The sequence below is a fragment of the Triplophysa rosa genome, linkage group LG14, assembly GCF_024868665.1.
Source record: "Triplophysa rosa linkage group LG14, Trosa_1v2, whole genome shotgun sequence".
Classification (NCBI taxonomy): Eukaryota; Metazoa; Chordata; class Actinopteri; order Cypriniformes; family Nemacheilidae; genus Triplophysa; species Triplophysa rosa.
This window is the reverse complement of record NC_079903.1, coordinates 22364981-22502810: the sequence shown is the minus strand read 5'-3', so window position 1 is coordinate 22502810 and position 137830 is coordinate 22364981. Positions and strand designations below refer to the sequence as shown.

General features: G+C 38.7%; 2 protein-coding genes across 9 annotated transcripts in view; both read right to left on the bottom strand.

Moving 5' to 3' along the window:
• nbeab (neurobeachin b) overlaps window positions 1-44487 on the bottom strand; it is a 237383-nt gene extending 192896 nt beyond the window's left edge. For all 4 annotated transcript variants that reach the window (XM_057350789.1, XM_057350791.1, XM_057350790.1 and 1 more), the window contains exon 1: window positions 44049-44487. In XM_057350789.1, the coding sequence (XP_057206772.1) occupies window positions 44049-44303 (255 nt within the window). In that variant the 5' untranslated portion in view covers window positions 44304-44487. The remainder of the gene's footprint in view (window positions 1-44048) is intronic.
• A 1553-nt stretch (window positions 44488-46040) lies between these two features.
• stard13b (StAR-related lipid transfer (START) domain containing 13b) lies at window positions 46041-123532 on the bottom strand. 5 transcript variants are annotated; one of them, XM_057350848.1, is made up of 20 exons: window positions 123423-123532; window positions 121586-121812; window positions 118801-119004; window positions 117390-118402; window positions 110881-111054; window positions 110055-110198; window positions 98820-98850; window positions 58202-58273; window positions 55256-55337; window positions 52833-52896; window positions 50922-52282; window positions 49897-50067; window positions 49524-49683; window positions 49015-49213; window positions 48718-48931; window positions 48514-48634; window positions 48183-48416; window positions 47861-48078; window positions 47434-47610; window positions 46041-46837 (listed from the first exon to the last, which is right to left on the bottom strand). In XM_057350848.1, exons 4-20 carry the CDS (start codon window positions 118263-118265, stop codon window positions 46720-46722), a joined length of 4416 nt encoding a protein of 1471 aa, XP_057206831.1. In that variant the 5' UTR covers window positions 118266-118402; window positions 118801-119004; window positions 121586-121812; window positions 123423-123532; the 3' UTR covers window positions 46041-46719. The 5 variants fall into 5 exon arrangements, with proteins under 5 accessions (XP_057206831.1, XP_057206832.1, XP_057206834.1 ...); XM_057350849.1 differs by having other exon boundaries at window positions 118801-118906; XM_057350851.1 differs by lacking the exons at window positions 110881-111054; window positions 117390-118402; window positions 118801-119004; window positions 121586-121812; window positions 123423-123532 and adding an exon at window positions 110293-110693.
• Window positions 123533-137830: the final 14298 nt, after the last annotated feature.

Here is a 137830-nt window from a genome sequence, read left to right as displayed (position 1 = left end):
ATATACAGTATACTGTATATATATATATATAACAAAAAAGAAAGTGAGATGGAAAGGGGTTTAAAAAATGTTAATATGTTACTGAGAAACAAGATTTTGAACCTTTTAAAGTTTGGATAAAACATATCCTGGAAAAAGCGTTATTTATTTATTTTAATTATTTGAAGATCTTGTAAAAATGGGTTTTGTCACTTGCTTCATTTGCTTAATTAAAATAAGTGAATGCAGCACAATTCATTAACATTTTGTCACAACTTCATTGTGCGCAATCAATCTAAAAATGCCAGTTCCCAGCATGCTCTGGATGGGACTTGATGGGAAGAGTAAATACTGAAATTAGGTGTTATTTTAAGTGTTTTAACCAGATTACAAAAAGAAAGACTTGTTTGTGTTCAGTTTTCTATTATATTGTGGTTTTAAAGAGGTTCTTTTGGCGCTTGGGTTTAGGTTAAGATAATGTACATGAAACTTGCCATGCATCAATTTGAAGCATTATATATCAGAATCAGAATCAGAAAGAGCTTTATGGCCAAGTGTGTTTGCACATAAAAGGAATTTGTTTTGGTGACAGGAGCATCCAGAACACAGAAACAGCAACAACAGTACACAGACATCATAACACAATAGAATACAGTACACAATGATTTAAATAAGGGCCTATGGGTATAAAAAAATTAAGAAATACAGTACAATAAACATAAGATAAAGATAGAGAGAGTGTAAAGCTATGTGTGTATGTAAATATGTACAAGAAAAAAATAAGAATAGACTATTGTAGTACAAGGTATGTGCTATATACAGCAGAATGAATGAAATATAATTTACAAAAAAAGTTGTATAAAAATAGACAGTGTATTATCTGGAGGATATAATTAATATTGCACTTAATTATTATTGCACAGAGTTATTAATTGCACGGTGTGTAAAAACATTGAACTGTTCAAGAGGTAGATGGCCTGAGGGAAGAAGCTGTTTTTGTGTCTGGTTGTTTTGGTGCTCAGTGCTCTGCAGCATTGTGAAGAGATGATGGCTTGGATGTGAGAGGTCCAGGGTCCATATATAGCTATTTATTCATTCATTAAAAAATTACTAAATTACTAAAAATGAACTAGGAATGAGCAATTTTGTTGTTTTGCATCTATTAAAGGACCATTGTGTAATTTTAGAGGTGACATCTAGCGGCGAAGTTGCGAATTGCAACCAAAGGTTCACTCCACACCTCCCCCCCCCCCCCTTTCAAAGCACTACGGAAGCTAAGGGCGTACTCACATTTAGATTACCTCATGCTTTCAGTTCTGTGCTCGGGCGCGATTGTTTCCATGTAAGGGGACCTGCACTGTTTGTAGATAGAAATAGCTCATTCTAAGGTAATAAAAAAATAACGCTTCATTATGTAAGGTCTTTATACACCTCTGAAGACATAGTTATGTGTGTTATATTGCATTTCTGTCAATAGATCCTCTAAAAAATCACACACTGGACCTTTAATCTTTGTTAATGTCAGTTATTGTCAGTTATTCATGGTAGTTCATGGTTGCATTGACTACTCTGTTGAAAAAACAGCATATTCTGGGTTAGGTATGTTTTGATGCTCGTTTGTGCTGGTTTAAGCTGGTCACATGCTGGTTTAAGCTGGTCCTTAGCTGGTCATGTGCTGGTTCCTCACCAGCTTAAACCAGCACATGACCAACTAAGGACCAGCACATGAGACATGACCATCTTAAACCAGCATGTGGCCATATTAAACCAGCACAAACCAGCATCCAAATATACCTAACCCAGCATATGCTGTTTTTTTCAACAGGGTAATGTTAACAGTTACAACATTTGATTTTAAACATATGTTAGTAAATGTTGAAATTAACATGAACTAAGATTAAAAAATGCTGTAGAAATATTGTTAATTGTTAGTTTATGTTAGCTAATGCGTTAACTAATTGTAAACAAATACAACCTTATTGTAAAGTGTCACTAGAAATACATTTAGCATGCTAACATGAACTATTGCTAGCCGATAGACTGCATTACATACGAGTGAGTGAGCAAGTTTGAAATCTTTCGTTGCGTTTTAGATGAATTTAGAATTTAGTAGGTTTTCAAAAAGGTGTGTCAGCCACGTTTATAAGGTAACAAAAGCTTTTTCAATGTGTGAAACCACAGAACACGGTTGAACAATTATTTGTACCTGAGCACATTGAAACTCAGTGAAGCCCAGAGGATCCTCAGAAAATCTCCCCGTGATTGTCAACTGTTGATTATTCAGTTACGTCTTACTCAATTACTTCTGTCATCAAGCACTCAAGATAATAAAATAAGTATAAGTATCATTTAGTCATATTTGCTATTGTTAATAGCAGTCATTCTATAACCCTGTCTTGTTTGGATCCTGGAACATACCACGAGCTGTGTGATACTTTTCCCTTGAGAAAACCTGGACTGTTTTCACAGTGTCTCTTTCCAAGACCCAAGAAAGCACAGAGAGGCTCGGGCATTTAATAACAATGAATTCAGCCCTGATTTTTAAAAGGGACAGCTATTATTGTGACACACAAGTGTCCTGGGTTTGCAACAAGCTAATTCAGTAGCATCAGCTTCAATACAGATGAGATTGGAGTATCAGTGAGGTCAACATCAGAATCACAGAAGATATTATGATGTGGTCATGTCAGCAAATCCCAGCCTTCACAGCAAAGGCCATCAAAGAACACAATCAAAACGTTCTGCTCAAATATAAAGGGTCTAGGTTCATCACAGAACATTGACAGCTAGCAATAAAAAATGACATATTTCAGTTATTTATTTAGGTAGAGCTTTGTAGTGGTCATAGGTTCGCTTCCATATGTACAGACATGCATTCTGGACAATAAAACAGGGTCTATAGAGGAATCAGGGAGCTAAAATGAACCCTTTTCAAGACTCTTTCCACTTTTCGCCACACACCAAGTTTTAATCGGTTACATTGGCGACACTTTAACTTACATTTACTCTACACTGATTGTAAGATATCACAACTAAACAGTCTTAGTTTGTTATAACTCCTTAATAATGCAACATAATTCAGAAGGGTGGGAACGAAGCACAAGAGAATGAATTGAGTGACTGACCCAATGCAAGGTTTATTAAAAAGAGAAACGAGGCTACGCTAAACGCCTTCCGACACACAGAGCAGTACACCTCACGGTTATTCCCAGAGACGGCCCTCAGCAATGGTTCCAACTCCTTGTCCTCCAACAGTTTGCACAAAAACTTGCATTTCTCTATTAGTCAACGACATTGTTTAACAACCGGGTGTGGACCTCCCACTATTCGCCTAAGCAATGATTCAATTCAAGTGACCTCTTTGGACAAATATTAAAAGATGATACAAAATTAAATACCTTGGAAAATGGTGTTTAATACTTTTTAAGGGCCTTAATTTTCTCAAAATTTATTGATCAACTTTTCATACTTTATAAGACCCTGCGGACACCCTGATAAAACTCTACTGTGTTTAGGGATTGGTTAATTCATTCATTCACCAAATACAACATGTATTGTTCAGCCATTAAATCCTTAAGCAACAAGAAATATACTTTTATATATGACTTTCTTACAAATCAAAAACCACTGAACCTGCTGAACGGCACGGACTCATTAGGATTCAAACCAGGAGAGTTGCTACAACGTCAAGTATCCAAAACTGCAGTTACTCACAGCATACCCAAGTGTTGCCGGTCCCCGCTGGGAGATCTGGCCATCTCCTCCACGCTTCCACTTCATCCCTCGCAGATCCAACCCGTAAAGCTAATATAATCCCACTTATCTTTAGTGTCATCTCTATTTACGGGCCTCATCGAGAGCATTCCACTATACACACTTCACCAACACAGGCTACTTTCTAGCACAACACATGGTGGGTTTATTATGATCATTCAAAGACATTTCTGAAAATAAAGCCTGTAAGGAATTTAGGGTTATGTTTTGGAAAACTCAAAGATGAACATTGGCACTGATTTGATGGCATTAAAATGGTTTCATTTGGCAATAATGTGTAATCGATAATATCTTTTGATTCAGATTTGCCACCATGGGAGAGAAAAACGATTCCACAGACAACTGACTCTGGAAAAGTAATAAAGCAAGTACAAAGTAATGAAAAATGTTTATCTTTCACTATCATCACTGATGGTCGATCGATACTGCAAAAGCAGAGATGCAGTCAACACTACAAGACAAACAAATGATTTTGCAATTGGCTAAAAACTGACTTTTTAAATTGATCGCCTATTTTTAATATATTTTTAGTTATTTTTGTGGTAATGTTATGGTCAAACAAACCTAGAAAAAAAGCCAAATCCAAACCAAAGGTTGAAATTAGACATTATTTTTTGTTTTTGTTCATTTGCTGTTTTTCAGGAAATGGAAAAAAACACTTGCTGCGTCCCAATTCGCCTACTTATACTATGCCCTTAAAGTATGTACTGTTTTTGTTATGGAAAATATACATTTTAGTGCGTAGAAAAACTGTATGCATGCACTGGGACATACTAATGCGAAACGGAAGTGGCTGTTGTTGCCTAGACGACACTGTGATCCTCAACTGTCACGAACATCAAAATACAGCTCTTCCTTGCATTTAAGTATATATTCATTCATTATTTCTTATGTTATGTTTACTGTATACTTACTTTTATTAATTTAGCAAAGCATCTTTTATTTAATTTTATTAATGAAGTGTAGCGTCACTAAACTCTGCCCTCTCGCGGTGAGTTGTGGGTAATATCAGCCATTGAGTGTCCATGAATTCACACTTCGAATTTTCAACGTAAATAGTAGACCATCCGTGTACTTTGAGAATACTCATTTTAGCATACTATGATTTGGGACCAGTGTTGGGTGTAACTAGTTACTAAGTAATTAGTTACTGTAATTTAATTACTTTTCCCTTGAAAAAGTAAAGTAAGGGATTACTCTTATTTTTTGTAATTTAATTACAGTTACTTTTGATGTAATTCAACTAAATACTTTGTGTAATATATGTGTGTGTAATAGTAATAATATATTGACTTCAAAATTCAAAGTCTAACTTTAAAATCTGTGCTTTAATGTATAATTCTCACATATGTAATAATTTGGTCAGTTAATAAGAGTACTTTATGTAGCTTAATATTATTTATTTGAATGAATTAAAAGAGCCCTTTCATGCCTATCCTTGAATCACTTAACTAATCAAGGTTGATGTAGGATATAGAAAGTAATTAGTAATAAGTACTTAAATACTTTTTGGAGAGAGTAATTTGTACAGTAATCTAATTACGCTATTGAATATGTAATTAGTAACTAGTAATTAATTACTTTTTGAGAGTAATTTACCCAACACTGTTTGGGACACACTAATTCTATTTTCAAATACTATTTAGGACAGATAGTATGCGAATTGGGACGCAGCTATTTTTAAATGATGAAATACTATGTTGTCAAAGTTGACAAGCACTTTTCTATGCTTTTAATTGGTTAGATATTTGCAAAACCCACTGACAAACATAAAGGGTGACTAATAATAATGATTTATGGCAAAAAAAATAAATCACAAAATATGGAGATACAAGGTTTCAGAAGGACAGTTGATGTGGTAAAGTCGAAAAAGGTTTCTTTCATCATTGTTTTGCTCTAATAAAGGAAATGTATACCTGCACTTTTTCAAACACATCATTTTTGTCCTTTGCTGTTCTTGGTTTAGTAAGAATGGTCAAACTGGACTGGAAATGGTCTGCTCATTCAGGAGTAGAGAGAGAGCGTCTCATATAATCAGCGAATGGAAAGAACTATCCAGTCCATTGAGCACAACAACCACTCCCTGATGACTACAACAGAAAAAAGGGCCAAAATGCTCCTCTGTACGACCGACTGACTCTGCAGGTTAAATGTGACCGGCATCTCCCCTCTAGATGACTTCTTATGAGCTCAAACTGAAGCTCTGAACATCCACAGGCTCCAGGATCTCAGCGGGTGAGGACGTTCCTCTACACTTTCATCTCTCCATCCTGCTCGGCTGAGTCTCATTTAAATGTCTGTCATGCTCCCTGTCAGTCGACTGAAAGAAATAATTATCTACTTAAGCTCATCATAGCAGGAACAGCTTTAGCACTTATACCCCACCGAGCAGCTCGAGGTGCAGGAACTCTTTAGATTTATCCTTTTCGTAGTGTCAAAAGATTAGTATACTTGCAAATGTTTTATTTAGTGAAAGCACCATTGTGCATAGCCAGGTAAATAAATGTAATGCTCAATATGAACAATGATGTTTGTTATGTCGCAAGGCTTTATCATCTCAACGGGACTGGCAGGTTCTAAAGGTACAAAGCATTTTATTGTTCTAGGAAGCAAAATTGCATGAGATATTATTTTTTAACTGTTACTATACTGATAAATAAACATGAAAATTACTTTAAGCAAAGTTGGTTCAGTTGTTTTTCAAGTGGTTAGATTTTAGTGAAAGATAAGTAAATAAATTATTAGAAAATAATTTCTTAAACTTCAAGTCTATCTTAAATAAATAATACCTAACATTCTAACATTTCTTTGCCAAGTCTGTTTGAAACTGTATAAGCAATGCAACCCAGTCTACTTTTTCTTGTTGTCATGTGTTGTCCAACTTGTTTTAAAGGGATAGTTCATCCAAAAATGAAATTAGGGCCTCTTCTATTTACCATCTTCTTTTGGAACACAAAAGAAGATATTCTGAGAAATGTCTCTGTGATTTTGTCCATACAATGGAAGTCAATGGGGGCCAATGCTGTTTAGTGACCAACAATCTTTAAAGCTGCCATAACACACGTAGTTTCTGCCAATGTCATATTAATCTTGAGTACCTATAGAGTAGTATTGCATACTTCGTATCTTCGAAGAGTATTTAGTTTGATCACGTTTATAAAAGAGAGATACAGCTGTACGATTATTTCCGGAAAAATACGACATCCTTGCGGTGTGAGGAACTATATCACAAGCACACAAAGGCCCACATCATCGCATTATCCCTTCATAACTATTGATTCACTATAAGTTCGTGTTGTTTATATTATGTTCGTATGCGGTGATTGCCAACAAAACACAGACATATGACTTCACTTACCTCATGCTGTTCATGTCCGGCATCTTTTAGCACTGGTACCGCTCCATCTATCAGTTTCAAATGATCTGCAAATCCAGCATTATATCCACCGTTTATATAACATCCATCACTGAAATGCCGTGAACAGACACACCTAAACTTCACTATCGCAAGAGTAACGAGCTGCAGCTGCAGGCCCACAGCGCAGCCAATCTTGACGCAGCGCAGACAATCTTGATGGTAAGCGGGTCTCGCTCATCGGTTGGCATGAGGGCAGGCTCTTTCTTTCGCCTTGCCGTGCTTTTCCAGGAGAATTGCCCAATAAAAGGAATAGGATGCCTGTTATGAAACTAGGATCCCTGTTATGAAACAGGGATCCAGACTTATAAAAAAACTTTCCGAAACAGGTTGGGGTGCTGGGGAAATGTATCAAGCACAGAAATACAACGACGTACATCCAACTCGTTTTTTGACAAGTTGACCATGTTACACATGAGAAGTAAATGATTAAATATTTTTTATTTTGAGTGGACTATCCCTTTAGGCAAAAACCTGACTTCAATCATTTCAGGATTTTTTGCAGTGTATCTTGACAGATGTTTATCATGGTTCTGTATCTTTGGACACCTTAGCTAATGCTTCTCCCAGGACACCACACACACCTCCTGCCTTCTGTCCATCATCTGGTTTCTCTGTCCGCCCCGACCTTCGCTGGGTAATTACCTCTGGCCCCCCACCTGTTCCAACTGTCAGGCGTGCACACATCACTCATATCACAGGTACAAAAAATACACTTCCAAAACCTAGAGAGCTGCCTACAGAGACCCTATTGTGTTTTTTCTGGATTTTTCCAAAAGGATTTTTTGCTTGTTTGTGTTTCCAACAGATTCTCTGTGAATTTCTGAGAAAAGCTCCAAAATCAGTTTACAGGGTGCCGTTTGATGCTCATGCCTACAAGACGATATTCAAATCAAATTTAGCCATCCGTTGAAATGTCATTGTGCATCAATTGGGGGCAAAGCTCTACGCTAATGAAAATACAATTTCATTTACAGATAGAGGTAATGGAAGCCTGCTCCACAAATAGTCTCCTCTCCTTCACAGTGGGTTGTCATGTCCTCAACAAAGACTTATGAAAAATTCACATTCAGTCGAGGTCTTCTCAGGTGTACGCATGCATACCCACACACACACACACACACACGCACACACACACGCACACACACACGCACACACACACGCACACACACGCACACACACGCACACACATGCACACACATGCACACACGCACACACACGCACGCACGCACGCACGCACGCACGCACGCACACACACACATATACATAACTAGATGCCACATTCAAGCGCTCCAGGCATGTAGACATGTCCACCATCTTGGAACGGTCCACTGACGTCACTCACAGTTGACTAGAATGCCCCAACACTGCGCTGCGCAGCCATGGCTGTGAAAACCACAGGGATTTAAATTCCAGAAAAATGGGATAACCTTTCATTGTTGTTATGTGTTCATATTTGTAGTTCGGTTCTTTTGGTTATTTTGGTCCGGACCAAACAAGAAAAAAATCTGGTTCGCTTAGCGTTCAGACTGGCATTTTAACAGCGAACCTATAGATATCGAACCTAACAGCTTACATATAAAGTCGCAACGTGATTGGACAGCTTTTGTGATTTTTAGTCTAAATCGGAACTTACCGGACATCCAAAACAATGCTGTGTGCTGGGTTATCCATGCTCAGTGTATGCCTGTTCATATGAGGCAAGCCGGTAACTAGTGTTTAAAGCAGTCAAAACGGCACCAGGAATTCCTCCGTTACATGCGCAAGCACAGATATTTCCAGCGGTCTCTGTCCGCCTGTTTGGTGCGCACCAGGGTTCGGGTGGCAGCGTTCACACTTGGGTCATTCCATGTCAACTCAACCAGAGGTCCCTGTCTCAAAATTTTGATTTTTTTTCTATTTATACAGAAGCAAGATCTGTAAAAATACTTTGCAGAAGTTTTAACATCACTCCAGATGTTGGTCTTGCTTCTGTAAAAAAAATAAAAAATTCGAGCCGGGGAAATATTCAAAATTTGGTTGATTTGACACCAAAGGACCCACTTACACAAATAAACCGCACTAACAGAGCAATCGCACCAGAGTTCATTTTAATCGAACTAAACATTGCATACTGTATATGAACACACTCTTAGTGTAGCAGATATAATGTTTGAGTTTACACAACAATAAAAATGTTTTCATGATCATACACAGTCAGCTTGATTTTGAGTGTTAACGGACCGCCTCGCACCGTTCCAATATGGCAGACGACCTACGTATAGCAGCCTATAGAAACAGATGCTGATGCGGTATCTAGTTATTTATATCTATGCTCACACACATGTCTGGTTTATTATCTCCGTGGGGACAGTCCATAGGCGTAATGATTTGTATACTGTACAAACTGTATATTTTAATGTCATTATTTACTCCCCCCAAATTGTTTCTATCCTGTATAAATTTCATTGTTCTTTTGAACACAAGAAAAATATTTGGAAAATTATAACTGATAACTGACACATGATTGACTACCACAGTAGGAAAATTTTTAATGGTTGTCAAAGGTGCCCTATAACTTTTTCCAAATATCTTTCTTTGTGTTAATCAGAAATCCGAGATTTGTACAGATTTTGAACAACTTGAGGGTGAGTAAATGATGTCAGAATTTTCATTTTTTGGGTGGAGTGTCCCTTTAAGCACTAAATATGCCAAACATAGCCGACTGTAGATAAACATGATTTATATGTCTATGATTGCTTTTTCCTCCATTCATGGTAATAAAACTGGACTACACTGCCTTCATGATTTCCATAATCTTTGACTTTGATATAACCTGGAAAATACCTTAAAAGAAACCCTTTGTGACACTATACAAGTCGTTTCACTGGAAGATCAAAATTCAAGTTTGTACCCGAGTTTGTTCCAGATGAGCGAAAATCCTCATCTGTGAAATGACAGTATAGAGTCACAGACACAATTCATCAAAAGTGAGCTCTTCCATTAAAGAAATGGGTGGAAAACAGCTGAAGTATGGAAAAGTGACACACTGCTTGAGACCACATGATTGATGCCTCTATTACTTGCTTATTTGATCAACACTGTAATTATTTGCATCAAAAAATCTAGAAAACCTCATGATGGCTTCCCAGAAACGCTGAACACTTTTCTTGCTGGTTAGCTGAACACAGAGCAAAGAATTGAACTCGCAATGGATGTTCTAAACGAGTACAATTTTGAACATTAATACCTGAGCGTAAAGCAGAATGTAAGACTACAGAGATGGCTGAGTGCTTCCTAAAGTATAGAAAATGATACAAGCTGCAATTTACTGAAAATATGTTTTTGTTGTATTTGAGGAACAGGTTTCCTGCATATGCTACAGGCCAGAATAAAGATTGGTTCCATCTACAACTCATTTCAATTCCAAAAAATGGAAAACGCTCTTTTGAGACTTTCCTATTTAAATTTCACTTGAAACCTGTACTGAAAAGGGACTAGGCCCATGGGTCTATTTCCCCAAAAGAAATCGAGTGCTGTGTTTTAATGGAAGGGTAGAATTTCCACTTATGCTTTGCAAAGGGGACTGTTACGGACTCGAATGGGAAACGGAAAAATAATAGCAATGAACACTGCACATAAGTTTTGGCCAGAGAATCACTATATAAATGAATATGAATAGTTTTCACTTTGTGGTCATTAAAATGTGATTCTATACACCGTTCAGCAATCTTCAAAAATCACAAGATTTATTTATTTATTTTTATTGTTATTTCCATTTAAATTCTTTAATGCATTCCCCCCAGTAGTTGTAATTTTTTTCTTTCAAAATTATTTATATTTGTGGTGTAGGGGGAGACAAAAATAATTGCATATAGGGAATGGAAATATTCCCTCACAGAAAAGCCACAAAACCACAAACCAATAAAAAGCAAACATGTGGTTTTTAAACATTTTTCTATGAATCCCATGTGAAACCCATGGTATCACATGTACAAAATGGTGACGTGTTGTCCATGTGTGGTTGTCACACGTGCTCGAGTGTGACATTTCTGTGATTTTTCTGTAAGGTTTGTCTTTTCGCACAAAAACTACAGTATCAGACTTGAAATATACAGAATAAATTGTCTCAACTACCATTGACAGCTATTGGACAATGGACACTGTTACCTTTCATATTGAACAGTATAGAAAAGCTCTGACCTTTACTAAATGACATGAGGATATTAAGACACAATAGAATTTTCAGTTTTGGATGAACTGTTCCTTTTACCAATCTTGTTTTTCACAATTTCAGAACACAGGCACATTTGCACACTGGTGATGAATACCTTCTGATGAAAAATGACAATTAAGTGCTTGGAGGCCAAGAGAGTTCGTTTGACAGAAACCGTACAAAACGTACAGACTAACAGTGTAACAAAAGCAACAGCACATTAAATATCCATTTTTCAAAAGCTGTTATCAGTTCCACACACAAAACAGCAAACCCTGACAGTCTTTAAAGAACATAATGAGGGTCAACTTATTGCTTTCGACAAAAGAGTGTGCTCGGAGAACCCAAATTATACTGAAGATAATTATACAGCACCACAGAACATGATCTTCAATCACTTTATCTGAGTGATTCATGAGAAAATCTCATTATGATGCAAACATACAAAGAAAAAAATACAATGTAGAATGAACTGTTTTGGAGGTTTTGACAATCACAGATATGGTTTCATTTAAATAATAGTGCAAAGGCTTCTTTACTTTTTTTACTAATCTTTACTTTGCTCTGAAAAAAGACTGGTTTACTGATGGACAGAAAAATTACTATCATCCGTAACTACACTTTCCTGTTGTGTTCCACATAAAAACATAGCAACTGTAAGGACGGACAAGAGATTATTAATCTTTCTGTTAAATATTCCTTTATTTAAAGCAATACCAGGGTTTTTCCTGGCTCAAAATGAGGCAGAGGTGGTGCCATCCTGATCTTGTACACACACACGTAGGCCTACTGTACCTTTAAGTGGCTTAACCAAAGTGACTTTGAGTTTGACATATTAAAAGTTCTAATAAAATTAGATAAAAATGACAATTATTAAGTTATATAAAACATTACTTTTATTCAACCAAACAGAAATGTTTTTTTAATCAAATAAAGCTTTTTTATCATTTCAACTAACTTTTCAGCCCACAATAGCCAACTGAATTAATCAGTCTTACTAAATGAGCAAAGCTCATTCACATCTTGCATTCTCTGTGGTTCACTTTAAATGATTCAATGATCTCTTATATTTGTTAGTGACTGAAAAGTTCAATAGTTTAAATGAATCGGTTCAAATGGGTCATTCGTGTGCGAGTCGTTCTGAACGCTCATACTGGCGAACTCGCTGCGTACAGTATACGCTGATTCAACGATCCGACTGCACAGCTAAAGACATTACAATGATGTACGTCATGTTAAATTTAATGCATTTCAAGAAATTAAACGTACTTGGATGCAAAACAAACAGCAGTGAAACACAGGCTGGCTCTTGTTCTGCAACTCTTTTTAGCGCCTCAGTGTGCTCTGTGCTGATAACAAAACAGCGCCTCCACTGTGGCGTAATGTCGCAACTGCAGTAACAAATGACAGTCTGTTAAATGCACGCAGCATTTCTCGTGAAGACTCGCAACATAATTTTGGCGAGAGCCTGAGGCGGCACGACATTTGACGGAGGCGGCAGCCTCCAATTTCTCTATGCAGGAAAAACCCTGAATACTGATTAGAGTCTAAAACATGTTCATTCTGTTACTTTGGTCTTCCTGTCTTTTTCTAAAAGCAAGTCGGCTCATAATACAAATGAACTCTCTCCCAAACCTCATTTTCCTCTGTGACAAAGTCACGGTAACCGCTGGAAGCAGGTCACATTAAATCTAATCTAACAGCACTTGACCGCAGGTAAACAATAGCCAGCGGCGATGACATCTCACCTCACATACATACAGAGATTATATTAGACCGCCAAAGCTCCCGGCACTGAGATGTGACACGGATGTGATAACGAGGGACAGAAGGTGGGGCGGAGGAGAGCACATTTAGTAAAGTCCTATGAAGCTCCTGAGATCTGCATCCATGAAGACATGAGTGTATACAGATGGGGCTCAATCTTTCATTGAATTATCATCTTGAACTATTACAGCCTGTAGATAGTAAATGGGATTGAAGTGCGAATGATGATGTACTATGGATTCAGATGCCACTAAAAATGTCTGCCCCTCTGAAATAATGTACTATAGGGTTTTGGCTCAACACTGACAAGCCTAAACTAGCCTGTCCTGGATAGGGTTGGGAATCAAAAATCAATTCCAATTCTGGAACTGGAATCGAAAGGTTAGGTGTTAACTTGTGATCTGCTGATATCCTAATACAAGCCCTACAAAAACTAACCATATTTTTACTATAGTAACCATAGTTTAACTAACACAGTAACCACAAATTTACCATAGTATTATTATAATACCTACAGTTCAACCATGATATTTTTAGTTAAACTATGGTAATACAAACGGTAATAAAAACATGGACAAAACATGATTGCTACTGCATGTATATAAACAAAAAAGTGCTTTTGCAAACCAATCAATAAGCAGGCTAAATGACCATACAGGTTGATATTAAAATTAGGGCTGTGAAACGATTAATCGCGATTAATCGCATCCAGAATAAAAGTTTGTGTTTACATAATATATATCTGTGTACAGTGCATATTAATTTTGTATTTATAAACACAAAACATACACGTACTTGTCTATATGTTTAGGAAATATTTAAATGTATTAATTTATATTGACCAATAATTTAAATTCTAAATAAACGTTTATTTATTGTTATATTTTATGTTTTTTCTAAAATAAATCCATTTATGTGTATGTGTTCATAAATACAAAATTAATTAGCACAGTATACTGACATAAATTACATAAACACAAACTTTTATTCTGGATGAGATTAATCACGATTAATCGTTTCACAGCCCTAATTAAAATCTTTTACTTCAACTTTGTAGTTGAAACTGGGAATCGATAAGAATCTAAATTGATAATCGGAACTGAAAAATTCAAAGCATACCTAACCCTAGTCGTGGCATTAAAGTTTGTGGTGGACTACCCAGTTTCTTTCTGAAGGGAACAAACAACATAAACCTCCAGGAAATATAACTGAAAGCAAGTCAATTTCACACCCACCCTCAAGTGAGCAGCAAAATGTGACAAAAGATTCCACTTAAATAAACAAATCTGCCTACACAGCGAGCAGCGTGACATCAGACTCTGGCACCAAACACAGCTTTGTTCATTACGATGGGAGCGGTAGACGTTTTGTTAAGGCACAGCGTTTGCTTGAAGTGAATTGCTTCAATTTGTTTTTCGTGTTTTACAGAGATATCTCAAGTTCAAATTCCCAACATTATCGTTTCTTTTCAGAGGCGTACTATATGACTCTTTCAAACAGGAATTCGCCTATTTCACAAAATGGCGACAGAGACCGGAAGTAGGGAAAACCTTTTTCCGGCCGCACTGCTGCCATAGCCATTCATTCATTCATTCAGCTTGTTTTCTCACAGGCATTCATTTTATTTACCAAAAACAAAAGTAGCATATGTTGTCCGATTTATTCATGGTTTACTGGGAGATGTAAAAATAGGGAAACCAAACATTACAAAAACATTGTTTTTTGAGCGATTTATTTATTATCAAGGTCTGATACATGTTAGACCAATCAGCATAAAGGAGCGCTACATGCCTAACTTCTTCTGGTCTCCGCAACTGTTCCGTGTAGTGAACGCAGCTAGAGCATTGACCGGACAAGCGTTTACTCTACTTCCGGTTTGTACATGTCACGCTGTGAAATAGGTCTATCAGATGAAGTTCTGAAGCAGACACATCTGGTTTGTTCCAGCACAGATGTCACGTGAAGAAAATAAAGAAACTGTCAGACAGCTCCCGCAACATCTCCATTGAGAGAAACAAGGTGAACAAAAGCCACAGTGGAACGTTCATGGCGTCTGCTGATTCAGATAAACTCCACACACGCCGTTCTCTTCTTTTCTCCCACTCTTCACAGCACATATCTTTGTAAGAAGACCATCCGCTGGCAGCGTGCAGAGCTTCTGAGCATCTGGCTATCCCTGACAGCTGGCTACTGTGATAACCCAGCAGGCAAGCATCAGACGAGGAATAAAAAGGCAGGGACGGCGTGCTGACTACAAAGAGCACTCGGGAACCACAGCGCTATGAGCGTTTAGACTGCCAAACCCCTGAGGATAAATACAGAGCACGCAAATCTGCTAAAAAAAGACAATTAACGGTAATCACTTTTTAAGCCTTTGTGTGAGGCGGATATGGGTCATACGTGCTGTGTTATGTAATAATCTTTGAATTGTATTGCATATTTAAAGTTATGTATAAAAGTTATTTATTGTCTCTAAACAAGTTTGAATTCCCTTCATCTGCTATTGGTCTGACAAACACATAGCTCCACCCCACACCACACCAAAGCAAGACTGCAAATGTGTGGCTACCTCATGTGATGTATACGTGTAAATGTGAAGACTTGTGGCTAAACATCTTCACTCGTGTCAAATTATCTTGATAAAACACATACGAATATGCACGCCCCCTCCCAACAGGTTGTCCCGCCCCTCGTCGTTCATTGAACCTGTTGGAACATAAGCACTCGAATGCATTGCACATTGAGGCTATTTGAACATGCTGCTCACTCACTTCACTCGGCAGCCAGACCCATCTGTCAGGGCAGATATATCTCCACCCGGTCCCCTGACACAAACACGCAAACAGCCATCTCTTTACCCATCCTGCACAGCAATTAACCGTCCCACATTCACCCAGGTGTTTAGAGCGGACCAGGAAATTAAACACCCGTCTTTCTTTGGACTGAATTAACTTGGCGTCTCACCAGCAGGGCTTGACATTAAGCATTGTCGTGTGGTTTTAAGTAAATTTGTCATCCACTTTTTTGTCATTCAAGTACAAAAATTACTTGTCCAAAGATTAAAAAAAGATATTTCATTTGAAATATAATATAATATAATCAATATAATTGTTTTGGATTTAAATTGGTCAAGTTTGCTTCTAAGCATTTTAACTAGTGTCCGCTTTGGCCGCCTGAATCTGGTTGTAGGCCTAACGTTACTCTCCGTGACTGCTATAAACCAAAGGTAAGCAGTAATTATTATTAGTGTTAAGGCTGTAAGTTCACTTTTTTGCACATAGCACTGGTGCTAGAGAGGTTTAAAGATTGGCAGCACAGGCCAAACAGTAGGAGCATAAATCGTCTGTTGTCATCATTAAAAATGCAAGTGCAGTTCATTATGAATAGACAGGTAACTGACAAAAGACATTAATGTTACATACAGATGGATAAATTAGGGCCGTATCATTTTTAGATTACCTAAATTTGTTTTAATTTTTCTAAGTTCTGTATTTTTCCTTTTTTACTATACAATAGTGGTATAGTTGTCCACATAAATTACTGTAGTATACTATAGTATTTACTATAGTAAATGGCAGTAAAATTCTTAGATACTAGTGTTTTTGAACTTTACAAGGGCACTACAATTTTCAATAGCAAATACTATAGTACATTACAGTACTTTTTGTCTGAGTGTTCAATTTAACGGGACTTTTATTTTGACGGGTCTTCGGGAAGACGCTTGAGTTTTTGTGTGTTTGCCGACAGCTTCCCTCAAACAGTAAAACGCTTGTAAAATAAACTCTCAGAGCAACTCTGGGGATGAAGTTCATGTCCTCATACAGTGCAGACGCAGATAAATCCTCGACCATCACTCGTGTTGAATGTTAGTGCACATAATTAATCAGACACACAGAACAGCCAGATGACATATTTAAATAACAGGATTCCGCATCCGCATCTAGTTACATGGACTATTGATTATTGTCACACACAAACAAGCACCACCACGACAAACGCACTTCACACAAACACACAGCTCTGTCTAATGCACGTATTCTTATTATTCTACATTTTTGTCGCACTGTTGTTGTTTTCTTTTCAAGTTACTTGTCCGGTCGGGCAAGTAAAATTCTCTCACTTGCCCATACAAAACATTCACTTGTCCCGGACAAGCGTTAGTTTCGAGCCCTGCACCAGGATTGTGTTGATAAACCGGTTAGCTTCTCTAAAGAACTTTTTTTTATAGAACATTTTAAAGGGGCCGTAACACAGAAAACAAGATAAAAGATTTTGATCATCCCGAAGTAAGGCTGCACGATAAATCGCACTTACCATTCAAATCTATATACATATCGTGGTAAAACGATAACGATAAAAAAATCCCTGCAATTATGTTTTCATGCGCAGCTTGTTTGTGAAGCACGGCACTGTGATCAGAGGGAAATGCTGCTCGATCTGAAATCAGTGCGAGTTTGAGTCGCTTATAACGTGCATTTGAAAAAGCAACACCCGTCAAACATGATCATTATAAATATACTTTATTATCATGAAAATACCTGAGAAGGCTTGAAACACAGTGATAGAATGATGCCCAAAAGAATTACACGGAAGCATTATGTGTGGTGCTGTACTTCTACTGTTTGGAGTGTATGTGGAGTTTCTGCACGAGAGCGCCCTCTGGCTTTCAGGTGCAGCAGCATTGAACCGTACTTCACTGAAGAACTGTGCAAAAAATTTGTTGTAAATCGCATGCGGTTTTTCAACGATTTATCGTGCAGCCCTAGCCCCCTTCTCAATCTGCCCAGGTCATTCATGGAAAGCTGCAATAGTAAGAGATATCGTTTATTTAAAAAAATATTTATATAGTATTATTATTGAAATTCACTACACTCTTAAAAATAAAGGTGCCTAAAAGGTTCTTCACAGCAATGTCATAGAAGAACCATTCTGTCAAAGATTCTTTAAAGAACCATCTCTTTCTTACCTTTTCATAATCTGAAGAACCCTTTTTCACCACAAAGAACCTTTTGTGAAAAAAAGGTTCTTCGGGTGTTAAAGGTTCTTTATGGAACCATAGAGACCATTCTATGGCATCGAAGAACATTTTGAAGCACCTTTATTTTGAAGGGTGTAGACTCATCTATAAGGGTTAGCCCACCCAAAAATGAAAATTCTGTAATCATTTACTCACCCTTTTGTCATTGCAAACCTGTATGACTTTATTTCTTCTGCAGAACACAAAAGAAGATATTTTGAAAAAAGTGGATCCAAAACTAAAACAAGTTAATGGGTGCCACTAACCAACATTCTTCAAAATATCTTCTTGATATAAATATCTATGTATTCTGCGGAAAAAAGAAAGTCATACAGGTTTAATATGAAGAGGGCGAGTAAATAATGACAGAATTTTCATTTTTGGGTGAACTATCACTTTAACAAAGGTCATTTACATTAAAAATTCTGAAGGTCATAGAGCGGATGGAGCAAGAAAAGTAAAAAAAACCCTGAAACGACATTATACAAGGAAAAAGAAATAGTAGCATCTGGCCCCTTTAAGAGCATTTTCTTGACCATTTATTCCACCTCAGGCTACTACAACAAGCAACAAAAGACATCAGGATCCGCAAATAAAGAAATAAAAGTGAAGCATGGAAAGCCAAGTGCAATACAGAAAAATAACATTGAGATTCAAGAAGCAGGAGAACAGCTTGTTAAAGCCTCTCATTTATTCAGAATTGGCTGGTGAGTGGCGCCAAGAAAGCATGCGTATAATAGATCCTGTCATCTGTCAAGCATCTCTCACCACTTAAAACAGAAGAACTGATGACGACACAGGAGAACTCACAAAAACAGAGACATGTTTATATATAAAGGACACAAAACCGATGCTTTGACATCTTCTGCTTCCCTTATGCATAGTGGCCAACTTTTGCAGATCAGTTCATTTACATTTCTATTCAAAGTCATGCGAATGAGGGAAAAAAAGTAATATAACCTCAAATGCATTTTAGCACTTTTTAGCTTTTTTGGGGCTCAATGGTTTACTTATTATAAATAACATTATTATGTATAAGGCTAAACATTCACTAAACGGCAAAATCTTGGGAAGAAACCGTTGTGTTTGGCGCAGTCATTCTTCTGTTCCACATTAACAAGTCTAAAATCCAATTTGAGAATCTAACAAATCTCACAGCGTCTGTCTGCTTCATGCACAGAGGTCAACAGGTGACACACATCTGGTTGCCTGGACACTACTGAAACAAACGAGGAACTAAATGAAGGTAGAACACCAGGCAACTTCTATAATTCACATCCTGCTGCTGATGGTGCCTGAAACTACACTGGAGCACAGCTTTCTCCATTCATCAAAAACACAACACAGCCACTTTCCCACGGAGCAAATGTGCCTTACAGCCCGTTTCAGTGACCATTCCTGTAAACATCACTATCTGTGTTGTACTCGTGGTTCCTTAATAAATGTTAAAGACAGACATGTCTCTATATCCAGAGCTGCGAAAAAAATCTTACTATCAGCCTCAACTCACCAGAAGAAAAGTGCATTTCAACCAAATTTATAAATAGCAAAAAACAAAAGACAATTCCAGTGCAGTTTGCTTCCCATGCTAAATAACTGGTATTTCATATCATTTTTCACAGTAATGCAAAAGGTCAGTGTTTTCTCGGCTGGTGGTCATAAAAAAGTAGACCCATCGGTCTGTACTACTGGGGTCAAATACAGCTGAGCTGGGGAAAAACAATGCAAAATACAAATAATATGCTATTAATTATATTAAAAAAGCCAAAAGTCAATCAAAAGTGCTAAAACTATTTGACCCGAGAATAAATCAGTGCAGGACTGAATATCACTGGGAAAATTCAAGCACCCTGGAAGCTTTAAATTAAAGGTCTGGTTGAATGCCCAGTTTCTGCCAATCTCATATTAATCTTGAGTACCTATAGAGTAGTGTTGCATACTTCGTATCTTCGAAGAGTATTTAGTTTGATCACATTTGTAAAAGATAGATACAGCTGTACGATTACTTCCAAAAACAGACGGCATCCTGGGGGTGTGCGGGGGGAGGAACGAGCACACAATACATCATCGCATTATCTCCGCAGAACTGTATTGATTCACTAGAAGCTGGTGTTGTTTACATCATGCGCGTGCGCGCCGATTGCCAACAAAACACAGCCATATGACTTAGTTTCACTTACCGCGTGCGGTTCATGTCCGTCCTGTTTTAGCGCTGGGATCGCTCCATCTATCGGTTTCAAACGTTCTGCAAATCTAGCGTTATATCCACCGTTTATATAACATCCATCACTGAAATGCCGAAAACAAACAAACACACCTCAACTTCTCTCACTATCGCAAGAGTAACAAGCTGCAGCTGCAGGCCCACAGCGCAGCCAATCTTGATGGTAGCGGGTCTTCCTATCGCTCATCCGTTGATGCGTGGGCGGGCTAATTCTTTCGCCTTGCCGTGGGCGTGCTTTTCCGGGAGAATTGCCAAATAAGGGACTAAGAAAAGTTGTTACGTAACGGTTTTTCATGTTCGAAAAAAACCTTTCCGAAACCTATTCGAACCTTGGGGGAGTGTATCGAGCTGGAAATACTACGTAATACGTCCAACTCGTTTTTTGACAAGTTGACCATGTTAAGCATGAGAAGCCAGCACGTTTAACATTGTAAAGAAGTCAGAATGCATGAAACAGTGTTAAATCCCCACTTTAAAGAGAAGACCGCAGATTGAATAACACACAACCTCATGTCATGCCAAATAATCAAGTGTAAGTTGATAAAGAAAATCTCTACATTTTCATACAATTCTGAATAGATTTGACATTAGATAGTCTGAGATAGTATTTTACATTAAAACTGACCAAGGAAAAAGCAATAAAGCAGAATTTGGGGTTAAATGAATGTGGTTTAGCAATGAGCTGTCAGAGCATTATAAATGAAATTCGTCATCCAGCGTTTGGTTCTGCTTTTACCTCCGTGTCAACATAATGAGCCATAAACATTAATGGCATCTCTAGTCACCTTTCTGATCTCACAACAATTGCTGAAACACCCCCCCCCCAGATGCATTAGACTGTGTTATTATGTCCAAGTCCCTGTTAAATGTCTCCATGCCTCTGTATCTGCATGAAATAGGGAATAAAGATCATAAAAGTTCACGGTACAGGTTATATTAACTTATTACAAAAGGTAACTAACAAAAACAGGCTGTATAAAAGCCATACCCTCAATCGCATTTACCGCGCTACGTGCGGTGAGCTCGGGGCTCATTTGCTATTCACGCCGCATATGGAATTTCAGTGAGAAAATGTGACGGGTAAATTGACAAGAACGCGGCTTCCTACTGACAAGATAATCACTTTCAGCCTTTTAACACATTTGCACTGAAGTGAATTTCTCAAAGTGGAAAATATATGCAATAATAAACAAAGAAGACAAAAAAGCTCCCAAAAAATATAACCATAACACACTCATCTATCTATATTAACTTATAATATTTCAAATGTCTTAAAATAAACATATATTTTCGTTTTGCTTGAATGGTCGCATTAAAATTGTCCTGACATAATAATAATTTAGTTATTATTATAATATATTTAATTATTATTATTATTAGTATATTATATAAAGTTATTATTATATTAATGGAATAATCATAACTTATTATACAATAATAGTAATAATAATAATAAGTTATGAATATTCCATTAATAATAGTAATAATAATCACTTTTCAATACATAAATGTAAAAATATGAATTAGAGAATCGACATAAACTCACATTTCACATTCTGTGGTGGAAATGACAACGACATAATTCTCCTATGATAAGAGTTCATACGCTTGTCACCTTAACCTTAAAAATGAAACTAGCAGGAACACGAAAAGTGTTTTAAGTCTGTTTATTCAGTAAAAGTTTGCATGTGAAAGAATACAATGCCTCGTCTGAAGACTCTGACAAAGGGTTTAGACTTCACAAGTTTCTAATTCCCCAGACACTATTGTTGATCCAGCAATGCATGTAAACTCTCACTGAACCAAGTTAAACCAGAAAATTGATTTACGCCCACGTCATAATTTCAATCTGCTCACAATGTATTACAATTCTTCCATGAAAGAATGAGACAATATCCTCATACATCAGTGGAGGAGGTGTTACGGCTATTGAAACTCAGAGAATTCTGAACAAACAACTCTGAATGCTTTTAATACAGAAGCGCTGAAACAGAATAACATCCAATAGGACTTGACTGAATACTTCAGCTCGCATTTCCAAGAGATGACAGCGATTTTAACAGAAAACTACTCATGCTAATGAAGCAGATGGCAAACTGGAATGATCCGAGTCCCTGTGGCAGATAAATAAATGTGATTACATATTATTCTTGATAAGAAACTCAAGTCTGGGAGGATTGTCTCACTGAATGTCATTTTGTTTGGTTTAATGTGTAACCAAATAAATTCTCATGTGCTTTGGGACCAAGTTTGTGTTCTAATAAATTTGTTGCAGATTTTGTCAAGTTAATAAAGCACGTGTTGTTCGGTCTAAAATGGTGCCTCAACATAATTTCTTTGTGCACTTATTTTTGGTGTAGTCCCATATAAACATGCATTATGTAAAACAGGATCATACAGTACAAAAGCTCAACCAATGGCACTAGTTTGGATGGGGAACTATGTGTTCGTACAACCGATGGCAGACAAATATGCTCAGAAAACCTGTTTGAAACAAACACTCGATCTGATCCTGCTAAACATGACACCCAAACGTCGGCGCCAGTGGTCTGGTGGACCGTGCACCGACATGTTGTGCAACAGCACATCGGGCGGCCCGAGTTCGCGTCCCGGGATTGTGGTCCTTTCCCAGCTCCTGTTCCGCTCTCTCTCGTCTCACTCTCTACTATACTGTCAATAAAGGCCAAAAAATAACAAACCAAAAAAATGACACAACAAACTTCACCTTGAACATTATATCAGAAGAAAAGAAAATGTTGTCATCAATGTTGACTTCATGTCTCCATGTTAAACACGAGCTGAAATGATGCAAAAGCGGATCAATGTGTGGATGTCATAATGGGTGCTCAGTCTGAATAGTTTCAAACAAACATACGCCATCATCCTCATGTCATTCCAAACTTGTATGACTTTTTTATCTGCAGAACACAAAAGAAGATATTTTGAAGAATGTTGGTAACCAAACAACATTGGCCCGCATTCACTTCCAGTGTATGGACACAAAACCACTGAAACATTTCTCATAATTTCTTCTTTTGTGTTCCACAGAAGAAAGAGTAATGATTTTAAACCCCCTGAATAAATGATGACAAAATTTTTCACTTTTGCGTGAACTCGATCAAGAAAAATAAGAGATATTTTTGCTAAAAACAAAATGTGATCAAATGAATCCATGTCTTACAAAACCCATCATTACACGGACATAGACACAGTCACCAAGTGCCAAACGTAGCCTTTTCCAGACACACACAAGCATTTGGATTTCTGGTGGATGAACATGTGGGTCTCCATGGTGATGGCCATCTGCACAGCTTCCAGGGAGCTGGTGGGTTGATGGATTTACGCCCAGACTGAGAAAGAGCTCATTGATTTCCAGTTCTAGTAAGGTGTGATGTCCTAAGAATGAGCTACTACGGACATCATCTCTGTGCCATCCATAAACAAACAAACAAACACCATGTGCAGGTTTCAAAGATAGCTTCAAGGTGCCAATGATGACATGAAATGACCTTCAGAGACTTGTGAAGTTGTGAAAGTGACGAGGTGGACTGTTACAAACATGATGTCTTCACAGGCGTCTCCATCCCTAACACCATGGGCAGTCAAAAATATCACATTTTTTCAATGTGGAAGATGACAAAAGCAGATGGATTATTCTAAAGAAGATCATGAGACATATCCAAAGACCAGAATATGATCTTCACACATGACTGAGAAAATAATTTTTCAGTCGCAAAGAAAGTTACAAAACATAAAAATTACTCTTTTTTTTAAGATTCAACGGGAACCGTTTCTTTCGACTAAATCAGTAAAGACAAAAGATGAAGAACTGATCCATTTCATTCAGACATTGAGTTTCTACTGTAAGGTTTCAAAGGTTATTTTGATGACACTCCGATGCCAGGGGAAATGCAGTCTAAAATGTATCGTACACCAGAATAGATGTAAAGGACTGACGTGACATCACGTCCTGCAAGATCTTCTGTTGTAATGCAGCAAGACAGAACTGAGCCAAAACATCTTTCGAGCCATCCGCCTGGATCATAAACGCACACAAGCATCCTTTCTTTAGTCCCACATAGTTCAACAAGGGTGATGACTCACCAGCATAAAAGAGCTTCAAAGGGACAAAAATACAGCCAAGTACATATCGAATATAGCATTGCCGCTGTGGGCATGTGGATGTTTCCAAGCGGTCTAACAGAGCGGCTGCTAGTCGTGCAGGTAGCATCAAATCAACGCAGCCAGAGCTTTTTACATTAGCCTCTGACCACATAAAGGCTCTGCGGCATACAGAAAGCTCTTTTTTATGGCAGGAAGATAATGCACCATCACTTCCCTGCCTCAACTAGAAGACCACGAAAGCAAGAGGAATCTCACAATGACACGATGATTAAAACTACCCAAAAAAGTTTCTATATTCCAGAATGCGAAACTTGCAAACGTAAAACTCTTTCTCAAAGAGTTTAAGGAAAGGGGAAGGTTGAGGCGGTATGGTTTCTATCTTGCCATTCTAAGACAGTCCCGCATTTCAAATGTCAAATTTATTGCTGCCAAGAAGAAGCTAAACTCTAGAAAGAGATCTCACACAAACATCATACGCTTTATCTTAAAAACGGCACTGTAAATAAATCACCCACTGTATGCGATTGGAGCTATTGTACCTCATCTATGATGTGCTGTTAGCCAGCAAGGGGCGAAACTGGGGCAACATGAATTTTAAATGCATCCTGTGAAGTACAAAAGCCGTGCGCTCAAAACACAAAGAACGAAATCTTTCCCTCAAGCCGAAAAATAAGAAACGCTTTTGGTAATAAATGGATTTCTTTGCATGCAACTGATATGAGACAATCTGGCCCTTCAGGAAGAGACCAGGCTGACGACGACGCTACCATCCCGGATTGTTCCAAATATGTCAGCTTTTCATCAGCACTAAATCCTTCGGCTCGCGGAGGGCACGGATCAGGCAGAGGGAGAGATAGGCTCGCACACATGCCCGGGATCCTCCCGGAGGTCCACGGCTTTATGCGAGCTGTTTTCTCTGCTGCTCGCGCTCCGCTGCTTCACGCCTGCTGTTCTGAGATCAGAGTCGGTGAGAAAGGACATGAAAGGCACAGAGCATCAGCTTTACTTTAAGCTCCGCTTCAAAACCATAAACATCATCTGTGGGCTACCGCGGTAAAGTTAGTTTGACGTTTGACATTCATTAGACATTCGGTTTCGTACCAATTAAACTCTTTGCGCCTGTTATGTTTATAGACGTAAATATATGCCCTTTACGTCGCTTTAAGGCTTAATTTCTAGAAAAATATATATATAACAATTAACCATGCAAATTAATTAAACAATTTAACTACATCACATTATGCCACAAAACCAGTACTAAAATGTTCAGAAAAACATCCCTGCTGTTGCACAAGGCTCCGTTTTTTTGGATTAAGCATTTTATATATTTTATAATAATTTTACAACTTTTAATGTATGCAATTATATAAATCCATTAAACGACAACAGCATTTGAGATAAAGGTATCAAACCAACTGTAAAATATTCAGAATATTATTCCCTATAATGCACAAGGCTTGTTTTTCTGATTATTAATCTGATGTTTTTATATACAGTACTGAAATGTTTAACACACTGTAGTAGGTAAATTCATTAAACTCTCACACAGTTTCAGATAAACTTATCAAAACAACTGTAAAATATTATTCCCTATAATGTTTACTTAGACACCCAATATGAATTTGATTTGATTTTCAATAGTGATCAAAACAGGATGGAATGGTGCATGTAAAATTTAGGGCCAGATTTACTAAGCAGGGCAAAATAGCGCGAGAGCACAATTTCAAAACACGCTGATGGGAGTGGAAATTTCTGCGGGTGATTTACTAATAGGGCGCATATTAAAAACACGCAATATCTCATTCACATAATGACCAACACAACCTACCAAGAGTAGCACAAATAAGTGCAGGGTTTAAAGTCCCCCTAATCCCTAATAATGCACTTTTAAATGTAGTTTGAAGATATCTGTGTGGCAGGAGTGTGTGTACAGAACCACTCTAGAATGATAAAAATCCACTTTAAATCCCCAATAAACCTCAACTGTCCTCTTGAATGAGCTGTTGGCATTCTCTCAGTAATCTGACGTCACATTGATTGAGTCCTGCCCATGACTGCTGATGGACTGCAGTCTCCGCCCTCATCGAGTTGTACACTGTCCGCCATTTTTTTCACGCTGGACTACTTACAGTGAGCTACAAGAATGTTTTGTAAACAAACAAGGTGTTTTGTTGTTGGATGCAAGACTGAACATAAGTCTTCATTTACTCCCGACATCTGAGCCTCTGAAGATGCTGTGGATTAGTTTTATTTCTCAACGGAATGTGCAGAAGATATCAGGTGAAGTCACTTTACACCGGGATGCTTCACAAACCAATGTTAGTAAAATGCTGGATTCATAATGGGTAGGGGTGTAACGGTACGTGTATTCGTACCGAACCGTTACGGGTAACATTACAAATATAGTCATCATATTGAGGCCAATTAAGTTATGCCATTAAAACAGTGACATCTGCTGACGGACACCATGCTGCGTTGTCACGGGAACATGCCAGCTGAAGATAATGAGGAAATTACGTCGCTCCCTTTACCAATTTCATTCCAAACGTCTATATAAATGGCACAAAAACATGCCCTGTTCACTCCAAAGTCTAAACTCCAAGGGCTCTGCCCCTTCAAAGGGAGTAGGGCATAGGAATGATGACTTCGTTTGGAATTTTCCCCGTGACAACTCGTGACGGTTCGTAATGAATACGTTTACCGTTACACCTATATAACATAAAATAGTTACTTATAGTAATTTTCATGTGTCCATTTATGAGGAATATGTAGCATTATGGATGCGACAATCCTGAAAATGGCACTTACCTTACTATGAAACATCATGTACTGCAAATAAAACAAATGCTTTACAAATTTGAAGAGAGATCTCACATTGGTATTTGAACCACCAAATGTTAATATCTGTGCTGTTACCATAGTAAAAACCGCTGGTAAAAAAAATATTTTTTCGTGGTAAGCTTGACATTTTCACAGAATTGCTCTCCTGTTTTGTTGTTACTGGAACGGGGTTTTTCCTGGCTCAACATGAGGCGGAGGTGGTGCCATCCTGATCGTGTACACACACACACGTATAGGCCTACCGTACCTTTAAGTGGCTTAACCAAAGTGACTTTGAGTTTGACATATTAAAAGTTCTAATAAAATTAGATCAAAATGACAATTATTATATAAAACATTACTTTTATTCAACCAAACAGAAATGTTTTTTTTAATAAAATAAAGCTTTTTTATCATTTTCAACTAACTTTTCAGCCCATAATAGCCAACTGAATTAACCAGTCTTTCTAAATGAGCAAAGCTCATTCACATCTTGCATTCTCTGTGGTTCACTTTAAATGATTCAATGATCTCTTATATTAGATAGTGACTGAAAAGTTCAATAGTTTAAATGAATCGGTTCAAATGAGTCATTCGTGTGCGAGTCGTTCTGAACGCAAAGTGCGTTCATACTGGCGAACTCGCTGCGTACAGTATACGCTGATTCAACGATCCAACTGCACAGCTAAAGACATTACAATGATGTACGTCATGTTAATTTAATGCATTTCAAGAAATTAAACGTACTTGGATGCAAAACAAACAGCAGTGAAACACAGGCTGGCTCTTGTTCTGCAACTCTTTTTAGCGCCTTAGTGTGTTCTGTGCTGATAACGAAACAGCGCCTCCACTGTGGCGTAATGTCGCAACTGCAGTAACAAATGACAGTCTCTTAAATGCACGCAGCATTTCTTGTGAAGACTCGCAACATAGTTTTGGCGAGAGCCTGAGGTGGCACAACATTTGACGGAGGCGGCAGCCTCCAATTTCTCTATGCAGGAAAAACCCTGTGGGAGCCGGTGCTTCCTGCGCTTTCTGCTGGAAAGGGGGCGGAGACCAGCAGCTCATTTGCATTTAAAGAGACACACACCAAAACAGCCTTTTTTTCGTCACGGGAAACAATAGACTTGTAGGGCACAGTTTAATAAAAGATCTGTGGTGTATTTTGAGCTGAAACTTCACAGACACATTCTGTGGAGATTTATATTACATTTTGTAAAAGCGCTAGATTAGGGGACCTTTAAGACATGCTTTTTGGGCGTTAAATAAAGCCACAAACACTGCAAATGACGAGTGCAAACCTTAGTAAATGCCGTTGCGTGATTCATTCAAATACTCTTCTCCCATAAAGTTTGCGTCTGAAGAGGAAACGCCTACAAATGCAATAAGTGTCCACACTTTTTCAGCGCTAACTTTCACTGTGAGTCTTCAATAAATATGGACAGTAGTTTTTTAGTTTTATGCCAAAAAGCAGTTGTGCTGCCGCAGGCTGTTAGTAAATCTGGCCCTAAATGACTTAATCATTATGACATCATAAAGTGACTTTTTTCTTTAAAGTTGCTGGTTGGCTTCTACACTGCTGATAAATAATAACAAATAAAATGCAAGCAAAGTTGCTGAAATGAAACAAACTCATATTTACACAATATGTAGTAAATTAGAAATAAATTCACAAAAAGCAGAAAATACTATCTATTATTAAAACAGATAACTCCAAATATTCGGGTTGATTAATCTGCCTTACCGATCACAAAGCGAAAGAACTTTATTCTGAATCTGTAATATTTGTCTCCATATCGCCATCTCTGTTGAAATGCAGAACTGCAGGTTACTTTATGTACCTATCTTTATGTGTGAGGTGAAGACAAATAACGTCAAATTGACATTTTCAGCAAAATCCTACCCAACAGCTTGAATTATAAATCATTATATAAGCTCTATTATAACAATTGTGAATAAGCTACTCATTTTTATGCGTTTGCTCAAGAACAGATTTTGCTTATTTTAACCAGAAAAAATTATGGATTGCAGCCTGAATAAAAAAAGAGTCTCACAAAATATTGATGCATGTAATTTGCTGTGTAAGTGGCTTTTTTTTCAGTGAATAATCTACTGAGGCCGTGGGTAAAGAAATAATGAAACGGCGCAATCACTGGGGAGTGCAATCTGGGGAACAAATGGGGAACAATTTCAAATGTCACCAGTCATTACTTATGATTCAAGTAATTTTAATCCAAAAAGTTTCAAACACCCTCCATTTATGCATTCTGAAAAACCCTTTATTGATTATTTATCTCTTAATTTTCAATGTACACCAGTTACATCATAATGAATCGCCATTACAGTTCCTTTTCGTTAATGAGCACGACAGTATTCATCATGTATTCATATTATGACACACATGGTCAGTGTCCACCCGATCAGTACAGTCCTGCACCATCGCCCCTGAGATGAAACAAAAGTCAAATTCATGTAGTGCCATCATACTGTGTTAAAAAAACAGGATTATGCATGTCATTTCCTGATCAGATAAGAGCAAATATGTAATTGCTGTGTACCATCCCAAAAACAGCACCAGAAGATTGTGACTAATGATTTGGACACGGTTACACTTTGTACTTCACGCTAACAGGACCCACCAGACACGCATGAAAACCACAACTCGCACACTACTAAACATCGAATTTCACCATGAAATCAGCAGATTTAATTTGATTCAGCAGCCGTTTCATTTTCGAATCCCTGAATAGCCATTATTTCCTCTCCTGCTTTGTTAGTCTTGCGTATCTTAACATATTGACTCTCCATAAGGTCACATTTGCATCATCCACAATCTGCAATCTCTCATGAACGGCATTCTTTGGAATAGACCTTTAGTTTGCACGCTCTCAGATTTTGGTTTTCAATTAATAATCTTCATGGAAGACATGACATTGTGCCAATGACTGGTTCAGGTAAATGTTAACTCTTCACCTCTTGGGATATGGCTAATAGTTAATAGAGGAATTTGAACGGTCTAGTCTTTGTTGGGAAAATCAATTATTAATGAGAAGTCTCCTTTTTGGTTCCTAAGGACAGATTAATTCCTTCAGACAAAAGTTTAGGGCCACTTGACTGAAATGGTTCTTATGATATTAAAAATATCATAAGAACCTCTCCATATTAATCCGGGCTAGCACCTAAAACAGTCAAAAATCATGTCATTAGCAACCAAACAGAAACCAAAAGTATTATTTAAATGATTAACGCTGACATTCAAGCTGCTACTACAAACCAAATCATCAAAACCAGACAAGTAGCTCTTTAAATCTCACATGACTGTGTTTTGACAGAGGTTTTCATATTCACATCAGGTATTCTCCGTTTATTATTACACGGCTCATTTGAATGCTTGATTCTGATTGGCCAGTCACGACATTCCAAGGGTTGTTATTTTCAAATAACAACCACTCAAAACTAATAACACCTGTAACCCGGATGCTGCAAATCATTTTGAGAGGGGCCGTTTAATATTACACAAAAATGAATTATAAATATGTCTTTTAATAACATACAGTATATGACGTTATATTTACAAATGATTAAACCAATGTGCCTGTTCATGACGTTTGAACGTCGTTTCTTACTTTAAAACCGAAACTAAACGGCGTTTCCTCGCAGAAGGTCTGCATTCGATAAAAATGAGCTAATAAAATATTTCAAATTCACATTTTATGTCCAGTTTTTTTCCCATGTGGCAAAAAAAATCGTCAGCAGTCGACAAACAAGCAGTCGGCTGTTATCGCGAAATAAGCCCCTTCAGTGTGATACGGGGCTAATTTCTGCGATAACAACCGACTGCCTGTATATTATCCCTTACTCAGCAGTCAGGGGATCTGCACGATTAATCGCGGTTACCACTAAATCCTGCTGAAATCGAGCTGGCTGCGATTATGCAAGGTATCGATTATTTTATTTATGCGTAGCTTGTCCGTGAAGCACGGCTCTGGGATCAGTAGGAAATGCTGCTCGATCTAAAAGCAGTGCGAGTCGCAAGGAAATCTGGTTCCTAAAGATTTGTTTCACACTATAGGGCTGTCGATTAATTTCATCCAGACTAAAAGTTTGTGTTTATGTAATATATCTTTGTGTACTGTGCATATTATTTTGTATTTATAAACACAAACGTACACCTACATGTATACACATTTTGGAAATATTGACATGTATTTATTTATATTTACCAATAATTGAAATTATATATAAATGTTTATTCATTTTTATATTTTTCTTAATTATATGCATGTATGTGTACGTTTTATAAATAAAAAATTAATATGAACAGTACACAGACATATATTATAACTTTTATTCTGGATGCGATGAATCGTTTGACAGCCCTATTTCACACTGCTAAAAATGATTTTTGTTTTCTAGTACAAACATCTAAAACTTCTTAAATCAATATACATTTACTTGACAAGAAAAGTGACCTAAGATATTTAGTCTTGTTTTATGAAAGTAACCATAAGATTTAAGTAAGTTTAAAATTAAATTCATGTTCAAATTCTCCCAATGGGGCAAGAAAAATACATTTGAATTTAGTTGGACCTTTTTAAGGGTATGTTATCTTCATTTAAATTAATTTAATGTTAACACATTTTACCAGAAAACAAGACAAAAATGCTTAGTAAGATGTTTTTTTGCAGAGCAGGTCCCACCTTTAACGTAATGTGGAATTCTGTTCAAATTGTATTGTCGATTATAAGAAGCTGATCTCATCTCACAGAAAAAAGCGGTGATTTTACAAGGCTGCAATTAAGAAAAAATCTTAGAAAAAAGTCCCACCCCTAAATCTACGTCACTGGAATGAATGCAAAACATGAGATGAATGTACGAATTATACAAATTAGACACAAATAATTGCCATGAGATAAGTCATCAATAGCACTGCAATGTGACATTCCAAATTATTGTAGAAGAGACACGTTAGGGTTCATCTAAACAGGCAGCATTTCATTTTAGCCATTTTATTGCATTGATGACTGTTAATCCACATGGATACGAGGCAGAAGCTTTTGTCAGAGACGGCACAATTACAACACAAAACGCTTTCCATTCACATTAACCTCATTTAACAATTTACAAGCATTGAAACCTACCTAGAGGCTAAAACTCTTGTGCTTTTTTTGGCCTTATCTTGGTAACAGCTTTCACTTTAGACTCAGTGGCAGAAGAAGATTAATGACAGAGCTCTTCTTAATTAGGCCAGATAAGACACACTGGCAAGACTCGGGCGTGTAGCACGCGATTGAGAACATGGACAATCTCTCTCTGCCGCTGAACGTCCGCTTGCGTGGATATGACAGAACTTTGTTAGCGATTGCGTTTCTGAATGACTCTATATTGGATTCGCACCGTTGAAAGGAATAAGAGGCATCGACATTAACCTCAGAGGACATTATTAGTCACAACTGACAAAAAGACTTATCACAGAGATTCCACAATCACAGCGCTTCTAATACAGATGTGAATGCTGTGAAAAGAACATTAAAGGAACGGTCATGCAAATGATAAAATGATTCACCTCCATGTTAGTCCATATGCATATTCATTTCTTTCTTTAGTGGTGACATTTGAATATAACTTCTTAGAAATAATGAAACTGAAGACTGGGACTGTCAAACTCAACAGCACATAAATATGATGATTTTCAAAGAATTGGTTGATTCAGTTCACTAAACCAATATGAGTCATTCACAAATCGCTCCGATCCGGTTCTCAGTGACTCGGTGTTCCGGTTTGCAGCTGCTCACTGGAGGAAAAATGAATGAATAATAGCCTAAACGTCAGACTTCCTCACACAAAAACATCATGTGGATTAGAAGACTATTTCTATGAGACTTTCTTTTTTTCTTAATTTGGAGCTTGACACATTCACGGAGGACTGAACTGTTGCTTCTACTCTGGACACGACACAATCCTACTTGCTTGAAGGAAACGCCCTTCCACCCAATGTTCATGTGATGATTTTTGTGCACGCTCAGAGTGCTTCTGGGAATGTTCTTCGGTGTTCTCCTAATGACCGTGTTGCCTGTCAGGGGTAAAACCGCATCCTCCTGGTAGCTGAGCGTATTACCAGGACAGGCTTGAGTGACCACTGACCATAGTCCAGTTCTGCAGAAACCGTCACTCTTGCCCAACAAAACCTCGGGATGCAATACAAGCCTGAAGTTGTTAGAAAAGAAAAAGGTCTATTATAGGGAATACATGTGGTTCAAAAAAAAAATCTTCATCAGTTTTGTTCTCCAGTAGAAAACAGCCTTAAAACAAGATCATTTCACTTGAGAAAACCCAATTTGCTATCGGGGTAAGAAAAATAACTTTAACTCGGGCAAACTTAGATGGTTTTACTGTAAACAAGACAAAATTTAACTGATTAAGAAAATGATTTCTTGCAGTGTAACATAATCTAGATGTTTTTTTTCCAGTACGAGTTCAATTCCTATTAATATTGTGACATAAATGCTGTTCCAAAGCCAGCACACATAGCACATATTGTTACGAATTCTTAGGATCCTAAATGAAAATCTGCCTCTCAATAGTTTGAATAATGTAAACGATTCAAGAACCTTCTGGTCTACTACACAAAACATCTGGCACAATCATCATCATCATCATCTCAACACATAAAGTATGTAGAGTATTTCTTGCATTAAGCTACTAATACAAGCGTAAGGAACCTTTACAGTACGTGTCTTTACTGTGTCACCGAGATACAAGACTGCAAGTGACACAATGACCCGAGTTGTTTGTCACTAATAAGCTAGAAAAACAGTTACACACATTTGTCTTTTTGTCATTGTATGACTCATTCCCTTTGGATGATTCCTTCCTGCCACGAAACAAAGCTAACAGTGACTACATCTGAAAGGACTAATGTTCCTATTTTTCATTTGCCATTCAATTGCTGTCTATATCCGCCCTGTTCCCTTTCGCTGTAATTTCGTACAGTGCCATCTATGCATAAGCACGGCTCAATTACCAATGTAAAATGTTCCTGTATAATTACCACTCGAGACCGTTGTGCTCCGGTGATTTTAGTGAACCTTTTAGAACGAGATCTTCAGATGAATTTCTAGACAATCTCATCGTTTGCCCTGACAATCCTTTAGCGATGCTTGCTAATGCTAACTACTGTTCTTGTGCAATATGACCAGTGTTGGGTGTAACTAGTCACTAAGTAATTAGTTACTGTAATTTAATTACTTTTCCCTTGAAAAAGTAAAGTAAGGGATTACTCTTATTTTTTCTGTAATTTAATTAGTTACTTTTGATGTAATTAAACTAAATACTTTGTGTAATATATGTGTGTGCAATAGTGGAATTGACATCAAAATTCAAAGTCTAACTTTAAAATCTGTGCTTTAATGTATAATTCTCACATTTGTAATACAGACCCGATTCCAAAAAAGTTGGGACACTGTACAAATTGTGAATAAAAAAGGAATGCAATAATTTACGAATCTCATAAACTTATATTTTATTCACAATAGAATATAGATAACATATCAAATGTTGAAAGTGAGACATTTTGAAATGTCATGCCAAATATTGGCTCATTTTGGATTTCATGAGAGCTACACATTCCAAAAAAGTTGGGACAGGTAGCAATAAGAGGCCGGAAAAGTTAAATGTACATATAAGGAACAGCTGGAGGACCAATTTGCAACTTACTAGGTCAATTGGCAACATGATTGGGTATAAAAAGAGCCTCTCAGAGTGGCAGTGTCTCTCAGAAGTCAAGATGGGCAGAGGATCACCAATTCCCCCAATGCTGCGGCGAAAAATAGTGGAGCAATATCAGAAAGGAGTTTCTCAGAGAAAAATTGCAAAGAGTTTGAAGTTATCATCATCTACAGTGCATAATATCATCCAAAGATTCAGAGAATCTGGAACAATCTCTGTGCGTAAGGGTCAAGGCCGGAAAACCATACTGGATGCCCGTGATCTTCGGGCCCTTAGACGGCACTGCATCACATACAGGAATGCTACTGTAATGGAAATCACAACATGGGCTCAGGAATACTTCCAGAAAACATTGTCGGTGAACACAATCCACCGTGCCATTCGCCGTTGCCGGCTAAAACTCTATAGGTCAAAAAAGAAGCCATATCTAAACATGATCCAGAAGCGCAGGCGTTTTCTCTGGGCCAAGGCTCATTTAAAATGGACTGTGGCAAAGTGGAAAACTGTTCTGTGGTCAGACGAATCAAAATTTGAAGTTCTTTTTGGAAAACTGGGACGCCATGTCATCCGGACTAAAGAGGACAAGGACAACCCAAGTTGTTATCAGCGCTCAGTTCAGAAGCCTGCATCTCTGATGGTATGGGGTTGCATGAGTGCGTGTGGCATGGGCAGCTTACACATCTGGAAAGGCACCATCAATGCTGAAAGGTATATCCAAGTTCTAGAACAACATATGCTCCCATCCAGACGTCGTCTCTTTCAGGGAAGACCTTGCATTTTCCAACGTGACAACGCCAGACCACATACTGCATCAATTACAACATCATGGCTGCGTAGAAGAAGGATCCGGGTACTGAAATGGCCAGCCTGCAGTCCAGATCTTTCACCCATAGAAAACATTTGGCGCATCATAAAGAGGAAGATGCGACAAAGAAGACCTAAGACAGTCGAGCAACTAGAAGCCTGTATTAGACAAGAATGGGACAACATTCCTATTCCTAAACTTGAGCAACTTGTCTCCTCAGTCCCCAGACGTTTGCAGACTGTTATAAAAAGAAGAGGGGATGCCACACAGTGGTAAACATGGCCTTGTCCCAACTTTTTTGAGATGTGTTGATGCCATGAAATTTAATAGTTAATAATTTTAGTTAATAATACTACTTTATGTAGTTTAATATTATTTATTTGAATGAATTAAATAAGCCCTTTCATGTCTATTCTTGAATCACTTAACTAACCAAGGTTGATGTAGGATATAGGAAGTAATTAGTAATAAGTAACTAAATACATTTTGGAGAGAGTAATTTGTACAGTAATCTAATTACACTATTGAATATGTCATTAGTAACTAGTAATTAATTACTTTTTGAGAGTAACTTACCCAACACCGAATATGACTTATCTAAGGGAAAGGATTTTAACTTGACAGATGACAATATAAACAAAAATAAACTGAAGCCCTTCCCCAAAACTGAGATCGTGCAAATTTTTATGAATTAGTCGTCTCGTAAAATAGTTACGAATTGCTGTGAGATTGTGTTGGGAACGCAGAGGAAATAAAAAGAGCAATTCTACCCTAGAAAACTGCATGTTCACTAGTCAACTTTCCATGACTTAATCAGTTTTTACTACTTTTTTAAAAGTTTCCGTGACTATAGAAACACTGTAACTCAGAACGGAGCCGTACTTTAAAAACTATACTCAAAGGACAAGATCAGAGGAAACATTTTCCATAGCCAATATTTGATTAAAAGTTCTTCATAAAATATATAATAACCGTTGGCATGGATCACAGAGATGTGCGAAGTGTATTTTCAGCTTCATCTTTGAAAAGTCTCTCTGTTGGAGTTAGTTCAAACCTGCGACTGAGCTGTTTAATTGTTAATGCGCTCTATATGTTTCTAGCTAGTCATTTTTACCACCCACAGGTCTGAGTTTAAACTAAAACGGTCCAAGTGTAACAAATAGGAAGATCCTGACTGAGAGAGAAAAAAGGCCTAAACCCGGCAGTGATATATTTGGGGTCACTTTCAGAGCTAAAAAAGCTTAAACATCGATAGCCAATCAAAGTCTATTTGAATTTAAAGGGTTCACAGCCTCACACATTTAAAATGTGAAACAGCAGTGTAAGCTCAGAATAAACATAACGTTATCATATGTTAATGTGGATGCTTATAGCTTATAGCAGTTGCGCTATTCGCTATTTACACGGCGGAATTTGGAAGAGACACTTCTCCAGAAAGGAAACTCGTCTACTCGTGCGAGAAGTTAAAGTGCGCAAGCAGACCGTCTACAGGACAAGCCGGATTTTTATCTTTATGTCCACAATAATAATATTTTACATTGTAATCAATTTATTTGTAATATTTTGCATTATTGTGTGCTGCTGCGCGTCCCTCTGTGTGTAATAAGCAGAATGTACGAGTGCTGTGCACCCGCCTATAGGCGCATATTCCTAATGCGCTCTTTAAATAACTCAAAAAATATTCTATTATTCTAAAGCAATCTATTCAGTTCCTCAAAATCGCAAAGCGCCAACAATGCGCCTGAGCACACCTATTTTTTAGACCAACACGCCGCCCATGGGCACACAAATTAACAGCCGGACTATACTTTTGCCTTTAGCCTCCTTGTTAGAGCGCTCGTCTCCCATTCCAGACAGACGCTGGTTCAAGACAAGCTCGAAGCGGGTAGAGTAGGAGCAGGAGTCATTTTGGAAAACCACTAGCCACAGTATCAAGCCCCGTTTATAGGTATAAGTTTAACATTTGTTAACTTTATTATTCATTATATTCATTAAGGTTGAATGATTTTTTGCATTTATTGGCAATATTAGGTATAATTATTGACACCCCACCAAAGACCTCACTAATATTCAAACCCTGGCTACGGCCATGAAAGGGTTAACCTTAGCTAATACTGGAGTCACGAGGATTCATGTGTTAAAACTGCCCAGGTTAACTATATGTTAGTACATGTTTGTTAGTTAACGTATTAATTAACACCTGAAAGTAAAACTTAGCTAATGGACCCTTGAAAAAGAACGAGGCGTTCTTCTGAGTATTTGTAATGAGCAGCTGGATTCGTAGTGGTCCTCCGATTACACATTTTACTGTGGGGAGTGGGGCATTCACTCTAATTTACTAATTTATAAATTATAAATGTGGGGGAAAACGACAAAAAAGGTCCACTTTTTGAGAAAAATAACCACCCCTTCCACAAGGCTGGCTACGGTCCTGTATGATGAGTTTGAAACTCTGTTCAGCTTGTTTCTTCTGCTTTGAGCGCTGTTATGAGCGCAGATGTCATGCCGCTTTCTCCTGGGTCCTGAAGTACACAAAATTTCTCACAACGCACGCAGACATATGATTTGCTGAATTGTGTTGCGTTTATATGAAAATCTGATTTACTCACTTATGGTTGTGTTTAATCTGAACTAAGAAACTTTTACCCCCAACGTGCCATGACTAATATGAATGTTAATTATTTTATGTAAATCAAACAAAAGTACATTTACAGGTAAACTCAATATTAAATTTGGTTTACTTTTTTTACATTTCCAGAGCATGTTAATAAAACGGTGATAATATTGATAATCGTGATAATGTTGTTCACTATAACCGTGATCTGAAATTTTCACACCATTACATCTCTAGTCGTCACGTTTACGCTTATTTGCCGAAGAAAATAACATATTTACGGAATGCGTTCTGTAAAGCAGTTTGTCCGTTTAGGGCTACCGTAGAAACAACATGGTGAATTGCATGTAAGGGGACCCGCAGTGTATGTAGATAGAAATAGCTCATTCTAAGGTAATAAAAACATTGTGCTTCATTATGTAATGTCTTTATATAGGTTGACGTCACGCAATCTAAGCTCCGCCATTTTGGCAGGCATTCAGGAGAGAGCTAGAGCGGCCGTAGGATTGACTCTTCGAGTAGGACGAGGGAAAGTTGATGGCATATAGTTGTTACGTTAGATATCAGGATAGTGCAGGTCAGGAATGCTATTCATTCCTTTATTGCAGTGATACTCAAATCTGGCTCGCGACATCCATTTTCCTGTTGAGTTCAGCCCCAACTCTGATAAAACACAGCTGAACAAGCTAATTGCGGTTCTTTAATTTCATACGCCAAGCAATCTCCGCAGCCCCGCATTAAGTCGAACGCGGCATGTTCTTGAACACTTTGAGCTTGTTCAGGTGTGTTTTATCAGAGTTGGGGCTGAACTCGGCAGGAAAATGGATCTCGCGAGCCAGATTTGAGTATTACTGCTTTATTGATACATGTTAAAAGCACCCCGGGGGCATTATAGGGACCTGCTATGTTTAATCTATTAAGTTTTGCTATGTACATGTCTATGTCTTTTGAATTTAAGTGCGCAGTGAACTCTGTTGCTTTGAAACTTATGCTGGCGCCATTCATTTCATATTCGCTCCCGGCTGTCCTTGCCTGCCAGTATGGTGGTGTAAAGAGAATGGGTCACGTGACCTCCGGAGCTCTATACTTAGTTTTGTAGGACATAGTTATGTATATTATATTGCATTTCTGTCAATAGATCCTCCAAGAAATGACACATTGGACCTTTAAACACTTTTTATTGGGTTTGACTTTCCCGTTTGCCAAGTTTCCTTCCGTTAGATTGAGCCAACTCTGCCTTTAGGTGCCTTCCACGTCTGACTGATGGGCCTAATTCTTGTTCCTGCTTACCATCATCCTGTCCAAAACAAGGTCCGTTCGTGAAATATCGCACATCCGGAATGAACGAGTAGCTTTTTGAAAGTCTCTCTGAAATTGGGTACACAAGATTTAACGTGCGTTTAAAGCATACTGTGCATTAGTCTTGACAAGCAGAGTGTTCCCGGTTTCATTCTCGTGGATGAGGTTTAACAGTACGATAAAGTCACGCCAGTCTCCTATCTCAGTTAAAACCAACAAAGTAAATCTAGTGGGATCAATTTCATTACACAACACATCGCCCACCGGAGACTTTGGCGATCAATTCTTAATTGAGACATCAAACCCACCTCACAACTGTTCGCCTCATACATTGCGTTTCGGAAACACTGACAAGGAAAACGGTGTTAACACAACGACAGGATGATTGCGAGCGCGATAGATGAAAGCTGAAGCGTTGTCTGACAACGTGCAAGAAGCTTTGGCATCCCATCTGGACTGTTTATTCCCTTTTTTGTGTTTAATCCAATTGTGTACGCACAGCACTATTTACAAGAGCGGCAAACCAATTCTGCAATTCTCAAGCAACATATAGGCCGGTGTGGGTCTTTGTAAACTCTTTGATTCACAATTCAGATGGAAATCGATGTTTACAACAATTAATTTGGACAGAAACGTCTTCCTCAATGACTGGAGAAGAACGTTGACATTTCCATTTCGGACAGACTAGCACACAAAACGGCGAGGCACACACACAAGAGTTATCATGACATAAACTCGCCTCAGCTTGTCTGTGTGAAAATGCCGTTCCCCTAGAGACGTCTGGGTTGTGTCGAGAACATCGCAGATCTCTCAGAGCCGCAGAATACTGCAGCGGTGCCTTTGCCCTGACACGCCGAGGGCCGTATCATGACCGCCTGGCGTAATGTGACAAAACGGGTGGTAATTAATATCTGGAGCAAGAACAAGGAGACTGCAAAAATCCCTCTTGCTGCCAGGGTCAGATATGTACTGGTGAAGTTAAAACTCTGTGTGTCTGCTTTAAAGCCATTTCTAGTATTCGTGTCCACATTAAAGTGTAAAACACTTTCGGTGTCACTTCCTCTCTGTTGCTTCGAATTTGTTGCCCAGCGTGCATTGAACATCAACACCCGTGGCCTCAGACACTGGACCTGTTGTGTAAATGCCGTCAGCATCATCTCATTGACTCACATGAAGCATTACTGTGTGAAAGACAGACAACAGTCACAAAGAATCACCTGATGCCAAAACCGCTATGTCCATTTTGTCTATGTTGAATGTAGCACTTCAGAGAAACATGGAACAAAGTGAGGCCTGAAACTCTTTAAAAAGAAGTCAACAAATGATAGGGAGTTGCTTAGCCTTCAGAAAAATACTTGAAAATATTGGAAATCTTTTTGGAATCGTTTTATACGAGGTGTAAAATTTCGTAACCCCTGTACTTTTAATAATTACCTTTTAATAATGACAACATTATTAAACACAAGACACTTTTTTCTTAACATATCTTAACATATTGTTTAGCAACGCAGTGAACACAACAATGTTTGGGGAAATCAAATGAAACAATTTTTTTGCCTTCCCACCATGCTGAAGATAACGGGTTTGGAAAAGACCAGAATCACCCATTTTCAGATGTCAGGGTGCACACAAATGTGTAATGTGACCCTGTATTACAAAACCAGTTTTAAGTAGAACGGGAACATTTGCAGCGATAGCCAAAAATGCATTTTACGGGTCAAAATTATGGATTTTTCTTTTATGCCTAAAAGCATTAGGATATTAAGTAAAGATCATGTTCCATTAAGATATTTTGTAAATTTCCTACCGTAAATATATCGAAACTTTATTTTTGTGAGTGGATGCAGCAAAATCGCTAACAAAAATGGCCAGAAACACGCCTCAAACTTCTCACTGCTGCCCGCTCTTACCCACTCTGATTAATACTCAATATTTGGATTTTTTTCTTAATATTTGGATTTTTAAACAGTTACATCTTGGCCAAATATTGTCGATCCTAACAAACCATAAATCAATAGAAAGCAGATCTTACTAGATGGTCCACAAGTAAAGGTGGATGGGTTCTTCCGAATTTTAAATATTACATTTGGGCAATACAGGCTAGAATCCTCCTAGACTGGATACATAAACCTGAAGATCATGCTCTATGGGTAGATCGATGTAGAGCAACAATTCTACAACCCAGTTTCTTTGATTAACTTATTAGACCAGAAACATCAAATTCCTTTAAGGCAAAAGAAAACCCCCTTATTCTTAGAGTATCGAAACATACAGACCAAAAGGACTCTTGGATGTAATCAGAGTTTACCTATTCTTTCTACACTGACTGGTAACTTAAATTTCCGTCATACTGTACCAATATGTGCTCTCAATTTGGAGTAAGCAGGATATATGACTTATTTCACAAAGGAGAGTTCATGGCATTCGAGGAGCTGCACCGAAAGTACAGTATTCCCCGAAAAGATTTTTTGATATATTTACAGATAAGACACTTTGTTCAGACCGGGCACAGTAGTCTGCACTTGGATAAATCTGATTTCTTCTCGGATAGATTCTTCCTTAAGAATGCTGACCATTTCATATCCAAATTGATAAATGAACACAAAGATCTGATTTCTTTGAAAAGGGCATGGAATATGACATTGAAGAAAACGTCCGGGAAGATATGATCAAAACTGCCTTTTAATATTTCAGTTTGCAATAGATTCAAAGAAACGCAATTTAATATTGTACATAGAGCGTACATATCTCCATACGACTACAGTAAAATAAATAAATCGGTAACTCCTCTATGTCAAAAACAGTACTGGTACACTTTTTCGTTGTCTTTGGGAATGCTCTATGATCTCCGACTTTTGGAAGCATGTTTGTGATAAACTATGCATTGTGATATATGCAAGCGAAAGGTTACAGCTTCCCCACTCATGTGTCTATTGGGTATATTGCCATCTTCATTTCTGGGATTCGCAGAAGTTTTTAAAACTTTGCTGATGCTAGGTAGGAAGCTGATTTTAAATAAGTGGGTGTAGGTTAAATCTAAATCGTTTTGTAAATTGTGAGCTAGTCCTTTGGAATGTCTTGGCATTGATCGCAAGCTCACTACGTATCCTTAAATAATACAAGATAAGATGATATATCTTTGTGATAGCCTACACTGCTTTTGAGGGTTTTGGTTTCTTTGTTCTTTTTTATTTTATTTTATTTTTTCTTCTTTTTTCTCTCTGTACTTCTACGGCCATGTTCATGTGTAACTCCTAATGTTGTTCCCTTGAAAATCCAATAAAAAAAAGAAGAAAAATCTCACCATCAGCTAAAACAATAAGCAACGCCATAAGAGTGACTACACAAGGTTCTCAATATGATGGTTTTGGGATAACACCTAAACTCACAACAACATTGTTTTAGGCAAACTACTCCGTCTATTTGTTTTTTTATAACGCAAATCTATGCCATACAGACATATTTAAACGTTTTAAATCAATTGCGTATTCATAATGATTGATAGGAAAAGTTCGTTCCTAGGCTGACGTCACAAACCAAAGGTACTGACGCAAACTACTGTTCATAAACATTCATACATCTGACACCGAGTGTACAAGTGCAGAGACTACAGTAACAAAAGTCACCCCCAGTGTTGGGTAAGTTACTCTCAAAAAGTAATTAATTACTAGTTACTAATTACATATTCAAAAGTGTAATTAGATTACTGTACAAATGACTCTCTCCAAAAAGTATTTAATTACTTATTACTAATTACTTTCTATATCCTACATCAACCTTGGTTAGTTAAGTGATTCAAGGATAGGCATGAAAGGGCTCTTTTAATTCATTCAAATAAATAATATTAAACTACATAAAGTACTCTTATTAACTGACCAAAGTATTACAGATGTGAGAATTATACATTAAAGCACAGATTTTAAAGTTAGACTTTGCATTTTGATGTCAATTCCACTATTGCACACACATATAATACACAAAGTATTTAGTTGAATTACATCAAAAGTAACTGTAATTAAATTACAGAAAAAATAAGAGTAATCCCTTACTTTACTTTTCCAAGGGAAAAGTAATTAAATTACAGTAACTAATTACTTAGTAACTAGTTACACCCAACACTGGTCACCCCCTCATTCATTCACCCATAACGATGTTCACGCAACGTAACCCCGCACGCTTGCTCAAAACCAAGTGAGTCCCTTGCTCGACTCCTATTCCACACCGCATTAGCACACTATCCAGGTAGGAAGTTCATTGGGTTTGAACACGGCCAAAGTCACACTCACCAGATTCAACACCGTCTCCACTATATCTCTGTTTCCCACCTCTCCGACTTGAATGAGACCGGCGAGCACTGCGAATTTCATCTTGATATTCCGTATCGGAACCGACGGGTGCATCACCCCAGCCGGCAGGACCACCGATCCCGAGCAAGACATCCTCATCGTGTCACCGGTACCGGAGCAGGACGCGGCGGCGGCGGATCCGTGCTGCCTGTGACCGGAGACGGGCTCTCTGTCGAGCGGCGGAACACTCGCCATGTATCTGGTTTAAACGCAGCGCTTTGTCATCGAGGTCTGGGAGTGTTTGAATAAAACCAAGTTAAATTGTATATTTAAATCGGGTGAAGGGGGAGAAATGTCCACCGGCTGCAGCAGGATAAGTCCAAATGCATGAGACGGGTTGACAGTAGACTGGAGACTGTACTGGGCTCCGGGCTGGTTTGTGTTTAGTGATGTAGTATGTGGGTTTGCATTACCCAGCTGGGTGTACTGATCAAGTGTTTGGCATGCTGGGAAAACGCCCCCTGTGCTCAGAAGTGTATCCTCGGCTGCAGTTTGCACACTCTTTCAGCACCTATGGATTGAAAGCAATGTATGAATCCCTACAGATAGATAGAAATAGCTCATTCTAAAGTAATAAGAACGCAACGCTTCATTATGTAAGGTCACTATACACCTATAGTTGACACACAGCACCTTTAAAGTACACGTGTGTGTTTCCTGGGGATCAAATACAGAACCTTTTGCGCTGGTAACACAATCAGTTGAACTACATGAACATAAGTATCCAATATAATAAGGTTTTCCTGCTGCACATTTGCTGGTTTGAGTCTTTCAAAAGAGCAAAATCTCGTCTCAGATTTATAAGAAGGTATATCATCATATACAAATACATAGCCTACACAAGACAGCGAGGACACATTGCATTTATAATGAATCGATTTATCTACGTCTTTCTATCTACATACACCGCGGGTCCCCTGTGTTTCTACAGTAGCCCTAAACGGACAGACTGCTCTACAGAGCGCGTTTCGTAAATACGTTATCTGCTTCGGCAAAGAAATGAAAACGTGACCACATCTTAGTTCTGTGTCAGCCGCCGTAGTGCTTCGAAAGGAAGGGGTGAGAGGGAGCCATTGGTTGCAATTCAAAACCTCACCACTAGATATTTAATACACTGATTAATTATTCATTTTAATCACATTTTAATGTCACGATCGTTGTTATAATTTATTTTTTGTTTGGTTGCTTTAGATTTTTTCCTCCAGTTTCAATGAACACAACGACTGCTCTACTAAACCAAAACACAGCGGAGTGTAAATCTAAACTAGCAAATACCGACTGTAAGATGTGGCTATAACGATGTATTTGAAATTACCAATAAATAATGACATGCAATAGGAGAATGAAAATGTTTTTTTCATAGACAAATACTGACATCTAGTGGACAGAAGAAGCCTCACTAACAAAACAGGTACAAAGGAATTTAAGTTTCAATAATGTGATCTGCAAAAAATGACTTCTTTTTGGCTAATGCAACAAATGCCTCTTTTTTTCAGCCCCACCTACCCCTTTAACCACCTGTCATAAAGAGACCATATTATTTAATACATTATAAAATCAAGTCCCCTGCTCCGTTTTTCAGTTTCAAGAACAATACAACAAAAGCACATACATCCATTTGAAAGACTAAATAAGACTAAAATAGACTTTAACGCTCGAGCACACAGGCTCTTCATCAGGCTCCAAACGTTTCTCTATTAAAATATATATATATATATATATATCTTTTTAGAGCTTTGGTGTGGCGACTATCATATATTTTTCTGATCTGTTTCAGTGAGAGTAATTTTATTTTTAATGTAAAGTTCGGTTCAAATTTTAAAAAACAGATTGATTGAGCTGTTAGGAACATTTCTAGGAACAATTTATGACACTGACAATGGAAATAAAACAGACAGCAGTCAAATTAATATTAATTCATACATACTTTAATTAAAAATCTTTGTCTCTTTTTAATTAAAGTTATCCAGTACTATAAGCAGGTCTGAGAAAATCAAACCCAAGTCATTTCGTTCATTCTTACAAGCGAACGCAAATACCTGAATATTACACCCATTCTTGGACAAACATTACAACAAAAACAAAAAGCAAAGTAAACCCAGCTTACAATTGAGTTACATTTTGTACCATATGAATTACACTGATATCTGTGCAAAAGATATCAACACATGTATGCAAAATGTCCGCATTTAAATATATACTGTATATATTGTCTATACAAGTTGCATGTATGTCCACATATACACATAATCAAACAAACACATACATGGATATGTGGTGCATGCATGTGCAAATATAGCTTTCTTTATTTTAATTTAATAAAATGCATGCTTCCCAGAAGCACTTAAGAGCTTAGCATCATATACATTGTATAAGATCATGTACGCTTAAAAAAATACAATAATTATCATACAAATAATAATAATAATTAAAATAAGATATCAGAAATCAACAAACTGAAGGTACACTGGTACGTTGATGATTTTCCCACTTGGGTTTATATACTTGACCCACTGTGCAAAAGTCAAGTATTTTTAGAGTCATAGAACTTGAGGGATCTAAGATCTCAAATCTCCAGTCAGATTCCTCAAGTACAGAGTAATAGTGCGGCTCATATTTTGGTCTCTGGACCCTCTGCGTGGATCGGCTGGAAGGAGTTGCGGATACGGGCAGCTTGGGCGGCGCAAAGATGTCCGAAAGCTTTGTTATACCATTCTGGGGTTCTCCCTCTGAAAAAAAACATGCAGAAAACTTATCATTGTACCAAAGTTATTTCACTTTACTAAAATGAAAACTTTGAAAAGGTTTCTGTTGATTGAAATCAATTCAAATACTGGACGAAAATGTTTAATGTTGCCTCTGAACTAAGTTTAAGGCACTAAAATTATAATAATAAACAAAAATTAAAGTAAATTCATTTTATATAGAAACATAAAAAAATCATAAAATGACAAAAGCATATAACAAAATGGCTAAAAATGTAACTAAAATGAACACAAAAACTTAACTAAAATAAAATCTAATTTAAAAAATCAATAAAACTACAAACAAAACTTCAATAACTCTGCTTTATACCATAGTACCATGGTATTACCATAAGGACTAATATATATATATATATTTATTTTATATTTAATTTGATTTATATTCATTTTTTATATTTTATTGTAGGCCTATATTAATCGTACTAAATTAAAACTACTCAACAGTTATTAATTCTTTGCAGAGGTCAATCGGACGTTAAGTTCGGGCACATAACTTTTGTTTATGTTGTTGCCGCTAAAACCATCTATATGGTACTATATATATAGCTATAGATACTCACTTCAGATCAACTCTACAAATGTGGGTAAGTCTGGACTTGCCAGAGCCACAGGGCTCTAGTAAGTAGTTCGACTCCATCACTATAGCTCTGACGCCCCCTACAGGCCGACAGTCCTCATGTTCAATAGACACAGACACCAGAGAGCACGTCCCCCGAGGCAGATCTGTCCTCCACGACCTGACCACAAACACCATCATATTGTTACACAACAAAGTGATCTATGAATTCATTTATCTGCAAATACATTCCGATTTCCAAGACTTTTCCACCAAGGACGATCAAACTATATCCATTTTTATATTTATACGTATTTTATATTTTATTTGCATGACAAATTCAACGTTTTACTCTAAAAATGTGCATCGTTTATTTTAATTTTGATACATCAAATGCAGAATCACATCAGTCCCGGTGTAAACCAACTCACCTGAGCACCAAAAAGTCTCTGCTGGGGTGAGGAGGCATGGAGTTGAGCACATATTGAAACACTTCCGTCTGCCTGTCCAGAACCTCGCACACTTTCCAGCTCATCAGATCCACGTCCCACAGGTGGCGCTCCCGCAGAACCCGATTCAAAACCACCGATGGAGGGGCTTCCACCTCGACCGAGACCCGCCAGCGTCGCAGCGGGTTCCCGTCGCCCACCTTCGGAAGCACGAGAGCTGTTACAAGTGTGGAAACTCGCAGCACAACGTGTGTTTTAGAGCATCACTGATGCAATACTCGTATCACGCGGCGTTCATTCTCACCTTCTTGTATGAGAGTTCAGTATTGCCTGTGCTCTGACAGGACACCCAGCCTTTGGCTTTCTCTCTGGCTTCTTTGAGGAGACCCTGAAGTCTGGCTTCCATGAAGGAGGACCAGGAGCCCTCATCTTCTCCGTCTTCGTCTTGCTGTGGTTTGCAGAGCTCCTCCATCGTCGGAGCTTGAAGCTCCGCCTCTACGTACGAGTTCCTCGATTGCGTCACCATTTCGTGCGGAATCTGAGGGTGGATGCAAATAATGCACGTGTCATACACGAGAAACGTTTCAATAGGTTGAAGTTAGCTAAATGTGACAAATCTTGTCTTTGTGTTTCACCTCGAACAGGTGGTTGCACTCTGTGATCATGTGTGCCAGGCCTTGTGTGGCCGCCAGGTTTTCATTCAGGTCCTTCTGGTCTGGTCTTCCTGTGGCGATCTTCTTTTGCATCTGCATAGCTCTGTGTGCATTTCGTTTGCATTTAATCACATTGGAATTACAGTAGAAACTATAAACAGTTTTCAGATTTGTTTGCCTTTTTACCTTGGTGTCAGATTTTCCTTCTTCAAGATATTGAGATGAAAGAGCGAAGGTGCCAAACACACTGCGATATTCATGGGGGTCATCTGGTTCTCCTGCACAGAGGAAGTGACATCACTCAGGAAGCAGAGGAGAGTTTGCAGGACCTCCCGGTTTTCATCGGACATCAGCATGATGGCCGCCTGCACGGCCTGTAAGCGCTGCTCTTTGGGCACATCTAAAGACAGAGTGAGTGATGAGAGGAAGTCTGTATTTCTCTTCCTGAACGCGTCACATGGATGTCGAAGAAAAGCTCCTTACATTGATAAATATGGAGGAAGGTTTCACCCAGTTTACTGGTCAACAGAGGCTCAGGCAGATCTCGGAAGAACTGTTTCACCATATCGGCCACGTCATACGCAGACTGGTCCTCGTAGTTAACATCGTCCGGAGAACTTTCATTCATCTGCCGGAGGGCCTGGATGCGAGACTTCACACCCGACTTGCGAAAAAGACCCACCTGGGTATCACAATTTTTTTTATTAAAGTGGACTAATAAAAAGAGGTCTATTTAATGTGAACCAAAAATGTAAAATAAATATATATAAATTAAATATATCAAATAAATATACAGTACATCAAATATATAACATTACAAACATTTTAAATTCTAAGAATTATAAAAAGTAAAAATATAATTTAAAAACAAATATTATATATTAAAAACAAAAGCAATAACAATTTGTTAAAAACGACCAAAATCTTAGCATATTAAGATTCTGCCATTAGTTTTTTTAATTCGCTGACATAAACAGACGAGGTTGGCGGACCTGGTCGAGGCACTGACTCCTGAGGTAGCGTAAAGCCTGCTGCACACCGAGAGGTAGAGGTTGACCAAATCGCTGCACGTGTACGATCAGTGGAACACCAAACACATTCTTATCCTTATAGTCTGGAACCTTCATCCTCTTCATAAACTTTGGCACAGACCTGGGAGACAAAGCACAACGTCAGCTTCTACTTTCCACTGGTGGTGCGTTTCAATTTTTCTCAATAATAAAACTAGAGATTTTTATGCAATAACCACAGTGACCACTAGAGGGACCGTGAATTTAGCTTTACTGTCACAACCTCAATGAGGTCATCACAGTATCATAGGATCTGATGATGTGACACATTTTCCAGCCGGTATTGGCTCCTTACCAGGTCCAGCCGTGTTTGTTGGACATGGAGTACTTCTCCATGATGGCAGTGAGGCGGAGTAAGGAAAACTTCTGCAGCAGGCTGAGCTGAGCTGCCGACTGACTGGTGATCTGCAGACAGGCAACCGAGCGGCTGAGGCGGTTGGAAATCTGGAAGCTGGGCCATCGCAAACTAAACACAGTGCAGGGAAATATATGAAACACTGAGGGAGAATTTGAACCCAACCAACTTAACTGATCTTATGACTACACAGCTAAAAAAAGATGAGATTTCATTCATTTAATCCTTGAAAAACATTTAAAAAGAACTTAACGCACAGCATAACGTTGACGTAAGCAAAAAAGTGCATTGCAAATATATCTGCAATATTTTGTAATTTATGTAAATGTAGTAATTGAATAGGGCTGAAAGATATATCAAAATTAACAAAATATGAAAATGGGCATATTGCAATTGTTCGCAACAACTAAATTATTTAAATACTTGTAATATTTAAGTATAGTCAAAGTTTAAGATGCTTTTGTTTTTAAATAATAGATTTTATATTATATATTATATACATAAATATCATATAATATTTATAGTAGTATTTATCAAGGATAAGTATTATATATAAATACATAAACTAAAAATATACATTTATATTATATTTATAACTTATTATTTAAGAAATATATATACTGTATGTGGGTGAATTTATTGTGGACATTTAAACTGATTTTACAAAAGAATGTCGTATTGCATGTTGCATTATTTAGCAAGTTACCGCATATTGCATTTTTCTTCAATGTAATGGAGCCCTGCTGTTCAAATTTGATACCTTAAATATTGCACAAAACATAAAAGAAATAAATGGAAGCATTTCCTTTCGGTCTCTGTTCATATTGATCATTTATTGATATATTATTTAACCAGTGAATATTTATTAATATAGTAATAAGTCATTGATATTCCATGTATCAACATTACTTTCCTAAAACGTTGCACTTGTAAATGTGTGAACGCAAGTTCTTATAAAATCATACCGGTTTGGTCTGGTCAGTGAAGCTCCTACCCCCGAGTCTCTCCTCTCTCTCATGCCTGTGGATTCAGTTTCATTAAGCGATACGCCGTCTCTCTCTCCGTCACTGGAGGTGGCCTGACCCTCCAGCACTGAATGTCCCTCAAAGTCCAGCGTGATCTGACTGGACGACTGCAGGTCTCCCTGTCTCCCGCCGTCAAGATCGACTCGCTCCTGCCCTGCGCTTTCACTGTTGGGCAGTACGTTCTTAGACCAATGATCCACGATCTGCTGAAGCCCACTAACATGCTGTAAAATATCATCCAGATGTGGGAACAGGTCTTCTTTTTCTAAGTCTATGAGGTCACCGGTGCTGGCATAGAGGTGTGAGCCGGGTACGTTGTCATAAACGCTGATCCGACTGCCTCGGGTGCAGCATTGGGTGATGGGGCGAGGTTCTTTGATGCTGGGTGGACGTCGGACGTCCGCGCTTGCCGGGTGCCAGTTGATGGAGGTTTCCATTGAGGGTGCGAGGCTTTCTATGGACAGAGCTTTAGGAAACGTTCCAGGTTTGTGGTCTTCGGGAATGTGTACCACCAGGTCCTCGTAAGAGCGGAACTCGTTGCGACGGTTCTGCTCAGCCACCCGTTTACCCTGGATGTCACTGGAGAACACATCCAGGTCCTCAAGGTACATCCCGCTGCGCTTGTGATCGGCCCTGTGGACGCTGCGTTCCTTCAGGTTCGGTGTACTGACAGTACTCCCGCTAGATTGACTCCCGCTCCCCTCGCTACTTGACCGCGAGGTCAACCCCATCTCTGTCGATCGTCCGTCTCCGTTGATGATCTCCACACAGTGGAGAGTTTTCACCGCCTGGGGTTCCTGTTGGAGAACCGGGGCGCTTATAACAAGACTCCTGTTCCCCAGGCCGCCCATTGCTCCACGTAACTGCAACGCCTCCATGCGGCGTAGGAATTCTTTCGCTCGCGTACGTCCTCGCTTTGCATGCTTCGTGGGGAGAGAGTCATAGCCCGAGAGATTTGGAGAGAGGTGGGCCATGCCGAGTAGTGTGCGGTCGAGCATGGCAGCGGAGTCCGAACACGTGCGGTGCGAGCCGTCCGACTCGTATGCGCTGTTAGTGCGGATGCCGCCGCTACCGGCACTGCTCTCGCTGTGGAGCGACGAGACCTCCGGCTCGCTCAGATCGGTCAGAACGCTCTCGCTGCTGGTGGTTGTCCGGAGGGCAGAGTTCTCCGCTGGGGTCCTGTTTTCCACACCCCTCAGGAGGCAGTCGATGTCCTGTAGCCTGGACCAGCGACGACTGCTCCATTCAAAGGTCCATTTGTCGCTGATGGCAAAGAGGTCGTCTTCATCTGAGTCTTCACTCTAGAAAGAACATTTTTCACTTTTTGTTAAGCAATGAACAAGAAGAGACTTACATTTTTCTCCACTATAAAGTATTTTTGTGTTAAAAAAAACACACACTTTAGCTTTAGGAAAACTCGTTATTTCTGTCTGTCTCTCTTTATTTTCCTTTTTTCTCTTCCAAAACTCCAGAACCCCCACAGGTAACGGTTTAGATTCGCACAAATGGCTTTTTCGTGTTTCAAAGGTCACATTCCTTCCTCTGACGGATGATTACATAACCAGTGATATAACACAAAATATCGCTTTCCATCCAATATCCTTAGGTGGTGCAGTAAGAGATACTTAAGAAGAAAAATATCAATTCACTCAGAACAATGGACTTTCTCATATCATCTTTTTTAAAGGAGGACGCGTGGCATTTGACACAAGTAGTTACATCATGTGGCTTTTGTTCAGTTATAATACATAATAAAAAACTAATAATCATTCAGGTTAAAAGCAGCAAAACCACCATAACATAAAAACCACTAAAAACATACAACTGGTCCAACAGAAATGATGCACTTACTTTTTTCTTGGGAAGGTTAACATCCAGTTTCATAGAGGCACACTTGTTCAACGTATTGAGTCGCCTGCATGGGAAAGAAAATGTGACAAATTTACAAATTTAGAAAGTCATTCTGTCCTCACAGCTTTATTTAACAAGCCATGAACCTCTCGCTGATGTGGACACAACACCAGCCTCTAATCTAATCAGATCTATTACAATAATTGACCAATGTCCTCCTCTCTCTGTTGCTTGTTTTTAATTGGCGGATGTCTGCAAATTGCAGCTGTCGTGGTTTCAATGGTTCTCCAGAACAACACAATGTGGTGTTGATTCCAGGTGCCACTCTTTCAGATGTGAGAGGCCTTGTTTGTCTCAGTTTTTAGTCCTACAAAAACCCAAGAGCTTGCTTTTCCTTTGATGTATTTACCAAAACCTTCAGAAGAGAAAAGAGATGCTCTGTTCAACTCTTTTAACATGGTCTGTCAAAGATGAAAAATGATGCTGGGCTGAAAGTAGAGCAGCTCTGGATGTGCCGAGTCGTGGACTCTCTGAGCCTGCTTCAAATACAACCTTCCACAACAAGTTAATAGCTAAATATATTTTTTAAATACAGATTAGGAGCCTTCAGATATGGAGCAAATAAAAAGCCAGTCTGCTGTTAAAGGCAAATAACAAGACTAAGCAATTTACCAACAAAAACAAAACAATAAAACTGTCTGACTATACATTTTAGAAAGATAAGATGTTAGGTAATTACCTTCATAAGAATGTTGTAATTTGTGGCATTTGGCGTACAAATATCTGCCTGTAAATTCAAGTTCCCAGCTAACATTCTCCTAACTTTGAGAGAACGTTGAGAGAGCGTTAGCGACACCCGTCAGACCGTCAGCGACACCCAGCGACAAAGCGAGGCGATGTCATTCATTCGACACGCGACAGTGACCGTTGGCGACAGAAGGTGGGCGTGTCTAGCGACTTGACAAAGTTGAGATTTGCTCAACTTTAGGCAAATGATGAGCGACTTTCGGGAGTGACTACCAATAGGAGTACTGTACAGTAGCGGAAATCACGTCATCCGTCTCTCGTCTGTTACTGCAGGGTTTGTTTTTATATAACAAAACATACCTGTTCCGCATTTATTTGACTAACCAATAACTGTCTGTCAAAAGTAAATAAAAAAATCTTGTCATTCATTCTGTCCTTTGCGTACTCCAGCTTTAATCCTCCTAGTAGCATGGCCTTGTAAACTAACGGTACTATTTAGCGTGTTGACAAAATGTTAATATGCTCTCCTACTTGTAAGTCGCTTTGGATAAAAGCGTCTGCCAAATGAATAAATGTAAATGTTAATAAATGTTTCTAGAACAACCAAAGCTAGGAACGCCTTCTAACGACCTCGTAGCTAGAGACTAGACAACCCACAGCGACACAGTCGCTGGCGGTCTGAACGCGCCTTAAGATATATAAAAATGTCTTGGAGTAACATTATATGTCATTTCTAAGCATTCTACACCTTTTAAAAACATTGGTTCAAAACATTCTAACATTGCTAGCAGAACATTTAAAAACAACATTTTCAATGTTAGAAAAACGTTATTAGGTTAACCTTCTTGAGTTAACAGTGCTACTGCAATGGCTTCCACACTTTTAAGTATAAAACAATGTTTGATTCACAAAAAACAAGTTGACACGACCTTATCATCAGCAAAATGTATCAAGTGATAAACGCTAAAGATGTTTTTTCATTGGTTCTTGCCTTACATCCTCTACACACCGCCATGTCGTGCTAGAATTGTTTAAGGAGCTGTTTTCCTCGCGGGGCTGAATGAAAGTGAGAAGTCAAGGGGTGAGGTGGGAATGTAGGACATTGTTTTCTATACAACAGCAAACAGGTTTGGAATTTCGATGAGTTGCTTCAGGGTTGTTTGGAGTCACAGAAGACCGAACCCCCCCTCCGCCCCCATGATCTCCTGCTAGGACAGTCTCCAAGCAACCCAAGTCACCGACGGCCTCTTTTCAACTTAATTCTGCACATTCAGTGTCTAAACAAGAGGGAAACTAACTCGGAGAACATTTCGTACTTCATTTCTGGGAAAGCTTGACGGCTGCGTAATCCGCAAACTTTAATGAGTTGTTGCTTTAATCGTGACATGATTTACTTTTGCGTTATGAAAAGATTGACATGGATCGACGTGGAATTAAATGATGCAATACGCAATGACATCAATGAGAAGTGAATTGACTGCTGTGTGGTAATTTATTTGAAGACAATCTGTCATGTTTCATGTTTACTAATGTCCCAAAAATTCACAGTATCTCTTTTTAGTAAGCAAAAAAAAGGTGTTTCCATGCCAATTTGCGACATGGCTTGTGTTTATCACCTTAAGTGGAAGTTGTACGTTATTCATTAGATTCAAAGACAAAGACACCACAGTTCTTACCGGCACAGAGGTTCCACGAGGTCTTTGTCCAAGAAGTCGTGATCTTTCTTCACAGGAGAGATGTCAATTGGAAACTGAGAATCTGCGAGGAAACATTTCAACAAACAAATCCATTATTGCGAACTGCTGGAAAAACGTCTGAATTTCGTTTCGGGCACGTAATGATACCGCTCCGATTCATTAATAGGCCAATCTTTGCATGTTCACAGTGAAAACAGAGGAATCTAGGCGCCCACGTTCTGAAAAAATCCCTAACAACACATTCTTTCCGGATGAAAGCCATGGCAAAGAGAGAAGCGAAATTGTTCTGGACTTCCAGATGCTAATAAAATAAGACAGGATTTGCCCCCCAAAAACTGAACTTGGCTTTGAAAGCCATTACATCTTCCACTAAATATGGTTTCCAACTTATGTAATGGGGTGACAAGCCCAACTGAAGCCTTCATTCCACTGCTACCATTAAATGTTTCATCCTACTTTTTTCCTTTGCAGAGATTGACAGAGGATGGCTGTGTTCTGGCTGTGAATCACTGAAAATACCAAAACAACTCTTATGAAGAGATGCATTATGGGATGATACTATTCCGCTCTTTGATTCGGTATCCGTCAAAGAGATTTCCTTGTCCATGAGGGCATGACAGTATAAGAGTGGTTTTAAAGAGTAAAAAGAATGCATTGCATAACAGTGTGTCATGTTTCTTATATAATACACTGCATATTATGAAAAATATGGATGTACAATGTTGAAAAATGTAAACAGGGCTGTACAGTGCGACATATATGTTAGCACGTTCTACAAAAAAATCTGTGCTAAGAATAAATGTATCAGTTTTGCACGCGTGCGATTCAGTTTCGCACGTGTTTTAGACAGAGCCGCTTGTTTGTGTGAGGTGTGTTTGCCGCGGTGCTTGTTTGTGCGTGATGTAAATCAATGGTGCACTGCCATTTTAGCTGTTTTGCATTTAAAACTTGTTTGCATTTAAAACTTGTTAAAACTCCATCTCAAGAGCTGGGCCCGGTTGCATAAAGCACCTTAAGTGTAATTTTCCCTTAAGTGTGTCCTTAAGTATACCTTAAGTTTTACTTAAGTTATTCTCCTATTGTCTTTGGTAAAGGAAAATCACCCCTTAAGTGTCATACTTAAGGGAAAAACTTAAGGTGCTTTATGCAACCGGGGCCTGATCTGAGAGTTTATTTCAAAAGCATTTCACTGTTAGAGAAAAGATACCGTCAACCACACACACTTTGCGACGACCCGTCAAAATAAAAGTCTGGTAAACATGAACATCCAGGTTAAAACACTCTATTGTATTATAATATTTACTATAATCAATTGTAGTATTCTTGCAGTAAATTGATCAACTATAAACACTAGAATACACTTATATTTACTAAACTAATATTTGATATACAGTATATAGTATAAAATAATATATCAATAACACCACTGTATCTGCAAAAGGAGGAATTTAACTGCAGTTTACCATTGTAAATAAAATAATAGTATACTACAGTATGTGGACAAATATATAATTATTGTACAGTAAAAGAATGGAAAACACAGAACTCAGAAAAATTCAAACGGAAAAAGGGAACTTGGGAAAAACTAAATTATATTGCCCTAATTTACCCAACTGTAACATTAATGCCCTTCGTCCGTTACCTGCCTATTTATGTGATAAACTACACATAAATATTTTTATGTGTATATTTTTTCTAATTCAAATTTTTTATGCTACAACTGTTTGGCCTGTGCTACAAAACTTTAAACCTCTGTAGCACCAGTGCTACGTGCAAAAAAAGTTAACGTACAGCCCTCGTAAAACATTTTCTTTGGCGTATAGAAATGGGGTCCAAAGGTCTGACACATTTTTTTCCATTACAAATCATTTTTTTGTTTTATCAAATATATTTGCTGTGATTTTCAAAAAAATACACAAAAATAAAATGATTAATCGCATCTAGAATAAAAGTTTGTGTTTACATAATATATGTCTGTGTTTTGTACATGCTAATTTTCTATTTATAAACACATACATGTATATATTTAAAAAATATATAAAACATTTGTTATAAATGTTTATATACAATTTAAATTATATATAAATATACTGTATACACGCAAATATTATCCTAAATATATACATACGGTATATGTGTACGTGTATGTGCTTTTATAAATACAAAATAAATATGCACAGTGCACACTGCATAGACATATATTATGTGAACACAAACTTTTATTCTGGATGTGATTAATGGCAATTAATTGTTCAACAGCCCTAATAAAAATATACCAGAGCACTTGGGATACATACAGTACTTCTAACAAATGAGATAAACATCAGGAGGGAAATTATGTTCACACAATTTCATCCAAAGACTAAAACTCCAAAGCGCTCAATAGTGAAAAGATCAATAGCGTTCACTAACAAGCCAAGGGCATGTGAAATGAAAGAAGCGTTTTTGAAGCCAAACGTATGAAGGTTATTCCCATGACCTTCGTCTCTCTGTGAGGACGTTGTACTTCTAGTTTGTTTAAGTGGTACCGCTTAACTTGAACCAGTCAGACCACGGACGTCTCCGTGCCTCTCACGTTTCACATGAAAACTTTAAAGAGTTTGTTTTAGGAACTACAAATGAGACGTTCTCTGACAAGAAACCACAAGAGGAACCAATATGAGCTACAATCAGCTATAACATCATCAGTTCTGGCAGACATCAAAGTGCCTATTAACACCAAACTGACTCCAGCGGAAACCAAATCCCACGTTATAAACTTTAGTTTCTCTTAAGTCATGCACTTTCTGAGCCAAAAGTGACGTCGTATGATTGTTCTAAAATCTGAATGAGAGTCCCAGCCTCTTTCTTTCCCTAAAATAGTTTTAACTGTGGGTGTGATGGGTTTGTGAGGTTTTGAAGCTCGTGTTTGCGGTGAAGCGTTACCTTCAAAGAGCTGGGCGTACTGAGGGAATCCTGCTGCTCGGAGCCAGTCGCAAGCCTCCTTCGCCTCGATTTCTGCAACACACAAAACATTTGCTCTGGTTAGACTCATTAAACATGTTCATAGCTTTTAAACATATATTCAAATACAAACGAACGAGATTTTAGGACCAGATTTCCTGGTTTGCGAACTTTGAGATAACGACAAATCAAAGTCAAAAATCTGTCCGTTCTACAAATATGTATACACAGATCTTTAGCATCAACAAAGCCTCAGATTCACCACCTTTTAACACTATATAGTTGTGATATTTACAGCGATGTTCATTTTCACAAGATTTTGAATTTCTAGTTCTTATGAGATGACTCTCTGGAATACTTGATGCTGATTGGTCGGTTATGATATTTTGCATGATGTTAAACTGTGTAAAACTGTACGAACAGATTTCTTCTGTTCAACAGATTTAATATTTAGCTGGATAATAAACAGTCAGTCAAAGAGAGAGAGAGAGACAGAGACATTACACAACAACTAGTTTAGTGTTATTGAATTCCATTGCTCTTCCAGTCTCTGCATGAAGAAGTTCAGGAACTTAATCTCCCAGCCTGTAAATTCTGCTGGTAATCCTACATGACAAAAACACGAGAAGAGTTTAAGATCTTCAGGATAAGGAGATCGGACACATACTCTCATCACAAGCTTTTCCTATAACTAAAGACCGTTATATGACACGTCCCAGCATGCATTAGCTGATGTACGGCCAGGCCTGTGGAAGGTTCCCTTATGAAAATTAACCATGGTTTTACTAGAAATAAAAAACATGGTATTTGTAGTAAAACTGTGGTTATACAAATGGTGATCAATCGGTTACAGTCTGGAAATAACCCTGGAAAATCCATACAAATATTGATTTGCAGGGCAGCCGAATAAAACAACAGATTTAAAGTTAAGCAGAAATGTCAAGGACCCCGCGGTTATTCAAGCACGAGAGTGCATTCCAGGAAACAACAGAAAAAATGCGATGCGTGACAAACTCGGTGTACGCCACTGTCATCTAACGCAACATCCAAACAGAATTTAATACCGCCAGCCAGAGACGGTCATTCAAGTCAATGTTTTGACTTGGAACAGCAAAATCCGATATTTACAAAACAATAAAAAGGACGTTGGCGCATGCTTTCCATTGCTCAAGAATGCGTCGCATTTCAAGCTGCTATCCAGTTACTCAAGTTCATTGTCGACGGATCTGGAAAAGCCATCAGCGTGTGTGCCAGCTACGTATATCAACACCATCTCATTACTGAGAAGTTCTTAAGTAACATTCAATTAGATTAAAATAGTTTGGAGTAACTTTTATTGTGTAAAACAACATTACAAAGCAGCCTTACAAGGAATAGTTCCTCAAAATTCCAACGTGCACGCCAAAGGCAACAGTTGTGAGTAAAAATTCCCAAACATGAAGGATGTTATGTAAATGTAACTGAATGTAGAAATTGGTCGTTGAAAAATTTTAGTTTAGGCACAAAGTAATCTGTCAGTCAATACATTTTTCTACAATGTAACATCCTAAACAAAAACAACAACAAATCTTACCCGTTCATCAATACAGGAGCATCCTTTGGGTCACCTTCAGCAAACGGACTTAAACAAGAGCAGCTCGCCCTCACAAACATCCAATGTAATACAATGATACAGCGATACATCTTCAAATAACACTAAAGTTACAACAAGGCCCACTTGACAATCGTAGTGACGCCCAAAGGGTCTCCGGTGGGTGGGCCGTCCACACGCCCGACCCCAGAGCGTGTCAACCGCCTCATAGGTTTACTTTTCATTGATAACCTCGATGAGAATTCCTGTGCAGTCTCCACCCCACTAAAGTTACCTGTCCTTTGTGTCGCCTCCTTTACCGAACAATAAGCTTCGTTTCGTTGTAGCATGGTATACAGCACCTTTGAGTAGGACAACATACTTCAGACATCAGCAGACGTGAGAAACTGTCGTTCTCTAAGTCCGTGTCACGAAAGCCTGTTATTTAGCCTATAGCAACCCAGTACCACAGATACAGTAAGAGGGCTTAAGCAAACACAAGATACTAAATCTGACAGAATTCTGAAAGAAGCAATAATTTCTGACTCATGCTGGACATTTATTTTTGTAAATATGGACACAGCAAATGTCCCAGAGCTTTGATTGTATGGCTTTATTTTTACAAAGTTCCTCCTTATACATGTTTAGCAGTCAAATGATACAGGTTTGATAAAACATATATATCAATACCAAAACCTTTGTTGGAAAATAAATTAAGCACAGGATTTTTTTATTTTTGTGTCTTGTTGTTCAGGTTCCTTAAGAAAAAGACAACTCACAATGTCAAAAAAATTTTCTCAGATTTGTCAAATTTGGAATCAAAAGCTTAATATTTTAATATATTCTTCTTTTCGAAGCAATCCAATTTTCGGTAACACTTTATTTTACAGAGCACTTGCTACATATGTTACGTGTATTTACTATAGTATTTACTCAAATGTTTGCATAATTACATATAACTAACCCTAACCAGTTAATTATCATTACTCGGTACTTAAATATATAACTACACAGTAACACAAGACATGTAAATATAAATAAAAAAGTAACTACAAATGTATAGTACTGTACTGTACACACTATTGTACTGTAGACGTGACGTGAACTCCAAATGAAATCCTTTTTTTGGGCTAAAAATCAACAAAAATCTATGTTGAAAACAATCTCTCTGAAGTCAGTTTGACATCAGCGTAAAGAAAACAATTCCGCAAGATACTTGCAGTTTTATACTTCAAACAGAGATGGCTTAAATACTAAATGTACATGTAAAACAGTTTAATAAACTGATAAATATAAACAGGAATTTCAAAACAGAACATCCCTACCGCTGTTGTACAGTCACAATACGAGGCGGACATCACGTGTGTCCGTTGTGACAGAAAACAGGTTCAGATGAAGGAGAGGGAGAGCTCAGGTACTGGACTGGAGCCAAGCGGGGAACTCTCCCTAAATGAGTTTAAGCGCTCCCGTCCATGTGATTCCCAACTGCGTGCGGTGTCAATGACCGCCACAACAATCCCTTTGAAACACAGTATGGTGCCGATACAACGCTTTACAATGCCAACAGCTGAACGCCACTAAATATGTGACTGGAAGCCTGCCAGCACAATGACAGACGCTTTACCTTTTTTTTAAAGACTTCATGCGTTTTCTTTACGGAGAGTCATGGCACATGCTGGCACTTAGGCGAGTTCTCACACGTCTGGCTAATAACTTGACGGGCTTCAAGACATTTGTCAGTGTTTAGCTTTTACAGAATTTGTGGATTTTGAAGATGATCCAAACCTTACATGTTTACAAAGGTATGCGATGGTACTGTCTGAATCTCTCTCACCATAAAATCGGAGTAAAAACAGGCAGGTTATGGCCCGGTTTCACAGACACCAGGACTAAGCCTTAGTTGAATTAAGATATTTATGTCGCTTTTATAAAAATACAGTGGAAGAATACATTACTGGTGTGCATCTCGAGACAAATCAATGGCACTGATATATTTTAAGATATTTCTGGGCAATTTATATTGAGTTAAGTCGGTCACACGTTCATTCATCAAAAGTTGGAATTACTTACGAGAGACTTTCATCGTGAAGAGACGCCCTCCAGGAATGTTTAAACAAGAATCTTTACTTCCCCAAACATATTTCCCCTCTCAACGGAAGAGCTCTTAACTCGATGAGATCTCTCTTCTCTTCTGTCTCCCTCTTTCTCTGCTTTTGTCTTTCGTTCTCGCTTCCTATTTTCCCTCCCCTTCATTTTTTCTCCCTCTCTATCTTTCATTTACTCCCACACCCCCGTGTCTCTCCTCTCATTGGTTCTCAAGTCCAAGCCCCCTTTCATAATCAACCCCCTTCATTCCTTCAGCTTTCTTCTCTCTCTTCAACTTAAACCATTACAACTCTCTCCCTCCCACAATTCTTGGCACCGTCACCCTCCAAGTTATCGCCCTCCAAATAATTGTCATTTTCATCAAATTTTATTAGAACTTTTAATGTCAAAGTCACTTTGGTTAAGCCACTTAAAGGTACGGTAGGCCTACGTGTGTGTGTGTACAAGATCAGGACGGCACCACCTCCGCCTCATTTTGAGCCAGGAAAAACCCTGATGATGTCATCGAGCGCCCCGATCTGTTTCCAAAACTCAGTATGTTCCAACCACCTCCGTCTCAAGTTTTATAGTTAGGGTAACTACTGTGTTGCTGCTAAGATCTTCGCCTGCCTCCATCCAGTACAAACCTCTTTTTGGGAAAAGGGAAGGAGAACGGAATGGGAAAACCGAAATGAACGGAATTCCTGCAACGCCCCACCAGATGATGGAAAGATGTAGGCTAGGGAAAAAATATGACATCACGAGCGGGCAACAATTGACAGTGATTTACTGGGGAAGATAAAGTATGGCATGTATTGTGGCACATGCAGACTGCTGTCAGCTGAGCGCTCGCTGCCCACCGACCAGAAAATACATCAGCAATGTGACCCAAAGCCTGATGTAAAGACCCATGTAGGCTGTAGCCTCTGCATTGGGACCAAACAATTAAGAAAGAATACAAAAGGCCATTGCCAACAAAATGCCAAGCAACATTCTTCAAAATTTAAAAGGATATCTTTGTTGTCTGAATAAGAGTTAATACAAGAACCCAGTTTTCACTTACATGCTTTATGGCCAATTCAAAAATCTTATTAAATGTATTAAATTTTAATAAATATTTATTTACACACTACCGAAAAAGTTTGTTCTTTATTATTTTTTATTATTTATATTATTATATTATTTACTATTATATTATTTTAGTTTTTTATAATAGTAAACTCATCAAAATTTAACTAATTATAATAAAAAGACAAATGTGAAAAAAATAAACAAATCAAATAATTGATTTAAATAAATCAAATCTAAATAAATATTTTATTTTATATTTTAGCCTATTGCACTGTATGTAGTCACACTTGCCTATAAAAGTTCTTAAAAAAAAGTAATTTTGGCATTTTACTAAGCAGATTCTTGAAATCTCACCTTTGGATGCTTTTTAAAGGGTATTCTGCGCTCTTGTTGACTGCTTTTTTTACATTGTTCAGTCTTAAGGTACGTACAGACCGGGACGTTAATCGCACGCGCTTATGGCCAGCGTTTTTCGAGACGTTTTCCGGCATTCATACCCAAACGATTTTCACTGGCGATGAGCCGAGAGATAAAAAAAGACGCTTTTGCGCCTGGCTTTTTCCGCGTCAATCTGCACACTCATATTGGCGTCCTTTGTTTAGTCACGAGGCGTTAAACGTCGACGATAAATGCACGCCATAAGACATCATTTTAAAAACATTTTTTTAATAAAATGTTCGTTATGTAACGAAAGAATTTAATGTTGGCACAACAATTTTAAGCTCATTTTGAAAATTGAAGTTTATGCCTCCTGATCCAAGGCTTTTAAAAATGACAAATGTTAGAGTTAGGTGTCACACACAATAAATGTGCAGTACATGTATAGCTCCCTATCATGCATGTTTTAATACAAAACTTCACATTATTTGCTTGTTTCGATCCAGTTTTACAACTAAAACTAAAGACCAAGGACAACAGTTCTCCATGACACCCCCTCAAGAAAAACACTGCCTGCACTATGAATCAGCCAGACGGGGCTGTTATATGACGCTAAAAACAGCAGCGATACAAGCTTACAATCTATTACTGTAAACCGTGATGTTGTTGATGGAAAACACCTGGAGATCGTTCACAACTCAACAACACCACTGGCTGAGTCACTGGCCCCTGGGGGGACGCAGGTTTGACTGACACCTCATGGAACCGCTTCTTTATTTTCTACTGTTGATTCTGCCGTGTTCCTGTAAGAGGAAACAGACAAGCGTGTTGTACAAATGACAGACAAACGTGAAGGTCAGTCTGTTGTCTGTGGAAACCGCTGCACTGAATGTGTCATTGTCTAATATCTGATCAGAGGAAAAACCCCTGGTCTGGTGGTTGGCACACATGCTGTTGGCATTTACACCTGCTAGAAAGACATCTGGGATGATCAGACTTGTTACAGCGGCCCATAGAAACAGTTGCTAATAAGGCATCTATGTATATATTTCTATGCTATCTAAGGCTATGTACATATGGCAATATAAAAAACAGATAACTGACAGATTATTAGTAACTTCAAGCCTGCATTTAATTTAAGAAACCTTTTATCCCACGTCCTGATGTAAATGCAATGCCCTTCAGACAGATGTAAATGTTTACCTGTGGTATAATGGCTCATGAAAGGGCAAAGGCCCAGCGTCAGTGAGGGGACGTCACAGGGAGACAAGTTTAAAATATGTGTATATTCTCCATCTGGCTCAGACAGTAATGCAGTGTGTCACACCAAAACGGACATAAATCCAGCTCAGATTACCATCTGCCCATTGTTCACATTGGGGTTGCATTACGACCACACAATGCGTAGTTTAAAGGGCTGCAAAACGTCTGCGGTCGAGTTGAACGTGATTGATTTCCATGTATGGCTATCCGTTTTTGGGTGAAACACCAATCTGCCTACGTCAGCGGGGGTATAGACGTCAAACAAGTGTTTACGCATTACAAAAACACGGATACCCAACATGTATATGTAAGGTTGTATGTATGCAGTACAAGAGTGTAGGAATACACACTTCTGTGGTGACTCCATTAGACAGTTCACCCAAAAATGAAAATTCTGTCATGAATTACTCCCCATAGTTGGTCCAAACCTGACATTTTCAAAGAAAGATATTTGGAAGGATTTCTGGGGAACCATTGACTAACACGAATTATTGTATTTTAAAATTCTGTCGTGAATTACTCAACCTCCAGTTGTTCCAAACCAGCATACAGTCAAAAAGAAAATATTTTGAAGAATTGACGAAAACAAACAGTTCTGTGGCTCCTTCGACAACGATTTGAATGGTAGTCAACGGTGCCCCAGAAATCTCAGTTGCTAACATTCTTTCAAATATCTTTCTTTGTGTTTAACAGAACAAAGAAATGCATACAGGTTTGGAACAACTTGAGGTTGAGTAATTCATCATGACAGAATTTCCATTTTTGGGTGAATTGTTCCTTCAATACCGTGAACGACAGCCACCAACTCTTACCGTTCCAAGTATCAAAAAAGTGTGGCTTTACACACAATGGCCTGGGTCAAGATGGCAACAGCGTGGGAATTCTGCTCTATTATTTCCCAACTCTAATCTTTAATTAACATCATGGCCAGCGCTTCTGGAACCCCTAATGGGCAACATCCCAATTAAATTAAAGTGAGGTGCCACTTTCTAATCTCAAAGCATCAGGTCTATTATTCAGTGACGGGGGATTGTTAGGTAAAGAATCACAGCAGGGCTGTATGCCAGAGGAAATTACCATCACTGCGAACTACGCACAAAAGCAGGCCACCACATTAATGATAACAAATTCTTCTTCTGACAAAATATTTGGGATGACCGCTGATTTTATTCCGGGCAAAAACAACAGAGATTAGGTCAGATGGGGATTTTTGGGAAGATATAACATCGCTAACTCATTTCCTGTTGGCCGTGTCATGGGCTTACGAGAACCTTTACGCATTAAATCCGGGTTCATAAAAAATATGTTTTGGGATCTTGGCTTTCTAAGGTTGCAGACAGAAGTAGCACTTTATAAACTGTCTCCCATTGGCATGTTGACGTAGCACTGCTGCTACATATAAACCGAGGAGAGTTAATCCAGCCATTACTGGATCTGATTTCAAGAGACTGACCTCTTCCCTTAAAAAACAGCGCCTTCAAAAGCGCACGGCAAGAGCTTATTGATCAGATGATAAAGATCAGCAGGTCAGCAGTCGCTCTGTACGTTTTCATCCCAAAACCCTCCAATGAAATCAAACGAGAGCGGTACAGCTGCGGTAACACACTCGCCCATTCAACGAAACACAAAACAGATGGAAACCATCAATATGCATCATTAGTGTCACATTCGGTTCATTTCTCAAAGCGATATTGTGATTTCTTGTATATTAATGTGGTTTTACACAGTCAAAATCTGCTTAAAGGACGACAGCCTGAAACAATACCTTCACTTAAGGAGCTCTGCAGTAAATATTTGGAAAAGCTTTGAGGACGGAAAATCACTTGGGGTTGTTTGTCGCGCAGACGTGACTAGTGTAAAATATGATACACAACCTTTTCCCTCTGAAAAGAAAGGAATTATATGAGAGGATTACGGTTGGGTCGTACACCGAAAAAGCCCATGACGTCTAACATGCTCTTAACTTCACCGCATGGCTGTAAATCGATAGCGAATATCTGACGTTTTTGTGGCTGGTGAAGCGAGCTTTAAGCTGTGATGAAACATACGGCAAAACCTCATTCGTACCCAAATGACTCAAGAGTCTTTCCTAACCACAGAACAGCCCCTCGTGCTCCCCGAACCCCAAAAGAGGCTAAAACGGATTTGGATAATGTTTGATTTGACAAATGTTCCAAAAATCTGGAAATGTAAAATGTGATGTTTTGTAAACAGGTTGTGGTTGTTCTCAGAAAACTTTGAGCAAGAATTTCTCTCTAGGCTGTAGCAAGATGTGCAAGAAGCAATAACCCAGTGCCCTAGAGCAGGTGTTTGGGTCTTGACCCTTAAGGTCACCACAACTCGCCATCACACGTGTCCTGTGTTAAAGCAAAGAGAGCTGCTATACATGGAAATCTACATCTCAGAACCAAACGCACCTTAAAAAAAACAATCTGACGAAGTCTCTGTGAAACACATCTAGCAGGCACATGATGAACACTTCCAGACACTGGATGCGAGCCACTTTCCCACTCATGCTTAAATGTTTTGACTCGGAATCCAGGGTTCCCCTCGTTCATTAGTGTAGATTTTCTGAGAATGAACAACATTAACCCGCAGATTTTGTTTGCAAAGCGTGCTGCTGTCAAGCTCTTTGTGTGAGATTACTCGAACATTTGTTGAGGGATTGTGTTTGTCCTATTGAAACAAAAATCACTGTGTGTCATCCTCATGAGACGGATGAATGAGTCTGGGAAGAGGAGACTACAGGAGAAATTCTGGAGAAATGACTGTAAAACATTTTGTTGTAGAAAGTTCAGCGAAACACGTTAGTCACGTATCTCTTCAGGGCACATGTGAATACATGTAGAGTTTGTCATATGCATTCAGCGTGTATAAACTCTGTGATCCTGTAATAATCACATGTCAAATCTTTGAAGCAAAGTCAATGCCCAGGATGCCGATTTTCCATGCGAAGAAGAACACAGAGTGTCCTGTAATTCACACCTCTCTGTGATATAAACACTCCCAAACACGCCATTTGGTTTTCCATGTCGCTGTATCACACAGCTGTGGGATGTTTGGTGTAGCAATTACAAGCGCACGTCTCTGCTTCACCTTACTCACTTACTGCAGTGTAGCTAAAGCTGTAATTTTACACAGAAATGTAAAGGAAGGTATTTATAAAAAGACATCCAAGTGCTTCAATGTGCAAAAGCTGTATGAATGTGTCTGAATCTCAAATGTAAAGCATATCACCCAATATAGTTGGTATACTGTATTGTTGGTAAACACCAACAATGTATATTTACAGTACAGCACTTTTTTATGATTTATTTCTGGCATTTTTTGGTCTTTATTTACATTGGGATTAAATAAAGATTGTCAAATCTCACCCCCCATTGACTCCCATAGTATTTATTTTCCCTACTATGGCAGTAACCGGTGGGCGAGATCTGACATTCTTCCAAATTTCTTCCTGTGTGTTCAGCAAAACAACGAAATGTATACAGGTTTGGAACAATCTAACACCGTGACGAAGAGACAATAGAACGCATTAGAACCCATTATAAATGAAAATTTTGTCCACACTGGATGTGTCGCGCCGCATCGCGTCCGCTGTAGACACGGTGTAAGGGTGAGTAAATGATGAGAGAAGAATTCACTTTTGGGTGAAGTATCCCTTTAATCATCCTGTCCATGTCTTGTGGTTTCAAGACTAAAATTGCTCATCTTTCTATCTTAACTTTGCACCAGCAGGGGGCGCTCACCAGCTAAAAACACTGCTGACCAATCTGCAACACTATGCAATAAAAAAGAACCTTCAAGATTAAGAGCACAAGATTTAAGACAGATGGCAAACCCTCTTATGCATCATTACCTTCTAGTCATTAAGCTTAAATACATCAAATATTTAAAGCATGCCCACAGAATATTCCAAAAGACCAAGTCAGCACCATTTATCCAAAAGGAAAATAACTGTTAGAAATAGGCAGTGAAATGTATCTCACAAGTCATTATTTATTAGACTCCTTGTGAGTTATATTGAGAAAGGCAGAGGAAGTCATGGCCCACAGGTTTGTTAATGTCACATTATTCATGGCCGCTGCATTCAAACTCTGACATGCAATACTGAAGCCTGTCAATGATTCACCACCTGTGACACAGAGAGACGGGAATGTCTGCGCAGGTACACGTTCACTGCCCGGGTTAAACAAAGGCAATGTAAAGCTGTGATACATTTATGTTCAATACAATAATTCACCATGCGCATCAGTTCTGTCTATACGCTTTAGAAAAGTGATGTCTTTGCTCTTTATTCGAATATATTATCAAATAAATCCTACCATCTCATAGCACCGTAGGTTTTGTCACATCAGTTGAAGTAAATATTTTAATGATTATGCATGAGACTGGCCTCATTTACTTTAATAATACATGGTTTTATCATATTTACAAGCTATTCATAAGCTACAAGACAATGTGCAATAATATTATGTCCAAGTCGAATCTTTCATTTTTCTTTTGTATATTTCTATGTCCTTTTGAATGTTGTTGTTTACATGTCCACTTGTTTATATCCGTAAGGAAATTAAAAATATCACAAATATATTTTATTTTGACAGACAATAGTCTACGTTTGTTGTTTGTGTATGTGTGTAAAAGGAATCAAAAGGAACGACAATAAAGTTCTATTCTATTCTTTCAGCCGCCTTTGGTTGTCATTGAAAACATTAATCCATCCTTCCAACTACACACCTCGTCTACCGTCTGTAAACGTCTCTAAATCTCAACACATCTGAGTGACTCTCGAGAAGACTTAAGGTTGAGGAAAGCCAGCCACATTCTTTCCAAACTGGACCGAACCCACTTCTACGAATAAAAGTTTACATCATAAGCTTTTTATGAAGTCCGCAGACTAGAAATCAACACTCATTTTCTTGTGGTTTTAGAGACACCTTTTACTTGGAGGATATTACAAACTGGATGATGTCACAGATGAAATGTCTTTATAATTTAGTCTTCTTCTGCAATAGACGAGGCTTCTGGAATACACTGGGGTTCAGTTCCCTACTAAGAATAATTCAACAGACGCAGTTGCTTCACATTGCTACACCATTGCTCCCAGTCAAGAGCTCCTGGAAAAAATCCACTTCAAAGAACCACATATGTGCCACTGAAGCACGCCAGCGTCCGCCCGTCCCGAGTGGCACTACACTCTCTGTGAATGGGACATCCATCCAGTGACACAAACAGATGAAGTGATCTTTATGCTTTCAGCTCAAGTGGCTCGAGTCTCTCCTCTACTTACATTTCTAACACAGAAGGATAAAACTCGTACTTCTCATAGCCTTCCCATCATGCTTTAGTGGACTCTGTCTCAATGTCCTCTGTGCTTTTGGACCCCCAAAAAACTTTTCAGCTAAAGCAATTCATGTGGGTGGAAAACAGTCTTATTTTTATGAGATATTTGTAAGACTGGCTTTAAGTTTTAGGATCCAAGCGCGGTCTGTCACCCATAATTAAAAGCTGTGATCGGTGAGGGGAGGTGACAGCTTTACGATCTATACATGGAGGCTGTTGATAACATTGAACGAGGTCCGTAAGAGCTGTGTGGGAGAGGTCAGGTAATCACGTGATTTATGCACAGCTTTTGAGTGAAGTACAGTAAAATGCTGCTGCATCCGAACGCCAGAGGGCGCTCTCGTGCGGAAACGCCACATACGCAGAAGAAGACCTTAACACGGTCTAGAATCTGGGAAATGCTTAAGGACATCTTTTTATCACCGTTACTCAAGCCTCATCAGGTATTTTTATGATAATAAAGTATATTTATAATGATCATGTTTGACGGGTGTTGCTTTTTCAAATGCACATTATAAGCGACTCAAACTCGCACTGCTTTTAGATCGAGCAGCATTTCCTACTGATCCCAGAGCCGTGCTTCAGGGACAAGCTACGCATTAAAACAAATATCGACACATTGCATATCGCAGACAACTCGATTACAATAGGATTTAGTGGTATCGCGATAAATTATCGTGGCTCTGCCCTTCTGACCAGGTCCTGACCCCTCCACAGGAAATTATAAACAACCGGCTTATAAAATAGTGTGAAGCTCTGTTCAGTTAAACGTTTATTTGGTAGATTGAGACCAGATATGTACATTTTATATGAACACCAGGTGGTTTTAATGCTGCCAGCGTGATTAATATGATTTAAGTTCTGTATCTCAGCAGTATATATTAACATAATGAGATGGATTTTTGTGATAATAAACTGCTATTGGCAATGCAAAAAACCTCCCACAAATCTTATTCACTGGCAATCCAATTTGCTATAGTCAGTGTGCTTTTGATCTGACATTGGACACCACAACAGACATTGAGATTCTTTTTCATTTTTTTTTAATTCTTCACATGCAGAGACAATGAAAATTTATACAGGGCCATGAACAACATAATGAAAAAACATGAAATGTATGTAAATATGAACATGAAATTAATTGAATGTTAGAAAAAAACTGTTCACTGTTCAACAATTATCTACTACTTTCAATTATCCAACAAATTTTTGAGAACTGTATGTTGGTTATTAAAAATTATGTAAAAATTATGTACATCATGCCAGTAACGACAAATTATGTACATTGTGCCATGATAAAATAAGAATTCACATGCAAAATATGGATATATTTTGTGTTTTTATGACCTTAGAATGAGCTATTTCTATTTACATACACCGCGGGTCCCCTTACATGGAATTCACCATGTTGTTTCTACAGTAGCCCTGAACGGACAAACTGCTCTACAGAGCGCGTTTCGTAAATACGTTATCTCCTTCAGCAAAGAACCAAAAATGCGACGACATCTTAGTCCTGTGTCAGCCACCGTAGTGCTTCAAAAGGGAGGGGTTGAGTGAGCCATTGGTTGCAATTCACAACCTCACCGCTAGATGCCGCTAAATTTTATACACTGGACCTTTAAGGATTCATTTGCATTATTACAAAAAAATGCTCCTCATAAGGCAATTATTATACTATAAAATGGTAAATATTTTGCACTATATATATATATATATATATATACAGTATATGACTGCATTTTCCTCCAACACAAAAGACAGAATGTTTGAGACTGACAGCCTCAGTCATCATTCACTTTCACTGCTTTTTTTATCCATACAATAAAAGTAATATGTGACTGAAGCGGGGCTCCAGACTGCGACCAGTTTTTGAGACAGCGCGAGCGGTTTTTACAAATACTTGCGCATGTGCGACCTGCCAATTTGGATTTTTCCCTAGTTGTTATATCTCGTGTGAAAAGACGAGTAGATCGCCTTCTTCAGCGGTCTTGTGTCCTCGTGTTCTCGCTCTACGTCATCAATAACCATCGAAGTCCGGTTCCAATACTCAAGAACAGAGAACGCATGAAAGTACCCGGATGTGTTCTCGATATCATGGATGCATCGTATCCAGCATCGGAATCAGCTTGAAGTCCCAGAAGTCACTGCGGCGCATCCATCCAAGTTTGTTCTTCCGAAGCTGCCTCGCAAGACCGGTCTCCACAAGAACACAAGTCCGTTCTTTGCGTTCTTGGAATTGAGAAACGGCCTCAAGCTACCCAGAGCGCGAGGAGTTTAGAAGAGCGAGCGTCATGCTTTTATTGACAGTTACGGCTCCCTGTGGCGTATCATACAGAACTCGTTGCCTCGCTATGTAATCACATGTAAAACGTTTTAAAAACAAACCATGAAGCAAAGTGAGCAGATGGAAGCAAACTGTGACGTGTCAGTATGGATGCGCTGTGTGGAACTCCTCATATCCGTGTGAGCAGTCTTTCTCGCATATGAAGTCCATACATACGTCTGTCAAGGTGTTGCACAGGTTGCGCAGACCGGTCGGCGTATGACGTTCTCACGGTACTCTGATGTCTGACATTCGCCGATCTGTCTGCAACATTTCAAGATGTCAAACATACCTAATGCCAAGTCAGAAGACAAACACGCAGTATTACTACAGGAACGTGCACTTTTTAAAATGGTTATATGTTAGATATAATGAAGTTTCATTGAAGGCCTAATGTAAACCTGTAAGTTGTTTATAAGTAATGGAAATCATTTTTGGAGCCCCAGATGTTTGCACTGTTTTTGAGTTGTCTGTGGACATGTTATCTTATGGAAGGAAAAGAACAATTGATCCCCACAGGGACCATAAGTGAGACTGTGGACATACAGTAAATCAAGTTATTAGTATTGAAGTCATTGAAAGATGCTATTTATACAGTACATATATATAAATATATAGATATAATAGTAGTTTTTGCAATGGCTCTTTTGCAAAAATAAATGAATCCAAACTGGAAAAATGGCTCTTTGGTTAAAAAAGGTTCCCGTCCTCTGCACTAGAGGATGATGGTCTAAACATTACGGACCACAGGTTTCCCTCCAAACTTATCCACAAACAGCCATCCAGCACAAAAAAGTGTCAGGTCCATTTGGTTTTAAAACTTCCTGACTGCCACAAATAAGAACAGTATTAAAAACAGCTACACGAGTTTCCAAACACCAGAGATCTCTCTACTTCAAACCACATGAAGCGACACGCTCTGCGTTCCCACTCCACAACACCTTATCACAGCCAATCAAGATCTGAGCGTGAGCGTGAGCACACACCTGCATAGACTCCAGATCCTGACAAAATCCCCCTTCAAAGAGGAACCGGAACATTCCTTGAAAGATAACATGAGAACGCTGAGGCAACTTTCTAGGAAACAACTTGAAAAACCTTTAGAGGTCACTTAAACTATGCCCCCATGCGTCATTTTGCAGGTGATGCGCGACCTCATTCGTACAACGATCACCCAACAGGAAATAAAATTAAATATTTTTATTATATCAAATGTTACTTGTTAACAACGAGAATTAAAAGAAGAGCAAATTAAAACTTTTGATTCCTCGGGAGTTTCAGGAAACGGTGCCTGCGATCAAAAGTCACAGATCTCAAGATGAACTCAAACATTTCTTCTTGAGGGAATCCGTGAGCTATTTTACCTATATTAATAAGCATAATGTGTAACTATAAATATCATATTTGCTTATTTTTTATTTTAAATTAAGATTTTTAATAGAAATACTATCTGAAACAAAATAAAACACAACAAACAACGGTTAACTTTCATTTAATATCAAAGTTAAATACAGCTTTCCTCGGGATAAAATGTACAATAACATGTAACGGGAAGGGCGCTATCTTTATAAATATGCAAAATAAGGCCATCCCTATATAGTGTATACCCTATAGGGTGTTTGTGTGTGTTAAAAAGCTATAAGGGTCTTAATACCGTTGTAATGTGTGCACCCCCATCCAAACACACACACCCTCAGGTATGTTCTCACACGGATGGGCGCAAAGCAAAGGGGCGGGGCTAAGATGTAAAATGCTGATTGGTTCTCCATTGTCTTTCGCTGAAAACAACAGCCTGAGGTGTGACCTCAACAAACAAAAATGACTCACCAAATGCCCTTTCTGTACACATTGCATAGAGTTATGAGTCAAGCAAAGGTTCAAAGGTCAAGTCTGAGTTATGCCGTTTTTGACTAACTAGAGATGAATCAGTCGCAGAAATTTCTAAGGGATAACTATTTATAACCCATAGTTTGGTGCTATAGCTACAAATATAAGAGAGACTGGTTTCAGATTGGTTAACTGAAACTATAATACAGACATTGTAAGAACGTCAACGCTTACACGTCTTCAACGTCAAACTTCAAAACTCGCTGTTATCACAATGTGAATACAGACTGTAGAAAGTCACGCCCACAAACACAGTGACTTTTGAGTCATAGAGTAAAAAACACTGATAAAGCTCAATTGCTCCACCCGGTCGTACCTGCCGCTATCCTCTTAAGCAACTGCTGGCGGGCGATGATCCTGCCCAGCCTGTACCCAGAGCGTCTTCGATGGTGGTCCATCCTCAGGTAGATATCCTGCGTCTCTGGGGTCATGTTGCCCAAGCATTCGGTGCTCTCCGCTCGTGGCAGCTCTCTGTACATGGTCACACAATGCGAAACGTCGCGCACGCCCCCTCCCCGAAGGCAATTACCAAAAACAGTAGCGCAACTGTCCGTCCACCAACAACACGTGTGAGATGTGAGACCTCAGCGCTCCAGAACCTGGGAGGAGAGCCAGTTGTTGACCCCGCCCCCTTCTGAGTCACATGACTACAGGGGAGCGAATGAGAAGGAAGGACGGAGTGGACGGCCCTCGTGGTTGAGCTGAATTCAGGGTCTGTTCGAGGAGGGAAATATAAATACCAGAGGAATGCTTGTGAAGTGAGCGAGTGGAGAAAGGGTGGAGCGCAGGGGGCCGTGGGAGGGAAAAGAAAAACAGCATGGCTAGGAACTATCCAAAAAGAACAAGCCGAGTTTGCTTGCTCAGGGGGTGTTTGTTAGCTGAGAAAAGAGAGAAAGGGGATTTGTGTGACAGGTATGAGAGGTTTATAGACTACTTACGTAGGGTCTCTATTTGCACAAAACAGAGGTGGTCAAATAATCTATTATGACATCGCGAGAAGAAAAATGGCATAGTGGGGCTTCACCTTGTGAGAACAACCATTTCACACGTCACAACGGCTTTGCAGGAAACTTCTTAACTCAAACACAACAACCTTATCAACTTTTTTCATTACAAACTAAAATGTATTTAATAAAAAATGTCTTTGAATTGGGTGACTTTGAACAACGAAGAAAGACCACAGAATAGATCTACTACTGAACTACTGAAGATGCTAAAATATAACTACATTTACATCTACAACTTACATTTTTTTAGTCACAAGATCATTCTCATAGTTCCCTTTGTGTAATTCCACAGTTTTGATGAGCTTACTATTTTTCTCACATGAGCAAATACTATGAACAAGTGAGTTCAAGTAAGTTTTCTAGTAGTGTTCATATAATCTTTAAAGAGTACATAACATGAGATCATGAAAATCACATTTCATGCAGTGTGTAATGTTGGCGTGTTTGAAAGTAAGCAGTCTGCCAAGTTGTAAATCTGAAGGTGAATGAATAAGAAAGTTATGGGCTTGGAAAAAAGGGAGTCGACTCTGAATCGCGCAAACGAGTCGTCACTAGTCTGATTCGCGAACCGCCGCGGATTTACGTCACTACATATAGTCCCCGCCTACGTTTTGCTATGACTTCACTCTTCTCCCCCAAACACTGTAGCGCGTGAGCCTCATTCGCGGTAGACCAATCACAGCAGACTAGACCATCTGACCAATCACATCAGACTAGGCTAGCGGAAAGGAGGGGATTAGACAGATGAATCGCGGAACGAATCATGTGAGAGTCAGTCATGAAGTAAGGTAAGAATAACTACCTATTATTACCAAATAATAGTGTTTTACACCTTCTATGTACATACACTTGTTGTTGGACACTCCATAAACCAAAGTAGGACCTTAAAAATCCCTAGTTATGTACTGAGGACACAATACATCTCTTATTTTATTATATAATTCCTTTAATATCTGAATTGTTTCTCCTTGGCAGCTACTGTTTACATTTAGAACTAAAGCGAATTGACTCTGAATTAGCGAAATGCCTCAAATGCACATGAAATTGCAATGCAAATGCAATACTTGTAGTATAAATAAATAACCCAAAAATAAAATAGTTTAATTTGTGGTTTTAGCTTAGTGTTTCTCAACCAGGGCAGGGACCTCAACAAAATTTCAACGGTCCGGAAATTAAAATAAGCCAAAAAAGGATTAAAACAAGCAAACCAACTAAAAAAATCAAGACATTTCTTACACCGTGTCTACACCGAACGCGACGCGGCATGGCGCGTGCCACGCAACAAAAGACAATAGAACGCATTGGAACGAACTTTTTTTGCCGGGTCCCCCTTTTGTAGAGAAACGTGTTTTCAAGCCCCACCTACATACACCCACATATAGACCCTCTCATGAAATGTCCTTTACCTGCAAACTCATATAATATTTATTGAATTACATTGGTTTCATTTCATTATAATATGATTTCATGTGTACATGCAGAGGAAGTACATGCGCATAGGTTATTTTTAAACCAGCTCTTAACAGCAAGCAGTAGGAAGATAAGAAACGAAATATTATAAAATATGATTTAAAAACAATGCCTTGTCACGCCCCCCTTCTAAAGACCTCACGCCTCCCAGTTTGGGAACCACTGCGCTAGAATATATTTTGGGGAAGAAACTGCACCTAAAGTGGAGCCTTTAAATATCATTACGGACAATGGAGGGCTCTCAAAGTCACCTCGTTTGTAAGTCGCTTTGGATAAAAGCGTCTGCTAAATGACTAACATTCAGCTGCTTGCAGTATGCATAGAGAAATGAATTATACACAACTGATAAAAAAAGTCATGATGGAACATTTGCAAGGGTGCTGTTCCAATACCAAATGAAACGACCAGAAACATCACACTTTAAATAGACTCCATACGTTTGCAAACACTGTTGACTAAAGTCAGTCACTCTTAGCACCCTGGTAAACAGCAAACAACGACCGTCTCCTCTCTCTCTTTCTATCTGTGAGCAAGCACATATAATAACAAACAGGTTACGAAAGGGCACAGAACTTCCCTGACTGGCACCTACTAATCATGCTAGACGCCACACAAAGACCACAATTCAACCAGCCCCTGCAAATCCTTCTGCTTTTATACACAAACTACTCCATCCCTCACTCCAACAGTCCTCGAGTCATGTTTAATACGCCGGAATGGTTTTTAGCTGGTAGGACTGTCTGTGGGCTCTACGCTGAATATGATGTCATCTGTTGACTCAAAGCTCGAGAGCATAAACCAGGTACAGTACGTGCTCTGTCGAATACACGTGTAACTTCATGCGCAGGTTTGTTTTTGAGTGCTGTTCCAAACCGGTTGCTTATGGTCTCATTTGTTTGCAGTACGGACACAGAGCTCTTACAGAGTCACAACACCTTATGGCCTAGTTTTTATTTCAATCTAATTACAGTTACAGTGTTTATTTTTACAACACGTGCTGTGTGTTCACAATCTATAACAAAAATCAGTTAGCGAGCAAGTACTTAAAAAATCTATGCTAAACGGTCTTGCAACGTTATCCTTAATGATTTATAATTTGAGCTGATTGGTAAAGTCGGTTTAACATCATTTGATTTGAACCTTTGTGAAAAAGAGTAACCAGAAATGTTATGTTTTAAACAAAGAAGGCGATCAAGAGGCAAAGTTAAAGGGGTCATATGACAGAGCTGAAACGAATATTATCATTTGTTTTAGATGTAATGCAATGTGTATACAGGATTTAAAGTTACAGTTTGTAAAAACCGCCGCTAGAGGGCGCACGATCAAAACAACAACAATGCCGTAGCTTGATGACGCTGTGAAGGAGCGTGGAATGATGGGATCTGTTGTCTTCAACTCCACCGCTGATGGCCATCAATCAGACGGGAACGAGAAATCATGTTAGCGGATGAGGTAAAGTTTTATACATGTTGCGAATAATTGTGGTCCATAAATAAGTGGCTGCTCGAAACAAGCTAGTGGCTTGCTAGACGCATTTGTCCACGACGCTGTTGTCATGCGGTTTCTACGTCAGTAAAGGCGGTAACGGAGGGGAACACGGATACGACACCATTGACAGGCGACTGCACAGCTCCGTGTCACTGTTTAGACTGGCGATTTTCTCACGATTTACAAGTAGTTGGAAACATTTGAGATATTGTAAGTACTCAGCTGAACAAAATATATAACACTAGCTTAGTGGTTTTTGGATATTTTACTGCAAAATTGTTACAAACTGCACCTTTAAGGTTGAAAAACGCTGTATTTTCCACATACTGTGCATGTTTGTATCTCCACTTTGCCCCGCCTCTCTCTTACAAAGCTCATGGCTCTGAAAAGCGAGGTGTGCTATGATTGGCCAGTTCACCAGTGCGTAGTGATTGGTGGAATACTGCAAGCGTGTGAGGGAAATGTAACGCCTCTGACCATATTTGGAACATCAGGTTCCTCTTCAATTGTACTGACAGGTACGCCCACCTCACTTGCGTTTACATTTGGGCGGTCTTAGTCAAATCAGACCACCAGCTGACGTAGATTTGTGGGGGTGTGGTTACACGTTTCAGGCAGGTCTGGGTGAGCATTCGCTTTTACATAGAATGCATCTTTTGTTCGCACACTTTCATTTCTGCAATTTTACGTGTCTAATACATGCATGGGCAACTTATAACACACCAAAGACACAGAAAAACATGTATTCGTGCCAATGGGACCCCTTTAAAGATTGCAGCTTTAAATCATCAAGATAACATCGATCTACTGCGAAAATAGTAATATTCCAAATTTTTACTGTTTTTGGCCACACTGTAATAGCTATTTGGTATTATTGGTAGCTTTTATTATTACATTGTTCTTCGTCTTCTTTGTCAGTAATGTAGTAACAACCTCCAGTGCCGCTTAGTTTAGTCAAGAAATAGGAAAGAAAATCCCCTTTCATAATTTTCTACAAATCTCAGTCAAAACCAATGGTCGATATAGACAAATTACTGATTAGTCATGCGCACGTTTTAAATATACATGACTATGTATGTATATAATATATATATACAATTTCTATCACTCAAAATCAGAGGAGGAATATAGCACATATAATATTATAAATATAATATTAAATAACAGAAGAGAGATAATATTGCTATGCTCATAAAATTGACATGCATAAATAAACGATTCCCATAATCATATTTGACATAAGCCCATATTTAATAAAAACACTATTCGACAGCTAGTTCATTTCAGCCGGGTGTCTACAAACATGATGTCCTCTGATCAACTGCTGACCCACAATTTTCGAAACACTTTGAGCTTGATTTAGAAGGAAGATGTGTTGTTGAAAACAGATCAAGCATCTTTGTCATGCAGAACGGAGTGCTTTGCCATCTTCAGTTCAATATTCAGCGCCAAACGGGCCTCTGCCAAGTTCCTCATCACCTCCACACTATTCCAAAGACAAATGTCTGACAGCTCTCAGAATAAATGTATGCAAAAGTGGAGGAGAGAACAGACCCTGCTCACTACTGCCAAAGAATGCACATTCCACATGCTCTCTCCCTCACACACGCACACACACACACACACACACACACACACACACACACACACACACAGTTACACTGGGAGGACACCTTGGTAACTGTTGCATTACTGCATGTGGCATATTATTATCCTTATAAATCACCAATCATATCACAAGTTTCCTTTAAATCTTCAAATCACATTGTATTTTTAGTTTTCAAACATTGAGTTTCCAGTACATCCATGACGTGCATGAAGCATTCGGGGCTTTCCTCTCTATCAAACCTGCCTCAACACGTTTGTACTTCATAACATCAACGTAATGGAAATCTAACCCTCAAATCTCTTGATCTGCAAGGCAGGGGTGAACACAACAGTACAGCGGATGAGCAAACTGTACGTTTATGTACAGCCGGCATTATTTTCATAACAGCACCCTCTTGTCTTGGTTCTCTGTATTTTCCACCAGCTGGAGGAACATCTGCCAAGAAAGTGTAATCGTATTGCTACACCTTCACGAATTAGTACGTTAAATTAGATGGAATCAAAATAAACCGTTCCGCGGATTACCAAATCAAGTCAAATGAAGATTAGCCAAAGAGAGGCCTCTGGAATATGACAGCTGATTTCTAGTAAAGCCTCCTGGCCGCCCGGGCTGCTGACGCCGCGATTCCAAGACATGCAGAGTGAAGATATCAACAAAGCCGGTGGAAAGAAAAGTTATCGGCATAATATTTACACTGTGGGATTCTGGGAAGGGCTGTTAAACGTGGGCAGGAGCCAGATAAAGCTAGCAGGTGCTTATGATTTGCTCCAGCAGGGAGACAAGAGTCCCTTCTGAATATTGGCATGATTGAACGTCCCATTGAAAATGTCAAAACTGTGTCACATTTATGAGTCCTCTGATACGTAGTTTGGAGAAATCTTTTTAAAAGCGTAACTTTATATGGTTACAGTGAGTGGACATTGTACGAAGGATGTAAATGTTTTGTTGGCATATATTGAACATAATTTTCCCAACCTGTTGTGTATTAGTCTATTATTGTGGTATATTAGTTATCCATGCCAAATAAACTTTCTACACAAATAAAACATAACCTGTGCCAGATCTTGTTCTAAGCAGGCTGCTATGTGGACTTTGCGTGATTCTAAAAGTCTACATTTTTGTTTGATTTAAATTCCCTTTACAAAAAAACTTTGACGAGCAAAGTTGGATGTGCTGCTGCTATTTCCCAGAATAACCTTCATGGCTGAAGTGAAGGTTGAAGGGGCCCAAATAAGATTAAAATGTTCCACACACAGATATCCATCGTCCTTCCATAAAAGGTTCCTCGTTGTTTGACGTGTGTATAAACAGCTTGCTGGACCGCGTGCATGACTGCCACCTGCGTTGTACAACACATTACTGAAATACATATTTGGAAATGAATACGATATGCGTGCCAACAATGGCTCTACATTTCAGCGCATCCCCATGGCAGCCCACTCATGTGCCCAAATAAACAAAGAAACCTGAAGTACAAATACACAAGCAAAGATTTAAACCTAATAACTGCAGAGAAGACTGTTAATTATTGTCCAATAAAATAAACAGATACATCAAATCCGTATAAGCACTGGAAATGAAGAGTGATTATTAGTTTCCAGTCGGGCACCACGTTGCATGGACTGACATCTAGTGGTCAGGTGAGGTATTGTCTCCACACTGAACACATCACCAGAAATGGATTGATCGAAATTTCGCAAATACGTATACTGCAATAAAAAACGTTTAATTCTTAGGAAAAGGTAGCTTTTCAAACTATTTAAAAAAAACAATGCTAAAAGTAGCTACTATCTGGGGGGTGTAAAGAAACCACTTAAACAAATTTAAAGCCCATTAAGCGCTCATACTCAAACACAACGAGACTAATGTATCTCAAATCTATCTATCTATCTATCTATCTATCTATCTATCTATCTATCTATCTATCTATCTATCTATCTATCTATCATAAAATAACATACACACGTCAGTTTAAGCCGCGTAAAGTTTAAGTTAAAGTTAGCGTAAAAACAATGTATAGGGTAAATAACGATCCTAGCTTTAGGTAAACTTAGAAAACATTAAAATCAACTATATCGATCGTGTGTGCATATATGGCAATTATGAATTGAATATTAATAAATGAATCATATAATACAAGTTATTTAAGTTATTTAAGACGTTACATTTTTACATTGCCACAATTCAATGCAAAGGTTTAATAATTATAGTAAACTTTACCTTCAAACACAATTCAATTCATGCTGTCTTCTAATTTGCAGATCAATCATTTTGCTGATATCACAGGCGATAGTAACTGTCTTCAAACAACCGCAATGCCTGCGCGAACTTCATATAAGGTTAGTGTCACTGACCTGCCAGTCGTCTCTCTCTGACACTTTTCCATAATAAATCCCAAGCTTTGGACGTGGATTCCCGGAGCTGTTCGCTTAACGATCGTCTGAGTTTTAGTCTGAACGACTTTCGTCTCGCTGTCATGGTGAATCCTAGCTCATAATAATCGATCAGTGTCTCGTGCTAACTCCCGTTATTTCTCCTCTTCACCTGGTTGCCTCACGCGACCCGCAAAGAGAAACTTTTCCGAAGAATAAATGCATTTCCAACAATGTGCTTACAAGTCCCCAAATAATCCACTGCAGTAACTTTAGACACGTGTCGGTAAATGAATCGAGTGGTCGAATCACTGTGTTCACTGCAGATGTGGGTTTGTTTGAAGTTTCTCCTTCAGTTCGTAACATACTCTCTCTCTCTCTCTCTCTCTCTCTCTCTCTCTCTCTCTCTCTCTCTCTCTCTCTCTCTCCTTCTGGCGCTTTCCCACTCTCCCTCTCTCTCTCCCTCTCTCTCTCTCTCATCACTCTCACTTCTGGAAGACTTCAGTTCACAGATAAAACTGTCAAGCTTCACTTAAATATCCCTCAAAACTCAACGATTAATTTGCTATAAACATCATGATTTTACTTCTTTGTTTTGATTTGTTCGACATCCTTGTTTATTATTGATGTAAATGTGAAAGTTTTTTAATCAAAATGTCTTTAGACATTCACATTTATTTAGACTGAATACCCTAAAAAGTAACTTTTTCCTTTCTGAGCGCAACAAAATGAACACAGAAAATATTGTATTCATAAATAATATATAAATAAATCAATATTGCTTTTTGCATTATTTTATCTATTTCTAATCATAGCATTTACATGCATATTAAAATATATAAATACAAAAATAAATAATATTATAATTGTATCACTACAATAATAATATCATATTCATGTAAGATAAAACCTGTAAAATAAAACATAAAAAAATATTATAATAATATAATTTATTGTACAGAAAAAATATGTAATATAAAAACGAAGAAATGAATTAATAAATGTGACTGGCAAAAATGCAGAGGTCTTGGATCATGCTGAGGGGAGCTGGACATAATATGAACATTGACAGCTCATTTAATTACAATCCCCTATAGATTTCATTCTGCACTCAGTGTGATATTAGCCAACATACCCATCACAACAGAAAGGAGACCTCGATATGTGACAGGTTTGCGGCGATACCCAAACCTAAATATGGACAGAAAATAGTAAGCGAGATAAAAAACCCTACTGAAGATATTTGAATACATTCAACTTAAAAGAGTACTGCATAGTGATAATCATGTAGCAGACACATCATATCTTCAAATTTGTTACTGAGTACCACCGTTTTTAGCCCTGTTTCAGCACAAGCTAACCGGTCATGTGTCCGGGTGCAAGGGTACGGGTTGGCGTGCGTCCCTAATCACGATGAGTGTTAATGCGTCTGAGCTTCATTCACTAATGGAGTCATCTGATGTGAAGACCCTCCCGGGAGAACACGGGGGTCTACTGCTGTGCCTCAGCTTACGTGTCAAAGGTCAAAGGTCAGGGCCAAACATTTCCCCTCTTGTGGGATCAGCAGTGGAATGCCTGGCGGTGCAACCGCCTGACCACTTGAGGAAAAAAGCCGGGAACTGTCAAGCTTGGCTTTCAAACACACAAATACAGACAAGTGCTCTCTAATAACCGAGTGTCCGAAAAAGCCTCAAATGTCAAGAATGAAGACGAGATGACCTACAGCTATTCTCAGATTCATTAGTCTAGAGACAGACTGCTGGACATTTAATAGTGCAAAGTCAGATCCTGTCTGTCCTCCTCAGCAACTGTCTCGCTCCATCAATGCTTCAGCTGGCTGCTCTAAACCCTTGATCTCCCGTCTGTCAACAGCTGATCGCTTCAGGAGACTCATCACTCTTTCAACTTCAGCGGTCCTTCAATTATAAAACCAGGCCAAAATGAGTAGCGGTGGTCAGCACAACACAGCTGACTCTGTGCCTGTCTGAACATGCCGAATGTGTCATCTGCTTTCACGCAGAACGAAATAACCAGATTGCATTGTATGATCATTTGATATTTGCAGAACTAAACAACTTGATTCGTTCATATCCCAAATGTCTCTTTGGAGAATGACGCATATTGTGAACGATATCCCTCAAACCAGATGTTCTAACCAACGTGGATCTACGATTGCTCATATGAAGCATCTGAATAATTAGTTGCACCAAATTACGTCGACGTTTTGCCAAGTAGAATATGAATGTCATGCAGATGACAGACTTCTGCAGAAATTCGCACAGAAGCCAAGCTTACACCTCTGCGTTCCTCCCAACGCTGAAGTACGAAATTAAAACCACATGGTCGTTTTAAACGCAAAAACTCCTTGTTTTAAAATACCTGAGCCTATTTAACACAAGCCTTCACTCGCTGTCTGGTCCCGTGCTCAGTAATGAGGTCGTGCGGGTCACGGTCCTCATCAAAGACTTGGACAGGAAGTCCCGTGACAAGCAGTGCTCTGCAGTTATCATGACTGTGCGTGATGGTTTCTCTAGGGCCGTTACGTCTTCTACTCCAAGTCATTCTGGATTCAGACTGCTATCGAAGAGATTATTATGGCTAGACTTTGGCTCGTACTTACAGGAGGAAACACACAGGAAGTGGTGATGTAAGGGGAGGAAGTGGGCATCTAAATGTGAATGGCTCTCCACACGAACCCACTGGGTTTGCGTGTTTTGGCAAGACCCCATCGAGTTCTTATCTTTTCTCCAAACAGTGACAGAGCCTTTAGACAGGAAATGTAAATACAGAGCGCCTCGTCGTTCTTAACGCTGCAAATAAGCTAGGATAGATCGTATGTGTGCTCCATTTGTGAAGTTACAAGTCAAAAGCTTAAATGGACACTAGGGATGCACAATAAATGATCGGCCATATAATAATATCGATATCGGCCGATAATAAAATTTAAGACGATAAATTATGAATCATTTCCTCTGGTTGAACCACTTCAGCTGCACGCTGCGCACAGTTAAAATCCAGTAAAGTACTGTCTTTCTTTCGTGATCTTTCACTTACTGCTATTAGCAAAACATTGTTGATGTAGTATGTAGATATTTATGAATGTGTAAATTAAAGGTACAAAAGCAATTTGTTTGGAGCCGATTGCTGTCTGAATGCTTTCTGTCTGAGACAGTTAAAGAATCTTGAATTAGTGTAAAGTAGGCTCGGTACATGATTTTCAGGGGAAAAAAGAATTTCTCAGTCTCAGAAAATGTTATATTAATATTTAATACATACTGTGTGCATGTCTGTTTTCTGTGTGTGTTCACTTTTTTTGTTTTTACTTGTATAGCTTTAATGTTTTGCTTATGTCAATATGTTTCATGTACAGCTGGTTTGTAACAATGAAAATTGTAAAAAGCGCCCTATAAATAAAGTTGACTTGACTTGACTTTTGGTGTACTGTGCTGTATATCGGCCAATATATCGATTATCGACTTCCAATGTTCAAGAATTATCGGTTATCGGCCAAAATTCCCAGCTGGTCCCGTCCAGCTCTTCCAAGTTCACGCTGGTCCCGTCCAGCTCTTCCAAGTTCCTGCTGGTCCCGTCCAGTTCTTCGCCAGCCAGCACCTCCTCTTCAGCCTCCAAGGTTCCACCCAGCCTCCCTCTCCCTCCTCCTCCGTTACCGTCAGCCAGTCCATCTGCCCTGGGTCTGCTGGCATCCGGAGACCCCTCAGCTCACCCTCTGCATGCCAGCGCTGTTGGGTCGGATGAGCTTCGGGATCGCCAGCTACCTTCGGGCTTGAGTATCCCATGTCTCTGCCTCCAGCCTCCGAGACATGGACTCCACCTCGACCCTACGACCCAGCGGCTCCCTCATCTCCACCGTGGCCAGTCATCCCACCAGCTCCACCAGGCTCCCTCGTCCCTCCGGCTCCTCCTTGGTCAGTCGTCGACCATCCGCCGCCTCGGGGCTCCAATCCTCCGGCTACACCTCGTCACTCCACCCCTTTGGCTCTGTTAGGCTCCTCCTTCCCTCCGGCTCCACCTTAATCCTTGGTCGCTCTGGCTCCGCCGCAGTCTTCCGGATCCCCGCCTGAGCCGCTGACTTCGCCTTGGTCCTCCGGATCCTCTGTGTCACCCTGGCTGTCCATCTGCACGGCTCCACCCTGGGCTCCTCTTCTAGCATCATGACCAGCATCATCTCCATCACTCGGGCCCCTGGTGTCGCCAGCCATCCCACCTCCACCATGACTCCTCTCTCTGTCGACACCCCTGTGGGCCGTCACCCTGGCTGGTCTCTGGACCATCATCTGGCTCCTCCTGCTCCAGGCAACCTGGCTCCTCCCACCGTCCTCACCACCCTGGCCCCACGGACTACTTCCTCTCCCCATTGCCTGCCCCTTTCCTGCCCCTCGACCACCTCCTGAACTCCCACCCTCCCTTAAGGAAGTTATCTTCAGTTTGGTTTTGTCTTCTGTGTTCATTATTAGTTAATTGCCACACACCTGTTTCTGTTCTCCCTGATTATGTTATGTTCTCCATAGTATTTAAGCCCTGTGTTTGCCTGTGTTCATTGTCTGGTTTAACTTGTGTTACGTGTGTTTGTGTTCCTGTGTTTTCTTTGGTATACTTTGTGGATTCATCAAATACTTCTTGTGGAATATACTCCTTGTCGTATGCCTGAATACGCTACATCCCATGACAGTCGACTCATTTAATCAGCACTAAAAATTACAGATGAAACAACATGCGATCGTCTCATGCACCTCTTACTTGTTTACACGTGAAGCCAGTGGCTTGCACTCCACACTGACCAATGAGCTGGAATGAGAAAAGGTCCAGATGTTGAGAAGCTGATTTCTATTCACTCCGATTGGCTGCCTCGCTTGGCCGTGACGTCCCAGGCAGGCTCCATGAATCCGCCAGGGGATCACTCTTCCCAGCCTAATGCATTCAAGGCATGGAATTCCCCCCATCTGCCCCCTCTTTCCTTTCCTTCTCCCACTCATACATACGGGCCCATCTTATGCATGGGCTATAAATTTTCTGAGCAAATATTCCCAAGCTGGGTCTACAGCTTTCCAGAGAAATCACACATGTGATGCTGCTTTTAGATTGGAATATGGAGTGGGAGGAAAGCGCTTAACGCAATAGTTCACAGTGAATGTGATTCATTGTGTGAAACATCATCAGGTTTGGCAATGGCTTTAGAATCATGAGCTTGGATGTTTATCGCTAAATCCCTGTTACACCAAATGTGGATGTCGACATGAGTTATCAAGGCTGTGCTTGCGATTCCAGGATACTAAGTATAGTAATCGTACTATTTCTGCAGTATTTGTAGAGTATGCAGTAGAGTGTAGAGTGTGTAAATGTTTTTGCACACAAAGTATAGGTGACATACTACAATTGGCAAAACATGTCATTTCACTGTATCCCACAATGCATTGCACTTAAACCGACGACTTCCACTGGGAAGAATGCACGAAAGGCAAAATCAACTTATTTATTTGGAAAACAAACAAATTAAACAGAATGAAAAGCCACTGTAATTTTTACGATTTAACTACGATTTTGCAAAACAGCATGATCTAACAAGCGAACTCCTATAAACTCCAATAATAAGAGGTTTGGATACACAGACACAAACACAGTGGTCGTGGAGGTGCCAGAAGGGGTATGCGAATGCTATTGTTTCACTGTTGCAAAAGCGCAGCATGACAAAGCATGTAATGTTGTCAAGACACAATCTGTTCGGACTCGGCCAACCACAGAAGTCCATGGGAAAACATTTACAGTCTCAACACACCACCTGGCTTCTATCAGAAGAGGGGGATTATAACACACACATGCTCATACACTCACAATTCAGATTCACACTCTAAAAACATACTAAGTTACACATAACTGCATTTGCAAATTCACATTTTGATGGAAAATAACCAAGATGCATGTGCACAATGTAAAGCAAGTAATTTCAGTCAACGGATCATTTGATGCGAGTCACATAAATCCAATGGCACCTGTGCGACCCACATCTACCAAGCAGAAAGTCAACAATTAAACTTGTCTAGATGTCAGCCTAGACTTGATGAGATTTAAACCTAGTCTCAAAGACATTAAACTAGACCAGATTTAAACATTTCTTAATTATTATAAGGTTGATCACTGACAGTATGTTAAATAAACAATCATGAAACTAAACAGACAGAGCTCAACTTTAATTGGCAGGGAAAGTGTTTAACAAAGCCTTACAAACAATATGGTGTGTTACAGATTATACGCTTCTACAGCTACAATGTTTAGATAGTAAGAATAAACAACCATACATTTACTTCCAACAACATTCGATGTTATTGCAGAACAACGTAAATATATATTCTATGATGATTCATCACTTAATATACGTACTATCATTGTGCTGTCATGGTAATTGGTGAAAGATTATGCCACGGAGAGAAATGCACTAAAAATATTTTGAATCACATCTCATTCTATGGATTGCACTGCATATACTGTACTAGTATTTACAAAAAAGATCAATCCTTTAAGTAAAGACAATTGCTGAACGAACAGCTGAACTGTTTCTCAGAAAGAGACCCAACAGAGTCATTACTTACTGTATTTTGTAGTTTTTATTACGTTACTAGGCTACTTTCTAACAAAATTAGTAATCTATCATGCTAGTATAAGCACAGTATATGAAGTATACAATAACCAGAATGTCATTTGCCACATACAATATACTGTAGTGATAAATATCTTTGCATATACCATACATTTTTTTATTCCAGGCAAGTCCCACCCTGTATCCCATTTCGCATACTATCCATCCTAAATAGTATTTGGAATTAGAATGAGTATGTCCCAAATCATAGTATGTTGAGTATTCTTAAAGTGATAGTTCACCCAAAAATGAAAATTCTATCGTCTTTTACTCACTCTCTCTTTACATTTAAAACCTGTATGACTTTCTTTCTCCCGCAGAACACAAAAGAAACTCATTCACTTCTGTTGTATATTAATCCAATGCAACTGAAGAGGTGTCGGTTAACAACATTCCTCAAAATATCTTCTTTCGTGTTCTGCATAAGACAGAAAGTCATTTTTGAAAAGACAAAAGGGTGAGTACATGATGACAGAATTTTCATTTTTGCGTGAACTATCACGTTAAAGTACCCGGAAGGTCTACTATTTCCGTTGATAATTCAAAGTGTAGATCCATGAACACTCGAACAACTGCTATTACCCACAACTCAACATGAGTGGGCGGAGTTTGATGACGCTCCACTGTATTAACAAAATTAAATATGATGCGTCACTGAACAAATGTAAGTATACAGTAAACATTACATAAGAAATAATGAATACTATGATGGAAAGAGCTGTATTTTAATGTGTCTGACTATTAAGGATCACATTGTTGTATAGGCAACAATTGAGTTAGTATGTCCCAGTGCATGCATCCCGCTTTGCTACACGGTAAAATGTATGTACTTTTATATACCAAAAATCAGTGCATACTTTTAGGGCATAGTAAAAGTAGGCGAATTGTTATGCCAGCTTTGACAAGAATGCAAAACAAGAACACACACACGAACCGTGTAGGCGAACACAATTCGCCTACATCAGACTGATCTGTTCATCAGGTGACAATTGTTTTCACCTCCTTGACTTCAATTTAAGTTACAAAACAGATCAGAGAAAAGAAAACGTTCCAGCTGATTTAGTTGTTCTTGGGCACATGGGATCCAGGGATTTGCAGAGCACTGCATGTAATTGGTGGAAACTGCCAAGGTCGTGTACAATAGAGGCTGATCCAAATTAATGACTGTTCAATCCCTTAACGCCATCTCCTAATGAGAGAAAATCCCACCCTGGCAAGCATGAGTTAATCAAATTACTGAGAAAGTCTGTGAGATTCCTTATCGCAAGAACCCGGAATGCCGTAAGAAATTAAAATGTCAAAGAGTGGAAATTGCCATCTAAACACAGAGGCGAAAAAGAATTACTGGAAACTACAGGATTTATACAACTATAAATGAAATTAAGCTTCTACCAAAGATCAATTCCAGCATCACGGAATTCCAAAGTACCAGCACCAACAGTGGAAGTCCACGGAAAGCCACGAGCCATTTTCCATCTTTCCACATGTGGAACGTTTCGTGCTCTCCCTATGGCAGCGGTTTTCTTAACGGACCAGCCGCCAGGCCACATGACAAGCCGAATGTAAATTTAACACATGATGTCATCGATTTAGACCAGAAAAGGCTAAAAAAAGACATAATCACATGCTCTCCCTCATCTCAGGAAAATAAGGCACAGAATCTGTGTTTAGTGAGGGCTCAAAGGCAAAACTACTCATTCGATTTGCCCAACTACAGTCATCATTTTGCCAAAAAGGACAGCTTAAACTCGTCTGAACTGGTTTGTAGGTCTTAGCTGGTTTAGCTCTCTGACCAGCAAATCTGGTTAGTTTCCCAGCCTGACCACCTAAAGAAAACCCATAAACCCTACAAAAACCATCAATCCAGACTAGTCCGAGCAGTGGAAAGAAGCCTGGTGACCAGCTAAGACCAACAACCCATTTTTTGTTCAACAGGGCCTGATCAAATAAAGTTAAAAGAAAGGCACAATTACGGCATCTTAAACTACACTAGCCAAATAATCTAAAAATTAAAATTTTTTTATAATATAATAATATTATATAATAAAATCTCAAATATTTTGAGATATTCAGATCAGATCTCAGAATGACCTTTCGTGCAGCCCGAAGCCATAACCAGTCATAAAGCAAAAGCCTTTCTGTCTGTTGCTTAAACAATCCCACAAAAGCACTTTGATTAGTCCAGTTAAAACAATAATCCATAAGACGTCAAGTCATTTATAAAACAAGACTAAAGGTCTTTCTGTAACCGTGCAATAAAACCAATCATATACGTACGTGTGTTTATTGGTTTGGCTTTTAAATGTGTGATTGCTGCCAGCTACTCCATTCTACAGACATGTTTCAAGTTGTGGTAGAAACCAAGGTCAAGATAATAACTTCTAGCCCTGTGTTGTGTTTTTATAGTTCCACCCTAATATGCAGCACAGTAGCTTCCAAAAGTGAAAAAAATACACTCTCAGTAATATGAAATAAAAGCGACCAATCAGCTTTGTTCAAGGACAACTTTCCCTTTCACCTCACAGTAAATCAGACAGATCTTCTGGATTCTGTCTCAGAGGGTCTCGAGTGAGACAGGACGGCCAGACAGGACCGCAGAGAGAGAGAGAGAGAGAGAGAGAGAGGGGCAGCAGCTGTTAGGGGTCACCAGTGCCGTCCACTGAGAACCAGATGAGACGAGAGAAAAAAGAGGCAGAGTCTGGGACAGCAGCTGGCTTTAGTGCTGAGAGTGAGCAGAGAAAGGGTCCATAAAGCTGACCCTGAACATAGAGGAATGTAGAGGCAGACGCTTAACTAATGGTCCAAAGAGAAGGGATGGGAAAGAAAGGGGAAAATAATGGAAGAGAATATGAAAGTGTAAAAGAAAAAAGAAAAATAAAGCTGTGGTAAAGTGGGAAATGTTACAGGTGATTTATGTGCATGTGTAAGTCTTCTGGACATGTCCGGTCAATACAAACTGCATAAACTAAATTAGCTTTGCAGGGTCGATAGTCTCAATGAAGCCGGAAACCAAATTCATTATTATGATGTGATTGATACAGGATAAAACTGAAACGGAAGCACAAAATCAATGAGGCTTATAATGACATAAATCATGTTCAAAGAGGTGGTGGACTCATTTTTTTATTTACAGTGACATATTTGGTCTTTCGATTTTCTCTGTTCCTAAGGTTCCTATTCTGACACATTCTGCACTATAACATGAAGTGAAATTCTGAACTTTTCAGTTTTGTTTAATCGTCTGTGGACAAATCCTTGTTTTATAGTAATGACCTTGACAAGCTGTATATGGGGACAGAGAAAGTCAGACAGACACAGAAAGGCAGGTAGATAGACATATACTGTATATGGACAGACAGACAGACACAGAAAGACAGGTAGACAGACAGTCAAATACAGAGAAACATATAGACAGAGACAGACAGACAGACAGACACACACACACTAAAAGAAAGAGGGATACAGGACGGCAGATAGATAGACACAGAGAGACAGACAGTGAGTGAGTGAGTGAGAGAGAGAGAGAGTGAGAGAGAGAGAGAGAGAGAGAGAGAGAGAGAGAGAGAGAGAGAGACAGAGAGAGAGAGAGAGAGTGAGAGAGAGAGAGAGAGAGAGGAGAGAAGAGACAGAGAGAGAGAGAGAGAGAGAGAGAGAGAGAGAGAGAGAGAGAGAGAGAGAGAGAGAGAGAGAGAGAGAGAGAGAGAGAGAGAGAGAGAGAGAGAGAGAGAGAGAGAGAGAGAGAGAGAGAGAGAGAGAGAGAGAGAGAGAGAGAGAGAGAGAGAGAGAGAGAGAGAGAGAGAGAGAGAGAGAGAGAGAGAGAGAGAGAGAGAGAGAGAGAGAGAGAGAGAGAGAGAGAGAGAGAGAGAGAGAGAGAGAGAGGAGAGAGAGAGAGAGGAGAGAGAGAGAGAGAGAGAGAGAGAGAGAGAGAGAGAGAGAGAGAGAGAGAGAGAGAGAGAGAGAGAGAGAGAGAGAGAGAGAGAGAGAGAGAGAGAGAGAGAGAGAGAGAGAGAGAGAGAGAGAGAGAGAGAGAGAGAGAGAGAGAGAGAGAGAGAGGAGAGAGAGAGAGAGAGAGAGCGAGAGAGAGCGAGAGAGAGAGAGGAGAGAGAGGAGAGAGAGAGAGAGAGAGAGAGAGAGAGAGAGAGAGAGAGAGAGAGAGAGAGAGAGAGAGAGAGAGAGAGAGAGAGAGAGAGAGAGAGAGAGAGAGAGAGAGAGAGAGAGAGCGAGAGAGAGAGAGAGAGAGAGAGAGAGAGAGAGAGAGAGAGAGAGAGAGAGAGAGAGAGAGAGAGAGAGAGAGAGAGAGAGAGAGAGAGAGAGAGAGAGAGAGAGAGAGAGAGAGAGAGAGAGAGAGAGAGAGAGAGAGAGAGAGAGAGAGAGAGAGAGAGAGAGAGAGAGAGGCAGAGAGAGAGAGAGAGAGAGAGAGAGAGAGAGAGAGAGAGAGAGAGAGAGAGAGAGAGAGAGAGAGAGAGAGAGAGAGAGAGAGAGAGAGAGAGAGAGAGAGAGAGAGAGAGAGAGAGAGAGAGAGAGAGAGAGAGAGAGAGAGAGAGAGAGAGAGAGAGAGAGAGAGAGAGAGAGAGAGAGAGAGAGAGAGAGCGAGAGAGAGCGAGAGAGAGAGAGACAGTGACAAACATACATACATCAGAGAGCCAGACGAATACAGAGAGATAGACAGATAAACACCGAGAATCAGACAGACAAAGACAGACAGACAGAGATACAGAGAGATAGACAGACAGACAGACACAAAGAGCCAGGCAGCCGGATACAGAGAGGCAGTTACAGACTGTCAGGCAGACATACTGTATATACAGATAGACACACACACACACACACACACAAAGAGAGGCAGACGGATAAATAGATAGAGACAGGTTATACAGAGAAATAGACAAAAAAAAGATACAGAGAGATACAGACAGGCAGATATACTGTAGAGAGAGACAGCCAGAAACAAATACAGAAAACAGACAGACAGACGGATTCAAACAATTTAAACAATTCACCTACACAACATTGATATGGTCAGTTGGACCCTTTGTGTCTGATATACGAGCGAGTACAGAATGTTCTGGGTGTGTTCAAACTCTTGCTTGGTTTTCATTCAGTGGCTCAATGCCTTTGGATTTGTCTTGTCAAAGGAGAATAACAGCATTCGCAGGAAACGAGAAGCTTGTGTTCAGAGCTGTCTGTCCAGCTTCTGGCTTCAGCACCAGTGGTCTCAGTCTGACAGTTCTGGGTCGCCTCTCGCCGTGTCTCTCTTTGTGAGATGGGAGGTCTGACACGCTGATGATTACCATACCAAACGATCATGCATTCTTAAAACACCCCTGAACACGGGACAAATGATGGACACGCAGTCCTAAAATGATTCAAGGCACACACGCAGATCGACATGTCTGCCATGTCAAGAGAGACATTTCTAAGCCGCTGACAACTCCGGCATGTTTTGAGGATGTCCTCCCTACGAGCAGATACAGTGAATGAACAGATTCAGTTTAAAAGACGAGATTCACAGAAGATGAAATAAATACCAAAACAAGAATACGCTGAATGACGCATAAAAGTAAACGTAGACTTCTTTTTGCTTTGGTTATGTTTTATACTTAGTCATTTCGAACGAGAGGTCAAACTTGATTTATATCTGAGGAAATACAAACAGCTGAAAAAAAGGAAGCGGGTCAGAGGCGTCGAGTATTTTTCCATACTGTATGTCTTCCCTGATGCTGTTTCTAAGTCATGTTGGCTCTGGTGATCCTTTAGTCATAAAGCACAAGGACTGGATTATTAATGTACGTCTGCTCATAAAAGGCACCTCTCAATGGATAACTGCCATGTCTAGACACAGATAAAAACGTTTCTTTGAATAACTGAAAATCAAACCATCATCAGGGGGGTGGGTTGGTTCACCAGAAGATGTGCAATTTCTGTAGTATCAGGGAATCCAAAAAGCGAACAGGGTTCTGTTTGTTCTCGAGTTCTTCACAGGGGTCTGGCGCTGCATGGTTTGCATCAGAGCTAATGGTCTTTTACGAGGCGCAGTGATACTTTTGTTTATTGGACCCTGCGGGCCGGTGGGTGCGTCAAAGTGGTCATTATAGACAGGAACTTGGTTCCACGGTCTCAAAATTGTCACTCTTGGGTCTTGGCTCAATCTGAAACTGTTCAGCATTAAACGGAAGCATTGCACTGAAATATGGTTTGAGCTAAAGAGAGCACTAAGCGATGGGACAGCACAACCAAATTACAATTCTGTCCTTGTTGATTTACATGTAATCACATTTTTTTCCACAAAAGTATATGTTTTAGAGAATATTAGTATTGCTTTCCACTTACGCGAAATAGTGGAAGGTGACCAATGTATGTCAGAGTCCAAAAAGGACATCAAAGTACCACAAAGCTTCATAAAAGTAATCAATATTCAACCAGAAGTGATCTGAAGCAATATTGTTCAGTTGCTTTAGTCATTATTTACTAAAACAATTGCAGTTTTTTGTTAAATTGTAGTATTTGTAGTTATTGTAACAAAGAGAGAAAGATTTAAAGGAATAGTTAACCCCAAAAAGGAAAAATACAAAACAATATAACAATAAAAACTCATGGTTAGGATACAGATTCTGACAGCAAAAATGTAGAAAACGGTTAATAATATATTACTTTATATTATTAATATTTATATTTACAATATAAAAGAGTATAAGAGAGATTTATGTTCATTTTTCCTACATTTTGAGAAGGGTCAGGCTGCAGAATTACACTCCCAGACACCAGCGCTTCCTCTGCAGTCTCCGCCTCCTCCGACATCACTCACACTTGACTGAACGCACTTGTCGGATGGAGGACTACTTCCAAATTCCAATGTCGTTTAAGAATCACTGCCGTTTAAATAGTTCATGAATTACCTTCACTGATATGTACTGTGTGATGGGTATATACTGCATACTAAAAATGATAATTCTCTTTAAATGTTAAGTAAACAAAGACTTAAGTGTAATATATTACTGAAACTGTAGTATTATTTGTTTGTATTTTATTTATTTTTTATTTTTAGGCAAATGATGGTCATTTAGATGCATAGCATCTAGTGCTGGAGAATCCACTGCTCAAATCACAAAAGGTACAATGGGTACAAGGTACACTATACACTATGGTTTGTTAGAGAGTAGCAACAGAGTAATAGTTGCTTCAATGTTTTGTTCATAATAACATTAATGAAATGGTATTATGCATATGTTTTTTGTTTTTTATTACAATTTGTTGTTTTCATGAGCCTAGTGTGCTTTTTTCACAGAACCAATCGATGAGAAATGTGAGCACAGCCAGCAAGTGTTGTTTGGAATAATCAAGTATGCTGCTTGGTTCTCTTAGCTACCTTCAATACTCTGCATGGAAGACCAAGCTGTTGCTAAAGTGGACAAATCAGAGAAAGCTGAACTGAACAGATCCTCTGTCTGGAACTCTTCAGCTATGTCTTTACTTTGCATATGTTCCTTTAACAAGTTTATGTTAATGCATCTGTCAGAAGAACAAATAATGTTCCAATAATGTGGCAATGTCTTTGCATTTTTAAACTGTTTTTGGAGTGTTAAGACATTATTTATATTAATTATTCTTTAAATGAATTATTTATTGTTACTTGTATGTATTTCCATCATTTTATCTATAGTACCACTTTATTTAATTCCATTAAAGATTGAAAAAAAAGGTCTCGTTACAGGTTCATAATAAATACAAGTATAAAATGTGCATCATATTAAGAATGTTTTTTTTTATTAAACTATCATTTCAAAAGTAATTTTGTGTTGTTGTTTAGACCTGACAGTCTCTTCTATTGTGTATAATTAATTTTGCTGTTACAAATATTAAAACGTACATAGACTTCTTGAATGCTAAAGTATGAAATTTATTACAGTTCTGTGATGAATAAAAACAGCAAAAATAATAAATAATTACAATAAAAAATAAATAAAAAATATAATGAAATAATTTTAGGGAGGGAAACGTGGGGGTGGATGTGCTGGTGTCTGAGAGCGCAAGTTCTGCAGGAAAACGCTATTGTAATTTTTTTGCTGTCAAACAATAGGACTATGTTTTATAAACATTAAACGAGTGAAACAGGTGGCTCACAATGTGGTGCACTTCATATCAGCAGGACACCCAAACAGTGGCGACACCTCTTTTTTCTTCTCTCCGGGATCTCTGATTACGTCTGTGTCTAATCTACAACAATATTCCTCTTTGATTGGACTGGATTTGTGTGGCATCAACCACTAGGTTTCTTTATAAAAGGTCTCAGACAAAGACTAAGAATGTATTTACCCCATCACTAACTTAAATGTTAAACATAATCAATAGCATAACACACAACTTTAACCAATTCCATATGCAGTGATTTGAATGAAATAACAGGTTTTCATTTTAGATGTGATCATTAAACGCTCTACAGTCTGAGGTCTGGGAGAGAGTCATTCTGGTGGTCATCACTGTAATGAGTTGTGTTTATGTACTAAGGAGCCGGGGCCATCTGGCCCAACAGTGGGTGACATCATACTGTCTCTACCTCCCTGCAGTAAAAATACAACACCACATGTGCCCTTTACGCTTTTCTTTTATAGCGTCATCAAAGTTATTACTGTCATCATGGATATTCAATTGAAGACACATGGATAGTTGTTGGATTGAATGAAAGTGACGGTCATACGCAGGGAGGACAGATCTGATTTCAAATGTGGTTTGGAAAGGTCAGATCAAATAAATCTTGAATAAAACTTGAATGCACAGCAGTGACTGCAAACCAGGGCCACATACAGTATGCTTGGAAAGAGTTTATGATTATTTTACTTGTATTTCATTTTTTTAGATCCTTAAAAACGAAAGAAATAAAACATGCTCAAGTTGTGTCAATTTGTGTGGTCAGGGGAATTTTTGTTAACTAAAACTAAAAGATGATATAAAAACAATTCTGTTAATTGACATCAAATAAAATATACATCAAATAAATGTTTAAATACTATTTAAAAAACACTAAAAAAACATTTAGCAATTAAGAGTAATTATTATAAATTATAAAATTGAAAATTAAAAATACAATTAAAAATACATTAGACCTATAAAATAATTTTAAAAAGAAGAAGAATAAAATAGCAAAATGATTAAAAATTAAACTACAAATAACATAAATAAAATACATAAATAAAAGCTAAATATAATTCAAAATAACACTACAATAAAATAAAAAAACAACTCGTGGTGTAACCCATAAATCCCAGCCTCATGTGGGAAAGCAACCTGAGCTCAAATTGGAATCCCTCAGCATTGCCTCAATGTATTCCAGCTGCCCCCTGGCCACATCAAGCCAAGCCAAATATTTCCCCTCAGCATAACAGTAAAAATGCTCCGGCCTGCCCCCCTAATTTGGGTCCCACACCAAGCCAGCACACAGAAATAGGTCTGACTATAAACAAGGGTCTATGAACCCCCATTCTCCAGACGAGAACAGCAGAGCACCTGTCAGTGTCTGTCACTTTCATACTGGGACAGTCATTCATTTACACCCCGCAGACTGCAACACTACGAAAATACTTTCACCAACATAATTCAGTTTGGAAATCAGTGTTGTTTTACGACAGCTTATCATTGCCAATTTCTCTCCTGTAAATGTACAAACTTCTCCTCATTACTTCTGTCTCTCACTAAAAAGCCCCAAAATATAACTTACACACTTCTACAAATGAGTTTCAGTTCCTCCTTAGTTTGATTTAGTAACAATTACTGCAATTGGGAGAAATTCAGCCTCCCTTTCGAACATTTCACTGTTCCACAACAAGCAACTTTAAATAGTGAACATCGTTTAACTGATCATAACATATATGTGTGATGTGATATTATTATCTGTGCTGTAGATTTGAGAGACAAGTGTGACGAATGTTGTATCCAAAACAAAACAAATACACATATGTGCATTTCTATAGACCAATAACTACAGAAACACTCTTTTTACACCAAGAGATTCAATGAGATCATGACTATTCCTATCTGATCAAAACATTTCTTATTGCTAATATAAACAAATGAACAAGTGTGCTCACCCGCCGCTCCAGACCTCTTCTTGATGGACATCTGAAAACAGAACAAAATCTGTTAACACACAGTTTAACAGTACCAGTATCATATAAGACACTCTAACATATTTCTCCTGTCTCAGTAGATGAAATCAACACCTGACCACTGGATTTCTTCCCACATATCTTCTGAATGGTACGCTGACCTGGGTCAATGTGATTTACAGTAATCTTGACCAAGTGCTACTTGTTTACAATGAGGGTCATGCCCAACACTCAATCTGAGCCGTTTCCAGTTTCACCTTATGGCTGCTGTGCTCAGGTATCATTCAACTGGGAATTGGTTTATGAGAATGTAAACATTCCATTCTGAAATGCAGTCATTCATTTTTGGCCTTGGACGTGTAGATACATCGTTTTGTAATACCTCTAAGACCATGTAAGTCAATGGACACTATGCAAAAATGTTATAAATTTATATAAATATAAAGATTTGATACTGCTGCAATTCCCATACTGTAAATGTACATATAAATAGATGTGATCTGGCTGTATAAATATTTCATATGAAAATTATTTTGTGACCTTAATCTAATGACATGAAATGTAATTTATTTCACATTAATAATATATAATAGATATTATTTAACATATATTTTATGATTATGTAATATAAAATATTATTATTATTAATTATCTAAACGTATATGTAATTAAATCCAGGAATTGTTTAAGATCTTCCTCAAAGACGGTAGTCACATAGTTTTATCGTTTAAAAATGAACTTTAATATAATTATAATAAGTATGTATATTACATTAATTTATAAATATTTTAATTATATAAACTTATAAATTGTATAAACATATATGTGTATTCTAAATAATATTTTAAATAAATATAATGTAATATATATATACATAATATAAATTCATTATAATCTATATACTGTATATACATATACTGTATATATATATATATATATATATATGTTTTTATTTTTATTTTATTATAATTAACTTAGAAACATAAAGTTATACATAAATCGAGGTAGCAGACCACCAAAAAACACTACAACAGTGTAAAAGTGTTTTCTGGGTTTCAAAACATTAAAAGCATTTTGCATAAACAAGCAGATGTGTTGTCTGGATTGTAAGTGCATCACAGCAACCAACAAAACATAAATGATACACTAGTGTAACACCCCCATAGCTGAAAATACGTCCTGGCTCTCAGTCTAAAAAAAGCAGAGAGTTGAGAAAACAGATGATGTCATAGTTCCTTATAGGATGTGATATTTTACAACGAGGGGTTGAATTTTTAGAACGCATCTCAAACAGTTACAATGTTCAAAAGCAGGTACAAATGTAGGCGTTACCCACATGAAGCGGCTTAAATAGCGTGTGAAATACCGCACAGCGACACTGTTTGAAGGAATGTATATTACATGTTATTTCGGACAAGACTCACCGGAACGTGTCTTTCAAAACTATTTTGCAGAGGATTAGTGTGTATTCAGGAGTGCGTGTTCGTGTAAGCGTGTACGTGTAAAGCCCTACTGCGTTTTAAAGCTAATTGTCACCGACACAAGAGATGGTTACATGACATGTAATTAAAGGCCAATGAATGATGACCGGCTTAAGGAAGAACCTGCCACACAAACAACAGATCTAATTGTAAAGGTACAGGCTTGATATCTCCATACAGCTGTCAATCAATCTGACAACATGCTCCAAACATGAAAGTCAAGGCAAAGACGTTCACATCAATTAAAGAAAAAACAAACACAACAGAGTAAATACAAGAAAAGACACTATCAAACACAAAAAAACAGACACAGTTATAAGGAACAATGAAGGAAGTGGGAAGTTGTTTTGACAGTTGTGGTCTTCATACTAATGAGCACCTTCCTGGGACTCATGTCATTTTCTTGGAACTGAAGAATCCACTGGTTGAATGATGAAGGCTGACAAAAGTACAAGATTGTTTCTAAGTCAGTCAAAATAGACGGATTGATGGGCAGACGTGAAATAACAGCACCTGAGGGGAAAGTCAGGAAAAGTAAGCGAGCGAGCGAGTGAGTTACGTCGCACTGGCTTGGAATTAGATACAATTCAAAATGCTGCAAAAGGAAAACAGATGCTGTAATTTCCAGCAGCAACACAAAGCACAACACGGACTGAGCAAGATCACACTGAATTACGAGCTGTTGGAGATTTTGGAACACAATCCAGCCAGCGATTCAGCCGGCGATTCAGCCGATGGTCTAACCGGCACCCTGTCCTGTCCAGCCGGCATCCCAGCCGGCAGCCAAGCCTGCCCCTTCCCCTGTCAAGACCCCCCGGACCAGAGGTGTAAAGAGTACCTGAAAACCATACTTAAGTAAAAGTACAGATACCTTGCAGTGAAAATTACTCCATTACAAGTTACAAGTCACCAATTCCAAAACGACTTGAGTAAAAGTCTTCGAGTATCTGATTTGAACAGTACTTGAGTATTTTACTCATACTGAATGTAGGCTCAAAGAAGCACTAGTCCTCAACATGTCAGTGGAAAAACTAGAAACAGTCGATTTGTGAGGAGAGCAATCGCATTTATTTTCTTAAATCATAATAAGACTGAACACCTCAAAATTGCAACAAATCATGGCCGACAACATAACCTACGTCATTACAAACACCCTAAGTCTCATTTAAGCTCAAGTGCTCAAAAGTAAACCAAACTCCTTCAAAAAGGTGTCTTCAATATAACGGATAAATAAAGTAATGTTAAGTAAAATCAAAAAGTCAAAGCCTTTTTGCACTGGACATGCTGGTTTGGGCCTCATGGCCAGCTGCAGTCATGTCCTCATTTCACATACACTGTTAGCCCTTACCTGCCATTTCTACAGTCATATACTGTATTGGCAACACTGTTGCCTGCTAGTTACTGTAGGTGTTTTACAGTAAACTACTGCAATGGCTGTTTGAAGATTCATTATAAAGAATCTATTAACGCACTTAAGTCACACAGTCTTAGATGAACACGTGTAAATAACAGATGAACACAATAAATCTGTCAAGATTTCACCAGAGGAGAATTAAACACAAACATCAATAACATCTTCACATATTACAGACACCACTTTCACTTTATTTCTGTCATCTGTGTAAGATCTTATTGAGATTTAACTCTAGTTCATAGTGGTTCAATTATGTTTTAAGTCACCATTATGGCGATCAGTGTTTGCTTTGGTTGGACTCTTTGACTTTCTTGTAGCTTTAAAATGTACACTTATACAATAACACTGAAAGGGACTTTACAGGAACCGCAACTTTATGTTTGCTTAGTAACTGAAGATACATCTGAAAGAATTCAATCATTAAATAATAATAATATAGCATTTAAGATTTATTAAGATATGTTTGGTAAAGTGATTACATGTTATAATGGAAAGATCTCTGTCAGAAAATCTTTCTTTGCAATTGAGACACAGTTAGACACTTGACATACAAACCTCATCAATGGTGACAAACAATCATGAATGAGTTTTGTACTATGTACCCAGCATGCATTGCAGCATGAAGCTGTTCAGTTGATTGTCACCATTGTTGAGATTCATATGTGAATTGTTCATTTCTCTGTGTCCGACTCATTCTATAGGTTAATATTTTGTCTATATAGTGTGAGAGCACTTTTGAAAATTGAAATACTATACATTCTCTTTACTGGTTTACATCACTTCATGGCAATAGTCCCACCACATGGTCAAATTTTGAGCAAACATGTTTAGAGCACATTTAGGAAGAGTTAGTTTTAAAAATAAGAGCTTTTGTAGATGTGTGACCTACAGTAACTAGCTGGCAACAGTGTTGCCAATATATTACTGTAGAAATAGCGGGTAAGGGCTAACCGTGTGTAAACCGCCAGCGATTGACATCTACCTGATACTGCACTCATATTCATATAAAGAAGCCATGTTGACAAGTTTTTGTAAGTTAGAGCAAAATCCACAAGATTGTAGTACCTTCAATGCCCTGTGAATGGCAATATTAATTATAAGATAGGTGCCATGCAAAATGTAATGTGTAACTGCATTAGTCATTACAAATGTAGTGGAGTAAAGAGTACATATACTTGTTCAAAAATGTAGTTAAGTAGAGAGTAAAAATTGCTAATATCTTTACTACTCAGTACAACTACAAAGTAGCCAAAAAGATACTTAAGTAAAGTAACTAAGTACATTTACTCCAATACTTTACACCACTGCCCCGGACTAAGACTGTCCCACCCTGTCCCATCCCTTCTGGACTTCCTTCCATTAACTCTTGTGTTCCCCCACCCCCCCTCCCTTTTTTTATTTTTTTTATGTCACCCCAACCCAATTGTGATGTATTCTTGTCTGCCCTTGTTATTATTTACTATGTTTTGTTGGATGTTGTCTGTTACCAGTCTGTCTTGTCACGTTAGTCTGCCCCTTGGTGAATGCCAGGGGGCGTTCATTAAGGGGGGGGGGGGTTCTGTCATGATTCTGCCTCATCATGTCATGTCTTTCTTGGTCTAGTGGCAGGATCATGACAGAGCCTCATGTTTTGTGTGGAGAGAGGCATGTTATTGTTTGTTTTGACATAACATGCGCTCTCGCCGGTCTCGTCTTTGGCCCCGCCCCTCTCGTTCCATTAGTGTTTCATTCCCGACACCTGTCCCTTGTTAATTATCCTTTGTAAGTTCCCCTATTTAATGCCCTTATGTCTGCTGTCCTGTGCTCGTTCGTTTTGCTATGTTTTGCTATGTTTGCTATGTCGCCTTGTCTCTTGCATTGGATGTTTGCTGTTGCCTTTTGGATTACCTTGCCCTGTTGGATTCCCTTGTCTTACGTCGTGTGTATTACTTATTCTTGTCTTAGTCGTTTGATAGTTTGTTTTGTTTAATCCTGTTTCTTTGTTTTGCCCCATCGTGGGAAGTTTTTGTTTTAAAGTTTACCTCAGTTCTTTTGTCTTTTTCCCCATCGCGGGTTTTTATTTTAGAATAAAGATTGTGTGTGTTCACTACTGCTGCCTGCGCTTGGGTTTTCTCTCTCTCGGCTCCCAACCCTGACAGTTAAATAAAACAGCTCCTGAAGTTCATGAAATATTACTGTGTGTCTGGGATTCCCCTGCAATTCATTTTTATCGGTTTTGTTTGGCATGCACGAATAACTTTTATCATAATATTCACTGCTGAAGAGATTGACAAAAACATGACTTATATTACATACATGTTCCATGTAGAGGGATTGAGTGCTGAAAACCACCCCTTTAAAGGGATAGTTTACCTTCAAAAGGAAAATTCTGTCATTATTTACATGCCCTCTTGTCATTTCAAACCTGTATGACTTTCTTTCTTCTGCAGAACAAACAAAAATAAATGTGAAAAATGTTGGTAACAGAAAACCATTGGTCCCCATTGACTTGAATTTGGTTATGTGTCCATACAATAGAAGTCAACGGCGACCAACGGTTTTTGGTTACCAACATTTTTCAAAATATCTTCTTGTGTGTTTTGCAGAAGAAAGAAAATCAAATGATGTTAATGATGACCGAATGTTCATTTTGAAGGTGAGCACAGAATATGTTTAAATAAAAGACAAAAATGAGAAATGAAAACAAAGGCTGAGAAAGAATTTTAGGGTGTAAAATGACCGCGAACATAAGACAAAAGCCACAGAAAAAAGACAAAAATTATGCACACTAATGCAGACAAAAAGCCCCTCGGCATCCACTTCAAAGTGACCCCAGAGGGCTCAGGCGGGCCAGATGTGGTCCCGAGAGCAAAACCTCATCCATCTCGCATTCCACGAAACCCCCCACAGCAGGACGATTTAGCTATATTTAGCTTCCCCTTTAGCTTCTCTCAACCCGCTGGGATGTGTTCCATCTCGTCTCTGCGTTATCCATCAGACTTTAGCTTCTTTCTCGCTTGGCTCTGTTGTTCTACGCATTCGTTCCTGTGATGGAAGGTCTGCTTGGGGCATCAGGCCTTGGAACACCCGTCTTGCAAGTTGAGATGGGCAGCTGCATTGGATGTCAAAGAACTGCAGTTACACAATGACACAAGGTCTCGGTCGTGTTATGACAGAAACAGTCTTGCAGTTAGGAAACAGGAGAAAGCGAGGAATATTTCACTGTCATGGCGAGATTTATGTGATGTAGCTTGTGTGTTCAATAACTGGGGCCTGTGCGTACGTACCTCCCCACAAACGTATAGAACAAATGCCATCGCGAAGTGCGCCACAAGCACGTGCCGGATTTCTGTAAAGAAGGATTTGGGGAAAGAACCAAACACGCAGTGCTGATTATTTCTCTCAAAGAAAACGAAAGATGATTTGTAAAGAAGGATAATGTAGGATCAGATCTATCCTAGAATAACTGCATTTAAAGGAAGCTCAGAGAAGTTCATGTTTCTGCTTCTGAGTGTTTAGTATATGTTAAAACCTGCATTGAGGTCTGTTCAGCTTCTAGGCTCAATGCCAAAGCGCCTATCATGTCTAAGGGTGCTGAAAGATACAAACATTCATTTGATACTATGCATTCGTGTGTAAATGTGTGTGTATCGAATGCTTGGGTTCAGAATATATAGGTCAAGTTTAATATGGCTAAATTACTATGTGCTCCATAGGCTTAAAGGTATAGTTCAAAGAAAAGTGAAAATTCTGTCATCATTTACTCATCCTCATGTCATTTCAAACCTGTATGACTTTCTTTCTTCTGTAGAACATACAAGAAGATATTTTGAAGAATGTTGGTAACCAAACAACGGCGGTACCCATTGACTTCTATTGTATGGACACTGCAAGTGAATGGGTACTGCAGTTGTTCGGTTGCCAGAATTCTTTAAAATATCATCTTTTGTTCTGCAGAAGAAAGAAAGTCATACAAGTTTGAAACAACAAATTTAATTTTTTGGTGAACTGTCCCTTTAATAGTTCACACTTGTTGGAGCACCACAGACAGAAAACACAGGCTTGGAACAATATGATATGATAATAATAATAAAAATTCTGTGTGAAATATCCCTTTAGATTTGGTGCAAAAAGATTCACATGGAACTGGGGATGAAAAAGGTCAAAGAAAAATAAAAGAGCAATAAAAGCCGTCTTAACCCAGCCGTATTTTGACACTTGTCAGGGGCGCTCCTCAGCCACCGTCTCAAGCTTAAGATTAACCTCTACTGAAGCAGAACAAATTCTGGCCTCCTGAGTTGCACTTGGCCTCGTAATCTATCTTCATCTTACAGAGCCTCAACCGAGGACCCCGCGGGGAGCTGATGTGGACCCTCCACACAGATGGATGGAGAAGTTCCCACAGCTCACCAACAACTCCAGTCATTCACTCATGATGGCTGAAGGGATAGTTCAAGAAAAGATGTTTTATTTATATAATTTACTCGCCCTCATTTCATTCCACACCTGTGTGACTTTCTTCTGCAGATATTTTGAAGAACGATGGTAACCAAACAACATTAAACCCCATTGACTTCCATTGTATGGACACAAAACCACTGAGACGTTTCTCAAAATATCCTCGGCTGTATGTGTGTGAACCTCACTCATGACTTCATGACAACAGCAACAAAAGGTGAGCTGGGCCAAAGCAAATTACACGAACAATAGACGACAGTTGGTAAAACACCAAGGTTTGGGATTTTTTACCTACAAGAAGGTAGCCTACATTCATTCCAGACAGCTGAAGGCCTCAACATGCCACTGAAGCTTTCGACCCGCTAATCTTCTCCGAACAACCTCAAGACTTCATTTTGTCAAAGTGCACAAAGCCAAATCATTCTATTACCTCCTCCAATCCAATTATCCTCTTTAACGTCTCTCCTGCGCTCTCAGACACATACGCACCAGCACATACGTCCCGTCTCACCTCCCAGGGTTCCCACAAAGCGAACCAAGCTCAACAACCGCTTCAACTATGTGGAGATTAAGCAAACACATCTGGCCCAGATCTCCAACCGGACGGAAACCAGCCGAATTCCCACAGATATTGTGCTCATTTAAACCCGCCGCTGCTCATCGGATACTGTCTTGGGAACAATGCGAGGGAGTCCATGTCTTTGAAACGAAACACGTTCAGGTGAGGTAAAGGAAGAACTGCGGAGTGTTTGTTTTCTCTATCTTTGCTCAAAGCTCAATGCTTCATCGAAGAATGCGGACAAAGATGGTTGAAGATGGTTTTGCAGGATGACGGAACAGTGGAACATTCCTCAGTATCTACACAAACCCCAAACTCATAAATTGGTTGGTTGTCAGGTCTCTCTGCACTTTCTCTAAACAGCGGGACACACAGAGCCCCTGTAAACACTCGATCGAAAACAAACCACAAATGTTTACTAGACATGTACAACTGAATTCTTTACCTATCCTTAACAAACAAGCTGTATTTTAGTGCTGTCAATCGATTCAAAAAATTTTCGTAAGCACAGACTTCAAAGTGTAAAATAAAATCTTAAATGAATGCAAAGAGTTGTGAAAATGGGAGCGCGGTGACGGTCAGATCTGCGAACTGAGACAGCTCTTAAAGGGGCCGCTTTCTGCTTTCTGACATAATCTTGTGTGGTTTTATCCATTCAAGCACGAAAGAGAACTTAACACGGATGCGCTGTCTGACAGAGATTCACCGACGCAGCCGTTACTGTACACACCAGACTGGACCTCGCGTTGCGATTTGCCGCGTCCCACAGTTTAGAAGCGGTCTATCTTCATTGAGCGCGTCAAAGCAACTGTTTCAAATCGCACTTAAGTGGTTTAAAAGCCTGTACACGAATAAGAGCGTGATTACATAATGTAACGCTAGACAAAGGATGTCAAAACAAAGGGATGCTGCGTTAATTGCGATAAATATTTTCTCACGCGTTAATTTGAAAAAATTAATCGCATGCGTTAACGCGTTAACGTTGACAGCCCTAATTTAAGGAATTGAAGGACACTTTACAGTCTTTATTAATGCTAAATTATAAATTAAATGCAGAATAATTCTCATTAAAGCTACAAAATCACATTGATTTCTTCTTTTATTTTGTTCTTTGATTAACATTAGTGACAGGAGTCACAGCAGCACGTTTAAGAGCGCGGCCCCTTTAAGAGCTGTCTCAGTACGCAGATCTGACCGTCACCGCACTCCCATTTTCACAACTCTTTGCATTCTTTTAAGATTTTATTTTACACTTTGAAGTCTGTGCTTACGAAAATACTAGACAAAACGGGCTTTCTGACATAATCTTGTGTGGTTTTATCCATTCAAGCACGAAAGAGAACTTAACACGGATGCGCTGTCTGACAGAGATTCACCGACGCAGCCCTTAGCAGGTGACTGTACACACCAGACTGGACCTCGCGTTGCGTTTTGCCGCGTCCCACAGTTTACAAGCGGTCTATCTTCATTGAGCGCGTCAAAGCAACTGTTTCAAATCGCGCTTAAGTGGTTTAAAAGCCTGTACACGAATAAGAGCGTGATTACATAATGTAACGCTAGACAAAGGATGTCAAAACAAACGGATGCTGCGTTAATTGCGATAAATATTTTCTCACGCGTTAATTTGAAAAAATTAATCGCATGCGTTAACGCGTTAACGTTGACAGCCCTAATTTTTACAGTACCTTTAAAGGAACAGTTCACCCAAAAATGAAAACTCTTCATTTACTCCCCCTCAAGTTGTTCCATTACACATTTCTTTGTTGTGCTGAGCACAGAGAAAGATATTTGGAAGAATGCTTGTAACCAAACAGTTCTTGAGCACCATTGACTTCCATAGTAGGAAAAATTGCTTTATAAATGTCTTTGTTCTGTTGAAGATATTTTGAAGAATGTATGAAAGCAAACAGTTCTGGGGCACCTTTGACTACCATTGTCATTTCTCCTACTATGCTAGTCAATGGTGGCCAAGAACTGTTTGGTTACAAGCATTCTTCCAAATATCTTTCTCTGTGTTCATCGGAACAATGACATTTATGCAGATATAGAACAACTCGAGGGGGAGTAAATGATGACAGAATTTTCATTTTTGGGTGAACTGTTCCTTTAATGGAGCAAATATGACAACCAATCAGACCAAACAACACAAGACAAAAGACTTCTAATTAAGTTTCTTATCTAATATGCATTTCAAAAAGAAGTCTGTAACTTTTGTGTCTCTTCCGCAGGTTGAAATATAAAATCGCAGGTTACTTTACATATATCTCTTGGCGTGGGTTGAAGTCAAATGACATAATCTGAAAAAAGCACCTTTAAATAAAAAGAAAAGAATCATCAAATGTTGTTTCACTACTTCCGTTTCACTGCATGTCACTGATTGGTTTCCCTCCCCAAGGGACAGATTTTCCATGTCACTATTCAAACAAGATTAAATTTAGCAACTCCGGTCCAAAATCCAAACCGCTCACAATGACCTTAAACATCCCACGAAAAGACTTTCTTTGGTGTCACTATGAATTCATTAATTCAATTCCCCATCCAATCCTGTTTAAATTAATGAAGGAAAATCGATTTAATTCAGCCTGTTTAAAGCAGACAGGTCCTCCACCTCATCTTGGGATCAGCGTATGCCCTAGGCACTGACCCATAGCGCATTCATTACAAAAAACACTTCACAAAGCCAAGCTTAGCAACGTATCACGGTGCACATGCATGTCCTTATGAACCCTTATTTTAAACCAAGAGAATCATAAGATCCGATAATAAACTTAACAATAAAACAGACATTTCTATGCTAATACTTCATAGTTGAAACTGTATTTAAAGATACTCTAATATTTTAGGTCGCTTAGGCCAAACTTTGCATAAAACTTCACTGCATTAGACAAATAAAATATTGTTATTAAAGTAAGCATATATTTTTAAAGAAACCAAGCATATTACATTCAAATATTTTAACTGATTTGTAGATTTGTAAAGTCATTCGTCACTAGTAAGTTATGAAGTCAAATTCATGAAACTTTTATAAAAATATTTTGTCATCTTATACAAAAACATAATGTGGCCAAAGTGCGTAAATAACTTTTTGGGGCTACCTTACATTGTTGAATATCGCTGCTGCCCTCTAAAACCTTGCATGTCCATATTTTTGAGAGCTTTTTGAGCTAATAATCATTATTATTAGTCAACTTTGACAATACAGTATTGAATCATTTAAAAAGTACAGTGTTTTTTCCATTTCCTGAATTTGGACATCAAAAAAGACATCAACTATATCAAAATAAAGCAAACAAGCATTACCTTAGATATTAAATTTAAACACTTACCTCTATCTTTTTACCATGAGACCTCCCGAGGTAAGAAGCAGTTCCTGCTTTGGTGAGTCTCTCGTGAGCGTTTCTTTCCCTGGGGTCTGTTCTTCTCGCCATGCTGTTGCAGTCGAGGGGACTTTTAACTCCCGCGCCTCTGCTCTGCAATGACAACACAACAGCTTTTAGCGTAGGACGAGACACGCTGGGCACAATGACCTCTAGAGATGACCGAGAGAGAAAAACCCAAAAGTACAGTGGCTCGGAAGCAGACAGATCAAGTCATCAAAAAGGTTGATATCCAAACAGGACATCTGGAGGATAACTAAAAACGACAGATCTCCAGATTATACGTAAAAGATGACCTTGTCCAAGACAACACGCGAACGGAGATCTTGTCTATGGTTAAAAGCAGTTACAGGAGATGCCAGGAATGGTTGTCGTGAGGGATGAGACTCATCGTGTCGTTCTGCTAACCATTACTAATGGACACAGAGAGACAAACAGAACAACAGGCCCGAAGCACAAGACATCGTTGTTATGAGGAACCAAAAGGCACTTTTGTTTCTGGATGTGAACGCTTGCCGTTTATGTTGCTTGCATCTATAGGGGCATTTTTTGGAAAAGGCATTGAAAGTTCCAGACTCCCGAAACAATGGACTTCTGTTTGAATGTTACCAGTCTGGTCCGGTCTTTGACAGAATACAGCAACCATGTCATAAACAGACGCCGCGCAGTGATATATCCACTATTATATCTGTCTCTGGATGTTTTCAGCAGAAAAATGACTTCCAACTAAATCAAAGTACCAAAGGCTATGAATGGAAAAAGCCAAACAAATGACCTGCAGTGTTGATTCATCATTCATCATGGCTAGGTGTCTTCGGGCGGTGTTGGGCGTGTCAGAGGGCGAGGATCCAGCGCTCAGAGCTTCCTCTATGTCCATGTTTAGCTGATCTAATCGTCTCATCAGCTGGATCATGGATTCAGACAATGGAGACTGGACCTGAGGAGACTCCTGAACACAGAACAAATAAGCAGACAAAGAACATAAACCTGATTAGACAGAGTTATTCCATTAGACATGGTTATTCACTCAAGGGTTTGTGTGTTCCTTTCATGTACGGAGCCAAAAATAACCAAGCAAACTCATGGTGGGCCAGGACCAATTTCAGGCTCTGATCTTCTTATTGCTCTAAGCTTTCAAAGCCAGACTTAACTTTACTCAGCATGACACGAACACTACTTTCACAATAGGGAATCATGCCGACACTTGTGTGCTTTACCAGAATACAGTTTTATTGCTCAGAGGTCGATCTTTTCTAGCTTGAGAGACTTAAATAAACATATCAAAGGACTGTATTTAAGGGATAGTTCGCCCAAAATGAAAAATCTTCATCGTATGTTCACTCTTAAACCTGTATGATTTTTTTTGCTTGTGCAGAAGACAAAAGAAGATATTTTGAAGAATGCTGGTAACCAAACAATACTGACTCCCATTGACTTCCATTGTACGAACACAAAACCATTTCTCAAAATATCTTCTTTTGTGTTTTCCAGAACATATACAGGTCTTAAACAACAAGAGGACGCATAAATGATGAGGATTATTTTGGGGTCAACTTCTCTTGAGTAACAACTTTGTTTCAGATCTTACTTCTAAGGTTTTTTAGACACCAAGAAAAATAAAGGCGAGGATATATATCGCATAGAAACCTTCTGATTTCTATATATCCTTTGTTCCTTATTTAAGCACAATTTGAATTTTAGACTCTTGAAGACGACACATTACTAAAGCCTTTTTTGAAAAAATGTAAAAATCCTCTCTCCATTTAATCTCCGTATTAATAACTGAGATGTTATTGAAAGTGTAATCTTTCTTTACTTTTTCTTTTACAATAAACCTGTCTATTTGAACTTCTCTGTCGTCTCTTTGAATTTCTATGACATTACACTGAGCAGTAAATAGCGCCGAGGGCAAACGTGATGGTGCCACACACGATCTGGAGCAAACAACCCAGCTGCCATTGGGCCAAACATAGCCGTGTGGAAATCATCTCTTTTCTCTCCCGGGCTACTTTCACTACCCCTGAGAGACCCCTGCCAGAGTATAAATAGACCGTCCCATCCAGCACACAGACATCACTTGTGCTTGGAAAGTTGAGGGTTCCTGGGCTATAAATTCTGGTCATGTACCTCACTCGCCAAGCTGTAAATCAACAGTGTTGCCTTTACCAACAGGAAGTGGAGGGCAAAGATGAACCGTGAGGGACGTTTAACAGTCATGCCCCGGTGCAGAACACACAGCAGGGTAAAAAGCTCTTCCTGAGTCCTTCCTGGGTTTCTAACAGTGTTCTAACAGTGTTTCTGTTGAAGCCTCGAGGCAAAACACTTGTGCACATGACAGCTTTCTCATTCATACACAATGATGCTATTGATGGCTGTCATGCTAGAATGGAACATACAGTATTAGCCTCAAGCAGCAGAGATGCTATGCGGTTTGGTTGGAGAGGGGGGCTTCATACGAGGCACGTAAACTCTCATGGAATGTGGACATGGTGAGACCTTTAACCAGCTAGGCTCAAGATGCCGACATTCCTTCAGGGAACCAACAAAGAGGGATATCAATCTCAAGTCATTACATAAAAAGCCATGATTAAATGTTATGAAATAAAAGGGGAATCAACTTTTATTCAATCTGTAAAAATGAAACGAAGGCCGTTATGACCTATAGCTTCAGTATGTTTTGACCATGACCTAACCAAATATTGCCCTTACAAACAATAAGCATACTCTAAGTTCATTTCATAAAGTATGCCTAAGGTTCTGGCATATTTTTAAGTATATGTTATAGAGTTAAGCATACTAATATAAATGCACTAGTAGTATATATTTGTAAACAGTGTTGGGTAAGTTACTCTCAAAAAGTAATTAATTACTAGTTACTAATTACATATTCAATAGTGTAATTAGATTACTGTACAAATTACTCTCTCCAAAAAGTATTTAGTTACTTATTACTAATTACTTTCTACATCAACCTTGATTAGTTAAGTGATTCAAGGATAGACATGAAAGGGCTCTTTTAATTCATTCAAATAAATAATATTAAACTACATGAAGTACTCTTATTAACCGACCAAAGTTTACAAATGTGAAAATTATACATTAAAGCACAGATTTTAAAATTAGACTCTGAATTTTGATGTCAATTCCACTACTACACACACAGATTACACAAAGTATTTAGTTTAATTACATCAAAAGTAATCGTAATTAAATTACAGGAAGAGTAGATCCCTTACTTTACTTTTTCAAGGGAAAAGTAATTAAATTACAGTAACTAATTACTTAGTAACTAGTTACACCCAACACTGTTTGTAAATGTACCATTTCAATACCACTTGGGACTAAACTTGCCCACTTTGAAAAAAATATATACTTTTAAGTATACTTTAAGTGTAAAAATAATAAACTTTGTGTACACAACTAGTTTAACATTATGTTTTTTTTTTCATTTGTACGGCATCTATACAACAAGTGTACTGACAGTTTACTAGTTCAATATTTGTAGAGCTTTGTTTAGGTCATACAAGTAAACTACTAGCTTAGTAGTTTTTAGTAGTTTTTATGCGGAAAGTATTAATGTAAGTTTTCTTTGAGTGACCTTAAGCATTATAAATGTACTTTTACACTTGTATAAGTGTACAAGAATGCTTTATTATACTTATTATATATTATACGTATTATACTTTAAAGTGTGACTGAGTTCAAGTATAGGCCAAATATACTTTGACTTTATATAAGTATGTTTGGCCTATCCTATATTTTTCAAGTATACTTTCTTTTTTTATGTTTAGTATACATAAGTGTCATTTAAAACAGATTTCTGAGAGGTGCATTAAAGTATTTTCAGTTCAAAAGTATACTAATAGCACACTTTTTGTAAGGCCATGTCTACTGAAAGATTTTGAGCCATTTTATTTAAAAAAAACCACACAATTTTCTTCATGTGCGAGTTGTCTAAAACCATCTAGTCTAATCTTTGAAGGGTATAAGTAGATCTTTAGGCCTGAATCCTGGTGGCGTGAGCTTAAGCTGTCCAGTCTTCCTGACCTTCGAGTGAGAAGGTTTCTTGCCGTCCCTCTTAAGACGCTACCGCCACTCTGTCTCGCCCCATCTGCAACGGAGCATTAAGGTTCTTGACTTTGACAAAAGAAGATGCATTTGTTTACAATTGTCTGACCCCCCAAGAAGACTCTTGAAAACAATTAGTGTCTTCACTACAGATAATGGAGCCATTGTTGTGTTCATTGTGTTGTGCATCACTGGAGAGAATCCACGACTGGAACTAAAGACTTTTTTACCAACAGAATTCACAAGCACCCACAAACAAAGTGTTGTTTTCCCCCACCACCAACTGCACAAAAAGGACAAATAAATACTAATTATGTGGGTATATGGATAGTTAACCCAAAATATATATATTTCTTTCAATTAAATCATTTTCACCTGTCATTCCAAACCTGAAAACTCAGTTTTTTTGTGTAACACAAGAGGAGAAATGTAATAGCATGTTAACACTTCTGTTTTATTTCATTCAAGAAACTGTCAGTCACCAAAATTATGCTTAACATCCACTGTTGTGTTTCATCAATTTTTCACATTAATTTTCTTTTTCAAAGAACGAGATAATTTAAAAAAATCCTTCTTTGAACACACAAAAAAAATCAAATGACATCAATCGATATTAATTTATCAAACATACTATCATATAGTGCTAAATTGAAAAATGGCAACACAACGATAACTTGTCCTTGGTTCTTGCATGTCTCATGACTCGTCAGCGTGTGATATTTTGTCACGAGACATGCAAGAGCCAATAAGATTTAAAGTTACCAACACGCTGCCATGTTTGGACTCATACTGTATACATCTTGGATGGCATAAGGGCGAGTAAATTATGACAAGATATTCGTTTTTGCATGACCCGTTAAAGCCTCAAAAACATACAGCATCTCTGTCCAGTAACATGCGACTGATTTCAACGATTCTTGGAATACGTTTCGTGCAAGCAATGAGTGGCATTCAACAACACCCCATCCTCTGTGACCTAAGAGCAACCCTTTCCACCTTGTCAGACGTGAGAAAATACACTCGTCATGGCAACTAGGCCGGTATGAGTAAGTCGGAGACGATCAACTCATCATTGTTATCTTCTACGGCAGACAGAATGAAAGAGGGCCATAACTGCACCGCCGCAAATTGGCCACATTGTAAATCTCAGCGCTGGTCCATTGACATGGAAATGAGGAGTCAAGTGCTTGGCTTTGGCATCGCTCTGGGCTTCCTGCCACGGCCATACCACCCACCGAGTGTGCCAGCCACCTCTACCGGGAGACGGGAATGTAGCAATATGTCATTCTTAAAGGCCACCAGCCATAATCCGCTCGCTGAACTTCTTCAAATGCAGGTCAAATAAGACTCTTAGGGGAAGGAAAATCCTCCTGGCCTGCTATAGAGACTGTTCACTATCAAACCAAATCCTTATCTTATCATGCACATATACATGAGTACAGTTTTTCTCTCTAAGCATTGGATTCTTTTTAAGATGTATACACCAAAACATATCCACATACACAGGAATAAACGACTCTTTTGTGGCCTTGCCCAGAATCATTGGGAAAGCTTTGTATATAGCGCCCTCTAATGGCCAGCATAAAAAGCTTCATCTTTAACGCTAAAGAATTCAGTGGTATTTTACTTGTGAAATATTTCATTATCGTATACAGTGTATCATTTATAGTTTTAAAAGGAATTCAAATCATCTTTTCCACACAGCCTGACAGCTCATCGTTCTGGTGTTTCTTGGGAAGGTGCAAATGAGACGAGGACACGAGGCGCAGCACATTCTTTCACACGTTCCTCTTAAATCACGCATGAAGGAAGAATGAGTAACATGAGGAGAGAGGTTAGCACGTGCAGCGCAGACAGGTGTTGGGGTCTAACAAACTTAGACAAGCGTATTAATGAACCACGAGTCATACATTCTCATTTCACTTGCTCCAGAAACATCATTTGAGCCTCCGGACATCTTCCTAACTGCACAGTCAAGTTACTTTAAATCATTTCAGTCACATATGTAAAATAATAATGTTTTGGCTTGGTTTAGTATTGTCTTTACTAAGAAAATCTATATTAAACAATGGCGACCCTGACATGCTTATGACAATAAGAATAAGGGAGTGTTTGGTCAACTTTACTCTTATCCTGCTTATCTACAGTTTGGTATGAAAGGTATGGGAGAAGTTTTACAGGAGCGAGCGTGATGAAATGAGCTGTGTGTATTTCACAAATATCCACACGATATCGTTTTAAAGGCCAATAAAAGAAGGGATGGGCTGAGGTTAAGAAAAATGAGATCACGCATGAGGTTAGAGGAAAAGCGCAACACAAGCGTGAAAGCTGCTAAAAATAAAATCACAATGCGCGAATAATATTTCCTAAGGTACACACTGTAAAAAAAATCCCGTAAAAAAACAGATAAAGTACTGGCAGAAAATTACCAGTACATTTTCCTTTATTTTACGGACATTTCCATTAATGCTAAAATGCAAATGAATGCAGTGCAAAATGTAAAATACAGGTAAAACAACTGTAAAAATGAACACGGAAAATTCCTTCATATTAATACAGTATATTGTGCCCTATTTTTACGGCTTTTTTTTAGAGTGCATATGCAAGGAAGACAAATCACAATTTGGCATATGCATTTAAATTCGAAATATAATTGGTATCGCACTGCGACATATACTGTACGTAAAAACCAAAAGCACACTTAAAGGGACAGTTCGTCCAAAACTAAAAATGATTTGATCGTGTACTCACCCTCATGTCATTCCAAACCTGTATGACTGTTCTCTTTCTGAAGAACACTAAAGATGATATTTTGAAGAATGTTGGTAACCAAACAACCCCCCCCCCCCCACACCATTGACTTTCCTTTTATGGCCATAAAACCACTGAGACATTTCTCAAAATATCGTCTTTCGTGTTCCACAGAAGAAAGAATCATATACAGGTTTTGAATGACATGAAGGTTACAGATTTTTTTTTTAAGGCTGAACCAAAGCTCTGTTTGTTTAGTTGTCTGGACTGAATTTCAGTTCTCAGCTTTAAGGATTTAAAACAAACCCTGAGCTGAATATGTGAGGACTATCAAAACAGCTCTGCCTTGAAGTGCTGTAAAAATGTACAGATGTTGAAAACCAAACACATCTCCTGCTCAGTCACAGCTAGACTTTAACAAACCTCAAGAGGCCTTTAAACCGAGACTAACAACATGGCCCTCACCTCTGTACTACTGCTGTCCTCTTCTGCTTCATAACTGCTGGTGCTGATGCTGGAACCCGCCTGGCCACAGGCTCCCTTCCGTCTCTGCTTGTCAAACCCAGCCCTCTGCCATCTGGAGCAAGCGAGAACCTCCTTGGTCATCTTTGGAAAAACCACATCAGGTCCTTCATCTTCAGAAGACGTCTCGCAGGTATCCGAGCTCTCGTTGACACTTTGGATTAGATTTAAAAAGCTGTCGTAATCGGCAAACGTGATGGAGCTGGGCTTGTGTTTGATGATCCGTGGTAGATCTGCATCCTTGGAGACGGGCAAAGGTGCAGAGTACGGGTACACGAGGTGGGAGGGGCTTACGGGAGAGGAGTCAAAATTGAAGGCGGGGCCTGAAAAAGATCGGACCTTTAAAACAGAGATGTCATGGCTGTTAGCCTCTGGATTATCGGAGGCATTTAACAAATGTTTGATCAACGTATCATTGTTCTCAAGGTTTGCTTGGTCAGATACATGATCACCGCCATTCATTTCATATTTTGAGCTTGATGTTGAAGTGCTTGGTTCTTCACTTGGGTCTTTCTCTGTCACGGAGACACATTTCTTTCGATTTGGAACAAGACGAGGACCACACTTGCTGATTTGCACAGGAGAAAATCGATTCAGCTTGCTTAATGAACGTCTGCAAAATTTGGGGTCAATATTACCTCCGTTCTTCAGCTCAAGTGTTTGGTTCTCCACATTTGTATCTGTAAGAGATTCGAAAGTAATATCTCTTGACGTTGGACTTTCATCCACGATTGAGTTGGCCTCTACTGTCAGTTTGGGGGCCTCGTGAAACTCTGATGACTGCTGTTCCTCTAAAGCCATCACGGGTGGATCGTCCATGTTTTAATTTACAGTTTGGAGTTAGCCATAAGGAATATCCAGAAGAGTCTTTGATTGAAGCCAGAAATCGCCATATTTGCCATGTTCCAACATTTGGAGTGAACTACGGTGCAAATAGACACTTCACAGCAATCATCCTGTCAACAGAAAAACAGAAACGAGATCGCTTGCAATAAATATGACATTTATTCCTTGAGCAAATGATGCATTTAGCAGAAAAGATGCAGTTGCAACTTTACATTTTCTTGACTTGTTGCATCTACATATTTTAATTGGCTTACAAACCCCCGTTGAAAACAAGTGCTAAATGTATAAAACCTTATCTGAGCCAATTGAAAAATGTAGATGTTACTAGTCACTTAAAAATGTTGACATACAATCTAGAAAAAAGAGAAAAAACTGTCAATGTCAAAAAGGCGAAGTGGATCAGAAAGAATGTCATAGGGAGAATTAGGATTAAATACGAATCTCAAGCAGACATACTGGAGATAAAAGAAAATCTTACAAAGGCTTAAAAGGGATAAATGAATCTTACGCAGGCATGTTGGAATAACAGGCAATGTTGTATAGGTAGAGTAGGGAATAACAGGGGATCTGAGGGGTTGAACATCTGGCTCGACTGAGAGTGTTCAAGTCTGGATCTGTTGAAGGCAAGACAGTGACATCAGTGCAATGTGAAATCCGGCTTCTCTCTCTCCAGCGGCTGATTTACAATGTGCCCGTCCATTCATCAGAAGACCTAAATGTATCAGACCAGGCTGTGGTTAGCAAACCTGCTAACCCCGTCATTACAGCCCCCCTCCCCACTAAACAAAAACACACATTTAACCAAGAATTGTTCTGACTGGTGGAGAAAAACAACATTCCTTTCTGACACAAGAGTTGAAGTACATTAAATAGACAGTGAAACGCTGTGATTATTCTTGGCGAGACACCACAGTTATGTTAAAGAGTAAATATTTTGTGATTTTTTTGTGGTTTAAGGCGTGTCCAACAACAAGTTTACGTACATACACGGTGTAAAAACACTTTCATTTTCTAATAATAGGCAGTTATTATTACCTCACTTCTTGACTGACTCTCAAATGATTCGTTCGATTCATCTGTCTGATCCCCTCCTTTCTGTCAGCCTACTCTGATCTGATTGGTCAGATGGTCTAGTCTGCTGTGATTGGTCAGTGTCGCAAATGGAACGTGGGCGGGCATTACACGGAGTGACGCAAGTCCGACCCGGAACTGCAATTAGAACGACAGATGACTCGCGTGATTCAGAGTCGACTCTTTTTTTCTCAAGCCAATAACTTTGTTATTCGTTCACTTTCGGCTTTACAACTTGGCAGACCGCTTACAATCACACACTGCAACAGTAGTTACTCTTTAAAATGTGATTTGTTGTGTCATATTTATTCATTTGGTATAGGTCTATTAATGAATTGCATTTGACAGGTCACACCATTTCAGAAGATAACAGTATGAAAAGAAACGATTCATTGATAAATTACAGGGATATATTTTTATTAGGGTAAAACTGATATGTATGTATTTAAATAACGTATTTGTAAATGGTCACCAATTTCCATAAGTTATAGTATCACTTTTTAACTTAAAAAAGATTTGTGGTGTAAAAGTCGTTTTAGTACCTTAAGTTTTTAAGTACAAATATTCATGCAATCTCTCTCTAAATAAATATGAGGTCACTCATGTCTGACAATGCAAAAAGTGCATATATAAAAATACACATGAGGAATTCTCAAAATGTCAAAAATGTTTAATGATGTAAACTGTACCAACATATATCACGAAGAAATATCTTAACAGTCAGCTTAGAAATAAAAAACAAATATATCAAATATTTCAATGCTCTATATACCGTAATGGTTGGTCCCAATCTTCCCCTATGGAACCGTTTATAGTGCTTATCAACAGATGCAAAGACTAAACATGTGCTCCAAAGCATGCATAGAAAACCAGAAGTCTCTTACTTTATCTGAGCTGTTAAATGTGAGAAGGTGGGCAGCCCTGACTGTGGCCTCCGCTCATTTGACGCGTCGCTCTGCGCTTCTCGCTCGTTCTATCCACATCACACACACACATCATCCAAGTTCACAGAGGCAGGAAAACACACACCTGCCCTTACAAAAATCCTCAGGGCTTCAACCTTTCAAAGCTGATAAGAACAGTGACCAAACACACGGCAAGGTCAGCAACTCACAATCACCGACAGACTTTCCATGTGTCTCTGCTCCCAGATTTCCCATCGTGTTTAAAACATGTTAGCTCACTTTTAGCTGGTCTATCACTTGTTTATCGCAAATAGATTAGTGGCTTGTAGAAATGCAGGAATAAAGGCTCAGAAACAGAAAGGCATTGTCCCGCATGAGAAGCAGAAATAACCCTGACTAGATCTCCACGATTCACCTCCTTCCTTTTGGTTCTTTTCTCTCTAAACTCACAGTAAAGGAGGCCTCCTTATTCCCGGCTGTATAAAAGACTTAATCCAAACAGCCGGGCAGGATTCGACACTCGAGCGTTCTACAAGACTCTCGTTCAGCCCCAAGTGTTGCAATACATGAAAAAAGGCCAGCAGCATTTTCTTTACACGTTGTAAGTGACTGTAAACTTTGCCGTTTTCATTCATTTTATAGAGATCATAATTATTTAACTACACTGTGACGGTTTCACAAGATACTGTGTGTAAGGGTCTAATAAAAGTGTAGCGCATGTGTGAGTTGAGAGTACTGTAACTGTACGACTCCGATGTGTCAGTACCATGCTTCAGTTTTTTCAATACTACTGTAATAACGAAATGTTTTTTTATTGGAGATGTATTTTTAAATGTATAAACATTCCTGAACATGTGCATAAATATTTTTAAAAGCATCAGATTTTATATTAAATATATCAACAAAATATGAAATACTCCCTTGATTCCAAGTCACTTTGGATAAAAGTATCTACTAAACGAATAAATGTAAATCTATAAAAGTAAAGTATATATATATATATATATATATTTATAAAACTGTGATTGTAAAGTTTAGACCAATTCGGATCATCATTTGCCTTCATTTTCACTTACATACAAAACAAGTATTAATAAGTATTAATCTGTTAGCCGGTTAATAACTTCACACACTTTCTCAGTATTTAAGAATCTAAGAGTTCAACTATAAAAATTCACACCAGAAAATCTCAACAACTCTTCACTTTTTACATCCACCTGCAGTAAAGAGTCCCCAACAGGTCACTTTTGAGGCACTTACAGTACATGTCTTCTCAATAGATTTCTCTACATTAATGCACGATATGCACCTTCTTACCTTCAAATAATTCTCAATCTGCCAGGAAGTCCACGGGCTGTCAAGTCACGATGAGCAACGTGAAAATCTCCAAGATCCCATTAAACCCAAGAAACGCGTGTGCATGGACGCACTGTGAATACAAGAGCGACTCAAACTTCTGAGGTAGAGGTGCTGTCATCACACATTCCCCAGAATCCCCACAGGCAACGGGAAGCCTCAGCATGCAGTGACTAAGTCATTGAGAGCTGAAGTGGAAGGGGCAGAAGAATGTATAGTTGTTAGAATGATGGTTTGGGGGCGGGGTTAAAGCTAAGGAGAGAGAGAGGAGAGATACTGTTGTGTAAACAAGATGCTGCACACAGGATATTTGGATGTAAATGACTGGATTTAACTGTGAAGGAGAATTCATTGTGTGCCGGTCCTGTGGCTCTGACCCTAAATCCAATGGGATGGATGCATTCTGAGTTTAAATCCAGGAAAAACACTAAACATATAGAAGAGTAAAGAACAGGAACACTGTTAAGAAGATGCACTGGATTTATTCAGTTGGTTAGGGGTTTTCCAGTGAACTACCTGGTCCACGGAATCGGGAATCGAGAGCAGTTACGGTACATGAACAGGATTGTGGGATATCATGAATATTACATACATTTGTATGACTTTTATCCAAAGCCACTCACAGTGCATTCAATCTATACCAGAGTTTCTCAAACTTCAGAGGGGTGAGGCAGAAACTTAAAACTGCTTTACTTCCAGAAACCTTTGGATTGTCTTTGGGGGGGGAAGACAAACCAAAAGTTTCTGGTAGTAAAAAAATTAGATTTACACAAGTAAAGTCTCTTTAAAGGGAAAGTTCACCCAAAATTACAATTTTGTCATTTCAAACCTGTATGACTTTATTCAAAATATTTTCTTTTGTGTCTTGTGGAAAAAATGTAATGATGACAGAATTTTATTTTAGGGTGAACTATCACCAGTTTATAATGGTTTCATGTGAATTATGTGCACACCCACATGTAAAAATACTGCAGTATACCATAGTATTTACTATAGTAAAGTAACATTTCTAGATACTATATACTATTACTAGAGTAAATATTACAGTACACTGTTTATCAGATTACTATAGTTAATACAAGATTAGTACAGAATACTATAGTATAGTACAGTAATTAAATCTTTACTATACTATAGTAAATACTATACTAATCATATCTATGACGGTTATATGATGATCAATATATTGTTTTAGTACACTGTAACACTGCATTCTATTTACAAATGACATCAAAGTGTTTAACAAAAGCCACATGATAAATTCACAAATCTTTTTGCAGTAAAACGTTATATTATATCGTCGCTATCCTTCTGAAACCTATTTTTATTGGAATATTATGCGGCGATTTCCTGGACAGGGATTAATACTAGTCCTAGACTAATTGAAAAGCTACTTAAATGTCTTAATTTAACTAAAACCTAGTCCTGACTTAAGATAATCCATGTCCAGGAAACCGCCACTGTAACATTTTGAATGAATGAAAAGGCTAAGCTATGACCCTAAGGTTAGAAAACACTGATCTCATTTTTTTAAGTATGCGTCTATACTTCGGGATCGAACCCTTGACCTCTGTGAACACAATGCTCTACCAATTAACTACTGGAAACTAAGCAATGAAGAATATGATGCGGCCTTCAAACACCAAACAGCTGGACTAAACTTAATGCACATGATGTCAAATATGAATCTCTATGTGTCCGACTTCCTGCAAAAGGACCATTCATCAGGTTTGGGACACAGCCCACGAGTCTGCTGCGCTTCAGACATGCTGATGTTTAGATTTGTCTGATAAGGTACCTTACTTAAATCCACAGTTGATCTTTACATGTGCTGAATTTCACTCTGCGGAGAAACATCCATCCACTCGCTTGTTCACTGTTGTCATCCTCGCTCACCCCATAGGATGCAACGGTTACAAATCAACATGGACTCATCCTGACCCCATCCAGAGAGAGAGAGAGAGAGAGAGAGAGAGATCTTCATTCACAAAACACTCCTTCAGTCTGCCTGCAGCCATTTCAGACTATCAACAATGCTTCCATGTCATTTACTCAAAGATGTACTGCAAAAAGAGAAGCCAGATGTGCAATTTATCTCAATGTGCTTCTGTTGCAACATAGTTGAGGCTAGAAACAAATGTCTTGAAGATTTTTTTCCTAAAACTGCATAAAGAAAAGTAGTGTATGAATATACTGTATATAAATATACCATACATTATATGCAGGTAATCACTTGCAGACTATTTGTTTTGATAAAAGCTTCTGAAAAATACATTGTGTAAAAAAAAGTATGGCATGCCAAAAACTACAAAAAAACGTTTTTTCTCAAGACAACAAAGAAAGCGCTAATAGAGACCTTTCTGCTTAAGACACTTGCTTCTCAGATTTTTCCCAGTAAACTTCTCCGTTAGATTTCAGAACAATGTCCCAAACTAATCACCGATTCAGAAGATTTTAAAATGAGATCTTTTTCAAAGGATTATTCCAAGAGCACATTATCTGCACAATACTACCCACATTTATAGATAGACTAGAGCTTTCTTACTGTATATCAACAATTGTCCCATTTGTGTCTATTTGATATTTCTCTTTTCAAGAGAGGACAAGTTGACACATAACATGTATTTTAGAACTCCGTGAAGTCTCTTGAGCTATGAAAAAGCAAAAAGCACACACAGACATTTAACAAATAACCACATTGTTAACATCACTAGATACACTTGAACAAAGGTCATCATTTACTCACCCTCTTGTCATTTCAAAACTGTATGACTTTCTTTCTTCCGCAGAACACAAAAGAAGATATTTTGAAAAATGTTGGTAACAGAACAGCACAATGCAAGTCAATGGGGGGCTGTTAACAACATTCTTCACAATATCTTCTTTTGTGCTCTGCGGAAGAAAGAAAGTCATACAGATTTGAAATGACAAGAGGGCGTGTAAATGATGACAGAATTTTCTTTTTGAAGGTGAACTACTCCTTTAAGCTTTTCAAATGTTTGTATTGAAAAATACATCTAGAAGACGAACGGACCCCTTTATACAGCGTAGACCCAGAAACCACCTTGTGCCGACATGATTCAAGCTAAAAATGTACAGATTTTCAGCTTCTAATTTAATGCGGTTGTATTCCCACGGCACCTCTTCAGCATGCTTACACCTACTGGAAATATTTCCTCGCTTAAATCCCATTTGATATTATTAACCATGGTAATAATAACCCTCATAATTCATAACCAGCAAAATAATGAACCAAAGAAATGCTGAAAGGCAGCCAAAGCCGGCTCAGCGCCGCTGTTGCTACGGTCAAAATTGAACACTTAAATCTTCAAAGCCACGCAAGCGAGAAAAAGTAAGAGCTCAGAAAGCGAGCGCCTGTCATCGCCGGTGTGTACTACACGGGATAACCACTAGGGCAGATGAAAAGAATCATGTTGAGCGATGGGCAGTACTGTATGAATGGATGTCTTTATTTACAGCGGTGAAGCCCTGGAGGTGAGGTGACCCTCTTCTTCAAGCTGCGGGGGGTGTTACTGCGTAGTCTTGCTTAAACACAGTTGGATCTTCATGTGGCTCCACCAAAGAGGTCCTCTGATCTCCCCACTACAGCTCTGACAGTAGCCTTGTTTCTCTCTCTCTAAGATCAGTGGTGTTACACACAACCCACCCACACGTGACAGTACAGTATTGCACATACTTTGTATTCTGGTTCTTTAGAACCAAACTCCATTTATAGCAGACTTTCATTGTATAACGAAACAACTCTGTTGGCAACGCATTAGATCTCTTTAAAGCAACACTTTAGAACTTTTGCTCACGGTTCCCCCATGTGGTTGATAAGCGCATTTGTCTGTTACCGGTGTCGTAACCCAAGTGGAGAATTATTCCATAAAAACGGTTTTATCGCAGGATTTGTCAGCCTCACACACATACACACGAACCATAACCCCACGAACTGCCATAAAAGCATAACAGCAACTCAAGCAGGATGCGTCTCGATATATCTAAAGATGTTTACATCATACAGCACAGATCAGTCTGTTTGTCACAAAGAGTGTCTGAGTTTGTATTAGTATGTGTTGGTATATCTGCATCACAAGAACTCAGGGACCACAAAAAGGTTCAAAGAAACAGTCTAGTTCATCATTAAATTCATAAGAGTGTCACAACAAGCCAGAGCTGGAGACTTACAGCAATGAAGAAGTTAAGGAGTCTGTTTACGACATTCCACACATGCATGTGGAAACGGAGCTATTGTATTATTGTTTGCTCTTTTCTAAGTGCAGATTATGCAGCTTTATTCAGCCATGAAAAGATTGAGTACATGGGTTTGTACATCAGTGAATACAGTGGGTGATATGGAGTGTTGTGGAAAAATGTGGGCATGCGGTTAGATATGTCTAAGGTGAAGAAAGAGACCGTTTTAATCGCTGCCTAACATCAATCTACTGTAAGCGAAAATACGTGAGGGACGAGAAAATAACGGCAACCCTTTGTACAGAATTCTGCTCAAACAGAATTCAACAACCAGCACATTCAAAAAGCCTCGACCTACGCTGTACCCACGGCCTCCGCTAGAGATTCAGACGCTTATGTAACATTTTAACAGCCTCTGTAAAAACACAAAAGGAACAGATGAATTAAAGAAACACCAAAGCACCACAACATTGCAGCCATGCATTTATCTTTGACTCAATATTCCCGTTCCGTTTCAATTCTCTGACAGATTCCCGACATTCCAGAAAGCCTGGGCAGGTGTTCCGCATTATCTCTTCAGCTCTCACTCCGGTCCCGTCTGCACCCTAAGACCCATCGACATAAATCTGTCTTAATGCCCTCGGTGGCAACTAACCCATCGACCGCTCTCGTTCTTCAGCAGAGGCCATGGATCAAAGTTCTCACTTTGTTCTCCAAACAGCTTCCAAGTCCAGCAGATAGGTTTTGATGTTGTACATGAGGAATCAGAAAAGGTGCTGGGATGGCATTGACCCATACATATCACTGCTGTATGAAGAAAGAGAGTAGGAAACTACTTTACATCCACACTGTACATGAGACACTGCAAAGGCTATTCTTATCAGTACATTTTCCATTAAAAATACAACGAAATGTGCCTGGAACCACACAAGTTCTTGAGATGAAACCAAATGTCAGACATACATCACACATACGCCACATTTGATTTAAGGATTTTCAAGGATTGTCAATGATTTCATAACAAAAAGCGATAAATTTTTAAAGAATCTACTGAAATACATCTAGAATATGTGTTCTTATTTTTTTCAACAGCAGATTTCTTTGCCCCAGTAGTATCTTTGAAGAGTATTTGGTTTGATCACATTTATAAAAGATAGATACAGCTGTACGATTATTTCCGAAATCATACTGCGCGTACGGGGGGGTGGGGGGGTGGGCTGGGTGTATGGGGAGGCTGAACTAAAGCACGTGCGCACCCATTGCCAACAAAACACAGACATCAGTTTCACTCACCGCATGCGGCTCATGTCCGGCATCTTTTAGCGCTGGGACGGCTCCATCTATCAGTTTCAAACCATTTCCAAATCCAGCGTTATATCCACCGTTTATATAACATTCACACGGTGGCCGCTAGGTGTCACCGCGCTGCAACGGAAAAAACCACATGCAAACAGAAACGCGCTGCAAGTGGCACAAACAACAACGAAAGTGTTTCCGGGGGACTCAAAAAACTGATGCACCATGGCTGGGAGCGCTTCATTTCACTGTGCCCATATTTGTAGGTGGAGAAGAACTTAAATTGGGGTCCATAATTTTTATTTAATATTACATTGGTGTTTTTATACATAATGTATTATGTTAACGAATTCTGTGGCTCACCAGTTTACTCTGTTTTGTTTTATTATTATTTGGTGATGTGAGCAGAGCATAACACAATACAGGTGTGTAAACTTTAAATATTTAAATTAACTTGCTATCTGAGTGAACAAAGATAGGTACATAGCTACAAATGATTCATTTATGTGTATTATAAAGTAATTAAAGATGAAGCAATTAAAGTCATGCACACCCCATAATAGTGAAGTGAAAGTGAAAGTGACCTATTTGTCAGATATGGTGACCCATACCCGAAATGTGACCTCTGCATTTAACCCATCCAGAGAGTAGTGCACACACGCACAGCAAGTCGAGAACAAGCTTACACCCGGAGCAGTGTAATATACACGTAACATGCATAATCAATATAATCATAACGTTTGTTTATGCTTTTATTTATTTGACTGCTGCGGCGGCTTTGACTATTAATATATGTGAAGCTCTACTGTAACTCTAGCAATAAGAAAATACATTTTAATTACGTCAACCATGTGAAGATGTGTCGTGTGGGTTTCATCTCGTGTGATTTTTTTCACATATGTGCAGCCATATTAATTTCTGAGGTAAACCTAAAATAATAAAAAAGAATGTCTGCCTCTTACAACTTTAACATCAGTTTGTACGATAATAGCTAAATAAATGAATACTCACACGCATATGTAACATCTTTTGACACCAGACACCAGACATACACTATAGGTGCCATATTTGATTTGAGAGCTGCAAAAAGGGAGGAGATTATCAGTGACTGATATGACAATTTTTGTGCGTTTTAGATCCTAAAACCTTTTAAAGACAGCTTATTGTCACTATGAACTAATACTCTCACTCAGAATGTGTTAATAATAACATATTTCGTTATATTTAACACATTTTCGTTTAACACATTTTGTAATTTTGTGTTGATTGTGTGTGTGTGTTAAATAACTAAGAGGCACAACACAAGCTGAGTTAAAAGTAACGCAAAATGTGTTGACCTTAAAGGGACAGTTCACTCAAAAATGAAAATTCTGTCATCATTTATTCACCCTCGAGTTGTTCCAAATCTGTATAAATGTCTTTGTTCTGATGAACACAGAGAACGATATTTGGAAAAATGCTTGTAACCAAAGGTGCCCCAGAACTGTTTGCTTTCCTAAACTCTTCTAAATGTCTTCTTTTGTGTTCAACAGAACAAAGGCTTTTTTCAAAAACATTTTCTTGAACATGAGTGTATTTCTTATTATTTCAATAAAACATTCCCTGCATAACAATAGCAGTGAATTATTATCAACAGTACAACTTGTTGGTGATGTGTAATATGGTCTGTGCTGTATACTGCAATGCAAATAACACTCATCTGCGCTGTCTGATATGATCCATTGTCCACTAGATGTTCCTATTAGCAGTATTTCTGCATGGCACATTTATGTGAAAAACATTTTTGAAATATCTCTGGTTTGAAAAACTGGGTTGGGGTTTACATTTATAGTCCATAATAACTCCAGAGTCTTTAAGTATTTTGCCCATATTTCAGGCCATGTGGAAACAGATGACAACATTCCACAGATTTATGAATAACCAGAGTGTCATTGCTCTGGCTGTGAGGCTGACTCACTCCTGTTTTCATGACAGTGTGATTGGTTGGTGACTTCCCCCAGAGGATGATATTTGCCTCGTTTTCACTCATGGGGTTTGTAGATTTCCAGATTCTTTGCAAAACCAACAGCAGGACCGCTGCGGCGTCTGACACCAGCTGAAAACACTCAAGGATGAAGTGAACAGCAGGAAAACGCCTCAGAATAAAAAGACGAGATATGACATACTCAAGATGTACTGAAAGAAACGTTCAGGACGCTTTGAATGTCAAATTCTGTCATACTCATCTGTTGTCATGGTGCTGCAAATTTGTAGTTTGTTACTCTTTCGGTGAAACACAAAAAAATCATTTTAAAAGGTTACTTGTGTACGTGTGTGTTTGGATCACACATCTTTCATGGGCAGATGACAGTGAATGATGGTGTAGTGACTGACACCTGAAACATGATAACAGAAACCTGTCACAAAGCCTGTTATTTCAGCCGTGTAAATCTGTGCCTTCCTGTCATTATCACTGTGACATTGTGACAGATTGTACAGACTGGTTGTGTGTGTGTGCAGTATATATATGACCTCAGCTGTGTTTGTAAAAGAAAAAGGCAACACGTCAGAAATATTTAATGGAACGATTGAAAGTGCAAATTAATTCACCTTACAAACATACTCACCTGCCTTGACTTGCTTGTTTGATGGGCAACATCGGGGAACAAATTCCTTCTAGTGAAAAGCAGAAGCCGACGTGAGGAACGTGAGCCGTGATTGAGCAGGTCCTGAAGTCTGATCAATTTGTTAACTCAAAAGTAGCATTTTAAGTAATGTTTCATTTCTTCGCATTGAAGGACCTCAAAGAGAAGAAACAAGAAGAAAGTAAGACATACAGGGTTGCAATAACATGACGATGAGTTCATGGCAGAAACTTCATGTTGGGGAAATTACATTTAAGTCTAATAACAGTACATCTTGATGCTGTTGTTTTTGTAATAGTTTCAGGCAAATCACTGCAAAAAAACATTTTTTTACTTCATTAAGTATTTTTTCTTGTCGCAATTATCTAAAAAAATCGATTTAAAATATTACTTTGTTTTCTAAAAAGATTTCTATGCTTAATAAAAGCTTAAAAAAAAAACATCTGGCAATGGGGAAGGAAAACCAATAAAGAGGTCAATTTTCTTACCCCATTGGCCGATATTGATGCTTAAGCATAAACTGACCTAATTTGGATGACTTTCTTCAGAATATCTTAGATCATTTCGCTTCTGAAGGAAATGTATCTTGATACTGTAAGAATTTTTTTATATTTGTGCTGCAAAACAAGACATAAAGATTACAAATAAAATGTTCCATTCATAACATCAACGAAGACATCAGTATGAACGAGAAAAGTTGCCCATTCTAAGATATAATACGATACACCAGCAAACAATACTGTGTTTGGCAACACATGAACATGGTTATGAGTCTCCCGTCCCGACTCATAACCAGTAGCACTGAAGGTCAGAAGAGGTCTCTGATTAGATAAGCAGTTGATAATTCAGCTTTGGCTTCTGTTGAGTTTACAAAGACTAAGCTTGTTTGAACACGGAAACAGGCGCATGCTGCTTGCAGCTGTGCACACTTGCAAGTCTCTTTTAAATTCATCCGCAATGAATCTTTATCAAAGCATGTAGTGGTTCACCACAGGACGAGACACTTTGCTGATCATCTGAGTCACATCTGTCCCTTGTTGCCCACGTAAAGACAGGAGTGGATTTATGACAGGGTTTATGAATGCATGGGTCTGCATGAGTCAGAAGAAAATTTGCTTTGAAAATTATATTTAGGTGGAATTCATTTACAAAGCCTTTTCCCTGAAAAGTGAAGCCATTTTCAGGGTGTAGATGATGATAGATGCTATTGCAAACTCGTGCAAAACCCGCTGCTATGATGCTAGGTGGTTGCCAGGGTGTTGCTATGACGTTGTTAAGGTGCTGTTGGTGGTTGCTAAATAGCCATATTTGGCCAATCCTTCTGAAGCACTTTTATCTTCTACTTGAGGAGAAAGACACATTTTTAAAGTGACTTGCAGATCTTATGTTGTCTGAGCAGAAAATAACAAGTGATGTCCGGAGGGGATACTTGCTCAGGATTTACTTTTCCAAGCATCAAAATATATAAGGAGAAAACAAACTTGCTTAAGGTATTTAGAATATTATTCGGCAAAAGGGCAAACAGCAGCGTGTCAGGATAAAGGTAAATAGATTTTATTCCAATATGCAAAAATTATTAAAAGAAAAAAGCGTAGACCAAAACTTTATCAGTTATTCTTATTTTGTTGATCTTCTCTTGTTTTTGACTCATTGGCTTTGATTTGGTAAGCTTTGCTCATGTGTTGTGTGTAATTAGACTTAGCGTCAGTTTACACTACAAACACAACTATGCGACATGCATACAAAATCTTTAGTACATCTTCAATAATATTTGAATAAAGGGTGAAGATCTCAGTTGTTCCAGGTTAGACATCACCTTTGGCCACTTTCTCTACGCAGACTAATGGAAAATGTTCTCTGTGGGAACAATCAATCAAACCATTCAATGAAAACAGAACAGAAAACATTCCTCTCGGGTGTTTCAGAAAACACAGGCATGTAGCCATGTGTTTGGGTGCACACTGATAATCAAAACCGCTGATAACAATAATGACATAATTACATTAAACCAGAGGTCACTGCTTCCACCTTTAAATGCACACTGCGGCAAACCATTTCATGTCACAGTTAAAGCAGCGCAAGGTGACATTTAGCTTCTTAAATGCCCTGTTATTGCTACTGTTCGTGTATATTGTTATGATTAACAACAAAAGAAGGGCATCTGTATAAGGAAGTACAGCACACAGTAGTGTTTCCAAAAGTGAAAATTGACACCTCACTTTATTTAAATAGATTATGTATTAAAAATTGTGTATGAATGTCACACACAGTAGTTGTATTTGGAGTGTAAACTGAAGCTCGGCTTGGAGAAGAATGCAATAAAATAAAACGCATGCACAAAACTCTCGCTCGTGTGTATCAATGCAACGGACGGATTCACCACTCCTGATGAGCGAATAGTTTGATGCCAAACTCACACAACACGGGAGAAGAAGAGAAGAAGACCAAACCGATTGTTGAACTAGATGGTCAAGTGATGTATGCATGGTGCTGGATTTTAAGTGACGGAAGGAAGTCTTTGTACTTTCAGTAACTGGAGTGTCGGGACGTGAATGTGGTCATTGAGTGTTTTCATTTTCTGTTTTTAATGAGAGGAGCCACATCAAAGCTCCAACCAGCTCTTGGCACTTCCCCTGCCTCTCAGAATTCACAGAAATACATTTTTTCCACATTCTTACTGACTTTAAAACGAAATAAAAAGAATAGTTAAAAAAGATGCTAAGATCACAAAGAACGTAAAAATCAATTTTCACTTTAAAAACTTGAATTTAAAAAGAGTTGAACTCCAAATACACACATTTACTGTAACATGCTCAAATCTGGCACCTATCACATCTGTTCAAAACCCACCATGCCCAGCTGTGCATTTCTATTTAAACGTCAAAACCTGCCTCCTGCTTACAGAAAACCTGCCTCCTTCACATTTATATGAAATTCGCTATATAATAATACATAAATAGTACAACATAACTCACCATCACTCATTAAAATTATAATTTGATTTAGTCTTCACTTGCAAGAAACCTCTCCTTTGAATGAAACAATTGTGTCATTGTGTCAGACATACGAGACCAGCCCCTTCAATCAAACAGATTCCTGATTAGCATACATGTGCGTGTGTGTATTTGCACAAAGAGGAGGGACGCGCCATAAGTAAGTTAAGATACTACTGGATATACACATGGGACCTCGGTCACACGTTCAAGGCACTCCGGGCAAATACAGAAGGGACAGATATTAATCTTATTGTCCCTGCAGGGGCTTTGGAGAAATGATGGTTAACTGTGTGAGTACTTGATGGGTTTTCAACCCACAGTGTATTGGAAGCGAGGGTGAAATGTTGATGCCTTTCAGAAGTCCACAGAATACTAACAGAGGAAGGTCGCAATCTCATTAAAACACTCCGCCGGTTATCCCCTCACAGATTGAACAATACCAGCATGAATGCACTGAAAGCAAAAAGCTACAGCAGGAGCCCTCTGGCGCGCTGTAATGGATTTATTATACAGTAACAGAGACCATTGAAGTATGCATACAAATCTGAAGATCTAAAGCCTGGTATGTGATACAGATTAAAGAGTAACTATTACAATGTCCTTAAAAATACATATTTTTCATGCCATGTGTAATGTTGCAGTGTGCGATTGTAAGCAGTCTACCAAGTTGTAAAGCCGAAAGTGAACGAATAACAAAGTTATTGGCTTGGGAAAAGAGGAGTCGACTCGGAATCACGCGAACGAGTCGTCTATCGTTCTAATTTCAGTTCCGGGTCGGATTTGCGTCACTCCGTGTAATGCCCGCCCACGTTCCATTTGCGACAATGCACGCGGTTGACCAATCACAGCACTAGACCATCTGACCAATCAGATCACAGTGGGGTGACAGAAAGGAGGGGATCAGACAGATGAATCCCCAAACTAATCATTTGAGATAATAACTGCCTATTATTAGAAAACTAAAGTGTTTTTACACCGTGCATGTACGTAAACTTGTTGTTGGACACTCCATAAACCAAAGTAGGACCTAAAAAAATACAAAATATTTACTCTTTAATACATCATAGCCTCGGCCTTGTAAAATGTAAGATAAACATACCACCAGTTTACAGTTTTACATTAAATACATCATAATGATGCACAATAAAAAAGTTCAAATATTAAAGGTCCAGTGTATGAAATTAAGCAGCATCTTAATAACTAAGATGCTAAGATGTCGTCACGTTTTGACTTCTTTGCCAAAGGAGATCACTTATTTACGAAACGCGCTCTGTAGAGCAGATTGTCCCTTTAGGGCTACAGTAGAAACAACATGGCGAATTCCATGTAAGGGGACCCGCGGTGTATGTAAATAGAAATAGCTCATTCTAAGGTAATAAAAACATAACGCTTCATCATGTAAGGTCTTTATACACCTCTGAAGACATAGTTATGTATATTATATAGCACTTCTGTCAATAGATCCTGCAAAAAATTACACACTGGACCTTTAAAGGTGTCATTTTTTATGTTATATTCTTCCTATTGTTCTTGCAGAGACCAATGCAAGTGAGTCAATCATGGGTTGACTTACCAAACACTGAGGAACTCAAAACTTTTCTCTGTTAGAAAGGTCCAACATGTCAGCTTCTGTGGCTCAACCTATGGCATGAGTTTGGGGCAGGACTTTCTGTTGTCCAAGCAATGGAAGACGGAGTGCTGGGCAGGAGAAACCTGTTGGAAACATTGATGGTTGTTGTTCCGCTAAGTGCAAAAGACACACATTTTGATCCCAAAACATCATATGCAACAAAAAAAATGCATATTAGGTAGCTCCCCAGGTGTTTGCTCATGCATTAAAGTATGTGTAAAAGAAAAGGAACCTAAAGATGCCATCAATGAATCAAAAGATTATCTAATGAGATCTTGAATTAAAAGTGTGAACAGACCACTTAATCTGAATCTGTTAGGTGTGACCGTGTGAGTACATTTATTATTATTATTTATATTTTATTATTTATTAACGTATTCACACAACTGGGTTGCTCTGAGAGAGGCAGAAAGAAACTGAGATTTAGCGATACAGAGAGAGAATGAAGATGAATGTGTGGCCTCTAGCCAAATAAAAACTGATTAAAGTTTCAGCACCTTGGATTGTGATGTTTTATGGCCCTGTCAGGTGCTGACAGTTCTTCCTCGTCTCTTCATCAATGGATGAGTCGTACACTTCTCGGTTCACATTGCAGCCCTCTCTGCTTTTGAAATATTAAAACAAGACAGGAAGCAGGCTTGAGTTTTACATCGGTTACTACATCGGAGAAAAATACTGCTGACGAAGATCTCTACAGATCGAAACATTGCCAAAACATTTTTATCATTTTATTCACAAATGTGAAAAAATACACATTATTATTATTTTCAATTATTATTTTAAGTTTATTTAATAAACTTCAGCTAGGCTTTAAACTTCAAATCCTACTTTGCAACAAAAATGAACAAATGGCTGTCAAACAATGAATCGCATCCAGAATAAAAGTTTGTGTACTGTGCATATAAATTTTATATTTATAAACACATACAAGTAGATGCATAAATTTTAAGAAAATTATAAAATGTAAAAAAAGTATAAACATTTATATATAATTAAAATTATTGTTAAATATAAAAAATACATGTAAATATTTCCTAAATATATATACACATGTATACATGTATGTGTATGCGTTTATAAATACAAAATTAATACGCACAGCACACAGACAAATATTATGTAAACACAAACTTTTATTCTGTATGCGATTAATCGCAATTAATAGTTTGACCGTCCTAGAACAAAAGCTTTTACTGAATCAAGGAAACGGTTCTTTTCTCATAGATACCCTACACACCAACCTATGACATAAACATCTAATCCCACCAATCTTGGTTGTGTGACAATAAATAAAAGATTAGAATGAAAAATAAATAACACCCATCACGTGTGCAGTGGACGGTCATTCCAGTGCACACTTTGAGTAAACAGGGGAACGTTTCAACATGTAGCTGGTACATACCATGTTAGATGTCCTGGAGGGATTGAAACATGACAGCCCATCAACAACACATCTGTGGCGATTTCTTAACTTGACTTAAGGACCTAATGTACTTAAAATGCAATTTGTCATTTAGAGGACACCTTCTTATCTGAAGGAACCACCAGCATGACTAAAACAGGAAAAAGCCCCCAGACGAAATCAGAACCTAAGCGTTTTGCTCAAGGACACAATGGCAAAAGGTGACCCTCGTAACTCACGCGTATCCATCACCACACCTTCCAGGCTTTGAACCTACACCCTTTGGGTTACCAGGTCAGATCTGTCAGAATGTTGAGCTTTTCTTTTGTACTTACGCTGAACTGAATTGTTATATAACATATGAGCAGTAACCATCCTAGACATTGATCACTCTGTTTTCCAAAATATTCAGATTTGTGGTTATACTCTATGGTTTTTCAATGGTTAAAGTAAATTATAACATTCAGTCTCACGCATACCGAATATGTAATCAAATTGTTCCAAGACACGAATGGTTGTCATCGCACGCTGGATTAACACAATCATACAAATGTTCAAAATGACACAAGCGAACTCATGCCAACATACTGATGCCACACATTTACAGTCAGTGAATGAACAGACACGCAGCTGCGTTCATGTGTCGCTGTTGACGGGTTGTGCACTTGAGAGATCTTTTATGTAAGCGTATTGAGGTTCCACCAGCCTGCTCCAACAGATGCACAGCACAGACTGGCTGTATGATATAATGCCAGAGGTATCTGAAGAATGAAACTCGGATTTAAATCAACAGCCTCAGGCGAGGCACAGGAACATCTTGAGCGTCTTCTGTAAACAGAAAGCCCCCACTCCTGAAAGAAAGCAGAGATCATGCAGATTATTCTCTAGCATCGGAGGATGTATATTCACTCCATTATTGGCAAGAATGCGAATGTGAGTAGTTCAGGAATTGGTGAGGGCAAAACATTATAGGTCATTTGATTCAGACGTAACATCTCAGAGTACGGGCATTCCAGACATGTACCTCCTTGTGAGCGTCATACTTGACTGACATAAAGCCTAATGATGGAGAAAAGATATATGAGAGGCCTGTACATATGTGGCATATGGTTCAAGTCAAAAGCTCATTTTGGGCATGCTTTGAACAAGTGGTTCATTGATATTCTCTACCTGAGAGGAACGGTATGCAACATCTTATAGTCGTCACCGTAGCGAATGAGATCCCTATGGATGCGTGTGAGATTATCTGTCTCGAGAGAGAGACAGAGAACGAATTGGACAAATACAGTATGAATCAATGAAACAAGACAAATGGTAAAACAGGTACAGTGTTAACTGACAACGATCAATGATGCTTGAAAGCGACGTGTTTAGGAGTGCTGAAAATAACAGAAACTTTGACAAATGACACCAGTGCTTCCACAATGCTCATGTCTACAAACAGCAATAACTATTAGTAAAAATATGCTGCAATAACAAATAGCTTTAAAGCAAACCAATATGCTAGGAAAAACATGGATGTCATGATGAAAACAAAAACTGCTGTACTAACGTTACTAATATTCAGTACGGCCAAACTTGTGGTTTATAAAAATCTTACGTTTTACACTTTCACAAAGAATTTATAACCAGAAATTATTAATAATATACATGGAATGGGTTCTAGGCTCGAGAGGTTCAGGTTTGTCATGTTAAACAAAAATATAAAGGCTACCTTTAGTGAAATGCAAGGTGTACGATATAAGAACCTTTCGCAAAATATATACTTTTCAATTCATAAACATAATTCATCTGATTTACAGTAACAAATGTGAAGCCAGCAGGTGCTTTCAACCTAATAACACCTACCTGGATGCGATACCGACACTGAATGCGCACAGTGCGCAGGCGCAATGCATTTTGCCGCCAATCAAACGTCATTTCTGGTGCCCCGCCCATAAAAGGCCATGTATCTGGTACATCAAAAAATAAAGATTTTTGTTTTCACGTTTCACGAAATGTTTGTTTTTTACAAAAGGTCTTTAAGTAAAATATTATTTTAGTAATCCTAGATTTCTTTAC

Excerpts from the sequence above, each read along its gene's own strand:
- stard13b (XM_057350848.1), bottom strand. The coding sequence starts at position 118,265 with ATGGACGATCCACCCGTGATGGCTTTAGAGGAACAGCAGTCATCAGAG. Across the intron at positions 98,851-110,054 it reads CTCATGGTAAAAAGATAGAG|ATGTCCATCAAGAAGAGGTC; the intron begins GTAAGTGTTTAA and ends TTCTGTTTTCAG. Across the intron at positions 48,932-49,014 it reads CTTCCTCCATATTTATCAAT|ATGTGCCCAAAGAGCAGCGC; the intron begins GTAAGGAGCTTT and ends CTCTGTCTTTAG.